This window comes from Pangasianodon hypophthalmus, chromosome 5, assembly GCF_027358585.1.
Source record: "Pangasianodon hypophthalmus isolate fPanHyp1 chromosome 5, fPanHyp1.pri, whole genome shotgun sequence".
In the NCBI taxonomy this organism is placed as follows: Eukaryota; Metazoa; Chordata; class Actinopteri; order Siluriformes; family Pangasiidae; genus Pangasianodon; species Pangasianodon hypophthalmus.
Window position 1 is genome coordinate 10181456 of NC_069714.1, and position 128274 is coordinate 10309729.

General features: G+C 38.4%; 3 protein-coding genes across 8 annotated transcripts; 2 read left to right on the forward strand and 1 right to left on the reverse strand.

The window, feature by feature from the left end:
* Window positions 1–3502: 3502 nt before the first annotated feature.
* On the forward strand, window positions 3503–85302 carry nalcn (sodium leak channel, non-selective). Of its 5 annotated transcripts, none has more exons than XM_026913126.3 (46): window positions 3504–3659; window positions 8852–8955; window positions 9116–9177; window positions 9742–9882; window positions 10021–10203; window positions 12283–12366; window positions 12494–12633; window positions 12736–12864; window positions 15795–15946; window positions 17433–17575; window positions 17845–17949; window positions 21567–21653; window positions 35540–35671; window positions 38345–38512; window positions 41478–41669; window positions 42956–43093; window positions 44146–44220; window positions 62328–62464; window positions 63139–63280; window positions 63586–63659; window positions 65597–65698; window positions 66111–66180; window positions 66285–66376; window positions 66841–66963; window positions 67068–67124; window positions 67437–67557; window positions 68051–68182; window positions 68750–68917; window positions 70907–71011; window positions 71110–71216; window positions 72332–72452; window positions 72539–72637; window positions 72752–72845; window positions 76523–76629; window positions 76716–76790; window positions 76897–77016; window positions 77135–77203; window positions 77313–77461; window positions 77709–77802; window positions 78076–78208; window positions 78629–78744; window positions 79303–79460; window positions 80675–80825; window positions 82085–82234; window positions 82334–82448; window positions 84078–85302. In XM_026913126.3, the coding sequence occupies exons 3-46, from the start codon at window positions 9136–9138 to the stop codon at window positions 84218–84220; spliced, it is 5235 nt and encodes a 1744-aa protein (XP_026768927.1). In that variant the 5' UTR covers window positions 3504–3659; window positions 8852–8955; window positions 9116–9135; the 3' UTR covers window positions 84221–85302. The 5 variants fall into 5 exon arrangements, with proteins under 5 accessions (XP_026768930.1, XP_026768927.1, XP_026768928.1 ...); XM_026913127.3 differs by having other exon boundaries at window positions 82337–82448; XM_034304884.2 differs by lacking the exon at window positions 9116–9177.
* On the reverse strand, window positions 85262–110114 carry si:ch211-168k14.2 (phospholipase D1). 2 transcript variants are annotated; one of them, XM_026946643.3, is made up of 27 exons: window positions 109572–110112; window positions 106589–106761; window positions 104748–104878; window positions 104167–104312; window positions 103554–103671; window positions 103400–103465; window positions 102675–102733; window positions 102351–102443; window positions 101617–101769; window positions 101360–101509; window positions 100956–101039; window positions 99988–100069; window positions 99788–99898; window positions 98594–98803; window positions 96503–96704; window positions 95356–95487; window positions 94959–95084; window positions 94277–94395; window positions 91652–91765; window positions 91383–91493; window positions 91216–91301; window positions 90977–91090; window positions 90717–90766; window positions 88386–88520; window positions 87797–87950; window positions 87441–87558; window positions 85262–85896 (listed from the first exon to the last, which is right to left on the reverse strand). In XM_026946643.3, the coding sequence occupies exons 2-27, from the start codon at window positions 106725–106727 to the stop codon at window positions 85672–85674; spliced, it is 3228 nt and encodes a 1075-aa protein (XP_026802444.3). In that variant the 5' UTR covers window positions 106728–106761; window positions 109572–110112; the 3' UTR covers window positions 85262–85671. The 2 variants fall into 2 exon arrangements, with proteins under 2 accessions (XP_026802444.3, XP_053090252.1); XM_053234277.1 differs by lacking the exons at window positions 85262–85896; window positions 87441–87558 and having other exon boundaries at window positions 87817–87950; window positions 90721–90766; window positions 109572–110114.
* A 550-nt stretch (window positions 110115–110664) lies between these two features.
* On the forward strand, window positions 110665–121290 carry tmtc4 (transmembrane O-mannosyltransferase targeting cadherins 4). The gene is made up of 18 exons (XM_026946667.3): window positions 110665–111058; window positions 112189–112401; window positions 112687–112802; window positions 113974–114190; window positions 114894–114978; window positions 115080–115180; window positions 115285–115377; window positions 115495–115656; window positions 115995–116197; window positions 116710–116884; window positions 117059–117190; window positions 117424–117503; window positions 117684–117791; window positions 117898–118039; window positions 118269–118383; window positions 120343–120455; window positions 120633–120702; window positions 120923–121290. The coding sequence occupies exons 2-18, from the start codon at window positions 112240–112242 to the stop codon at window positions 121069–121071; spliced, it is 2223 nt and encodes a 740-aa protein (XP_026802468.2). The 5' UTR covers window positions 110665–111058; window positions 112189–112239; the 3' UTR covers window positions 121072–121290.
* Window positions 121291–128274: the final 6984 nt, after the last annotated feature.

The following is a 128274-nucleotide window of genomic DNA, read 5'->3' on the forward strand; positions in this document are numbered from 1 at the left end:
TACCACAAAAGGGTTATTGAAATAAGGCAGAGTGTTTGGAACTTGTGCCACTCTTATAGTATTTTATATATATCATAACTCTAAGGTTTTTAGACTAGTAACTAAATGTTTTTATAAAAATACTAAAAGAACCTCATCTCAGTCTATGGTTTCAGTGGCATGGCCTAGCTAATTTAGATAAGTAAGGTTAAGGAAAGGACTGTTTTTAAATCCCACTCATGCAGTTAATATTTTTTATTTGCACCTGCCTGTGATATTTCTAACTAAATTGGTTGGTTTTAAAACACAAAATATAAAAAACTAGTAGCCTAATTTAAACCAACATGACATTGACCAGGCAGTTACTAAGGATGAACGAATGTGGACCAAATGTCCTGTTAATGAATGTGGTCTATGTCCTGCAAGCTTCTTATCTGTATGCATGCTTAATGACAATAAAAATCGTCCATGACCTTTTTGTTGGATGATCCTGATGCATATCTCTTGTCTCAAAAAGATGCCCTGTGAACCTTTCCTGGCAAATAAAAATAAGCATATTGCACCTGCTATTTGTATATATATTTGTATCCGCATTATCTGTTCATTCAGAGTAATGTATTCATATTATTCACATCCCTAGTTGAAAAGAAGTTCAGTATGGCCATACTGTGATGAGAACAGGACAGATATTTTATTGATTCAGTGTAAATGTTGAGCTTGGTTGACTAACCCAAAAAAAAAAAAAAAGTGTACCTAGATGTCATGCCAGAAGATGTCAGAATTAATTTATTTAATTTATTTTTGACCTAATTAAAGCCCCATGGACAGAATAGCCCAGTGGATGGACCTGAATGCTCCAAGTAAATTCTGCTCTTGTTCAGTTTGCCACTCTACTAATGATTTTATGCCAAATAAAAGCACTGTTTGCTCCAACATTCATTATGTTTAATAAATTACCAAGGGCTAATGGGCTGTCTTTCTCTGGCAGCTACATGTCATCCATTCATTCATTAATCTTCAGTAACTACTTTATCCTGGTCAAAGATGCAGTGGATCCAGAGCCTATCCCAGGAAAACTAGACATGATGAAGGAATACACCAGTGTTGAATATTGGGTACCAATACTGAATGGTACCCTACTCTACTGAATGGAACCAGAAACACATACATTTACACCTAATTTAGAGTTGCCAGTCCACCTACTGGCATGCTTTCAGGAGGTGGGTGGAAACTGGAGAACTGAATTCCAAGAAAGGCAGTAACCTGAGCTCAGGATTGAACCAATAACCCAAGAGCTGTGAGGCAGTTAAGTTGTCTTACCTTCTTTGATTTCATTGACATCTGATGGTTAGGGTTAGGATTCTAATGTTATGGTTCTCTCTCTCTCTCTCTCTCTCTCTCTCTCTATGATTTATTTACTCTCTTTATTTAGGCATGGTAATATATAGCCAACTGTACCTTCATCAGTCATCAGAGAATCACAGCATATGTAAACACAATGCATTTAAACATGTTTTACTGCTGGAAACTCTGACAGTCCCAGCAGAAGTTGTGTATAATTTTGAAACATGTCACTAGTTATGTTAATCCATGTTTGTTAGCATTTCTCTTGAAATAAGGCAAAGCCATTAGATATCAAGGTCATAACTAACCTTAAATATGTTTTTGAGTGGCTCCATGTTCCCAAACAGAAGATAAGGATTATGCTTTATTTATTAACAATCTGGATATTTTTAGAGTTGACTGAATTGAATGTGCATATAGCTAAATCTTGAAGCATATTGCTTGATGTCAAATTCCATGATTATTACTTCTTTATTTCTTAAACCAACCTTTTAGGAGCCAGGATCCCCTTTAACTGTAAAATCATTTTCATGGACCCCACAGATTTTTAATGAATAGAATCCAACTATTCAAATATTAAGCTCATTATACTGTATATGCGTACAGTAATATCCTGGTTATTTACTGGAGCCCTAGAGCTTTTATAACAGCCTTTTCAACTTTCCTCTGACAAAACACATCAGGTCTGAGTGACATTATTTATAGTTTGACTTGTGTTTCAAGTTATTGAGGTTTGGATTAAAACCTCAGTTTTGCACTCAAGTCTCCATTAGTGATCAGTTGATAACTTCAACAAAATAGACTAATAGATGGTAAAACTATAATGAATTTCCTGGTTCAACTATTATTATTATTATTATTATTATTGTTATTATTATTGCACTATTTGACCATGTATTATACAGTTATAGAAGGGAATTATTTATAACTGCACTATCCGGTGTCACCCAGATGAGGATGGGTTCCCTTTTGAGTCTGGTTCCTCTCAATGTTTCTTCCTCATGTCGTCTCAGGGAGTTTTTCCTTGCCACCGTCACCTCTGGCTTGCTCATTAGGGACAAATTTAGGGAAAAATTTATAAATTTAAAATTTATATCCTGAAATTATATCTTTCTGTAAAGCTGCTTTGTGACAATGTTCATTGTTAAAAGTGCTATACAAATAAAATTGAATTGAATTGAATTAAACCCATTCAATTCAAGTGACCAGACAAATTGACTAATAACTATAAGAACCTTATGAGAATAAATAAGAGACCCCCTGGCTATGCTTCAGGGACCCCCTGGGGTTCTCTAAACCCCATTTTGAGGGTCTTACATAATGCCTGCTTTACAATGTCATGGCTGTAGATATTATATTGTTTTTAAAAAATACCAGAACAATAATATTATCTTGATGTTTTAAGACATCGAGTCAAGTCAAGTGGCTTTATTGTCATTTCAACCATATACACCTACAGTACACAGTGAAACGAAACATGGTGCTACATAAAACAGCAAAGAACTACATAAGACTAAACATTTAGAACACTCTTATCCAGAGAGACTTACATTTATCTTATTTACAACTGAGCAGTTGAGGGTTAAGGGCCTTGGTCAAGGGCCCAGCAGTGGCAGTTTGGGGGTGCTGGGATTAGAACACACAACCTTCTGAGCAGTAGCCCAGCATCTTAACCACTGAGCTTCCACTACACATTACTACAGAAAGTGCCCATGCAAACACGTGCAATCAGCACAAGACGGTACAATAACTACTAAAACAGGACAATAGGCACAGAAAGAGACAGTGCAGCCCAGACCAGTACACAGTTCCAGCGTGAAAGTGTCAGATATAATAAAACAATAGTGCAATATAATAAAACAATACAATAAAATGCTGTAAATGTAAACATAACATGCTGTGACATAGTATTCAGCAGATAAGCTTATACCATATGTAGACATAGCAGTTATTGGGGTACAGTGAGTATAGTAATAATGACAAGAAATTAAAATCCAATGTTTATATAAATAGAGTAGCACCAAAAAGGACGTGCTTATACAATAAATCCTTTCTTAGCAGGAGTAAAATGTGACAGTGTATAGCTTTGTAGCTGTAATAGGTTCATCTAGAAATCCTGCCTGAGGTACTGAGGTACTGAGGTGGCTTGCATTAGGGCCTGTGCGCTGTGGGCTCGCGCTGTGGGGCTCGCGCTGGCTCTGAGGTTGCGCGCGTGCTTTGCTGCTGCAGTAGCTGGAGCTCGAGCTCACACACACACACACACATACACATACAGAACCGCGGCAGCTCGCGAGCATGGAAGCGGCGTCACGTTAAGCAGCACCAGCGCACCGTCCGTAAGTGTTTCCTTTCCGTTACCCGTCGCGCGCATTTCGCTTGTCTGCTTTACCGACATCAAGGGCGTGATGGCGGACTTTCATTCGGCTATTTACGGGTCTGCTACCAGGAAGTAGGCAGCGGCTACACAATGGCTAGGCCTCCATCCAGATAAGCAGCTTAACCACAGGATTAGACATGTATTTCTCACTGTCTTCATCGATTTCTGTATTGTATATATTACTTGTCGAATTCGAAATAGGCATGCGTGGTTTATATCGTCTTGGTTTCTATGAAATACGGTTTGAAAGATGATTCTCAGGGAGCCTCTCCTGCTCCTCTGTTGCTATAGTAACACTGCGGAAGCAGATGTTCAGTGCAGATGGAGGACTTTCGTCATCCATACATTTCACCACTGCTAGTCCATTTACTTACATTAAATCTGGTGCTGTGGAGGTCAGAAATGACTCAGAATATAGAGTCCATATCTGATCCATATCTGCTGAGTTTTTTCCCACCATTCTTTTCATACTGAGTTGTTATCCTGTACTATGGTTGTGCAGAAGTACAAAACAAAACACACAACATCTGGACACTGGACACTCTTTATGACAATATAATGAAAGAACCCCATGTTGTATCATAAGTAGCATAAGACTTTAAAATGGTCTGTTGTTAGGATGTTGTTTTTGTGCTGAGATTTATCCTGTGCCTCTGCATGAGGGATGAATCGATCACACTTGTTCCTCCGTCAGTATCAGAGATCTGAATATTGGTGGATAAGTGATGCCGATCCAGACTGACTCTCTGCAAGCTTCTGCTTCTTATGCAAAACATCTGTGTCATTCTATAAAACAAGTTATGTCTGATTTCCATGTGCAAGATGCCAGTAACACTTGTGATAACATATTGTCTATAAAATTTTCAAACCTCTCTAACGTACAATTTTCCAGTGACCTGTTCTACCTTACATTTTTCATTGGCTCATTTAAAGTTCAGTGAAGTGCTTATTTTAAGTTGTGGTGACATCCCTATAACTCTGGATGAAATAGGATTCACTCACTTTCAATAAGCACTTTTCTATTTCTATTGCATCCATATATAGAGTATAGGGTTGACACATTAATGTTATAAGTTGAAGAGGCTTGAAATTTTTTATACTGTTGGTGGATCAGAAAATATTATTCATTTATTCATTTAGGGTCTCGTGGACCTGGAGCCTACTTTGAGAACACTGGGTACATAGCAGGAACAAACCCTGATTGCGACACCAGTCCATCTCAGGGCATTCTCCATGCACACACACATTTACACCTGGGGCAATTTAGAATAGCCAGTTGACTACTGGCATGTTTTCTGGAGGTGGGAGGAAACCAGAGAACCCAGGGAAAACCCACATAGGTATAGGAAGAACTGTCTCCACTCAGACAGTACAGTAACCAGAGGTCAGGATCAAACCTGGGACCCTAGAGCTGTGAAGCCTCCCACTGCACCACAGTGCCACCCAATATCCCAAATCCAATACACGGATATACAGATTCAGTGTTTCAGGACAGTATCCCCCCAACATATCAGTACTCACTATCTGATCTGTACATTTCCATTTGTGATTTTTCTGTGGTAGATTACTTACAGTACCTACATTATCAGATACTAGGTACACTTACAGTATAACGAATAAACTGGAAATTGAGTGTACATAGCTTTCCTTTTTAGGTGGTGTACAACACTGTGGTACTGACATTGTTACCCTGATCTTAATCAGACACTGACAACTGTATTCATAGTTTAATTAGAGTATGGCTTCATTTGGGTTGAGTCCAGGCTTTATGATTGGTTAGCAGAGTCTTGGTGACCTGAAATTGGAGCTAGAATTCTCCCATTATGATCCTTGGACATTTATTTGCTTCTAAGACCATCCTCATCTTTAAATATACAGTGGTGTCCAAAGGTCTGAGACCATTAATGAAAATGCTTCTATTTTGCATTCCTTTTTAATTTAATGCAATAATTTTCATTACAAATGATATTATTGAGTGAAAAGTAAAATCTTTGAAATATTTACATGAAATTCCGCCCCTTTTTGCTTTAATGACAGTGCGCAATCGAGCTGACGGAGACGTCACAAGTTTGTGCAAAACCTTATGATCCATTTTAGATCAAATCCATCAGAATGTCGTTTGAACACATGCTTCAGTAGAAGAGATAAAGCGTGAGGAAAATCTGACCTTTTGTACAAAGCAATTAACATGCTCAATATCACAAATTTGCTTACATTTAAATAGGGGCCTAGAAATGGTGCAGAATCTTGAATATTAAATATTCAAGATATTGAACATTTACTTTCTTTGTTTGAAATATTTCATAATTCTAAAACCTTCTGCTTATTTCCAATTTTAAATGAAAAAAAAAAAAAAAAAAATCCCAGATTTTCAGTGTGATCTCTGATGTTTGGACCCCACTGTATTTAAGACCATCCTCATCTTTAAATATTGCCCTCAGCTTTAATAATTCCAGTGGGCACTGGATAGTTTAACCATGAATTGCTTTACATGCTTAAAACAATTTCGAGCTTGTTTGGGAGACTAGTGGATACCCACAGCCATCATTAAAATGCCCAGTGATTGCCTGTGTTGAAAAGGTCCTTTCTCAAAATGTGAAACTAATTGTGGTCCTCCACATCTCACTCCCACATTATAGCACTTCCACCCTATAATTTTGTTTTCAGTTGTCCTCAAACCTCTACCAGCATATGCTAAGTGTAGCAATTACAGCCTATTTGCAAATTGCTTTTGAATATATAGAGCTTTTTTGAGTAGGTTGGACTTAGTTGATAGAAAGGTACATTTCAACACACTTTTCTATACTTTGTTTTTTGTTTACTGCTTTTGATCAGACATTATAAATGAAAAAGCAGCAACTGAATTGACAAACGAAATCTCCACAGCGGGCCTTATTCAGAGTGAAGTCCAAAAGTTACATCAGTATTTATGTGGGGAAAGTTATGCGTATTCAGACTCCACTTACGCACATGCTGAAGTCAGAAGCTCCACGGTCAGATTAGGCAAATCACCTGCGTGTAGTTCATGCTTCCATTTTTGAGTAGAGGTGTCAGTGGGGTTTTTCAATTTAATTTAGCCTTTAAACATAAGCATTTGCCTTAAAGACTGAAAGAATTCAGGGATAGAAAATGCAGACTGAAGAAAGACATAAAAGAATGTTTTTTTTTCAAATGTAATGCGTTGTAACATAAAATAAAGAGACCATTTAAAAAGGAAATAAGGGTAATACAGACATCTAATAGGACTTTAGTGTATTGCCAATATACTATATTGCTGAATAAATAATCATAATTGTAATTATCACATTAATCACTGCAAATTTGGTTTAATTTAACTACATGGCTTCCAGCCTCATTATTCGGCAGCTCAAGCACATCTTATTATTTAGCTTTTTTTTTTATTTATTGTGAGCCAACAGTTAATTGTGCACACCACTTAACAAAGCATTATGATAAGCAAGATAAGTAATGTCTCCAAGCAAAACACATTTTTTGTTGACTTTAAAGGGACAGTACTAATAATTAATTGTGTTCTGTTTATGTATTTAATATTAGCATTGAATGCCATTCTATATTTTGTTGAGTGTACTTACCATACCCAAAATATCAGCATGACATTTTGTGGTTAGTTATGTTTGATGTCAGAATACAGATGAATGCAATTTCTGTATTAAATTCTCATTATGCACCCACAACTCAAATCTTAATTAAATGAGCACAAATGTTCATTTAACAGCAAAGCAGACATATTGTTGGTTGCATAAGTATTAAACCATGTCAGACTGGATGGAGACCATTGGTAAACAGCAATTATCAAGCCTTGCCACAGTTCTCAGTTGGATTGAGGTCTGGGCTTTGACTGTGCCACTCTAACACATTCAAATTCTTTGTTATTAACCACTCTAGTGTAGCTTTGGCAGTATGCTTAGAGTCGTTGTCCTGTTGGAAGGCAAACCTCTGTCTGAGTCTCAAGTCTCTTTTCTTTGTATTTGAGTCCATCTATCTTTCTCTCAGCTCTGACCAGGTTTCCCAGTCCCTGCTGATAAAAAAGCATCTCTTCAACATGATGCTACCACCACCATGCTCCACTATGAAGATGGTGTTCTCAGGGCTGTTTTGGATTTCAAAATGTAGCGCTTTGTGTTAATGCCAGTTTTGGTCTCATTAGAGCAGAGAGCTATTTTCCACAAGCTTGCTGAGTCTGCAACATGTCTTTTGGCATATTCACACCCTTTTTTCTCTCTGCCACTTTTCTGTAAAGTGCAGCTTTGTGAAGTGTCTCGGCTGTAGTTATTCTGTGACCAGCTTCTCCCATCTGAGCTTCAGATCTCTCCAACTCCTTTAGCCCTTGGTCTCTTGGTTGCGTGATAATGTCCTCTTTAACCAGTCACAGACACTTGGTGGACGGCTTCCTCTAGGTTGTAGCATATATGCTTTCCATTTTATAATACTGGATTTAATTTTGCTTCACAGGATATTCATTGTTTGGGATTTTTTTAATGAACAAACCCTGATTTATTGTAGACTAGTTTTGATTGGTCCTTGGTCTTCATGATGCTGTTTGTTTAAGTATGTTGTCTAGCAATCAACATACTTAAACCTGTTCCTGGGACCTTCCATTTATATTAGTTCATGTAACTCTTTAATTGAACACTGGTGGACTTTCTATGGTCTTCCGATGGCAACTGGTTGCACCAGAACTAATTTATGGGTTTCACAGCAACGGGGTGAATACGTATGCGATCACAACTTTTAATAATAAAACAACTGTAATTATTTACAAATAAGTACGCAAACTATATTGATTTTTTCTTTATCACTTCATTGCTATGGGCTATTTTAAGTATATTCACAAAATCTAAGTGGATATATGCATAGTAAAACCTATTTAAATGAGGATTTTATCATTTATAACGCAGCTTCAGTTGCCAGTCAGAAAGGTCTTTAGCACAGCGCTGTGTCTTACAAGGAGTTTTCACATTTTGACCGATCAGCTTAATCAAATGAAGAAAAATGCATTTTACAAAGTTTAAAGTGACATTGACGTATTACATTTTGGTGGCCTGAGTATGGCAATGTGGTACTTCAATGCTTTGATGCTTTAATAGTTTAGTTAATTTTTTTTTGTTTGTTTCTTGAATATTTTCCTAGAGCTAAACAGGAGGAGTCATCAACACATATTTATTGATAATCTTTCATACTGGTTTCCACCCGTTTGTATCCTGGGGATGAATGCACCAATGAGGAGCCTGACCGTGAGTCACATGATTCAACAATCCCATCTGTCCAGAACACGCCACTCAATGTCGTATATATGCTCTGTCTGTTGTGGTGGACATTATTTGTCGATATAATCATACTGTACATGTTACACCATATATGCCATGTTGACTAACTGTTGTGTGTTATTTACAGGGTATGCCTGATCGCATGTTATGTGCAGTGCTGGAACAATTTCAGCTTTACTTTTCCCGTTGGTATGTGCGCTTTGTTTCAGTTAGTGTGTGATATCCATGTATATTATCGTTCACTGTGAGAATGGCCCTTACTTCATACTATATGCAACCTCGATATTGGTTGGCTCTAGGTGTGTTTTTAATGGTGAAGATCAAGCGTGATCTTTGCAGCAGGTAAGGGAAGGTAAGGTTATATTTGTGTGATGTGAAACAGCGTGTTGTTCTCCTTGTGCTTAATTGTGTTCCACAGTGGCTATGCAACACGACAACCCATAATGTCTGGTATGTTTTTATGTTGTAATGCACAGCAGCAGTGGAGAGCTATCTCAAATTTGAGCTTTCTGTTTTCATTTTGTTTGCATGGCTGTGTAGGCATAACTGCATCTAAGTCTTCCTTTCAAAGTCTACACCATAGATCATAAATTGTACAAATATCAGTATCATAGAACTGCAGTCAGCTGCAGTGATGGTGACTAATAGTGTTGCATTTTAGCAACTACTACTTATATTTAGATTTATATCATAGCTTGGTGACCAAAAGCTTTTTGAGTCATTTGTTGTCCTGGTTGTGGCTCTGCCTTTCAGATTCACTCCCTCTATAGCACGGCAAGTCCCAGCATGCTGAAGAGGAAGCAGAGCTCGCGCGTTGAAGCGCAGCCTATGACTGACTTTGGGCCTGATGAAACACTGACCGACAGCGCCGATATCCTTTGGATCAACAAAGCAGTGAGTGGTTACTCAGACAGGGCAGTGCTGTACGCCTGATGCTTCCAGCGCCAGTGGAAGCACATAAATAGGCCATGCTTGCGTAATATCTGGTGGCTGGTGTCTTGTTGACATGTTAAAGTGTGTGATTTTCCCCAGTGGGTGCACTCTTTACTGCGGGCCTGCGCCATAATCAGTGTCATCTCCGTGTGCATGAACACACCCAAGACATTCGAGCACTATCCCCCGCTGCAGTACGTCACCTTCACCCTGGACAAGCTGCTCATGTTCCTCTACACTGCCGAGATGATCGCCAAGATGCACATCAGGGGCATCATCAAGGTAACACACTTGGATTAAAAGTTATTAAAAAGTAAGGGATACACTGAGTTCTATGGATTTAAATGAATGCAGCTGGCAGATGAAAGACCCGTAATTACTGATGAGGAAAATATAGACGGATTGGTTGGCAAATCACTTCTGGTACATGCAAGCAAGAAAAGTGATTAACATGCCCACCAGGTCAACAGGAAGTGGTTGTCCGGAAGGAAAATTTGTCTGATTTTGTACTTTAAATTTGTGAGTTCAGGGCAATTAGTCAAGCCACAATCAGATGTCTGCCAATCCATGACCTTCATTTTGGGCAAAGACTGTTCACTGAAATAGTATTTTCAGTAATTTGATGAGTCATTGTTGGAAAGGTACTCAGGCGTAATGATGCCAATTTTATGTCCTTTTCACTCAATGTTTTTGCATGTGTACATTTTCTTCTAAAACTGTCCGAGTCCTACTCTGGCCATGAAAAGATTTTATTATTTTTTTTTAAATTGGTACTTTCTTTGTGGGCTTTGTACACAATCTTGCATCTGTAAGTATTTGGGAAAATATCTAAAAAAAAAAACAAATCAAGTGTTCATCGAAAAACCTCTATAGCATCTACAATTTCAGCCAGCAGAGTAATTTTTTCCTGAGAACCTCTGAGTGCTGATTTAACACCCATCCCTCTCTTGAACCTTTCAATCCAGCAGGTTAGCAGCTTGATTGGGTGAAGGTCAGGTGACAGGACAGGCCATTCCTTTACCGACTGTGCTGTCTTGCACATCTAGGAGGTGTGTAGGGGTTGTTAGTAACCAAACATTACTTGGAAAATTGAGAAAAAAAGGAAAGTGTTCCCAGACTGTTGGTGGGTAGTCTGTATAGGTGATCTTGTGCAAGATTACCATTAGTCTCAGTTCAGCTCTAGCTTTGAGTTTTTATTTTATTTTATTTTATTTTAAATTGTTCTATATTTATGTAGTTGGAATTTTCATTCAGTTTGGCCCAGCACCATGATAGTTGCTTTGAATGTGTATGAGTTGGTATTATCTCAGTTGGACAAACACTTGACAATTTGTGCTGTGCCATATCTACTTTGACTTTTGACAAAGGCACAGAATAATTTTGACTTACCTTTATTTCTGTAAACTACTAACTAATGCTAATTTGATAACCTGTCTACTTGTTTCTTCTACTGTCCTTTTTCGTCTGGTATAAGATTAATTGTATCACATTGGTACATCAACACATGGCAAAATACTGTACTTATTTGTACTGAATGATTATAGTAGGTAGCATTGCCACCTCACAGCCCCAGGGCCCCAAGTTCGATCCTGATCTCAGGTTATTGTCTCTGTGGAGATTCTGTTGCTGATGTTCTGGGTTTTCCAGTCGTTTCAGTACGTGGATTTCTGACTCTAAATTGCCCCAAGCTGTGAATGTTTGCATGGTGCTGTACAACAGACTGGCGTCCCATCCAGCCTGTATTCATGTCTTCGGATCCACTGCGACCCTGACAAGTGTGTGTCAAATGAATGAATGATAATTATAGCACTGTATATTTTAGCTGTCCCTAGTTTTAAGGGAACCTTGAGAGGTTTAAGAAAACTTGACGTATTCTAATTATGTTAAATTATTAAAGTAAAATAATGATTGCATAAATAAGACATATGGAAGAGTTAACCTCAGCAAATGTCCAGTGTCATCTCTTCAGGAACCTTATTTGAGATCTCTTTATTGTTGTTGAGCTCGGTGTATAAATAGGGATATGTATAGATACAGTAATTTCTTTCACTCAGCTTTCTTTCCAACTGTGTGTTATTTTAAGTACCAAACATTTTTGAAATTTTGATTACAATTGCGTATGCACAAACCTAATAAGTGAATTATTATGGTAACTATATATATTATTGTAGTAATTATGAAGTACCTTGAGCTCGCTGACCTGTCATTTGGTATCTCAGCACACACACCTGCGCAGACTGAATAATGCTGGCTCTTTTGTTCCCAGCTGCCCTGGCCTTTCATTAGCCCTGCAGCCCAGCTGCTTCTCACCTGTGGACTCTCATTAAAACGTGTGTCTTATCAACCCGTCTCTGTTTCCAGGGAGATAACTCCTACGTTAAAGACCGCTGGTGCATGTTTGATGGTTTCATGGTGGTCTTTCTTTGGGTCTCTCTTGTGCTTCAGGTACAAAATGAGACATACTTTCTTAAACAATATTTCTCTGATAAATTGGTTTATTCTTGCTTTTAATTAAAAAGCACAGTGTGATGATTCACACTGTTTATCTGTTTTCCCCTGGCATTGTTTGTAGGTGTTTGAAATAGCTAAGATTGTGGACCAGATGTCACCGTGGAGAATGCTGCGTATACCCAGGGCTCTTATAATGATCCGAGCCTTTCGGATCTATTTCAGATTTGAGTTGCCACGCACTCGCATAACCAACATTCTCAAGTAAGTGACTCATCATCACAGGAACCATCATCAGTAAAATAACTTATTAGAATATTACTAAACCAGACTAATTATGTATGATCTCCTCTCTGTCCTTTAAAGGCGGTCTGGGGAGCAGATCTGGAGTGTGTCCATATTTTTGCTCTTCTTCCTGCTCCTCTACGGAATCCTGGGGGTTCAGATGTTCGGCCCGTTCAATTATCACTGCGTTACGAATGATACACAGAAAGAGTAAATAATCACGTACAATTCTTAAATAATTATCTGTTTTCAGCATTTGATTCATTTACCACATACTTTTTGACTGCATGTTATTATTTTAATTGTTTATTTCTCCATAGCTATTGCTATTTCATTTGGACCAAACCGATTTTATATATTTATATTTACATAATAGTCAGCATTATTACTACTCATAGAATACCAATAGCATTATCAGTCAGTTTTGGACTTCACCCAAGGTCAGATCGGTCAAAATCTTTGCTGCATTTTCACTGTCTGTCCTCATTAGGCCTTCTCTGCTTATTTAGGCCTGAGCTTAAAAGATGATCTCATCAAAACATCCAGTAACTGTCCATACGCCTACATATATAAAACTGTAAAATGTTTTTTCACTGTTGCAGCAGATTATCTAAATACAGTAAAGCTCTTGGGCACAGGCTTCCACAATATGTAGCAATTTGTTAAAACTCAGAAGAGTTACTGTTTGTCACAACATGAAAGCATTCACCCTATCATTGAGAGATTATGAGTTCGAATACCAATGATGCCACTTAGCTGTCCTCTTTGTGTGGGAGGGATGGCATACTCTCTTTCCCCTGTCAGTCACAATGACACTAGACAATCGTGGGTGTCTGAGAGCTCATATATGCGGAAGAGGGCAGATAGTGTTCTCCTCTGAGTGTGTTACGCTGCCCTGTGACACAGCAGGTTGGCTGGCTTCATGTGTTTTGGAGGAAGGATGTGTTAGCCTTCACCTACCCCAGTTGGTAGCCAAATTGGGGAGAAAACAGGGGTTAAAATCAGATTCGGCTACTATGGCTTTTGCAAAGAACTAATTTTCAACCCATATGTTTTGAATTGTACAGTGATCAGATATTCTATGTAGTGACCCATGAGCATTCAGGTCAATGGATAAAAACATCTATATATTTAACCATGTATACTGTATATTTATATGTGTACTGTATACTGTATATTTAACCATATATATATATATATTTGTGTGTGTGTGTATATATATATATATATACATACATACAGTATATATATGTGTGTGTGTATATATACTGCTGGCTATCAGAGCAGCATGCTTAATCACTCCTCTTGATAAAGTATTCATTCAAACCCAACAACCACTTTTTACCCCTTTTGTGCTGCTCCAATGGTTACAAAGAATCCAAAAAGATCCACTTATCTGATTTTATGATTTGTTTTTGCATAAGTGCTAGGAGCCCTTAGTGTCAATGTTTCTCCCTTAGTGTCCTGTTTTTCCAAAACATGCAGTGCTGGCACTGTAATACCCACACACATCTATCCTCATAAACTACATCTGTACGGAATATTTATCAACATCTGTAGCAGCAGATAAAAATGTCTTTGCAGCGTGCACAGTACACAGATTAAATGCTTATGATTACCCTTATGATAGTGTAAATGTGTTAAAAATACCATGTAGAGGAAGCTATTTGCTATATTTTCAGACAGGGCTATTTAATATTCTCAAGCAGAGTGGTGTGTCGCAGCCAGCTCTGAAACAAAGAGCTCCAGCCATCAGTATTAGGAGTGCTGGGAGGAGTGCTATGCAGACTAATCATAATAATTAGCACATCCTACATTGTCTGGGCTTTGTGCACACACTCATTTTGCCTCCAACTTTACAGCCTCAATCTGTCTAAATCTCTGTGGCCCTGAGAGATCTCCTAACCCTGACCGTGCCGTGATTTTAGTCCTCTTAGGGAAGTAGTTTGCATACATTTTCATTGATTATTTTTAAAGAGAGTCAGTGAGAGATTAAAGATACTGTCCCCCATGATTTTGAAACTGTGTTGGATGAGACAAGATTTCTCTTTTGCTCTTATAAAAGCACGCTTTAGAAGTGTTCAGAGTCGATTCTTGTGTCTAATCTAGCCAGACCATATGTCCTTGGCACAAAGTCACATGGATTTGATGGAGGTGGTGGATAAAATAGGAAGGGCAGCTTTGCCGACAGGGTTCTTTTTTTATGGAGATAAATCTCGGATTTGATGACACAATTTATTTTCTGTTGCTTCTTTTTATGTTGTGAGATTATACCACATGACCTTGCCAATCACACAATTTAAAATATTTTAGGTATAGCACTTTTGGAATTACTGATCTATTCCCAGCTGTGATGAGTGGCGGTGATAAATCATAAGGTTAATCCTTAACATGTACATATATTATTTATTTATTTATTGCAGGGGTAAGCTTGTGTTAACATTCAGTGGGGTGATTTATCAGCATATAATTAAAGCTATTTTGATTCAGCAGCGCATCTCTGATTGGCCTCTGTGATACTGCAATAAATTATCTCCCGCTCATTTGAGATCCCTTAATAAACAATTTGAAAGAATGTCTGGGTAACCAATTTGAAAACATTAATTTTCATTAGAGACATCAAGTGGATCGTGATGTAACACCTGTGGCCCAAATTGGGAATAGTGTGTGTGTGTGTGTGCGTGCGTGTGTGTGTGTGTGTGTGTGTGTGTGTGTGTGTGTGTATGTATGTGGGCATGTTTTTATGTCTTGTTGGGGACCAAATATACCTACAAGGATAGGGATACCTGACAGCTTAACCTTGACTTTTATTTGAAAAACAAAACAAAACAAAACAAACAAACAAAAACTAAAAGAGCCAAAAGGTTTCCTTTTGATTAATGAGTTTGATTACTGATTTAGGGTTAGGGTTATATTTAGGGTTATTTTTAGCATAATTAGCTGCATTAATAATTATGTCAATGACAGTAAGACAACCGTGTGTGTGTGTGTGTGTGTATGTGTGTGTCTCCTTAATCAATCATTCAACAGTTCTTAGACTAAATGAATATAGTTAATATAAACAACTAGGAATATAGTTTCATGTTGTATTGTATTTTTATATTCATTTATTTCAATTACTTTTATTTGATGTTTTGCAGTAATGTGACGTGGAACAACCTTGCCATTCCTGACACACACTGCTCTCCAAATGGAGAGGGATACCAGTGTCCCATGGGCTTTAAGTGCATGGACCTGGAGGACCTGGGCCTCAGTCGACAGGAGCTGGGCTACAGCGGCTTCAACGAACTTGGTAAGTGTGAGGTGTCTGACACACTGACCTTTTCAAATCAGAATTCAATTCAAGTCAGAAATGAAAGCATAACAGTATTTTTAATTACTAGCAGTACTCTGTGCTGTTTTATTTAAGAGGCTAATTTAAAAGACTACTTAAAAGGTAAATAATCATGAGAAATCATGTCCAGCAAATGTCCACACAAACATTTGGAGAATTAGTCTAAGTCTAATCTAATTTAATCTTGCTACACAAAAAATAGGAACGCAGCATGAAAGGATTTTTTCACTCCTGGTTTACAGAAACCCTGAATCACAAGTTGGGAGAAAAACCTAAAGTGCTGTGTCATAATTCTGACTTTGACTTTAACTCATAAAACAACATATTCAAACGGTCAGTTTAAGCGATTGGAGTCAAGACCTTGTCCATACCTAAATGCATTTCAATCATTAGATATATATGTATCAACTGAATTACACTAAAGCAACATCTGGCTTACTTACTACACGGGAAATTGCACATGGAGTAAGAATTATTATTACTATAATATTCAATAAATTTGTCTTAATGATAGATTGTGGGGTGTTAAATATCAAAATACAAGCATTAAAAGGCGTAACCCAGTGTAAACATATTGTCAGGCCCATAAGCATTTGGACAGTGCCTCAGCTGAAGGAAGATTTAGTGCATTCTGCACTTATGAGGAAAAGAATGTTTAAAGACCGATATGATTTATTCGAAAGCTGAAAGCTGGGTTTATAAATTGCTTCCATTTGCCACGGCATCTTCTTTTAATACGGCACGACACTTGGCATCCATGATCCCCTGGGTATAATGAATCTTTTTTCTTCATCACGCCATTTTCTTTTCATCTCACTTAATTTGCACAGAAATCTAATTTCTGTGCTGTTCCAATGCTAAATATTTTTATTGGTATAGAAGTGAGAAAAAATATCTTCCACTTCTGCCTTTCTGCTGTTTCTTTTCCCATTTAGTAGGCATTTCATGTTTCCAGCCCTCTATGCTCTTGACCTTTTATGGAGTTTTGTGGGCGTCATAATGCAAATGGACTGTGAAGGGAACATGGTTTGCACTTTACGAGTGATCAACATACGCAAGCAAGTATGAAGAAAATCAGCGTTTCCAAGACAGTGTTTTGTAAATCTGGAGGAAAATGTTAATTTTGTTTGGCTTACACAAACATTTACACAAGACTTTACTAATCATTGTATATGAAATTTCTCTTTTTTTTCAAAATTCTTTGGATATGTTAGTTATCGTTTAAGTTGCAGTTTGAACTCATTTTCATTTTGACTGTTAAACCAAGAGGAAGAGATTATTTGGGAAGAGGGACATGCTGATTTGGAATGAAAAACACCTGACTAGGTGCAGTAATGGCAAAACTTTGTTTATGTCTGCATTTTTGTCTTCACACCGGCTGGCTCAATTCAGGGGCACTGGGGTGATCTCACATCTGGGCTTCCTCTCTCTTTCCTCTCCTCAGGCACCAGCATATTCACAGTGTACGAGGCTGCCTCGCAGGAGGGCTGGGTCTTCATCATGTACCGTGCCATCGACAGCTTCCCACGCTGGCGCTCCTACTTCTACTTCATCACGCTTATCTTCTTCCTTGCTTGGCTGGTCAAGGTGGGACATCCTTCCCCTTCAACTTTTCAATCAATTGTCATATGTGGCCTCCATACCTCCAACTATTTATATCAGCACACATAAGAGGGTGTAGATGATGTGAAACTTAGTGTTAATGGTGGCACCTGGAACCGGTGTTGATTTATTTCCGTTCTTTTAGCTCCATTAAAGAGAAGATCCTTTGTTAATGATTTGGGATCATTGTTTTCTTAGGGTCAAGCTCAGATCTTGAAAAGGACAGATTGATTAACCTGTGCTTGTGTTTTCAGAATGTGTTCATAGCTGTGATCATTGAGACATTTGCTGAGATCAGGGTGCAGTTTCAACAGATGTGGGGCTCCAGAAGCAGCACTACATCCACAGCAACTACACAGGTACTGACTAAACTTGTTGATATTCCACTTTATCACTCCAAACATTTCCTGTGTTTACTTTTATATAGATAAAATGGATTTCCGCACTTGGGTTCAACCGTAATGCTTAGGTAGACTGTTGTTATTTGGAAGACCAGAGCGTATTGTGACTATCACATTGAATGCTCTTTCAGTAGTTTAAATATTCATATGTGCTATATTTTTTCATAAAATTAGCACTTGTTATTTGTCATTATATTATATTATTCCGTAGTGCGGAATTACAAGCCTCAGTGTTTTGTATTTTGTCAATGATTTTGTATCCTCGTCACATTTACATCCATCTGTGTTCTTTCACTTCAATACCCAGCGGGATTTATGCACATCCATCATATATTTAATGGATATTTCTACTGTGAGCCATCAATCCTATTCCACTTAGTGATAAAGACGTCTAATGAGGCATTTAGAATAGATATTAATATTTTGGACTTCGTTATGTTACAGGAGAAATAATTAGGCCCTGTTTTTTTTTTTAACAGTTGACAAATTTTATAGATAACTGAATAGTCATGAAGGTCATTAAGGATTATAGTGATCTGTGATCTGGGAAACTTTTCTTTTTATTCTGATGTCATTTGACTACTATGCATTCACATCCAAACCAGCACACCTACATGTCTCTGGAGATGGAGATGCTGGTGTAACACAAGAATTTCCCTCATGGGATCAATAAAGTCTATCTATCTATCTATCTATCTATCTATCTATCTATCCATCTATATATGTAGCACGGTGGTGCAGCGGGTAGCGTCCCTGATTCTGTGTGCATGTTCTCCCCATGTGCATGTGTGTTCTCTCCTTGTCCTCTGGTTTATTTAGAGATTAGCTACTCTAAATTCCTTTTAGGTATGAATGTGTCTGTGTGCATGAGACACCCTACGATGGATTGGTGTTCTGTGTTCCCGCCTCACACCAATGGAATGTTTCGGGATAGGCTCTATATTTGCAGTGATGGCAAAAGAGCGGCTAATGAAGATGAATGAATGTGCGTGTGTGTGTGTGTTTTCGTGTGCGTGTGCATGTGCTTGATGCCGCCAACCAGTCCAAGTGTGATGTGTCTAACACCTGTCCTGCACTAGTGTTCTTTCCGCCCACTATAAAGGCTTTATGAAATCTGACTGTATTTGGGTTGCCTATCCAATGCATGTCCTTTCATTCATTTGCTGGGAAATCTGTAGAAGTGCCCTGGTGTGAAAACATGTAAGTGCAGCCATGTGAATAGAAGCATAGTAGGTTTCTGATGGTGCCAGTCTTTGTGCCAGGGCCAAACTGGAGCAACACCTCAGGGGTTGGCATTAATGGAATTGGCAGGAATTGGCAGCACAACAGCCGCCAGAATTGGCACCGCTATATATTCTGGTTCTGGCACAGTTCTAATGGAAGTGGATGGATGCATTTACTTCTCTGCTCTGAATTTTGTATTTTTTTGTATAGACCAGTGTGTAATACATAAAGAAAGATGGAAGAAGAAAGATATGTTTAAGATGAATGTAAATATATCAGGTTATATTAGTGGAGTGAAAGCTGGATGTAGTCTTTGATATTCTTTGTGTCATCCTATTTATACTACAGGTGAAGGCAAATCAAAGAAAATAAAACTTAAAAGTAGTAATTTGTGAATACAGAGTCCCTACATTGTCCCCATTTCCTGAATCAGCTTGTGTTAGGTAAAAAAAACCAAAACAAAACAAAAAAAAACTAGAATCAACTAGAATCTTTTTCTGTACTATTATTAAATAATATTATTAAAATGCTGTCTGTTCTGTCAGTGATTTGATGTCCCTGATTATTTGTCCATTATATTATCTAGACCTTGCTGTGACCTTGAAAACAATTAGCTTTTCTCTATCAGCTTTAATTTTAATTACAGAGGCTCCTGAGTCTTCTGTCGCAAAAAGCAATTAACTCAAGGTGTACAGAAAGCGGTAATTCCCTGGGTGTTAATCAATAAGTCCCGGGTCAGTACCTTTAATCCCAAAGAAATAAAATGATTGACCTGAGGTGGATCTGAGGGACTGGTGAATAGTTTAATTGTCAAATTGTCCTTTGTTCAACTATTCTTATATATAAAATTCATTTAATTAGGTCTCTTAAGAAGATTAACGCATGAATGCATGGTAAGGTTCTGATTAGAAGACAATACATTCAACTTTTTTTTGTTTCTATTTTTAATATTTTAATTTATATGAAACTAAATTACCATGTATTTTTTATATTAATTTTTTAAATAAATATTTTATTTAAGATTACTAGTGATGTGATTGTAATTGTATTGGTTTCCTCTGGGTTATTTATATTACAACAAAAACAGAAATTATCTCAAGAAACACTTTGGTAGTACACTATGGTTACTAGAGCAGTTTATTTATTATTTTTACATTTTTACATCTATTCATAGTAGGACCAGTGAACATAATTCTTACTCTTTTATCTTCCATATTTGAGGTTTCCATGTTTTTCTGAAGAGTGTGGTGGCCTGGGAAGGAGATATGAACCTACAGTATAATGCTAGCAACGGTGGTCTAATCTAAAATCAAAATAACAGCCTAAAATAGTAGTGTTGGGAACAGATTTCAGGCTGGCATTGTGCATGATGACTGGCTTCATGGGAAGATAATGCCTTTAATGTTAGGCCTTATGTTATGCATGAGCATGTATGTGTAGTCTATTTTCTGCTTTCTGCCACTTCCTGCTTTTTTGCTACTTTCTGCTTTTTTAAGTACAGTGCTCTTTTAAATTGGTGCTCTTTACATTAACCACCATTAAGTCATGTAATAAAACACAGCAAGATTAAAATAATAATTGTGCGAGTCCTATGCACATCTCTAGTTGAGATCAGTTATGAACAGCTACATCATGGAGTGATGTAGCTGAGGTTGAGGAACTGTCAGAGCCAGAATTCACATGCTGACAGTGCTGCCATTTCTAGCTTTTTTTCCCACAGTGTTTTCCAGGGATTCCAGGGGCATAGTTCATTCATATTACATAGTTCATTCATATTACATAAAATTCAAAAAAAAAAAAAAAAATGAAGGAAGGAAGGAAAGAAAACCCCTTCTGGTTTAGACCATGGCTTCTTTGGGTTTAATTTTGAATATAGATATGGATTTTTGGATCAATAAACAGATACAGATAATTGCATTTGCTTTACACTCCTATTATGTAATACTGTCAACAGTATAATAGATATAAAACATTATAATTATAACAATGCATTTTTTAAATATCATGTATGTAGCGGTGGTACATACTGTATACTTTAATTCCATATTAAAATCTAGACAAGGCAAACTACCGATGTTTAAAGTGCTCATGGTATTGGAATCTTACTCAGTTATAACTGAACACGAAGGACCAGTGCACAGTTAAATTTGTGTCTCTGACATGCTATAAAATGTGCTTCACTGTGTTAATTGGGAAACTAAAGCAGGATTAATTGATCTCAACTTTTTATTTATCTCTATCATTTCAGTTCAGTTTTTCATCTAAACTGCCTGTCATAAATACCACTTGTCTGACACACCATAACTGTTTCTCTCCATCTGTCTAACTCTCTTTTTTTTTTTTCCTGGCAGATGTTTCATGAGGACGCGTCTGGAGGATGGCAGCTTGTGGCGGTGGATGTTAATAAACCACATGGCCGTGCTCCTGCCTGCCTCCAGGTACCAGACATGCAGTTTAATGGCACTGACACCCCTGAACGTCAGCACACCCTCAGCATAGCCATACTGACACATCTAATGCCACGCCACACTGTGGGAGTGTAAGATCTGTGCCGCAGGCCATTGCAATGCAATGAGTGCATTTAGATTTAGCTGGAAACATTTGATGGAGTATGAATAGGATGCAGAATGAAGGGCTTTGGTACTTTTTTTCAGTGATCTCATTATTATGGGCTTTATAATATGCACATAATGTTTCATTGAGTGCATCAGTTTTCAAGAGTTTTTTTTTTTCCCTCAGAAGTGAGCTTCGCCATACTTTTACATTTGATCAAACAGCACATTTAATAGTTTGTGACTCAGTCTGACATGTCAATGACATTTGGTTTGTCTTTAAGCCTTTTGCCCTTATAGTAGTGTGCTAATGAATAATGTCTGAATGGCATTTAAATGAGAATGTCTTTGTGAGAGTGGGTATATGTGTAGAGCACATGAAGCTGAACAGCTGGATATGGTTTTGGCTCTTCCATCACTGATGGCAGTTTAATATATAGGCCAGATCTGGCCAGGAGATTTTCCTTCATGGTTGAGTCACTCACAGAAAAATAGCCATGGGTGATCAGTGATGATGGACCATTACTACAGCCATCATGCTGATACAATTGATGAATAAAGACCTTCTTATATCATATCAGAATTATGGTTGCAAGTAGGGGAGAATGAATTAAGCTGTGGTGATGTCATATCACGTAAAACACATCCTCAGTGAAATCACTGGACGCATTCAAGTAGATAGGACAAAAAAATAGTAGCAGGCTCTTTGATGGTGAAGAATGACATTCAGTGACATTTCTGGATCCAGGCGACTTTGAAGAGATCCCATTAGGACAAGACAAGCTATTGTGTATCCTCACAGAGAGCAGTAGAGCAAAGGGAGTGAGAGAGAAAGATAGAGAGAGAAAGAGTGTGTGAAGGTGTAGTTCATCACACAGTTCAATCACAATGCCTTTCAGCACAATCCAGTGGTCTGTGAACTGTGACTGAATAGTCAGGTCAGACGCAGCAGACAAATGAACACCAAGTCCAATGTCTGGGCAAAAAGAAACAGAAGAGAAAGCAAGGAAACAATCGGTTTGCCTTGTTTCCTCTCATGTGAAATGATGTCACTGGCAAAAGTCAAAATCATTCCACATTATTCGACTCACATCAGACCTTTTATTCTGGCATCTTGTTAACACACACTAAGCTAATGAAATGGCCACTAATTTCTTGACACATGAAGTGCATTAGAAGAAAGATTCTTTTTTCTTACTACATTTCTCACTTCTTATAGACCAAGCTGTTTAATCACTAGGCTAATGTCTTATAATATTTTATATTTATATTCAAGTAGAGTTTATAGTCATTCACCTGAATTGTTTGGATCCTTTAATATGCATACCATATATTGTTGATTCCACAATGTGCACGGAACTGTTGTGTAACTTGTTGTGTAGACGTCTTATCCTTCAGTAAAAAAGTTGGAGTGGAATGATGTACAAACATTTGAGGCATTCTTTTTTTTTTTGGTATGAGTAGGTGACAAGTGATTTTTTACACATTGATTGCAGGTCTTTAGCATACTCTCACTTTCCTGATTTTTAGAAATTTTTTGCAGAAACACCACCTGGTCTGGTGTCAACTCATTTACATGGAACTCTTTTTGTTGCACTAACCAATGCATGATGCTAAGAACAAGAAGTAACCAAACTGCGTGTTTGCTTATTGCCAGCTCACACAAGTACCAAAAGTCCAGTGAATGTTTACAGTAACTCCATAATAGGCATTTGAGAGTCGACAATATACAGTCATCCAGCATACAGCGGAGCAGCTCATTTTGAATTGTTTTTAAATGTCTCTTTGTTCAGCTGTGTTCAATACATTAGGTGTGCTTTCCATTCCCAAAACTGGTGTAGTGGCACATTACCTGTCTACTAGTTTCACATGTGAAAAGTTCATGTGTGCTGCAATCCATCTCACAGAACCTGAAAATGTAATAGTGTACATTTGTACTTGGTTCTTCACTCTTACTTCACTGGTTGTCTCGCCTGTCACAGCTATCCCAAAACCATATAGAAAACCTGAAACTAGACCACAAAATTTAAGCATTGGAAAAGCAAGAGACATTTTTCTTATTTTTCTCAGCCTTTGTGTAGGAAACTAAATCACTGGTGCACACACATTTCTGATGTATGGACATTATCAACTCCATAATTCCTCTTCCCTCTCCCAGTCTTTACAATATATCTTACAATAGAATTGGTTTGTAGGTCATAGACACTCTGCCTGCACTTACTGCCTGCCTTTATTTGTGGATATTTATTGGATATCACTCTGATTATTTGCTAGGAAACCAGACCTTTGCAGCCACTGAGTATATTAATCTATCCCAATTTGATGCAAAGAATGCGACCCTGGCAATCTTGTCATTTACTGACCTGTCCGCTGTTCCTCCTCCACTGAAAACATTCATAGAGTGCGGGCATGGGGCAGCAGGATTCCTGTCTCGATGGGCCTCTGTTCACTCTTGTTGCAGTTTCCATTTTTGACCATTGAGTGCAGTAATGTCTCTATGGAAGCTAAATGGGGCAGTGAGCATGCTTCCCTATGACTGTGCAACATCTAGAAATCGTTCGAACTTTGGCTTATATCTAATAAAGCAGCGTTTTTTTTAATTAGTATTTCAACAGAATTTAAAATACATGGAGCTATGAATGAGGACTTTATGAAGATTAACATTTGTTGAGCAACTAGTATACTGCTCCTATGTACTAGCAATAGGCTAGACAGTGCAATAGTGCAATATACAGTCTTTATGCACTCACAAAAATTACATTTGAAATGGTACTCTTCGTTAATATGCTGCAAGTTGGAGAAAACTTGCTCTGTTCTGTTCCACTTGTGTGGATTGAGAGATTGAGCTTCAGCTGTGAGATATACTCATTCAGAGCTGAATTGCTCTATAGCACTTGGTCATGTTTCATTAAATGGTTAAGGTTAATGAGGTCTCCTTCCTCTCCTCTCCACAGGCCACACAGATGTTAATTTGCCCTTTGCATTGCCTTGCATTATAATTATTAAAAATTTTTTGAAGGTGTTTCTAGAAAGGTTGGTGCTAAAGACCATTCCAGTCATTTGAACTAGGGATTTGAACTTTTCTTACTGAGTTTGCTGAAAGTCCACTCCGATCAAAAGTAGTCATGTAGATATTGTGAAAATCATAAATGTTTAATGGGATTTCAATTTCTGACTTCTTGGAGAAAGTGTTTGAATTTTAGATGTGTTTGAACTAAAGTTAGCTGGTAGATCTTAGATGATACAGTATGCTTTTTTTTACCTTTTGGCAGTAAAACACAGTGGAGACTTTTGCCATATTAGCACTATTAGCCCTTGTTTTAACCAAATGTATTATCAAAGATATGAGTAGTTTTGCTAACATCTTTCTCCCAGGCCATAAATCTAAATGCCCATCACCTCAGTCCCAATCGAGAATGTTAACATAATAAGTATTTGGGAAATGGTTTTTGGTAGACGTTTTTTTTTAAGTGTGTTGTAACTAACTCTGTATTTCATAGAAAATACAAGTTAGAAAATACAAGTCATAGAAAAATTGTGCGTAACATTAAAATGCTTTTGTGTTGTGTATTTTTGAGTGGCGGCATCGTGTGAACTGACACTAGAGGTTTTGCAGAATTGTAGAGCAGGCACTTGTATCAGAGCTGCTCCTTGGTTATACATTTTTTGCATGCGCCAAAGACTTATTAAATCTTAGCACCTTTTGTTTGTGAATAGTTCATGAACAGAGCGGCAGTGTGTCTCTGCCCTTGTCAGTGAGAAAATGGAGAAGTGGCGATGTGTCGACTGACTCGTTTGTATCCAGCATGCTGCGAAAACCTGCTTGTTGTTACTGGATAATTAAATATTCATTTTAAACTTTTTGCTACCTGGCCAGCTGGGTGCAGACAAAACTGTGATGAGTTTGCTAAGCTTTTACCAAAAAAATGGCAACAAAATATAACATCTGTAATAATAGTACTTTATAAACTGAAGAGAAAGTATTGTAGTGTCACTGTGCCATCCTAAAGCAAGTGCTAATTTGCAAACTTGTGAGCCCTGCCTCAGTAAGGTTATGTTTAATGCTATGACTTTATTAGCATAAGTGATTGCTGTAGAAGAGATGTGTTGTCTGTTCCGACATTTTGTAATGGCAAGTGTGTTTTTTAGTGTTCACGGTCCAGCTGAAGACCAGTGAATTTTGTTATCCACTGCTAGGTTGACTGGCTAGTTCAGTTCTGTGGCTAATCACCAAGCCTATAAAAAGCAAGAGCATGATGCTTCCTGGTTGACCTTCTTCCTCTCCAGCATTAGCTATCATCAAGAAGAATGCTAGTACCAACTGAAGTGCGATAATCTTATATTTCTGTATAAAATACAAAGTACTATATATCAATTATTACATTTTTCAGTTGCAGTATTTTCAACTTTGGTACATTTATATACAGTCGGTCCTGCATCCCTAACCCCCGCTAATGTGGAAAAACCTTGAATAGCTCTAGGCCCCATATTTAACACACAAATAAGTAAAATAATACACACTATATTTTATAAAGTATCAACAATGTAGGCTAACACACAAACACATGAGAGAGAGTGAGAGAGAGACAATACAGTACATGTACAGTATGTGATGCAATACATGTATGGTATTTAGATAGCAGTGAAATTATTAACGTTTATAACCCATGATTACAGTCGATATTTTATTGCACTTTAAAGATGCAAAATGTTGAGAGAAACACGAGATACACCGCACACTGAGAGACAAAACAGGTGAGTGAGCCTGGCTAGTACCGAGACAAAGAGCGTGGTGTTTTTTTAGCGCACTGAAACTTTTTACAAAATGTAACTTTTTCTAATAAATTTGTATATATATTTATGCCAGTAAATGATAAATAGATTAATAATACATATGTTTTATGCATTTATGGCTTACTAAACTTTGCAAAACTCCAAACTGATGGCAAACTTGTGAATGATCAAATCCGCTAATGTTAAACTCGTGAATGTGGAGGCCCGACTGTACTGTTTGGTGTTATGTATCAAAATACATTTTGATGTATTTTCTCCAATCCTGTTAGCAGTACCATGTCCTTGTACTGAGACTATTAGGAGACAGCAGTTTTCTGCAAATTTTAGTTATTCATTTGTTAGGAACACTTTATTTATTATCCTTCAACTTCTCAATCCAGCCCCTGCTCCACTGCCCTATTGGTGCACACTAACAGCAAAAGTCATGTGGTCATAGTCCCACAAATCCCTTTGCAGCCACGTGAGCTCCTGTCCAGGCTCATCCCACATCCCTCACCTAGCTGAGACAGTCAGGAGGGCAAATGGGAATTCCAGAGAACACTCAGCATTAATTAATCAGCCGATCTGAGCCCGAGCATGAATCACCATGCTCTAATAATGGCACTGATAGGCAGAGGGATTTGAACCCTGCATGCCTCCCACAGACTATTTGTAGCCTGACTGCTTAATTAAACCATCTAGCTTAATTAAACAGTTATGACAGAAATACACAATGTGTCCTTTGATTTACTAAAAATACCTGTGGTTTGAATGTTTCAGTTTCAGTGATCTGCATGTGACAGGAAATGAGTTTAGATAGCTGATAAAAAAAAATAGCTAAAAAAGAATTTGAGTTGCTTGGTCATTTAGGCAAAAACTACATGCAAAATGGGATTAGAGTTCTGTCATGTTAATGAGCAGCATTAAATAAAAAAAGATAGATGGGCAAGTAGTCTAGTCTAATCTCCCAAAACAAACAGAAGTTCTTCTTTAAAAATTCTTTATGCTTTTTTTTCTCCACTGGCCACCTGCTTTATGTAGTTACATAAGCAGGCTTTTTCACCAGATTTTCTGATGACTTGGCTTTATGACTTCCTCATGACTTTCATTTGATGCTCTATTTGCCATAACAGAAAGTCTTAGATAGCAGAAGCAACAGCAGTTATCTTCAAATGTGTGTAATTAGTGTGGTGTTTCTAAGCATCGTTTGAATGTAAACAAGTACAGTGTGTTCCTCACAGTCCTCATCTTTCTGTTACAGCTTGAGTTTTGTGTAACTATATGGTACGATTGTATAGAGAATTTGAATATATATATATATATATATATATATATATATATATATATATATATATATATATATATGTGTATGTATATATACACACATATATATGATTGTGTTAAAGCATTTTGTTTTGGTCCCATTACGAGAAATTTGCACACTTTTTCTTTCACTTCTTATTCCAACTGGTTGTTGTGAATCTATGGAAGTCCAGAAAGGCCATGTGTTTCTATTTCTTTCTTTTTTTTTTTTGCTTGTGATCTCAAGATAACAAAAGTTGTTTTCTTGAGATCACTACTTATTTTTCTTGTGATCTTAAGATAACAGAAGTTGTTTTCTCAAGATCACTACTTACCTTTCGTGTGATCTCGTGACAATAACAAATGCAGTAATTACATCCTGTTCCAAGGATTTTGATCAACATTTGTCATATGAGCCGCAAACCATTCAGACGGCATCTCTCAAACATTATGCATTATCATTATCATTATTAACGGACTACCTGTTCAGGATCACTATAGTGTCCATGTGTCACATTCTCAAATGATGAACACTAATTTGGAAATTGTCTAGCAGTAACGAACATACAGCTAGATAAATAGATAGATAGATGTATTGATCCAGAAGGGTAAATTTGGGAAAAATAAAATCAAACTCTAAGTAATCATGCAAGCTCAAGATCGAACCCAAAGCCCTGGAACTGTAAAGCGGTCGCTCTACCACTATGTCAGTTTTTATCTCTTGTGCCAATCCCTGATTAAAGTAAGAACGGATGCTTAATCATGCATTTCGAACATCATGAGAAAAATAAGTCGTGATCTTGAGAAAACAACTTTTATTATCACAAGATCACAAGAAAAATAAGTCATGATCTCAAGAAAACAACTTTTTTTTATCTTTTTGTATCTCACAAGAAAAAAGAACAAAAAGAAATAACACATGGGCTTTCTGGTCTTCTGTATGAATCCCATTGTAGGGGGGATGAAAATGAATCCCATTTTAGACCTCATGAAGTATTCTGAAGTATTCATGAAGATCCTGATGAAGTATTGGCCTGACCTGATACTGATCCGATACTACTCTTCTTGTAAATGAGTTGGCTCTCTGCATGTATCTGTTGTTAAGCTATGCAAATTACTATGATGGGATTGGCAAATATGTCTCTCCAATGTTTCAGGCGAATATTGACCCTGATAACAATACTTACAGTTTGATTGGTACATCCCATTTAAAAAGAGAGACAGAGCCAGTGATCTGTTTTAGTGACAGAGTAGAGAGCTGAGTGGCCTAAGAATTGGCGTAAACTAATTGCCCATCTCTTACTGCCATTTTACCCACATCAAAGTGACAGCACTTTTATTCTACTTTCCATCTCTTTCACTCTGGATGCTTAACACATATTCTCTAGAGTAGACAAAGCTCTGCAAATGTTTAAATGTTCAGTGTAGTCAGAGTTGGACAAATGATAAATACATTAGCTAACCCAGTGAGCAACTGGAAGCTCCAGTGTGCTGCCCAGTCCTGTGTCTCGATTGCCCAGAAATCTAACTGACTAGACTAAAAAGTAGTAGCTAACATGATGTAATAACATATGGTGAGCTAGTTGGCTAGTTTAGTGCATTATAATACAGACTAAGGGACATGAATGGGATAATGACCCTAATCATCTCCTGATAAAGTAGCAAAATGTGTTTGTGACCCCTTTGGGCTGCAGCGTTCTCTTCTTGCATCACAAGTAAAATTATTATTCGATTCTGGCTAGCGTCTTTATTTTCTCAGGAGAGTTCCATGATGACTTTGTACTGCATTTTATTTTTCTCAGTTTTGTCAGTGTTTCCACATACCTGATTCTTAAAAGACCTGATTCTGTCATTTATGCAAGCTAATTAATCCACCTACTACAAATAGTTCCACTGACAGCCCATCGCACCTAGGCTCATGTGTGTAGTGCAGCGGGTGGTGGGATTCGGAAACGTGTGCTATTAAAGCATCAAGCATTGGTACAGCATTGCAAAGTCAATAGGATGTAGGGTTTATTTTCTTAGGTTGCTGAAGCTACTTGTCCACTGGGCAATTATGAATAAAGAACTAAAAGCACAGACATGAAATCAGCTTGTCACACACCCCTATATAGTTGTCATCTCTGAACCCTGAGGTCCACCAAATTGCTTTAAATGAACTCGGTCATGATTAAGCACTTTGCTGAGATATTAAACAGTATGTTATGTTTGCTTTGTTTGGAACTGGCAAACAGTAAACCTGTAGGTTGCATAAGGAGGTGAAGTTAAGACACAGAGAGCACCTGAAGTTCCTTAGACATGGAGGCTTGGATAATATGTCGCTGATAGAATACAAACTGGTCTGTATCAAACGCAGGAAGAAAACCATCAGCCTCACTATAGTAGTTATTAAATTCATTTTGACATCCTCTTCATGCATTCATGTGCCACCAGCAAAATCAGAGAAAGTAGGCCAGAGCACCTAGGTTGCATTTGCAGTTGGAATAAAAATGTGAGAGCGAAAATCTCGCAAACCACCATCGACAGCCGAAGCCTACAGCACACAGAAGCCACAACAGCAGGCTTTCAACCTCCAAACCATGTTATTATTGTGGCATCCATGTGAACTTGTACCCTTAGAAAATGGAGTCTGTCCTACGTCCTCAGCCAAACTCCCCCTTTGGGAGGCCGATTGTCTGGGAGCTGAAAATGTCAAACTGCTTTGTCATGTCCCATCTTAGTCAGCGAGTGGGCACCAGGAGCAATGACAAGCAGAAAGACAAGCCAGACCGGACAATGGATGGATTTTATTTTAATTTATAAAATTCGGAATTCTTGTACATCTAATTATTACAATCTAAATGGGTGAGTGGATTTAAAAACACAATTATGTATACATTGAAGAAGTAAACGTAACACTAATGGAACTAAATCAATGGATCATGTAATGAACCTGGAGTGGGCATTAATTATCAATACATGAGTCAAATCCTTTATGTTGTGCTACTGTAGAATAAAACAAAAGATCTCTGTGAGCCTTAAAATCAAGTTTCTAGTCTGAGAAGCAGTGAGGCCATGTGAAGATTAATTAGCAGTTACAAAAGCCATTACATCTTATTTAACATACACAAGAGTGAGAGAACAGCTGCTTCAACGCCATTAAGTCTCACAGGCCAGATGAATGTGACAGAAAACACAATAAAGGGAAAATTTGTTAAATCTGTCATGTGATTGTCCTTTTCCTCTCCTTACCTTATCGCAGGGTGTGTGTGTGTGTGTGTGTGTGTGTGTGTGTGTGTGTGTATGTGTGCAGGCTGGGTTGTGTGTGTAGCCCTGCGGCTCTGGACCTCCACATGTGGCCAAGTCTGCCTGTTTTACCCATGGGGGAAAGTATCTCTTCTATCTCTTAATGCTAATGAAATTTCAACCAGTTCTAGCAGCTGGCATGTCTGTTTTCTTTTACAACTTTCTGTACATACAGAATGCTTATTGCTTAATTACCTGCCTAATTACTGTGTAGCTACATTATGGTACCCTGTGTTTCTAATAGCACATGTAAGATGAACAGGATTATTGTTTCACAGGAAAAGGGCAGCCATGTGCACCTTATATGATCACAACAGGTATACAGTATACACTGAAGCAAATAAGTAATTGGACAGTGTATATCTGTACTTTTCATCAGATTTGGAAATAAACTATGATTATGAGGAGAATGTGTAGAACAGTGTAGAAAAGAATCCTTGCTTGGTGGGTCTGAATCAGAATGTAAATTGATACCTTTGGTTTGCAATTTGCTATTTGCTTCCTAACTGGTCTGGTTTATTTTCTGACTGCATATAATTAAACGAACCAAAAGGCCAAAAAACTTGGCTGAGGGGCGTGTAGGGCTAAAACTCCTTCATTAGTTGGTCATAACACAGTGCTGGTGCTCAATAAATTGCTAGATAATTACATAAATAACTAGTTTAAAACATTTTATGTATCGCAGCCACCATTTAAGTTCTCTTTTTGTTTGTTGGTCCAACTCTCCAGAACCCTCCAACTCTCCATGGCATGTCTGTAGCTCTACAACACTGTCTTTTGGCTCAGGGGTCAGTTTAGCAGCTGGCACTGAAAAAAAATACACAACATTTTTTGCTCACTTACTGTAGTTGGGTTGATTCAGGATCAGTTCATGTTCTCACTGACTTTGCTTGGAAGCAGACCGAGACCAGTTCACTCAGATAGTCTCTCAGTTCTTACCTGCCCAAACTGCACCAAAATGGAAAACGCAGCAGGGTTTGATTCAAACTAATGAAATGCGGCATCTGTAAAGGAACACTTCAATTTGATTTGGAGAAAAAACATATTTAAAAATTCTATTTTAATCTTGATCAGCTGCCTTCAGCTCAATAATGGACATAAATGCATGTGATTGGCTGCACCAGAGGATCTGCTACAGAAGCCACCATGGTTTTCTATGTTAAAAGATGGAGTCTTTGAGTAGCTACACATGCTACTCCTGAGTTACTAGTGAGCCTGACTCCTTCTGCTCTCCAGACCTGCCTGATCTACTTCTGTTTGGAGTTTTCATCACCTGAAAATCATTTGCTGCTGGTGAGGATGGCCCCACATGGACAGCCTAAAGATCACCATGAGATTACTGTGGATGATGCCACATAGAAACCATAAAGATGGCTGTGGATGTTCTTCCTTGGATAGCCTTAGGACTGCAATTGCTAAGAACAATTTGCACTCTATTCTCCATCACTGAACAGTTAATTAACAGTTAACAGTTAACTTCAGTTCAATACAATAGACTTTAAGTTAAAACTATAATGAATTCAGAAATGACTCTGGTGCTCATATTCATAAGTTGCTCATAAGCTGATATAAGTTCCTGTTTACACAGTTACACTTTTTGACTATATAGTATACCGTTACAGAAGGGCATTATTTATAATCACACTATCAGGTGTAACCCAGATGAGGATCTGCTCCCATTTGAGTCTGGTTCCTCTTAAATTTTCTTCCTCATGTCATCATGTCGTCTTATGGAGTTTGTCACTGACAATATCTATTGTTAAAAGTATTATATAATAAAATACGTACATAAAATACATAAAATTAAATTGAACAGAACTGAATTCTGCTACAGTATTTTTCAGGTGTCCAAAAAAGTTTGATTGGCTAAAATACAGTACTTTGCTGAGTTTGCATCCTGACAATGCTGTGTAGAATGTGAGCATTAATTTATAGATATTTACATCTGTATTTGGTGAACAATATAGAAATAATAGGAACTCACAGCCCTTTTATATGTAGTGACCCCATTTTGAGTAATCCAATTAATGACTGCCTAAAGGCTGTGACTCAGAGAGCTGGGCTACACTGATTTTACACCCACTGCAAGGTGAAGCTCTGTGTGTTGACTAAATCAGAACAATCAGGATTTCTGTTCACTTCCCGGCTGTGGTCCTGGAATGTTTTGTTCCACCCTTTATTTTTTATATTCCTGTATTCTACACTATATAAGATTTAGAAATAATTTATAAGTGTCTGTATAATGTGTCTGTTTTTATTCCTCCCTTAGTCAAGTCAAGTCGCTGTGTTTGTTCCCATTTCTCTCTTCTGCTCTTTGGTTTTTTTTTTTTTTTTTTTAGATCTTCCGTCTAGTTCTTGTCAATTTATCCACCCACTTACAGTCTGTGGGGCTGCATTTGGACCGCCATGCGCAAGTGTTGCAGTTTATCCATATTTTTCAAAGCACAGTATGCTCTCCTCTGCTTAATAAACACTTTCAAGCTTCACTCAAGTGCAAAAACAAGTTATGCTCTGTAGTTCACCTGATAACACTAAAAATCTCTGTTTTGTTCATGAATATTATTGGTTCTCTGTCTCTCTGTGAGGCCATTTACTCTGTCTGTTGTACTAATGAAAGGGTCTGGATTGTTTTTCACACTCTGTTGTGTAGTTTGTGGAAACGTACCATCCTGCTGTTTTCTAGAGAAATCACAGTGCGTGGTCACACTTTCACCTCAGCGTGGTTGTACGTCTCAGCGGAATGGCGGCGAAACTATTTTCGTTTTCCTCAGATTAATATGTCTAAATTAGTGTTGTTTTTTGTTGAAACTTATTCATAAATGCAGAATAGTGATCCTTGTTTGGTGCTCACGCATAAAACTACAATTCTTATATGTACACTGGCTGAGGTGAAAGTGTGGCAGTCAAAAGTTTTGGACCATCCTGTATTAACAAGTGAGAGCTAAATACTTCTATACCTAAATACTTCTAGAGTTAAATACTCTAGAAGTAGAAAATTTAAGTAGACTATATGTTTGTGACTTTAAAACATTTTATTTTATTAGGAAACAATTTTAGAACTGGAAAATGTTAAAAGGTTAAAAGTCTGGATCACTGGATCAAGGTCTGGATCACTGTAATTTGGCGCTTGTAGCACACAATATATGTCTGTAAGATAAATCTAGGCTTACAGTAGCTGATTCACCAAACAAGTGCACTTGCCTTTAATAAAACACTAATTTAGAGTACTTGGACAGTACTCTAACAGTGGACAGTGAAGAAGTCCTTAAATACTAAGATAGTTATTTGATGGAACATTCATTCATTCATTCATCTTCAGTAACTGCTGTATCTTGGTCAGGGTCATTGTGGATCTGGAGACTATTCCAGGAACATTCGGCACGAGGATGGGGCACCAGTCCATTGCAGGGCACCACACACACACACATACACACCATACATTCACAGGCTCATTCACACCTAGGGCCAATTCAGAGTCGCCAGTCCACCTAATGTTTTTGGGAGGAAACCAGAGAACCCATGGCTTCCTGGCTGTACATCAGTGATTATGAATGATGTTCTTGAAAGTAAAGCTCAGTAAAAATGCCAGAGGGAACAAATGTAAAGTATTTAATCCAGAAATTAACCTAGTGCATTTTTTTGCTCATAGGAGAAAGTTAAGGCTATCATAGAAGAAGGTCACAATTATTAATATTTCACAAGTTGACTCCAGCCCTGCTCTCAGACAGATGTCATGAGTGCTGGAGGTTAGGGTCTGGTACTGATCCAGGCTTCTTATCACTGTCACTGCCTGCAGAGTGAGGGAGCCTGGGAGAACTGAGAGGCCAGTGGCAGTGTGCACTCAAGCCTGCTCTGTCCTGCTTGTGATTAATAGACTCTATTATGAAACAGCAGAGGATGATGGATCTGCTTCAATATGGCTCTCTTTGGACATCAGTGAGGAATGGGTCAGACTGCCCTGTCATGACCAGAAATGTGCATTTCAAGTGTTTTGCAGTGTTATTTTTTGGAAAGGTTTTAGGTTGTTTATTTCATCCATAGCCCAGTAGTGGTGTTTATCTGGATCAGGTATTTAAATCTTTAGTACAGTATCCACCTTTCCAAACATGTTTCTGTGCTCGGGGCAAATTAATGTATTGCCATCATACATATCAATGAGTGATGAGATTAGTGTCACTTGAATGAACATTTGCAAAGAGGTTTTATAATACTTCTTTCAACATGAATGTTTTCATCTGCAGTGCCTGCATTTCAGGCCCTGCATTTTGTGTTGCCAAGACTACAACTAGGACAAAAACACATACTTAATCACGGTATCTTGGAGCAAAATGAATTGGTGTACAGAGTGGGACACAGAGCCCTTGTTCTGTTCCAAATGATCAAAACAGGACTTTCTTTCTGTGTCTCTGCAGCACCTGATGCGCTCGTCTATGTTCCACATGTTCATCCTGAGTATGGTGGCCGTGGATGTGATTGTGGCCTCCAGCAACTATTACAAGGGCAAGAACCATAAAAAGGACTACGATGAGTTCTACCTGGCTGAGGTAAGCCATCAAGCAGTCAACCTTCTTTACCAGGTATTCCATTTAAATAAATATCAAGAATAATATTAATAATGTATAGAAGCATGTAATGCCATAAATGTGTGCATCAGTGTCGCTTTACGTCTCCACATGCTTTATTTATGTATTAAATTTTACAGCTTGCTATTCTGACCTGTCTTCACTGCATTCTACTGCTTTAAACCCAGAGATTAAATCAACTGAGGAGTAACAGTGTGGGTGTAAACAGCCCGTAGGCACACTCCAGTCCTGGGAATGGCTCTGAGCATGCGCACAAGTGTGTGTGTGTGTGTGTGTGTGTATGTGTGTGTGTGTGTTTGTTTATGTGCACGTGTGCTGTCTGTCACGTTCTGACTGTGCCATCAGTATGCAGGTGGCACGGCGGGGAACAAAGACAGATAGAGGAGTGTGGCCGCCCGCCCACTCCCAGCTGAAAGGCAGAGATAAGGAGAGGAAAAGCATGAGGCATACTCATTGCCCAGTTCCCAATCCATCTCACTATTAATCCAGTTCACCTTTTCATCTGGATCTGAGGAGTCTGTCAAGGTGCTAGCTAATTTTGTCTGTTAGTCTGTTGTATTGTCTTTTATATGTGTGGCCGGCTGGGAAACCCATCGGATATCACTGTGGTTGAATCCTGGAAAACTGGCAGTAAAATACGTTGCCATCTCTACTTTATGAGAACATAAATGTATTTTGCTAAACCGACATGGAAGTGTTTTTATTTAGGCTCCTTTCCAACCTTGCCTATCTGAGAAATCATGCTGGGTAATGAGCTGGTTTAACAAACACAGCAGTCAATGGAGTCAGTCTGCCTAAAGATGTCTAAAACCTTGTGAGTTAGCTGTGTTTACTCACATAGTGAATGTCTCACTTTGGTCAGATGTTTTCATAGCTACATGCCATAAGAAAATGGATGTAAGCCTAAATCAATTCAGTTTGTAATCAAATACTGACTCTCAATTGTCCACAATGCTCCTGCACCATCACATCATCATCAAAACAGAGAAGAGCACTTAAACACTCTGTAAAAAAATTTTACATGCTTACATTACCTACTAAAAAGACATTAATGAAAGAAATTTGTCCGAAAGAGTAGAACGTACTGAATTAATCAGTATTATTTCCCCGTCAGTACTGGGCTGAACAGAGATCAGTGGCATGAAGAGACGATGATGAAGCTCGTGTTTAAATGCAGGGAGTGACTTTTGCCCTAGGTGATGGGACACAGACTGATGTGGGTAATGCTGATAATCAAAACTGAGAACTTCAAAATGAGAACATTCTTTAAAATTAGGCAGTAATGCTGTAATATAAGTAGATTAGGTTATAAATGTATAACCAGTATATGGGGCGTCTTTCAGTGGAATTAGAATGAAATCTTTAAATGCGATTTTCTCCATATACAATTTTGGGGATATCCAGACTTTATTAAAATGCTGTAACTTGTTATTTAGATGCATGCGAAAGGGAAACATATTTCAGTGCAGGAAAACCTCTAGTATATACTGTACTGTGCAGAAGTCTTAGGCACATGTAAAAAAAAATGCTGTAAAGCAAAAATGCCTTAAAAATAATACAATTTAACATTAATACAATTTAAAGACCAGTAAAAGGAATAAACTCAAACAAAGTCAATATTTGGTGTGATAACCCTATGCTTTTTTTAAAAATGTTACCAGCAGTCTCAGGTACATTTTGTGAGTTTTATAAGGAAAGCACATTTCTTCTGGAGACTTTGACTGTCACATTTGCTTCTGTTTTGCAGGTAAAACTTGACAGCCAGCAATCTTTTGTTGTCTGAAAAGTGATCTATTATGTAATATGTTACTTCTTTACTGACATACAGATAGTTTTCTGTGTCAGTTTATTTATTTACTTATTTATTTATGTTGGAAATCTGACTTTGTCTTTTACTCAGTAATGCAGAAGTTATAAAATAAACAGCTGAGACAAAAGTTCTATAAAAAATTGTGGTGCACAAGATGTTTGCACTGCACTGTATAACTCTCTCTCTATATAATAGAAAATGTCCAAATTTGACCATATGAAGGGTTTTCTCAGACCAGCATAAATACAGATATTAGAGCCAAGATTCTTTTTTCCACACAACAGTGCTAGTGGTATTTGGGTTTGCTACAACAATCCACAATAAACTGGACCATAAGTGCATGACATTAGAGACACCACAAGTGTTATAAACAACACTGAGTAGGAGAGTTCAAATTTAGCCGGAGAGTACGTGCAAACTGAAATAGTGCAGATGGACTGACTCCAGTAGCAGCAGTAGTAATGTAACATTAACAGTAATGACTGTACAGGAATACTATCAGAGTTAAGCAGTGCAAATTTAACAGAGAGATGAAATCAGTGCAAATATTAAAGCTTTTCAAATGAAAGAAGCAGCCACAGGCATGTTCCAGTTATGCGCCCCTATTTCCCTGAAGTACACTGTTTTTACTGTTTATTATATTTAATAAACAAGTGAATATAAGAGGATATGAACAGAGTTATAGTAGATAATGTTAACTTGAGTTTATTTGGATTTCAGCTCCTCGTTCGGAATAGAATATTAATTCAACTAACCTCTCTTTCTCTCTCTCTCTCTCTCTTTCTCTCTTTTTCTCTCTCTCTCTCTCTGTTCTACATGAGCAGGTTGCTTTCACAATGCTGTTTGATCTGGAGGCTCTTTTAAAAATCTGGTGTCTGGGCTTCACTGGCTACATCAGCTCTTCTCTACACAAGTTTGAGTCTCTGTTGGTGGTGGGCACTACACTGCACATCTACCCTGACCTCTACCACTCCCAGCTCACCTACTTCCAAGTAAGCATTGATTATTTTCTAATAACAGCATGTCCTGAAGTGTTTTACTCCTCTTATACAATAATAATTTGGCAATATTTTCTTAAAATTATGAATACATATCTGATTATAGTTAATATTGTGGAATGTCCACCAGAATAGACTTAAAGTTCTCACAAAGTGCTCACACTGGAGACTCCTTCCATGAATGCGAAATATCTCCTCACACAAAAGCTCACCATATGAACAGTTACACACATTTTTTTTAAATTAATTTGTGTGGCACATTCACCACACATATCCTTGTCTAAGTTGAAACTGTAGAAATGATAAATAATATAAATCTGTGATTTGTTTTGCAGCCAGAATATTGTCAGAGCTGCTGGTAAAGAAAATTAATCAACTCCTTCTGATTGATCAGAATGAAGAATTCAACAGTACTTTGACATAAAATTTAAAAAATGCATTATAAATGCTTGTTTTAGATTGAAACTTGTTCAGGGATTTAGAGTTTGCAGTTTTAAATGTCCAGAGTCAATCAGTGTTACATAGTACTGTTTGAATTTATTTTTTTGTCTCCTAAACAGACCACCTGCTATAAACTTACATCTTTCTAAATCATTGCTGCAGTGTGAGAATGGAATGCAGAAAATAATATCCATGAAAAGGTTTCATCTTTTGAAAAGAATTTAAACCTTGTGAAGTTTATTTGTGAAGCCTGAATAACTTATGACTACTGGTCATATTTAAAAATACACTCAAACAAGATATGTGTATAATACGTACATGTTTTGTATAACATCTCTTTTATCAAAATGATTTCTTGACCACTTAAGCTCTCTTAATGTTCAGCAGCTATTCAGTAATTAAAGCGAAAATAATAGGAAAGATTTGTAGGTGTTCTTTATTTAAGCTGGACTATTTATATTTCTTGGGTCATTTATCTTAAAGATGTCAATGATTTGTTGTAATTCTCATAGACTTCATTATGATCAAGAGCGAAGCGTGTACATCTGGACCTGCTGACGGGTCCTGGGTGATTAAGGGCTTAAGCTGTCAGGACTAAGTACCATTCTGAATTAAAAAGCTTTGTGTCAGGTTCTAGATTGATTGTGATAGCAGGCAAGCAAAAGGACAAACAAATCAACATATCCTTTATATCTTCTTCTTGAAGAAGGTGTTTGAAAGGCCCTGAAGCCTACACCTGCTAGGCGGTATAATGCTAATCAGGCACTAATCGGGGATAACGCATACTGCTGCGTCTGCAGACAAAGTGTTTGAGGATGGCTGTAGGCAGCTGGAGGGAAACAGAGAAACAGGCAAGGGCATTTGGGCTTTTTTTTTTTTTTTTTGAGGACAGGCCTCATTAAGGACACAACCTGCGTACTGATCACCCTCACAGGAGGGGTGTTGGGTCAGCTGCACTCTGCTGTGCTTTATGAGTAAAATATTTTTACTTTTTCTGTGTGTTCTGGATTATTATGCATAAGCAAGAATAACTCATTCAGTGATTCACCCTTTGAAACAGGAAGTGACTCACTTGGTTATTTGGTCTATTTCTGTACAGCATGTTTGTGTTATTTATGTTTTAAGTACTTTTCAATCCATTTTTTTTCAAAATATGCCGTATGCCAGAATCAAGGCATGTAGTTGTTAGGAACTGTTAAGAGATTGTGGTTCAAGGCTGTGAATAAAATATTAGTTTTATTTTGATGAACTATTCTAGTTAACATTCTAAAATAAATTAAAAATTGTTTTTAAGCCTCTAATAAGAAGAGCGGTGTTTGTATGGATCATTTCTTTTTTTCCCATAGCAAAGTGTCCATTCCATAATTTATTCAGTGTTTCACTGCTAAAGGTCAAACTAAGGCTTTGTCATCTAATTTGGCAAAAGGACAAAAAGAAGAGGACTCTCCTTCTATGAATAATTTCCAATCATAAGTATTGCTCCTCTTCTTAACTAATTAGCCCTTTGTGTTTTCTTCATATCATGCTGTACAACTTTTGCACGTAATTGTAAGATAAGCCTAAATGTCCCATTGGATAATAAATAAACAATTTCTGTCTTTTGGAAACATTTGAATGCAAGTACTTAAGCAGATGTACACAACAGTACATCGGCTATATTACAATTTTATTCCAACTGCTTCTCACATCAGTGTGTATGTGGATGTGCTATAAGTATTTATTTTTTTCCCGAGACCTGGAGGAGAGGAATTAGGCTGGAAGAATCTAAGAGGCAGCAGACTGCGACAGCTGGATCAATAGACATTCCCTTTTCTTGATCATGATGTATTGTTCACAGATTTGTTCACCTAAAGCAATTTGGAAATTGCTGAAATTGCAGAGAAATATAAAATGTTACTGTTTTGGAGGACAATGAAAACAATGCTCTTTTCGTATCAATACATAATCACTAATTTCTATTGTTCCCATAAGTTTTGGTTGTTCCCATTTTTCTTGAGTTATTGTTTCATTAATTTGTTTCATTAATTAATAAGGGAAATTCAGCTGTTTTTTTTTTACCTGGTTTAAAATTGACCTGTCATAAGCTTTCATAGGATTTTATACGTTTTCATAGAATGAGACAGAAAAATTGCTTATAGAAACTAATATACTAATGCAAGGACTTTAGTGCAGATATTTGTGAATGCCTTTCATAGTGTTTCATAAATAGGAGTAAACTAAGGGACTGGTTCCGGGAGACGATGAGGTACAGGAAATTGTAGGCAATTAATGTCACTGTGAGCTGCTAATCAAAATCAGACAATATAACTGATAAAGAATAAGTATTGTGTATCATTAGCCAACCTGTTGACATTTACAGCAATGCAACATTGATTACAGAAAACTAATAACCACAGGGAGGCAGGTCCAATTTGCATTTTATAGGTGTTGTTCCATTTATGTAGCATTGCTGCATTTTAAAGGAAAACATAAAAGAACTCAAGTAAAGTTTTGATTTGATTGTCTCTCATTCCTGCAGGTGTTGAGAGTAGTACGTTTGATCAAGATCTCTCCTGCGCTAGAGGATTTTGTTTACAAAATCTTTGGTCCAGGGAAGAAGCTGGGCAGTCTTGTGGTGTTCACAGCGAGTCTACTCATAGTCATGTCTGCCATCAGCCTACAGATGTTCTGCTTCGTGGAGGACTTGGACCGCTTCACCACCTTTCCACGGGTAAACTCTCACACGCTGGATTTAAAATAGACCATGTGAACATTTCATCCAAATAAGAAATATATAGAAATATCTAAAAGTGGCACAAATACGTGAAAGCTGGACTTGTTGTTCTTGGAAACATGGAACAAACACAGCCTGACACACTTTCTATCGGCTTCACATTATTTAATCTGTCAGCAGAAGTAACAGCCCTTGCCAAGTTGTTGGATACTAAGTGCTCATGAGATGGGCTCTCATTAGCCAAATCTTTTTTATTCTCTGTTATTAGTGAGGATCCACTGATGCATGTTTGTGCTGGGACTTGGAAGGGTTTGCATAAACAGATGCTGCTCATTTCCAAAGCTCCTTTCTGGGTGCCGTGATAACTATTCAAGATAATGATATTTGCACGAGATTGCTCTCCAATAGACCTGTTGTAAAATTATCTTTATTAGAGCCTTGTAGCTGCAGCCAATGTGACCAGGTTTTACAGGCTGCCTCAGGCCAGACAGACCTTTATTTGATTTCCACTGAAATTTGAGTTCCCTCTGTCTTTTGGTACATTCGCTGATCAGCAAGGATCTACTTTCTCCCTGATGTAGGCACTACACTAGCTTCATGACTTATTCATAATGTAAATATTATATGGGATAATAATGTGGTTATAACCAGAGTGTTGTCTATTCCAGTGTTTTATATTTCTATTCTAGTTAACTAAATCTGAGGGAAATTGATCAAGCCTTGCTGGCAACATTTTGAATTTTAGTTTAGCAATGGAGCTGTATTCTTCATTTTTTCCCTCTGATTTTCTCCCTAAATTAGTCATGGCTAATTCCCACCCCCCAGTTAGGTCTCCCCTATCACAAAACAACTACCAACCAGGGAGGGCAAAGGCTATAGCGTGCTTCCTCCGAGACACGTGAAGCCAGCTGACTGCATCTTTTCGAACTGCTGCTCGTCCAACGTTAGGAGGCAGTATAACACTCAGAGGAAAGTGCTATCCTCCCACCTTCACATGCATGAGCTCATAGACGCCCGTGATTGGCTAGTTTCACTGAGAGAGAGTATACCACCCCTCCCTCTCCAAGAGCATGGCCAATTTTGCTCTCTTGCACGGATGGCTGTGGCATCATCGGGATTCGAACTTGCGATCTCCAGATTATAGGGCAGCGAAGCTGTATTCTGAACCTCTGAGATGAGCTCTTCCTTGTCATGTTTCTGTAATTAAGGTGTGAATGTCACAGCTGAATTGAGGGAAGTATGAGTGAGTGCGGACTGATCACATCTATGTTCCTCTCCTGCAGGCCTTCATGTCCATGTTTCAGATCCTCACTCAGGAAGGTTGGGTGGATGTCATGGATCAAACCCTGGTAGCAGTGGGACATATGTGGGCTCCGGTGGTGGCCATTTACTTCATTCTCTACCACCTGTTTGCTACTCTGGTAAAAATTCTGCTCACATTTGATATGAAAATGAGTAAATATAATTCACAAAATATAGCATAATAGTATATTCCATAGTATACAGTTATATATAGTATATAATATTTTAAAAATGCAAATGATGTGTTACAAAATTTTGCTTACAAATATAAATATTCCACATTTGTAGTGGATTGTTAACAGGTTGGCTAATGGTCCTACATAATAAATCTTCTTTATCATTTATACAGTCTGTGTTTGATTAGCAGCTCATCGTGACCATAACTGCCCATCACTATGGCGCTGATGCTTGTTCGCATTTGACATTTGAAAAGCTGGAATGAGTGAAGAGCTGCCGTTTAAATCTGACATTTGAACACGATCTTAACAGTAATGAGAGCACAGCCAAAGCATGTAATCAAGCGACGGCTGAATTGCTTATTCATCCCCTGTCAAATAAGCAAAAAGGGAAAACAGAAAAGGAAAAGAAGTCAAGACTGCATTAAAGAAAAAACACTGACTTTTCATGAGCATAATGTCAATCAAAATCTCATTTATTTTCTGTATGTAAATTTATGATCATCTAAGTTGGAGTAACAGTAGGTTTCTGGTGTCGAAATAATGTAAAGTTAACTTATTATCATGTCAGCCTGGCTTATCAGGCTGGCTGTATTTGTTTCTATTTGGTGTAAGATGTGGCACCGACAAAAGCAACGACAGTAGTCTGTGGCACACTGACAGATCTCTGGGATGAGTCACACTACTGGACAGATACCAAAAAGCAGCCAGGCGCAATTATAGTACTCATGCATACCTTTGATGTCTTCACTGTTCAAGCAGAATTAATGTATAACATGATATTCTGTCACTTTAATCACGGAAACCTGAAGACATCTCTTGATGAAATGAAAAAAGCACCAACTCCACACACAGTGCCCTTGAATAAAATGCTTTTTCACATGCCATTGATGGATTTTATTTTGACAGTCTTATTGTGAATATTCAAAGTTCCTTCTAATAAACAAAAGGAATCCATTAGCATTATTCAGCAGCTCTTGTCTGATGTCTTCCAGATCCTGCTGAGTCTGTTTGTGGCAGTAATTCTGGACAATCTTGAGCTTGATGAGGACTTAAAAAAGCTAAAACAGGTAAGATGTTTATTTTTTAGAAATTATTTTCTTTATTTAACTGAAGTTTGTAGAAATTTCAGCAGAAATTTCTGCACAAATTTCTGTAGAAATTTCAGCAGATTAGCAGCACATGCAAGTCTTTGCTGGAAAATCATTTTAAATCCAATGGTGGAAATAGAATTGCAAAACAAGATTAAAAAAGTGTGATTTTTAAAGATTTCTGAATTGTAACCCAGTTGTAGACACTTGGCAATTTGTTTGCAGAAATGAGTCCAGTTTGTCAGTTTGCTGCCATGATGGTGGCGGAGTATCCCTACACGGGATTCGAAAAGAACATAAAGCATAGTGTCAGATCTCTGCTGACATCCATGGAAAGACTCCATTTCCCAGAATCCTCAGTGTAACAGTGAACTATCAGCCATGTCACATGATTCATCACATGATCCATATCCCTGTTAAGTCACTTGACTTCTAATGAAACTCACCTGTTCGCAATGACCTTCAGCCTTTAACTAACCCAGAGTCACACTTGTTGTCACACTTGGCAGTGAGCATTTTGATCTGTTATTCCGGTTTTGATTCTTCTTTGTTGTGGTTATCAGTTATGTTCTTGCCTGAATGCCTGACCCTGTGCTTGAATATGGTTTTGATTATGGCTTTCCCCTTGGATTTGTCTTGGTTCTGTTTAATAAAACCTTTGCATTTGCATCTAACCCTGTCCATGTCTGACCAAAAAACTTCTCTTATGATGGATGCAGTGGGTTTTGAAGAACTACATCAGGAGTTGTCTATTCACGGAAGTGTTGTTGAACAACAACCGCTAGATGAACTGTCAAGCCATATTCAGCAGCTAGATCCCCCATCAATCATAGCCAACCAGACGTAGCCCACAGGCACTGTATGTCTTATCACCACTGATAAGATTGCTCAGTTGATCATCCAGTCATATGATCATTTTGTCCTCCTCTTTTGCAAAATTATTTGAACACCCTTTAAAGGCAAGGGAACAAAAGTACGTCTTCTTACCCAAAAACAAGGGACCGGAACTACAGCCAAATATGTGCTTGAATAAAGAACACTTGCAGCAGGCAGCAGTTGGAATGAGCCAAGTCTCATTGTTGTTTTTTGGCAGAGGTTCTGGCAAGATGACCTCACAGAGTTGGCATGGTGTGATAGCCACTCGACACTGGACTCTCTTATAGATCTCATGACTCGCCTAGACAAACTTCTGAAAGAGTGAAGAGAAGTGTCCTTTCCTAATTAGCATTGCCAAGAAGAAAACCAGAATTCAGAGCCAATGCATGTCAGACACACTTGACTCACCCTGACAGAATGCCTATAGCACAGAGAGAAGGGTTTTTCTACTGTGGAGAGGCTGCCCTTACAATTGCACATTACCCAACGTGCCCCCAAGCATGAGACCCTCTTGAAAGAGCAAAGAGTGTGGTGGATCAAACAAGTACTAACATAGTGAGTCAGCCACTTCTTAACCCATTTGTTTTAAAAATTGTGATACATCATTCAGATACTTTACAAATACGTCTTTCCAGCACTCATCAATACAGGCACAAGACCTTGGTCTAAGACCTTGAATAAGAGCTACAACCATTCATGTCTCCTATGGATGTTCATGCACTGGATGGTCAACCTGTTGGAGAAGAACTCATCACCCATCTCATTTCACTGATGTGTTTAGAGAAAAGTGCTCTTCATCTGGAGAACATTTTACTATTAGTCAGCAGAATACCCCTGTCTAGGGCTTCTCTGAGAAAGATTGATGTATGGTCTCTACAGTGTCTCTATTCTTCCATCTTCCATTAATGTAGGCATTAAGTACTATTGAAAGGCCTGACATGGCAGACAACGCCATGAAAATGCCAGCATTTCCCACATGCTTCTCTGAATACTAAAATTTGTTTAGCAAGGCCAAGGCATGTGCACTCCCTTGGCCATATCATTTTTACATCTGTTGTTTGACACTACCCTGTCTGATTCTTTAATCTGTCTGTTGTCTTCCCATGGAGGAAAAAAAGACAGAGAAGAATACATCGCCAAGGCCCACAAACAAAGCTAGTCAGACCATCCACCTCACCAGCATCCGCTGGGTTTTTCTTTGTATGAAAAAGGGTGAGGTCTTCATCCTTGCACTGATTATTGTTGGTTAAGCCAAGTAACCTCCAAGTATCAGTGTCTCTTTTGCTTGGTCCCATCATCACTTGAACAACTTAAATCAGCCTGTATATTCACCAAACTTTATCACAGAAGTGCAACATCTGGTCTATGTTTGAGGGTCCTCAGCATCCAGCTACCAAAACCGATGTACCTTCTATCATCTGTGAAAAATTCCTAACTTGGGTCCACTCTTTATTTGCCACAGGACATCCTGGTGTGAAGAAAACCCACCAGCCCCTCAGTACCAAGTGGTGACTATGCACAGACATTGTAAAGTCATGCTCTACTAATGCTCAAGCCAGAATTTCCAGAACTCAGCCTAGTGGAAAACTGCTTCCTCTGTTCATCCCTTGATGTCGTAAATCTAGCCATAGATTTTATTACAGATTTATCACCCTTGCTTAATATGACTATGATTCTTTAGCATTTTTTTTGTGCTGTTAAATGTAATATGATGTAACATAAAATCAAGAGGCAATTTAACAAGTTTACACAACACCTCCTATTATTATGCATTTTATTTTTTAATCCCATGTACTGACAGTTAATTGTGTGCACAGCTTAACACTAAATTGAGATCTTGATATTGTAATGTGTGCACAAAACAAACATGCTTTTAATTCGCCATTTTGACTTGTTGAATTAATAAAGTAATGCCGGTAATTTTATTCATTTGATGTGCTCTTCCGTAAACAGAACATGCTGAGGGTTTATAAGCTGCTAGGCTTACAGCTCACTTTAATTTAATTCTTAACTTTATCCAATTAAAAATTAGATCATCCAGATAAGTGATTTCTCCAGTTAAGATGCTGTTTTCTTCAATCTCATTAAAAAACTTTCGGTTTTGAAAAAGCATGATACTTTAAATTAGTTAATAATATCATATTTATGTATTTTATAATGGCCTCAGATGGCATTTCATAGTTGTTTGAGTGTATTTACAGCCCAAAGCATAACGTTTAGCATGAGATATTGTGGTTACATCAAACTGTCAGAGTGGCGCTGGACTTAATGTTGCTCTTCGCTTAGGCTGATATTGCACAGGAAAAATTGGCTTTAAGTCCAGGTCCGATCAGAATTACACTTAACTGAGATATACCTCTGTTTTAGGCAAATTCCACTGTGTGTAGCTCTCGCACAGCTCTCTGAACATCGCATAAGTCTGTTAAGTTACGTCTACTATGTGCACATAACTCAGCTCTGAATAAGGCTTACAGTGTCTGATACAGGCTCCTAATTTACCTCACAAATCTGGTGTCGAGTGACTGTTTAGTGACCGTTTTTTGAAGAATAATTGAAATTGTCTGCTGAAGCTGTCTGAGTTTTTTGTTCAGGACAAAAAATGTCAGCATAGTAGCAAAATGATATCACTTATCAGGAATATTATCTATCCATTCAGGTTGTAAGAACCACTCAACCACTCAGACAGTAGTGCAGCAAACAACTCTAAAAGGGGATCAGAATCATCTAACAAGATTCCCGAAACAATGTCAAAGTAAGTTTATAAGTAAACAAATTCTCTTCTAAGTGGAACAGTTAGAGCATGGGAAAATCCTTGCAACAAGTAGATTTCACAAAATATCTTGGGGCAGATGCTCTTCTAAGGTTAGTATTATTTGGTATAGGTATACTGGCTTCTGAAATAAATGTTTACAGAATTGTAAGCCTGGGTGTTTTGGACATAGCAGGAGGGAATGAGTGCAAATCCCTGGATGTTTGAAGTACGCTTTTCCGAAAGGAAATAAAAGATGTAATCATCTGAATGATCTATAGAGATCTCATCAAATAAACACATTGTGGAGTCTTTATTTTTGGTATGTGCAGCACAGGTAACTATGACTCATCAGTTCATTAATGCTGGTAAACATCACCTGACTGGGATCCTTGGTTACAGGTGCTGAGATGTTGGCAGTGCTCAGTGTGTGAATGTTAATAAGACTGATGCAGATGAACTTACACTACCATGGCCAAAAACTGTGGGAAATGGCTTTCAAATTATGGCTCACTAGATTCCATTCATTGTCTGGCATGCTTTCAGTTTCTAGACATGTCCAGATCAGTTCTCCCTTAGCTACAGCTGAAGGATCTGCTGCTCAGCCTGTAAAATTGCCTATTTTTCAGGGGCTTCCAGCACAGATGGGGGCAAACCTAAAATAGACTGCTAGATTATGATTGCTCTCCAAGTATACAGAGAAAGGGGTGCTTTTATAAACAGTTGGTTTCAAAGCAATTCAAAGACTGACCTTGACTCTAGTAAGACTAGTTCATCGTGATGTGGAGCAAATAAGGATGAGATGGGTTTTGTCCTTTTGTATCTCAGTGTTGATTTGGTGGCTGTGTGGCAGCTCTTAGGGTTTCTCTGAAGGTTGTTTTTGTAGCTCTCACTGAACAGATTGCTGTCCTCTGTGATAATGTCATCAGTAATTGCTTTTGAAGGGTTTTTGACCCCCTGCTCTTCCAACCATGAAGCTCTTGCAGTCGGTAACAGAAGTATGGTCTGAGTCATGAAATTTTTGGAAGATACTATGTTTTACACAAATAATTGCATGTTTTAATTGTAGTTACAATAGTATAGTGCAACTCCTATGTAGCCCAGGCCCACAGGCAAAACAGGACAGTTGTCACATCATCAATCATCTTATGAATCTATAATGATTCATGTGGTTAAGTGAATTATTGGCACCCTTCATCAATATGACATGCTGTGTATGATATTTTATGGGGATGCTTTATAGTAATAGTAATATATTTTTGGCATTGAAGGTTTCTTAAGTAGTGTGTTTTTTTTTTTTTTTTGCAAAACACTTGTTTCAAAATGAATGCCACTCCCACAGTTATTCTTTGGAGACTATAACAGCGTCGAGCCACTTCCTGTAATGTCTTATAAGGTTGGAAACACATGTAAAGGACCACTTTTTCATGCAGAACATTTCACACTCCTTTATACTTTCAGGTTTGTCAGCTGCCATCTTTTGATTCAAATACAAATCCAAAGACTGAGATTTTCACTACAAAACACCGACTGTAGATTATGTTGATTTTTATGCCTCTGCTAGGTGATGGAGGCATTATGCTTTTGTGTTGTCCATGTGTCCGTTCGTGGATCTGTCCGAGATTCTTGTTCTTGTCTCAAGGAGGAGTGGTTGAATGTTTGTAGGATTTATATGGAATTATCAGTGTAACCAGTAGATGAACTGATTAATGTCTGAGGTCTGAAATAGTTTAATAGTTTTCCTTCCTGTTTGAATCATATTTTAAGATATTTGAGGCATACAAATTAGTAACAGGAAGGACTTGTTGGCAGCTGAGGCATCACAGTCAATGCCTTTGGCGTCAAGTTCTAGTTCTTGAAAGATCTATCTATGGCCAAACCTTAGTGTCCTAACTGAAGTAACCTGATTTTGAGCTAAAATGTCCTGGAACATAGGATTCCTAAGTGATGCCCTGGAAAGTAGGATTCATGATGCCATCAATCTTCACAAGAGCCTGTGGACCACCAGACCCAAAAAACACCCCAAACCATGAGTGATTTACCACCATATATTACAAAGATTCAGGATGCCTTTCTCTCTTCCATGTATACAACTAAAACTGTGAGGGAATCATCAAGACTATACAGTAGTTTATACAAATAGACTAAAGTAAAAGATTTGACCTTTCTTTGAATGACACTGACTGCCTGAAGTTAAAAGTTCACTTGCAGTAAAAAGCTCATGTTTTGTATACTTGATGTAGTACACAACTAGGGGCTGTGAGGCATGTGGGAATATTATTGCCCATGCTTTCTGCCTCTCTCCTCTTGTTTGAAGAATGTTATAAGCAAAAGCTGTCAAACATGACAGAACTCAGTGGAGACAATATCATTTAAATTTGATTGATAGTTGAACCATGGCAGTATTTGGAGAATTGATAAGCCAGGCTGTTACAGGATTGTTTCTCGTGAATGGTTCATGCAGATTCTTCAAATAGGATTGACATTTCTATTTCAGTAAAATGGTTCATGGCAGCAGAGGATAGCCAGCGTATGGAAGCACTGGGGTTGCCTGCTACAACCTTTCTTATAGCACTGTTCTTTCTGACTGAGGAAACAGATTTGTCCAAGATTGCATACAGAAAGCTGTGGTTTTGAAGATGCCAGACATTGTACATTGACTTGTCTTGTACCTGTATGATGCTAAAACTCTTAAATAACAAATTGTAAACAAATTGTAATGTTTAATATATCACAATTCAGTTCATATACCCTGTAAATCTTTCTCTCTATTTCTCTCTTTCTGACCTTTCCTTTTCATGACTCCCAAGAGCATCACTGTTGAGCCATGTGTGGCAATGTTCTTAGATCCCCTCACAGATGGAGTTGTTCAAATACCAGCCATGTCTCTGTGGAGCGAGAGAAACAAAAAGCTCCCAGCTATTGCTCACAGTTTAGATATGTTTGTGTTCAAAGTGAAGGGTTTATTTTGTGCCATATTGCTACAAAGATGACTAAGAGCCATTCCAAATACTCACTGATCATGTAATCTGGATTTTTTGGTGATTTTTATTTGTTTGGAAGCTTGCATGACACACATATTGGTAATACTGTTTTCCCGATCTCTCCGAGTAGCTGTTACCGCATTAGGATAGATTTGATGCTCCTGTCTTAGAAATATGTATTAAACGTTTGTCCTGAAAAGCGATTTCACTGCAAGCTAATGATTCATAAGTGAATTCCATATTGCTAAAAGGAATTATTGTTAGCCATAAAAAGGTAGTATCTAGACACAGTTGTGGATTGTTCCACTAAAATGTTACAGATTTGACAGGAAATCACTTATTACAGTTGTAACTTCTTAATTTTGTGTGGTTGAATAGTAAAACTGTGTCATGGGTGTGCAGCGGGTAGCATTGTAGTCTCACAGCTGCGATTCATATCCTGAGATGATACTGTCATTGTGGAGTTTTGCATGTTCTCCCAATGTCCTCATGGGTTTCTTCTGGGCTATCCGGTTTCCTCCCACCTCCCAAAGCAAGCCCTAGGCAGATTGACTACACAAAATGCGTGTGTGAATGCGTGTGTGTTTGGAGCCCTGCAGAGGACTGCAGGGTGTATTCCTGCCTCATGCTTAGTGTTCCTGGGATAGGTTTCAGATCCACAGTGACTCTGGCCTTGAAGATGAATGAATAAATAATGAATATTATCTAGTAGCAATATATTTCATGCAATATTAGTCTGTCTTCTCCAGGTATAATGAAGATTTGTGGTAATGTGGTGAACCTGGAAGCAATTTCCTTGGCCTGTTGTTCATATGAATGTCTTTAATATCATCCACATAAATGATACATTTTCTAAAGTGCAGTAGCAGTTTCTGTTATTAGTCCATGAAGGTTTGGAGCTCTAAACCAGCTTTGATCAGACTTCCCTAAATATGTGCAACAGCCTTTTAGCTGACTCATTTGAGAGTATAGGTTTACTTTCAATATTAATAATAATAGATAAACATAAACCCATTCAACATGCAGAAATGTTTACCTCAAGTAGGTCCATTTGTGTGATAACATTCATCATTATTTGTGAACTGTAATGCATGTCGGAATGGAAATGACTTGTATCTGTCAGTCTGGACAGCTGATTTGTCTTTATTTGAAACTCATTTCGAAGCCACGACCACAAATGCCAAAAGCGTCTGTGTCCTAGTCTTCAACTGATGGATTAGATATGGATCTGATGCTTTCTTCCACACTGCTATAGGCATATCTTATGCATATGCTTTTCGAAACCTGAAGTGAGCACGGCAGTTTCATCAGAATCGTAGCAATTCCATCAGCTCTCCAGAATCATACTTATAGTAGACACTTGCCTTTATAGCATGCAAGCATTGGAACCCAGTGAGAGAGAATAAGCAACATTAGAAGCAAGAAAGTAATAAGGAAATGATAGGCATAACAAAAGCTGTTATTGGGCAGCAGGATTAATCTCTGAAATGACCTACTTCTTCAATAAACGATCTTTTTTGGTAGTGCAGTCTCAGGTTGTTGATTCAATTTGTTAGCCAGCGTGGCCGGCACCTGCACGCATGCTGAAGGATCATTAGCAATTAAAGGCGACAGGATAAGCGGAGGTAGAGCTAATGAATACCCGGTGTGTTCCACACGCTACAGATCAGCCTCTGATAACAGGAAGTGTTTAATGAGCTTCCTCTTAGCCTCTGTCAGGACGCAAGTCTGCGTGCTCTGATGCTTCACACCGCTCTCATCATGCTGATTGGAATAATGCATTTATTGTGTGAAATTAGGTTTGGGGAAATTTTGATGAATTGCATAGGCTGCTATGCCCGTGAGATGACTTAAAAATAATTGAAGAAGACGCCCAGGAGAACCTTGCAGGAAGCAGATCCACTAGTTCTGTGCTGTGTATACACGTTCGACAGGGCTTTTCCGTTTCTGAAGTGAACCATATCCTGCAGAATAACTGAGACGTTGCCCAAACTGAATATTCTTTGGTGACAATATAGGCACAATGTAAGTATACACACCCTGGCTTGAATAAGCAGGTCTCCCTCATCACATCCTCTTCCGTTTTTGTTCCAGATCACATTCTCTTTTCATATCACTTCATGCAGTCTATTCATTTGGCCGGTCATGGGCCGTTTCCCCCTCTGATTGGGAAGATTGATGGTGATAGAAGCTCAACAAATCATTACCTCCCTCCAGCTAAATGGCAGTGAAAAGCAGCTTTCAATGGTAGGGGGGAAATGTTTATCTTTTTACTGACAGAAATCAAATGGGAGAGCTTCCCTCAGGGTGACTGCGTGCGAGTGTGTGTGTGTGTGTGTGTGTGTGTGGATCTCTGATATCAAACGCCTCTCCAGGCGGGCTGGGCCGTGTACTCTGGAACGGGTTGGGGGCGGCTGTTGGAAGGAGAGAATATCAAAAGGCTGTGGGAGAAAGGTGCTGCAGTACATTCATTACAGCTCAATTTGCAGAGGGTGTCTCACAAAGTGCCATCTCACCAGGTGAATAATGAAGAAGACAATGTAGGGCTCTCTCTCTTAACGCCTGGCTTTCCCAGCCGACTAAATAATGAGCTCTCTCTCTCTCTTTTCCTCTTTCTCTCTTCCTGTGTGTGTGGGACCCTACAGAATGAGCAGAGGATAGAGTGTTAAGATTAACATGGCCACTGCAGGTTGTGGCAGAATTTTTTCTTTCTATCATGTTTATAATGAATCATTTGGTCTGTCTGTCCTGATTTGTGTCTTTCTCCTATCCGGTGTCTTAGCTCTGTCATCATTCATTTCATTCACACACTTTTCCTCCATGTGTGCCATCAATGTTTAAGATTAGATCTCATACATTAACCCAGCAGGATTAAACTGAGGTAAATCTCAAACTTCAGAAAAGGTCATGATGATCTTTCATGTTTGTTGTTTGTTATGCGTTTGCACCTAACCACACTGCCATCTAGTGCAGAACACACACTGCCGTATCTGTTTGATTTATCTCTACACAAATACACACATGGGATAGACCTCAGAAGAGTTCCACTGTTTAGCCACCTACACACACACACACACACACACACACACACACACACGCACACAGGAGTCCCTGCTGGCTGTGACAGGCACGTCCCCCTTAGTTCCCCCTAGTAACAGAGCTGTCCATCAGCATGCTACTCAGAGCACACGTTTATTTGTCTGGCCTCACATGGCCCCAGCCATGCTTCAAATCCTCCTCCTTTTCTGACACACAGAGCTTGATCCAGATGTCTGCCGCCCCAGACAGTGTGTTTGTTCCTGTCTCACCTATTACCTTGCCCCAGTTTTCTCCTTGCAACTCTATCGCGTTTAGTATGTTCTCACAAAAAGTTTCATTTGACCAGACAAGCCCTACCTATCGTGACACCCCTCCTCAGCCCAGCTCTGAAATAACACCACATTTTGTTTCACAGAGGGGAATATAAGTAGCAAACATGAACGTCACACCACACAGGACACACAGTGGCTTCAATGTCACCTTCCATTTCTCCCACAGGACTCCGGGAAGAACAGCAGCCATGCTCCGTCACTCTCACCCCACTGAGCAACCTGGCAGCCGGCCCCACGGGTGCCACAGGTGCACCTCTAAGTGGTCTGGGAGTTTATAGCCTATGCAGTGCTGCCATGCTTCATTAGAGGGTAAATGAGAGGGAAAAAATGACCCCCTCTTTCCCTGTGCTCCTTATGGAACTCTGCCAAGTCTGGAGAGAGAGGGGCGGTGCATGCATTATGGGCTTATCAGGACAGATGTGTACAGATTTCATGTAAGAGCAAAGAGATTGGCATATGGAGACTATAGAACTAAACATCAAACTAGCTTGTTGAACATGAACAACAAAACTATCTCCAGTCAACTGATCATATATACACTCACCGGCCACTGGTCTGAGCTGACAGGTAGGCTACAGTAACTCTCTCTAAATAACCACTCTTTACAGCTGTGGTGAGCAGAAAAGCATCTCAGTAGGTGCAACATACTGAACCTTGAGGCAGATGAGCTACAACAGCAGAAAACCACATTTGGTTCCTCTCAGATAAGAACAGGAATCTGAGGCTGCAGTGGGCACAAGCTCACCAAAACTGGGCAGCTGGTGATTGGAAAAAGACCAGATGATATTCCTGATATGTCCAGTTTTGGTCAACCTGTGACCTGTATCTGCAGCCTGTGACCTGTATCTGCTGCTGCCACATGATTGGCAATTAAAGAAAAGAGGAATATTAAAGTGGCCAATAAGTGTAAGGGAATACCAAAATATTTTTGGGGTAAAAAATTAAATGGTGGCACATATTCAAATATAATTATACCGTGTCAAAGCTCAGTAGATAAATACAAAGTAGTAATATTTTTGTCCCACACAAAAACTGACTGTATTTAAAATTTAAAAGTACTGATCCAAACCCAGTCTCCACTAACCCTGTAATTTTTTTTTTCTAATCTTGCTCTGAAAAGCTCACCAACATTTTCTTGTACAATGTTTTTTCCTTTATTTTTTATTGGCATTTTGCCATTTTGGTGCTGCTTCTAATTGCTTTCTAGCAAGATTGCGATAAAATTTGCTGCAGGATAAACAGTTGCCAAGCTTATTTTCTTGTGTTTTCTATTCTCACTTTGTGTTGTGAAACACAACAAGGGTTTACCTAAGATTATTAAATAATCTTAAAATGATCCATTTTCTGCAATAACCTTTTGACCTAAACCAAAATATTCCTTTTTTCTTTTAAGCCAAATGACTAAACTTGCAGCTGCCGCTGGGTCTAAGTTGACTCATGCATTACTAATATGAGTAGACAGCTAAAGGCCTAACCATGAACCCTGCTTTAGTTTGTCCACTATTCCCGTAAGGAGCGTCAATGTGAAACACTAAAACGTATGCATCTAGTTTTTTATTCCAGTACCAAAGTAAAATCTCTGAGTATCAGCTAGTACGTGATACTGATCAGCTACTTGCTGTAATTTTTTTTTTCGAAAAAAGGACATCCCATTTGCAGTTATTCTCTTCAGCTAATAATGTGCTTGAGGTGGAGCATAGTAATCTTACAGTAAGTAAGCTTACATAAAAGAACGAAAACTGTCAGAAAACATCAGATACTTTTGTGAGAGACAAAATTCAGTCCCCAAAATACATTTGAGCCCAAGACACATCAATACAGACACCTGGAAACACTCGATTTACTGCTCCGAGCAACACACATGCTGCTAATGTACTCCTGATTTTGGGAGGTAGAGAAAATTATGCACAAAACTGGCCACAAAACTTTAGTAAATCAAAGGAAATGTGTAATCAGCTTGTTTTGCATCAACTCTCTGCTTTTTGCGTGATCCTCCCTCAAACAAATGATGAGGGAGATATATGAGACTGAGAAGTGCATTAAACTGTACTTTTAGGCTTGTACTCAGGTTTCATACTTGACACACGTTTTTTTGTTTTTTTAGCATAATGTGCCATATTTGAAACACGGAACAAAAAGCTTAGCACATCTGGTCCTCTTTGTGCTTGTTAAAAAAATGGCTTATTATTAAAAATTGTTGCTGCCTATATAATTAGCCATGGAGATCAGAGAGTTTATGAAAGATGTTATGTAAATTAATTATAATTATAACCCGAAGAACTTTACAGCTGCTACCAGGTGCTTTGTAATCCTTGTCTTTCAGGGCCACACCTGTAGCTGTTTGTGCCTGTGTGTACATGAGTGTGCTCCATGTTAACAGATGCCTGCTCTAGTTTGTTTAGGCTATACTGTGCTGTGTTGGCCCTGTTGTCTTTCTTTCTTTCTCTTTCGCTCTCTCTCTCTGTCTCTCTGTCTCTGCACGCCTCATGTCTATTACTTTTAGAACTGGCTGTTGAAGGACTTCAGTGCTGTATACTTTGTGTTGCAATGTTTAGAGCCCTCTGCAATGAAAACACTTATAACCTTTTCCCTTCCCTTCAACTGTCATATCTGTTAAAACTATGTATGCCTAATGAGCATATCCTGAGCGTCTCTGTCCCAAATAAGGGTGGAGCTTATTTCTGGACCGGAATAATGTAAACAGTAGTATGATGGTAATACTGTGAATTTGTTTTTTTCTAAGGTATCTTTGAAATTATGTGATGGTATAGATCCAGAAACATTTTACAGAATTATGAACTGTACAAACTATACTTGTTTTCTGATAAAAAAAAAAACAAATGATAAACATTCTTTGGAGAAAGAATTTTCATATCTCAGCTTCCTTTTCTGGGCTGTTTTTAATTACTGTAAACATAATCGAGACAAGCTAGCCAGTTCTACATTGGACACCCCTCAGATGAGTGATGAATAAGAGTCCAGTCACATTGATTTATTACTTTTCAACATTTTGACATGACCATCATAGACAGGCTAAACTGCTATAGGCAAGTTACTTTCAAACCTCTTCCCCGACTCTTCACCCACTGAATACGCTGAGCTTGTAAGGAGATGAATACTGAACACTGTCTTTCACATATGCAGGGTTGAGTTTGTTTGAATTGTTGAACTCTGTTGTGTTTTCCCCCTTGGTGTGGTTCTAGAGGCAGATGAGAACACAGTCATCACACTTGGGTATGGACCAAAACAACCCATCTGAGTGAGATGGTCTTAGTTCTGTTTTAATCGAACTCTAGTGTGGTTCAATTCAGTGAGAAAGTCATTCTATCCTGAATTGAACCAACTGCAGGACGTGAACCCAATATGCTGTGTATTTTGAGTGGTGAGCATTATTTTCATAGATGCGAGCTGCTATACTGACCTGCAAAGCGCATACTGAGCCAAAGGTCAGGGGTGTAGTACTGGAGAAATGCCATGTGTTCTGGATGTTTGGACTAATGAACAAAAAAAGAGAAAATAAATGTAGTTAGTAGTATTATTTTAATCTAATACTTTTTTTTTTTTTAATTTTTCCTATTTTTCCCCTAGTTTAGTCATGGCTAAATCCCACCCACCAGTTAGGTCACCTTTATTATTTGACAGGTACCGACCGAGGAGGGCTTACACGTGCTTCCTCTAACACATGAGACCAGCCAATCTCTTTTCAAACTGGTGCTCATACTGTGTCACAGGCCAGTGTAGCACACTCAGAGGAAAGAGCCATCCTTCCACATGCATGAGCTCACAGACGTCCATGATTGGCTACTGTAGTGTCACTGTGATAGGGAAGAGAGAGTATACTATCCCTCCTATCCAAGGAGCAAATTTGCTTTCTTGGCTCCATGCCACAGATTATTGGGATTCGAACTTGCGATCGCCGGACGATAGGGTGAACGCTTTTCTGTTGTGCCGCTCAGAAGCATTATGTAATCATTATTTATTTAGAACCAATTCTGTGTTCTCCATGCTTGAGTGATTTTTATGATTTCTACTCACACTTTGCAAAGGTTTGTTCACCTTTTTCCATCACCATATTCTAACCAGCAAGTGAAAGTTTCACGAGCACATTTCAGCCCAGCTTTTTGGTTTGTTTAATTATGTGCGGTGTGAAACCAAGCCAAATAACAAATCAACCAAAAGTATCGTTTCCCTCTGATTCAGACTTGGCAAATAGACATTGTGAAAGTGCCCTTAGAAAAAAGGGATGGTCAGCGCTTCTTTAAAGATTCGTTGGATAATTAAGGGTTCTTAGCTTCCAAAGAAGTGTTCTTTGAAACACTATTGTAGGGTTCTCCATAGAACCTTAGGACGCTTGTGTGGACTTGGTTTCATTTTGTCTCCTTATGAGTTCTTCCAAACTCCTGCTGTAGTAATACCTGACATCTCAGAAGCCTAAGGGCGAAGTACCCCTCCCAGCAACAAGACATAGACGGTGTGTTTTCATGTTAGATCTTTGTTTAGAGTTACTGAACTGGAACCTTAATGCTCTGTGGTATAGATATAGAGGATGAATTCATGGAGGATTAACATGACTCCACCACACAGTATCCATCATGGCCGTTTTTTTATGAATGTGCTTCAAACCACAAAGCGATTGATCATTAATAAAAGCCCAGTCTTCCTGAGGTGGATGACCTGAAGAATACCATAACGTGCAGTTCACTCGAGCCTGAAATTGGAAAGAATGTGTGAAAAGGAATGAATGGATCACACTAATATGTCTGAAAGCTGCCACATAAATTGCAGCCTTTTAGCTTTTACTGCACTGATTTTTGAGAAACGCCAGATCAAATTAATCATTTTGAGGAGCAGAAACAATGCGTTTGTTCTTGCAAATACTCCCTTTATTAACCTACCAAACCCTGTGTTAATGCAAAAATGAGCAAGCCATAGTAACCCATATGTTTTTTTCAATTAGTATGCAAACAACATGGCTATTTTTCACTCAGTCATGTAAATCCATCAATCACTGTGCTGCATGTCATTTTTATATGTGCGTAATGCAGCTCAGTCTCTATCAGCACAGCTCCATTGAACCAGCTTATCAACGGAGTCTCAGGCGATCAAATTAACCATTTTTTCTTCTCTAAACTATCCACTGTGATGAGATACTTCGTACGCTTCCCGTTGCTGTCACTAACTTTCCTGCTTTTCAGTTCACTCAGCAGTAGCATTTGTTTTCTGGGTTTTATTTCTTCCAGTCTTGGTAATAAAGGAATAAACAAGAGCTATGAATAAACAAGCAGGCAGAACTCAGCATAGCAGAGCCGTACGGGTTCTTCTATTCAGTTGTTTATACAAAGGATGTAAATAGTGGGGAGCATGTGTTCTCTCTGCAGTGGGCCGTGTCTCGAGCAGGGTTGGGTGAGAGCTAATCAGAAGCTGCTGCTGAGCAGAGCGTTCAGTTGCAGCGGTCCTGCCGAGCATTGAGCCATTGATTGGTACCTTGGGGACTGGCAGAAAGAATCTCATGTTCTTAAACAATCCAGTTATCTGGAAACAAATGTAGATTCTCTGCTGTTTTTGTATCATAGGGAAATTCAGCTTTGGTCCAGTGCAAGCCAGGCGCTGGAAAAGATGACTGTAGCAGTTTTGTAAAGTTGCTAACTAGCACGGATCTTAAGTAAGGTTACAGTAAAAGGTCAAGAATGAAGGCCACTCATCTCTTCTGAGTTTTGCTGTGTGTTGTAATAAGGGGGATGCGTTATCCTTGTTGCTTAGCCATGGGAATTGCATCCCTCCCAGATCAAACACCAGGATGCAGATATCCTGTTGTATCAGCTATTGTGTTTAACTGCAGATCTGAACATTTTACCAAATGCAAAACATCCAAAGGTTTTGAAATTCCTCGCAGGACCTTTGTAGCACTCTTTAGCATGTCTCTGTAGTGCTTCAGTGTGTTGATGTTAGTGTGGATGGGAGTGAAAGCAGGGAAATTGGTGATAACACTACAACAGAGATGGTTTCTTTATATTCTTTTGTCCTGGAGGATTTTCAGCTCCAAATAACCAAATCTCCCATGAGGTGCTTATGGGGCAGGTCAAAGCATGCCTCTCTCTCAACTCTAATGTCTAATGGCCTGGTGCCATCCATCTCTCTCAGCACTAATAACACAACATGGTGTACCATTTTGACTCTCTATGTTAGTCTGCGCTCAACATTTCTAAAACTAGTTATACACTGCTACTCAGATTAGTGTGTTGTAGTGTGAATAGTGTAACATGATTATACAACAGTTAGTTCCAGTCCACTAATTTGTTTGGTCAAGGGGCGTTCCAAGAGTGCCTATACTTCTTATAACTGCCCTGGGATGTATCACTGTGTGTATCGCTCCACTTGTTTATGTTCACCACATAAAATTCCACTTGCTATTTTGAAACTGTTACTACATTAGTGTTAGCAACATCATCAGCGTGAAATGAAAAGGAAGAAGGTACACCAATTTTACTGGAACACTTTTAATAGGAATGTACAAATCAATGTGGGCTAGCTAGCCGGCTAGCTGATGGGCTATAAAGTGAGTATGGCTTCTTCAGGATCTATTTCTGCTAGCGGAGCAAAATTAAGCAGAACATTTGGTCATATTGTGTCTGAAATTTCACTTAATTTAATTTAAATTAATTTCTTGTTTATAGACATATTGTATAAAAGCAATATCGCACTTGCAATCATGCTGTTATACTGAACAATAGCATGGCTGTGATTTCTTATGGCACTCACCCTGCAGGCTTGTACCTACGGCTGAATCACAGCCGTGCCGATATTCAGTATAACTGCACTCTTGCTTGTGCAATGTTGCTTAAGTATGTTACAGTTGTGCAAGAGCCGAGTAAATGCACTATTTCAGTTCTTGAGCACAAATATACTGTATATGCATCTATAGAGCATAGTTCCCAGTCGTAAGTCATGTGGGTCCTAGTTATTCCCTTCTTCCTGTTGCCCCACCCTTTTCATTCTGAAAGGATTTTTGGTGGTCTTGCAAAGATGGGAGAAATTGTGATGGCTGGCAGCTTGTTTCTAGTGCTGCTGATGAGCATCCATGCATCAGAAATGCATCAGATTTATCTACAGGCTTCCACACAGACCGTGCCAGCCAAGGAATATCAATTAGTCTTTTTCATAAACAATTAATTGATGTAATTGAACATTATAAATTGTGATGTTCCTTTTTCCCCATTGCTTGTCCAGTGTGAACAGCTTGCATGTACACATATTTTATGAATGCAAATGGATTTTTGTGCTATTAATTTGCTTTGATGTTGTTTTCCTGATGTGCGGCGTGGGGGCTGATTATTTCAGCATGACTTCTTTCAGGCTGGGTGCTGCTGCCATCTTTGGGCAGGATTTCAGAACAGCACTATGTGCTGCAACAAGCGTAGTTTTAGAGCACAATTTATATACATATATATATATATATATATATATATATATATATATATATATATATGTTGTAATGCAAAGACCTGTGTATAAATACCTCTAGGTTTGTGAATGCCTGGCAGTAGGAAGATGAGTGAGCTTCTCTTGTACACAGTGCTAAGCACCAGTGTGCCTTTGTGGCATTATAAAACTACGGAAGGATAAAAGGTCACAGCGTTTCGCAGTCCAGATTAATTCAGAGAAATGCATTGCACAGTAACCTACAGCACTCTCTTTCATACACTGTCAGCAGAGGGGAAGATGTAGTATGCTTACTGCTGTGCTGAAATGTCTACAGAGCTTTTATTTTAAAACCTTCATTCTTCAGGGGACTCCCACTTGCAGCTACAAACAGCGCTGACTACAGAACTACTAAAGATAGAAATCAACAAGAAAAAATATTATAATAATCTGCTAATATGCTGCTCCAGTGTTCTAGTTAAGATACACCAACAGTGTAGTCTTATCCTTTTGCCGATTTTGAAAATGTACAGTTGTATCTGTGTATTAATGCCTCAAACACCCTACAATCATTTTGGAAATGAAATGAAATGAGAAAGTTTTTGGTAACTATCAAAACAATTATCTTTGCAGGTTTAGTTTTTCCATCATTTAAAATGTTTCTTTTTTTACATATTGTCTCCACAGCTGAAGCAGAGTGAGGCCAATGCTGACACAAAAGAGAAACTCCCTTTGCGCTTGCGTATTTTTGAGAAGTTCCCCAACAGACCACAGATGGTGAAGATCTCCAAGCTGCCATCAGATTTCACTGTGCCCAGGATCAGGTAGCATAAGAACTGATCTTCTTCTTCCTGTATCATTCAATTTCATGTCCGTCCAGTTTTATTTGTATATAGAGATTTGAACAATCGTCACAAAGCAGCTTTATAGAAATATGTAGATTCAGATCCTTACTGACCAAGATAGAGGTGACTGAATATTTAATATTTAAGATACTGCATTGTTTCTAGGTCCCTATTTAAATGTAAGCAAATTTGTGATATTGACCATGTTGACTGCTTGATACAAAAGGTCAGATTTTCCTCATGTCTAATCTCTTCTATTGAAGCATGTGTTCAGACGACACACTGATGGATTTGATCTGAAATGGATCATAAGGTTTTGCACAAACTTGTGGAATCTGTGTCAGCTCGATTGCGCACTGTCATTAAAGCAAAAAAACAAATACTAAGAAACTCTGAAATTCATGTAAATATTTCAAAGATTTTACTTTTCACTCAATAGTATCATTTGTAATGAAAATTGTTGCATTAAATTAAAAAGGAATGCAAAATAGAAGCATTTTCATTAATGGTCTCAGACTTTTGGAGCCCACTGTATGTTAAAGCTTGCAGAGAAGTACAAAACTGAAATGTAAGATTATTTCATGGGACCCTTAAGCCATCCTGTGGAATATATCATGAAATGCTCATGCTTTATATGCTTGTTTGTGATATAGGGAGAGCTTTATGAAACAGTTTATAGACCGGCAGCAGCAGGACCCCAGCTGTCTGTTCCGCAGGCTTCCTTCTGCCTCCTCTTCCTCCTGTGACCACTCCAAGAGGTCGGCCATTGAGGACAATAAATACATTGATCAGAAGGTAACACAAACATTTAGATTTATATCTCTCAATTATCACTCTGAGTAATAGTGGGATACATCAATTAATAAGCATAGAGCTCTTCCAAAAGGCTGTGAATTTGTGAATCCACAATAACTAGAGTTATATATCAATGTTTAGCTGCTTTCATTAGAAGTGAAAGCTTAACCTTGTTTGTAGATGTTTTCCAGCACAATAGCATAAATTTTTGCCGATGCCTGCATATGAATTGCACTTCATATTGATCTTTGTGTAATATGTCTCCTTTGTGTGGCTTCCTGTCTAAATATATTTCTCTGCTTTAGCTGAGGAAATCAATATTCAGCATCCGTGCTCGCAATCTCTTGGAAAAAGAAACAACCGTCAATAAAATCCTACGGTATGTTGGGGAAAACCTTCTGTTTGAGATACTGGAGTTCTTTCCTAAACTAAAATATTGTGCACTTCTGTGGTACAAAGATGAACTGTTATAGAGGTATTTGCTTATCCTAAAGGTTAGTTTTATTGGAAAGGGTGATGTGGTACAAGATGCAATGTAATGTGATGCTAATGTGTAGTAAAGCAGAACATATAGCAGTTCTGCACTGGCACTTAACACTTTAATTCCATTACAGGAAAAAGTGTTTTTTGTTTTCAGTCTGTTAGGAGTTTGTCAGGCTTGTTGTCCATCCAGTCCAGTGTCAGGTCAGATAATGGAGCTTTCATCTCCAGCTTCTTTGTAGGGCACCTATCAGCATGAATAAGCTAATTAATAATTAAATGTTTGGCACTGCTGTGAGATTGGCAGCTATGTTGCTTCTAGCAGTGTCAGGCTGAATATATCGCACACTAGGTCACATGGGGCTCCTGCTCCTGGTGGTTCACCATCAGGTTTCAGAGCACGTCTGCAAAGAGTTCTTACCTGCACAAGCCTATCTGCTTGCATAACACACACACACACACACACACACACACACACACACACACACACAACACCCCTCCTTCTCCTCCTTCTTAACTGCCAGACAGCACATCAGTAGCCATCCCACGTTGTCTGCTTGTGCCGTCTGGGGCTTTGGGTCTGTCTGCCTGTGCCGACACAGAGACACATCACAATGACTGGTCATAAATGAGGCTGACACATTCTCCTGAAGCCCAGATTGTCATTAGCTGGTGTTCTGGTACATGACTTTGCAATTAATGGGCAACATAGTGGCGTCAATGAACGACAGGCTAACAGCCTGAATGATGATGATGAGGAAATGGCTGAATGTGTATGCACGCACAGACTGTTGGACCTTTATGGATGAAACGGCAGAGATGCGAATAGCAAAATAATGGCCTTCCATTTGGTCGGGCTACAACTGTGGCAAAGACCGATGACATCAGTGCAGTTGTTCAGCAGGGTTGATAGAAAGCCTCTTTTCTTGTTTAAGACATTGGGGTTCTCAGAGAAAAAAGAAACTGACCCCAATTTACCGTAATGCCAGGGTGCACGCTTAGATGTTCAGATTGCATGCTCTATATTTCACTAGGTTAAAAAGGGATTAATTAGTTTTCCTCTCTGCAGTGGGGCAGCAATTCAGACCTGCTCCCTACCTATGCTACTCGCTGTATGCTAATTAGTGCCATCTGCCATGATATGGTGCAGTGTGTGTACACAGTGCGTGACGATAGAGGGCAGTCCATTCTTCAGAGACTACTCAGTCAGTGTCTGCAATGTTAATACTCAATAATATACTACAGATGGAGCTTATATGATAATACTGAATATATCTATTCTCACTGTATGATTTAATAACAAGGAAAAGAGAGAACTGAAAACAAAACTTGACTATTTATATAAAGCTTTATGGGTGTATGTTTAGTCCCAGAAGCCTCTTTACTCTTCAACTATACCAGACATGTTTGGTATATGATACTGGCTTTGTTAGTTTTGCACTGGAGTTATAATACTACTGTAGCTAATACTTCTTTAAGAATGATGTTATAGTAAAACTAATATCAAATTAATTCATTTACCAAGCTGTCCAATCAACCTCACCCATATTATTTTTTAATGCTAAAACTTAAATAAATGTTTGCAGAATACTTCAAATACTAAACCACATGCAGAAACACATACAGCCTGTCTCATGTGTGGTTTACATTATTTCAATTATTTCAAACCAAGTTATAATTGACCAACAGGGCAACAATTAATATGACAGCTGTATCAGCTAAGTATTTGACCACTTTTGTACATTGCTTTAAGCTTGGTGTGTTTGAATTAGATTTGTCGTACTATGTTTGTGAAAAGTGTGTTTACTGAAGCTGTTCGCTGGGTTATGGTTGCAGAGCCTGCACCAGACAGCGCATGCTGAGTGGCTCCTTTGAGGGCCAACCGACCAAAGAGCGCTCCATCCTCAGTGTGCAGCATCATATTCGCCAGGAGCGCAGGTCTGATCAACACACACATGAAAAATGACACGGGCAGCTCATATAGTATTATTCATTAAACACAGTATTATATGCTGTGGGTGTGTATTCATCTAGAACCATGGTGCTCAAACTGCTGTCCCACAGGGGTTTTAAATTGAATTTTTTTTAATTTAGTGGTGGAATTGGTCTCCAATAAGTAGCCAATATTATTATTATTATTATTATTATTATTATTATTATTACTATACTGAATATTATTATAGTCATTTAGTCATACTGACTATTTTGTCTTCATTTTTCTTTGCTCTTGAAGTATTTTGTTCCACTATATGTTGCCGTGATATGAAAAAGTAAAAGAAATAAAACAGATTGTAATGGCTTGTGTTCATTTTAATGATATGATGATGATGGTGATGATGTGCTTGCTCAGGTCTCTCAGACACGGTTCCACCAGCCAGAGGATCAGCAGAGGCAAATCACTAGAGACGCTCACTCAAGACGTACGTACACACACATACACACTCTTTGTCACTCAGGCACACTGATATTTGACAGCCAGATGGAGATAAAAGTTATAAGTGGAATGTGTTTATTCCATGTGCAGCACTCAAGCACTGTACGCTACCGCAACGCTCAGAGAGAGGACAGCGAGATCAAGATGATCCAGGAGAAGAAGGAACAGGCTGAGATGAAACGGTAAAGCAGGGCCCTTGGATGCATTCATGCACACACACACACACACATATACACACTCAACCAGACAGACTGCTCTCCTCAGGCACTATTAGCATGAGTCATGCTTTACCTGCTGCTGTACTTTTTTTATATTATGAAAAATATGTGCAACACCCGGGTGTATTACCCAGGTGCTCTATACTCTACATAATATTTGCTTGAAGGAACAGAGGGATATTTAAAGTCATGCTCAGCAATATTCAGCTAGCTTGTCTCCTGGGACTCAGCTGCTTGCACTCGCTAAAGAGAGCACACAGCTTGACTTAGCTTAGCACTTATACATCAGTTTCTCTACCAATCCCACATGGCATCCTCAGCAGCAATATTGTCCCTTGATAATAAGAAACAGGATATGTAGCACATTCCCTAAGCACCTAACTTTTGAAATGATTTATTCTTTTTTATTTGGACTTCTTCCTTACCAGAAAAGTGCAAGAAGAGGAGCTGAGAGAGAATCATCCTTACTTCGACAAGCCGCTCTTCATAGTGGGGAGAGAACATCGCTTCAGGAACTTCTGCAGAACGATCGTGCGGGCCCGCTTCAACGCGTACGATTTACAATCAGTACAAAGCAACTATTTTGATTCACTTTGATGATTCACTCAAAATGCATGATTGTTAAAGTGTTTATGAATTTGTTTTTGATGAGCAGCTCGAAAACAGATCCTGTAACAGGAGCAGTGAAGAGCACAAAATATCATCAGTTATAGTAAGTTGGAAACTTTAAATTTAAAATAAAAAATAAATATATATATCCTTTTTAAAAGAAACCCACCTTCGTAATAGTCATGTGTTTGAGGGGTCTGAGACTGGGAGAAGTTCTTCTGACTTTTTTTGGACACTTAAATAGACTAGAGGCTGGTGTTGTTAGTTAGTTTTGCAGATATGTAGCTGGGGATCGCAAAAGGTTACATGAAGCCACTTATCACTTATCAGTGCAGTTTGCTAAGACCTACTGATGGCTGATGAAAGCCTTGAATGTATTTTGTGTAAACCTCTTGTGTGTGAATTCTCTCCTCAGTGATCTGCTAGGCTTGGTCACATATCTGGACTGGGTAATGATCGTGGTTACTATCTGCTCTTGCATCTCCATGATGTTTGAGTCTCCGTTCACCAGGGTCATGCATGTGCCAACTCTACAGGTAACCGAAAAAATATACACTTAAATTATAACTGCCTTGTTTTTGTCTTTGGTCATTATTTTAAATTGGATTGTGACTAGAAACATTTGACGGCCTTTCCCACCGATTTAACCAAACAATTTAAAACTGATTTGGCTCACAGTGAAATGAGTTTCAGCTCTTCATTGTCTCCAATTAGCACATCCTCTCAATGAGGAGACAGAGACAGAGCTGATGAAAGTCATTCTCACTGATTTGGCTGCCTTTGATATTTTAAAACAGCTTTTTTTAACGCAGCACTTTCGACAGTGCTAAAGCCACTGTATTTAGCGTAATATAGCTGATTTTAAGAGAGCTGTTCCATTTATACACACTACCACTTTTAGCGGAGTGATCTCTTCAGCATCAAGGCTGATTTCTTTCTGCATGGTATTCATACAGCTAAATTTTCATTCAGGGAATATTAACTGAGCTGAAATCCACTGCCTGTTGGACGTCTCTTTTCTCTCCACAGATAGCCGAGTACGTGTTTGTCATTTTCATGAGCATTGAGCTGACCCTGAAAATCATGGCAGACGGTCTCTTCTTCACCCCTACTGCAGTTATCCGAGACTTTGGTGGAGTCATGGACATTTTCATCTATTTAGTATGGATCCATTCCTCTTCCTCGTCATTGCTCAGTCTGTTGATAATTCATATGAAAGCTCGCGTTCTCTCTGATTAGAGGCTTCCCTGATGATTTGGAGCTCAAACATAAGGACAGTTCAGTAATGACTATAAATATAATATTAATTGAATGCACTAGTAATACAAATTATAATTATTATAAAGTATAAATTATTTCCTGCGTACATTGAGTTCAATGTTATTCATTAAAATAAGTGAACTTATTTTAATTTCATCATTGCATTTAAATTATAGAAGTCCAGACAGTCTGATGTCCCGTCAATTGGATTTGCTAGGGTGTAAAATTAAAATGGTGCATTGTGTAGAGTATCATCAGGTGGATATTTTTATTTAGAGATGTTCTGGTTTGATGGATGTTAAATGAATGTGTTCATTTCTTTTACTTGTTCAGTAAACTTGGGTCTTTTTGAAGGCATCAGTTAACCAATTACACTTTTTAATTACTCTATGACATACTGCTGGAGAACTTTAAATGTCATTTTCCTGTACTCATGTCTTAATTGCTGTCTCTTTCTCCTTTCTATAGGTCAGTCTGATCTTCCTGTGCTGGCTGCCCACCAATGTGCCTCCAGAATCAGGTGCTCAGCTTTTGATGATGCTGCGCTGCCTGCGTCCTCTGCGCATCTTCAAGCTGGTGCCTCAGATGAGGAAGGTGGTGCGTGAGGTCCTCAAAGGATTCAAAGAAATCTTCCTGGTGAGTGCAGCTACTAAGTCATGCCTATTTACAAATGGTTACTAAATTTAAAATAATGCAATCACTGGTGTCCGGACCAAGGCATACGCATCAGCGACAAAATTCACATCTGAAAATTACATGACGTATAATACAGTATATTTTTCCAGGTGTTGTAACAGCCTTTATTTATTAAAGCTGAGTAGAAATGAATGCAGATTTGAATGTCCAGGATGATGTTTGAGTGAATCTGAGGCCAATTCATGAAACTGTTGTGTGCCATCAAAACGGTAATTTTTGTAATGATGAATCAGCTTTAGCTGATTGGTTTAACAAGCTCCTGTCCCTTATTTACATGTCACATGCATATGACACAACCCTGTTTACCCTCATTCACATCAAACTTGAACCACACCCTAATTTATATGGAAAGGAAAGCGTTTAATAGGCCACAGTCACCCATTTATTTCAGTGAATCTGAGTTAGAGGTGTCTGAATCTGTGGTTGCTCAGAATAAAGATGTCTCTTTTGGTATCCTCAAAACTGGCAAAAATTGTCCACATAATAAAATCTTGAAATAAAATAAAATCAACGTAGTGGCAACAGAGGAAAGGATGGATCATGTAGTTTGTCTGTTGCAATCACTCATTCATTTTTCTGAAATTAATAGACAATTATGGAAGTTTATTTAGGGAAGAAATCAGCTTGAAAAGAAAAGGTTGAACCATTTTTATGTTCAGCTGTAGGTAATTATGTGAACCCTGTTTATAACAAAGTTTTTTATTTATTTTAGAACTCGATCAGTGAGATTTAACTAAATTCACTTTGAATTAAAGCTTTATTTATTAATGATCCCAGTGGGTGCAGCATGCTACAGGGTTTTGGAGAGACCTTAATCAAACAGAAAGAAATGAAATGCTGAAAAACAGATTAATAAAATGAATGAATAAAAATTGCATCTGGCATGTGGTTGATATGAATTAATATCCCCCAAAAATGTAAAATGATAGCCAAGCTTCTCTGAATAGCCCAGACACATGTGGTTTATATGCCAGAGGCTCAACATCTAGGTCCTTAGCTTAAAGCAGCTCTTGCACATGCAAACCTTTTGTATATAAATGCACCTATTACTCAACTAAATTAGTGAATGCCCACGTCTGTGCATTCCTCTTCACATATCCAACTACATGTTGATCCCTAACTACATCCCTATTATCTACTTTTTACTACAAGATTATTACAATTGTGATTACCAGTGTTATTTTTCTAATTTTATTTTTTATGCATACTACTCTAATTACTATTTCTTATAATTATTGATGATATTGAGTTTGATTATTTAACTGCAAAGTCAGATTATCATTTGAAGCGCTTGAATACAAATAAACTGTTTCCCACAATTCTCAGTCAGCTGACAAACTCTAAACTCTGAATAACTAGAGGACCTGCAAGTAACCTAACCGTGTTCAGGGCCACCTGATTACTACTCATGCACAACATTAGAAACATACCTGTATAAACTATGGACTATTGCACACATTTTCTTCCATCTTTATAGCCCTGTGATATTACTGAACTTTATATGTACATTATATATACATTATATAATATATAATATTTGATTATATATTATATAGTTGATTGTTGCCTTTTTGTTTTGATTGTCTGTGATACTTTTCAATAAATTCAACATGCTCTTGGATCCAAACATGTGATTTCATGACAGTGAGTTTGATCGAATGAGGAAACTGTTAGAGGGATTTGTGTATGCTTGTTTGACGATCAGATTTGATCACATGCAACACTGATGAACCATTGCCTGTGTTACTACACATTTTATGAAGTCACAGATTATTAAGGGACAGATTGATGTTGTTACTTGCTCTGAACCATTTGCCTGTACAGGCAGACTTCTTTGCTAAAGCCTGACCAAATATGGCTGCTTGGCATTCAGTGTACATCTATTCAGTGGGTACACCATCCAAAATAGTTTTGCTTCTATTCACACAGGTGTCCATTCTTCTCCTGACATTAATGCTGGTATTTGCGAGCTTTGGGGTGCAGCTTTTTGCTGGGAAGCTTGCCAAATGTAATGATCCTCATATAATTGAAGAGGTAGGACTGAATGCATTATTCCTTATAACTGTATTAACATCTTATTAATGCACTTCCTTGGACTGAAATGTTTCCTTTGGCTTTGTAAACCCTTGCAGAAAGACTGCCACGGCATGTTCAGAATCAATGTGAGCATCTCTAAAAACCTCAACCTAAAGCTCAGAGCAGGAGAGACGAAACCTGGATTTTGGGTACCCAGAGTGTGGTAATGACCTACAGAAGAATTTTATATTGCTAAATAGTTGGTGTATTAGTATTATTAAGATGCAATTCAAAACTGTGAAGCCATCATGTTTTTAGGGGGTAGGGGGAGAGTAAGAGATAACAGATTGCACATGGATGAATTGCCACTCAAGGAGTGTGTGTAGTGACAAATCTAGCCATGGTGCCCCAATGAGTGATGTGACAGCTAGAGCCCACATGATGGATGCTGAACATAAAAGCAACTCAGAGCACTTTAGAATCCATATTCTGATATTATAGATCTTACTGTATATTGCTGCAGTGTCATTAAAAAAGCTTGTGTTATCCTGCTTGACACATAACAGCAAAGGTTTGGCATCTAAACCTGGTTAAGATATTTTAGCCAGTAATGTGATAAATGTAATATTATGTATAAATTCTAGTGTGGTCAACTCAAAACTCAGCACATTTTCGACATACTTTTACCTCTAATGTTTGCACTTGTAACCTTCAAATGGAATTTTACCAGTTTTAATGTTCAGATTTAATGTTTGAAGTTACACAGAGTGTGACATACCCTATAACAAATCCTGCATACAGTGTAACTGGTGGAATTTACTCTTCAAACACTTGAGGATCTTCTCTCCTCTATATAACATGCTAGTGATTTGCTCATAATTTACTGCATCTTCTAAAGCAGAACTAGTATAATTATAATAAATTTGCTTTGAGTCAAATTACAGCCTTCATACTTCTCCACTTAACATCATAAGATATGAATACACAGTGATGTTGATAAGTAGGTAAATTGACTAGTGGGGGAGATGGTATTCACTATAGGTTTGTTTTTGAGAGTCCTGACCACTTGGGAGAAAAGGCTGTTGTAGTTATAGGCTGAACTGACTCTGAGATTGTTCTTCATTTCTAAATTGCTTTCATTTCCAGACATTTCTCCTACCTGTCTTTTCTGACTTTTCTTCCTGTTGTCACTTCACTGCACTAATGTTTTAAAACAGCCACCACAAAATGTGTCAGCCCATTATAGAATAAATAGTTATGAGATGTTATCCAGAACCATCCATTTCGACTCTGGCTTGTGTTCACCTTTAACCATTTCCTGGTTATGTGTGTTTCCAGGGCGAACCCTCGCAACTTCAACTTTGACAACGTTGGTAATGCCATGTTGGCTCTTTTTGAGGTCTTGTCTCTGAAGGGATGGGTGGAGGTCAGAGATGTGATTATACACAGAGTAGATCCGGTAGGTTACTATCTGAACAGTAGGACTGGGCCTTAAACTCACCTGAAGCAGACACTGAGTGGTGATGTACTTGTCTCTTATTGCAGACCCACGGCATCTACATCCACGTCTTCGTGTTCTTGGGCTGTATGATTGGCCTCACACTGTTTGTGGGGGTGGTAATAGCTAACTTTAATGAAAACAAGGTAAGCTACGATCATGAACTCCTGTGTGAAAATGGATGTCTTTGTGTAGATTCTGTACATGTTGGTGTGGATAGTTGGTGTAGGTGTATATTTCTGTTCTGTGCATTTGTTCAGGGTACAGCTCTGCTGACAGTGGACCAGAGGAGATGGGAAGACCTGAAGAGCAGGCTGAAGATTGCTCAGCCACTGCACCTTCCCCCACGTCCAGGTCTCTCCCTCTTGCTCTCTCTCTCTCTCTCTCTCTCTCTCTCTCTCTCTTTTTCTCTCTCCCTTTCTCTCTCTCTTCACTGTTAATGAGTCATCCCCAGGCTCTCACCGAGAATGCTAGAGTGCTTAATCAGCTCTCCTCAGATTCCAGGCACTGAATAAAGTTGAGCACTCATCGCACCTACCTGAGGGCGCACCCCCAAGACAATTACACAATGAGATGGAAAAATCCCATTTACCTTCAGTGTTGAAGATGCAGATGCTTGCAACATGCACACCCATGGGCCTAGTGTACTTTAGAGAGTCAAGTGAGCAAATCCTGCCGTGTCTCCACACACTGTGTGTGCTGATTGATAGGGGAGCTGTTTGCAGGCTCACTGTTATTAAGATGCACTCAGCGATGCCTCTGCACAGTGGTGCATGGTTAAGTATTGAGTTTTGTCTGAAATCAGCATGATCAAATAAGGGGGAGACAAGCTGAATATGTTGACATGGTAAACCAGCACAAATAGACAGCAGTGTCAACAAAGAGCAAAATAATGATATAACACGAAGCAAACCTGTGAAAGTTGCCACTAATGGTGCCCTTTATTTTCTTTATTATAATAGGTTCATTTTCCTTTCAACCCTATGACTCTATCTGTTAATAGAAGGAAATATAGGGCATTCATTCTTTTTAGAGACACGACAATATAGCAGACAACATTGCCACCATCTTTCTTTTTCTTTCTTTCTTTCTTTCTTTCTATATATTTAGTTCTAATACACAGTTGGGTTTTAAACTAGTTTAGAAGTCTGCTCTGGTAAGAGCTGAAGGCAGCAGTGGGAATAGAATGCATTTTTCTCAGGGCGAGTTAGCCTGCCACTGGAGACCAGCAAAAAAAAAAAAAAAATCAATACCTTAACACTAGTGACATGAACAACATCAATTCTCTGTTCAGGCTCGTGCACGCTGTGTGTCTGGCTTCCTTACCTAGTGACTTGTGATGAATTCTCTATACACCATATTTCCTAATGCACTGAGACCCTGGGTGTAACAAATGACAGTACATTTCAAAACAAATGCGGGCTCATGGAATGAGCTGGTTGTAATATTCTCTCGTGGTCAAGGTGTACAGTGTTACAGTCAGACATATAATAGTGTATTACCTGGCATTCATTTACCTGCATTTTTGACTTGTCAAATTCTCTCTCCATTTAGATACATCTCTGATATGATGTTTGTATTGTTAATCACGTAGGGCTGTATTCAGAGTTGGGCTTTCCATTCAAAGTGAGAATTTAATACTAATGCACATCAGTATTCAGCTGCTACGGTATGACAGTTTGATTTAATCATGCTGAAATTTATATTTGGGCTGTACTGTAAAAAAACTGTGGAATGCCATTTGAGGCCAATATTAAATGTGAAAATATCTATTATGTATGGAAAGTATGTATGGAATGTTACAGGTATTCAGAGATGAGTTATGCAGCTGCTTATGTTTGTACAATGGATATAAAAAGTCTATACACCCCTGTTATAATGGCAGGTTTTTGGTGTAACAAAAATGAAACCAAGATAAATAAAATGAAACATAAAATGTATAATAACCTTGTTGCTTAAGTGTGCACAGCCCTAAATTGATGCTTAGTTGAAGCAGCTTTAGATTTTATTATGGCATTCAGTCTTTTTGGGTAAGAGTGAGTCAGTCTGGCACATCTAGACTTAGCCATATTTTTGCCATTCTTCCTTGGAAAAGGTCTCCCCACAGACTGAATTTTCGATTGAATTTAGGTCTGGACTAGGACTGCACGATATTGAATAAAAATGTGGTATGGAATAACTTGTTAAATAATGCGTTATGCGATATGTGGTACGATAATGCTAATAATAAGTGTGTACAATCAAGTATTAAAGTATTCATTCGGTTATTGCAAGCCCTTGCGATATTCATATTGTGATATTTACATTTGTGAAATTTCAATAATTCGATATATTGTGCAGGCCTATTCTGGACTTTGGCTGGGTCATTCCAAAACCTTGATCTTGTTTTGGTGAAGCCATTCCTTTGTTGATTTGGCGGTGTGCTTCGGGTTGTTGTCGTGCTGAAAGGTGAAATTCCTCTTTATCTTAAGTGTTTTAGCAGAAGCCTTAAGGTTTTGCGCCAAATTGACTGGTGTTTGGAGCCATTCATGATTCCCTCCACCTTATTTAAAGCCCCAGTTCTAGCTGAAGAAAAGCAGTCCTAAAGCATGATGCTGCTGTCTCCATGCTGGACCGTGGCTATAGTGTTATTTTGGTGGTGTGCTTTATTTTGTACCAAACATACCTTTTGGAATCATGGAACTATTTATTTGAGCTTGGATGTTTTTTATGAGAAAGGGCTTCTGTCTAGTCACCCTACCCCATAGCCCAGACATGTGCAGAATATGAGAGATTGTTGTCACATGCAGAGAGTAATCAGTACTTGTCGGATATTCCTGCAGCTCCTTTAATGTTGCTGTAGGTCTCTTGGCAGCCTCCCTGGTAATTTTTTTGTCTTGTCCTTTTATGAATTTTAGAGGGACGTCCTGTTCTTGGTAAACTCACTGTGGGGATCCATTTTCTCCACTTGTTGATGATGGCTTTCACGGTGTTCCATGGTACATCTAATGTTTTGGAAATTTTTTTATATCTCTCTCCTGATCGATACCTTTCAACAGTGGGACCCTGTACAGGCTTTGTAAGCTCTTTGCGTACCATGGCTTCAGCAGTCAGAAGAAACCAAGAAGATGTGAAGGAAATCCAATAGAAACAGCATCTTTATGTGGGGTTAATCAGAATTATTTCATTGATGAGGGCTGTATGATAATTACTTTTGAACATGAGATTGAATGTGATTGGTTCCCTAACCCCAATTATAAAAGCGTGTACACAACTATGCAACCAGGTTATTGGAAGTTTTCTATTTTTCCTATTTTCCCTAAATGTTCATGATTGTTTTCCACTTAATTTTTATACACTGTAATTTCACATTGAGGGTGGAAAAAAGCTCTGACATAGTTTATCTTGGTTTCATTTTTTTACATCACAAAAACTTGCCATTTTAACAGGGGTGTGTAGACTTTTTATATGCACTGTATGTATTAATAGGCATTAAATACATAAATATAAAAAATAGTTTATATCTCACACGCATTATGATTTCTTGACCTTGATTTAGTATCTCATGGCTTCATTAAGTTGTGTGCATGAGTAACTGTCCGTGCACAATATTAAAAAAAAATAAATGCAAAATAATTGGATGTGCTGGATCAAGTGCTATTTTATAAGCATCTCAGTGCTTGCCATCTTCTCATTCAAAATCATGATATTAGTATTTAATTTTTATTTTTCCATTTGTCTCTTGCTTGTATGTTACATGTATTACGTTTGACAGTAAAGAAAAAAAAAACGTTATTTTCTTCAGAGTGTATTTCCTGTCCCTGATTTTTTTTCATAAAAGCATGTTTAAAGGCAGTGGTGTAAATGCTATAGTGAAACTCCATCTTACGATTAACCCATCTCTGAATACGTGTAACTTTCCCTGAGTAAAAATCAACTGTGAATATGGCCCTTAGTGACAAGAACATTCCCATCACTTGCTTTTATATGTATTCTATGTTTGAACATCAATATGTAAGTCCAGACATTTTAGTCTTCTTTTTCCTTTTTAGAAAATGGTGGCCTCCGTGCCAAGATGTATGACATCACGCAGCACCCTTTCTTCAAACGAGGCATAGCAGTGCTAGTCTTAGCCCAGTCTGTTCTACTGTCTGTCAAGGTGAGAGATTGTCTTCTGACGCATTAATCCATCAAACTCAAGTTCACTTTAGATATTCAGTGCCATTTTTCTGGTGTACATTTCAGTGGGATGTGGATGACCCAGTGACGGTTCCCCTGGCGACCATGTCTGTAGTTTTCACATTCATCTTTGTCCTAGAGGTAAATTTTACTTTTGGATTATACAACATAGTCTGTGTCGGTAATTGGTAAAGGTTTAGCTGCAGTGGCCAAACATTTTTCAGCCATGGTTGTGATGTGCTAACAGGTTACTATGAAGCTGATAGCCATGTCACCAGCTGGTTATTGGCAGAGCAGGAGGAACAGATATGACCTGCTGGTTACGTCGCTCGGCGTCATATGGATCATTCTGCACTTTTCTTTATTGGTAAAAAAAAAAAAAAAGGAGTTTATACAAGCGTTATACTGTTCTGACCTTGATTCCAAATATGCATCAAAGTAAAATCTTGCTGTAAAAAGATCATATTTGTTATCTGCTTCCTCAGAATGCCTATACCTACATGATGGGCACTTGTGTGATAGTGCTGAGGTTTTTCACCATATGTGGAAAACATGTGAGTAAAATTTGGTATAACTTATGTTCAAAGAGAGCTAATAATTTTGTGAAATAATCTTTTAACAGTACAAAACAAAATGTGTGTGTGTTTATGTGTGTGTGCGTAGGTGACTCTGAAGATGCTTCTGCTGACGGTGGTGGTGAGCATGTACAAGAGCTTCTTCATTATAGTGGGCATGTTCTTGCTGCTCCTTTGTTACGCCTTTGCCGGAGTGGTACTCTTTGGCACTGTCAAATACGGAGAGAACATTAACAGGTACTGTGGAGGCGATGATTAAGCAGTGTCAGCATGCTTTTTGTGAGATTTGTAACACTCTAACACTTGTAGAAATGTCAGTCCTTCCTGGTGCAGCTGGCATTGTCTAAAACGTTTTCTTAAATAGTATTGAGAGTTAGATTTTGTGTATCATAGTGAGAATGTGGGATATGAGTGTGTGATGCTTTTCTCTTATTCCCCTTCTTCCCTTTACTCCTTTATTTCTCTCACTCTTTCGCTCTATCAGGCACGCAAACTTCTCCACTGCAGGGAAGGCCATCACGGTGCTGTTCCGCATCGTCACAGGTGAAGACTGGAATAAGATTATGCATGACTGCATGGTAAGCCAACAGTTATCTCTGTGTGCTCACTCCAGGGTTAAGACCTTGAGATTCTCAGCATCCATAGAACACCGGAGAGCTGATAATATGTATAATTTAGCATGCACATAACTTTCAGAGAAAACCATCTGTCACTGTCACTGTTCATGGTTAATGATTATAATATGACAGTAAGTGGCAGACCAAATCCTTAAGAAATTCCTTTCAGGTTGGTCTTGCTTTGCTTTCTGGGTTCCCTGTGTTGACTGTGTTTTTGCTGGACTGGTTCTACAGGTACAGCCTCCGTTCTGCACACCAGACAAGCACCGCTACTGGGAGACAGACTGTGGCAACTACGCCGGCGCCCTTATCTACTTCTGCTCGTTCTACGTCATCATCGCCTACATCATGCTGAACCTGCTCGTTGGTACGCTCCATTTCCCCCAACTCAATTTCCTGTCTCATTTCCTTCTCCGTCTGGCATTAGCCAAACTAGCTAATGAAATACAATAACACGCCCCAGTCTCTCCCCGACAGCTAGGGTATATTATTAGCACCTTTTGTCCTTGAAGTGATTAAGTTTCTTTCTCTTAGTGATAGAATCATCTTTCCTATTTGAGAATATTACAGATTAGTACTAGGAGGATGTCCCAGCAGAATGTGAATGAGTTTCTGAGCAAATTTGGTTCCAGGCCAGCCCTTTGTGTCTGCCCTCCTGGGAGGATGAGTCATGTCTGTGTGCTTTTTTTTGCAATACTGACACTTTTCCCTAGTGCTGTGAATGCAGAAGGAGTTGAGAGAGCTCTTCAAACATTTACCAACCCACTTTTTTCCTGTCTTCCCCCAGCTATCATTGTGGAGAACTTTTCTTTGTTCTACTCCACGGAGGAGGATCAGTTGCTAAGCTACAACGACCTGCGGCACTTTCAGATCATTTGGAACATGGTGGATGACAAGCGGGAGGTAGGGTGGAGATGTTCCATTGATCCGAGGTGCGATGCGTTAATGTCAGAGCGTGCACCTTCTGAGACCAACCCTGCAAATGAGAGCTTTGGAGGCATTGACATTCTCACCTCTAGAGTAATGGTAGTTATTACAGTCTGTCACAGAGAGGTAGAGGAGGAGGTGGCATCTTCATTATCAGACTTATTGAGAGCAAAAGAGAAAGATGTGTCGATGAACTGTCACACAAAGGGCTGCTATAGGAGCAGACAGGTTTATGATTAGTAAATAACATGGCCAGTAATGAACGAGCCAGCTGTTCTGCAGTAATATTGACATAGCAGAATATACACAGATCCCATTAACAAAAAGGTATGAAACTCATAATGCTTATTGAACTAATTTTAGTGAGCATTATTGTGTTTCCTCAGACAGGGATTAGAAGGCTTTGGTTGTAGCCAGTGCACTATAATTACCTTGAGAATTGATCTAGGACCAGCGTGCTAGTTTGTTCAGCAATATTAGTGACCCATTGTGAAATGAGTTGATGTTAAAATGAGGTGCTACTCTGTTGGGCAGGGTGTGATCCCCACCTCCAGGGTGAAGTTTCTGCTGCGACTGCTCAGGGGCCGGCTGGAGGTGGACCTGGACAAAGACAAGCTGCTCTTTAAGCACATGTGCTATGAGATGGAGCGACTGCACAGTGGTGGAGATGTTACCTTTCATGATGTGCTGAGGTAGGAATGCACCATTCAGAAGTCAGTGGGTTTTATTTATATTTAATGGATACATGCTTTAATTGAATGTCAAAGCATAAAAGCTTGATTCATTTCAAGTCCATCTTAAACAACTCTGTTCTTTTTGTGGGTATGCTTTCTGTTTAACCCTCATGTCCTATCCATTGCTTCATGTCCCATTAACTACTGAATTTTGAATTTATGCCCAATATAATTTCTCTTCAGCTCAAATATTAGCAACATAAATAATATGGAAATAGTATAATGAAGTATAGACTAACAGTATAATAGTAGTGGAGGAAAGGTGACTTTGTCCTGCTTCCTTTCCTTGCTTCTTAGCTCCTCCCTCTGAGGACACAAGAAAAGAATAAGAAAGGAAAATAAGGAGAGAAGCACAAGAGGAATTGAGAACAAACATTTACCAAATGAGACATCCGTGTTCAATAAAGAGTCATAACTTCACTTATTGATGACACACGGCAACAGGAAGAAACCAAATAAACATCAATTAAATTATCTTTTGTGTACATCACACACATTAATGCTGATGTATTATTTTAGATAAAATAAACTGACTGACTTCTCATGTGCATATTTTTAAGCTAAGTCTCGAACCATTTTAATTGGCTTTTATCCAAGGCTTTCATCCATTCCCAAAATGAAAAAATGAATATTATTAATTATTATCATATTTATTTACATATTTATTATGTAAATTAATTTTACATAAATATTTACATATTTATTGAAATTTATTTTTGTGAGAAGTGGCACATTTATACCATAAACATATGCACTACAGTAAAAAAGCCTTCTTTATCATATCTCCTTGATTCCTCCAAGTACAAATTAAGAATTGGTATGTTGTTAAAGATGGACTTTGACTGGTTTCCAGGTGATGAGCTGAAGAGCATGGGATTGCACTCATGTCCGTGTCACCTTTCTTCCACATTATAATATGATCGGAACCTCTGTAATGATAATGCAGATGTGATTTTTGATAATGATTTGTTAAATTGTCAAGTGCATAAAGTTTCATGTTAGAATTTTTTTCCCATTTTAATCAGCAAAAAAACATAATGATTAAGATTAGTCCTTTAAGGAGACATTACAGAACTGAACAGCTTGATATTAAGAATTTGATATTGAGAATTCTGCTGTAAGGATTTACATTTGGAGATAAGCTTAGGCTGGCTTAACTGTGTGTCTGTCAGCATGCTGTCATACCGCTCAGTGGACATCAGGAAGAGTCTGCAGCTGGAAGAGTTGCTGGCAAGAGAGCAGCTGGAGTACACCATTGAGGAGGAGGTAGCCAAGCAGACAATCCGCATGTGGCTGAAGAAGTGCCTCAAACGCATCCGGGCCGTAAGTCAAACCGCAGTGTACTGTCGAACAAAGGTTTTATACGGATACATTTTTGGTGCCTCAAGTTCTAAACAATGAGCTTTCTCTAGAGGTTATAACTAATGATATAATAGACATACCCTTTTGGTCCCACCCCTCTGGCAATCATTTGAACCTGAAATCTCTTTTCACATATGTTATGCTGTTACCATAATGCCCGATAACATTAATACCTAGGGTGGTGTAGTAAGAGTTAGCAGTATAATACTCGTATTAGATTTATTTATGTTTTTCCCATCTTCTCATTCATATGTCATTGTATTAGTCTTTTTTTCACTTTTAATCTTGCTTTTATATCATATTGCATTTGACAGCAAAGAAAAAGACTAGCAAAACATAATTTGCTTATTCAGCCTGCATTTTCTGTTCCTGATTCTTTTCAATCTTAAAGGCAAGTGCTTATGTTAAGATGGTTTTGGAAAAAAAAAGTCTCAGACACTTTTACTCAAGAAAAATCTGGCAACCACAGCGGCCTGAACTACATGCAGGTGATGTGCATTATCTGAATGTGGAATGGTGGTATGGTTGCACAGTGGGTAGAGTTGTCGCCTTACAGCTCCAGCATCCCTGGTTTAGTACTGTCTGTGAGTTGCTGTGCCTGTTCTCCCAGTGTCTGCGTGGGTTTCCTCAGGGTTCTCCGCTTTCCTACCACCTACCAAAAATGCCACTAGGTGGACTGGCTAAGATAAATTGCTTCTAGGTGTGAACCAGTATGTGAGAGTGTGTGCATGGTGCCTTGTGATGGACTCACATCCCATTCAGGATGGATTCTCGCCTCATGCCCAGTGTTCAAGGGATAGGCTCTGGGTACAAGACAAAGCAATTACTGAAATTGAGTGATTGAGTGAGTGAATATGGAGCTCAGAAAATGAACTTAAGCTCCTGCAGAACTCTAAATAACTTTCTAATTATTAACTATCTATTAGCAACTAATTATTGACATAACTTTAGAACAAAAATCGCTCCGAATACAGCCCATAGGAATTATTAGAGTCAACATATTGAAATCCCAGAAACTGTATTGTTCTCTGTTGCCTTTAGCATTCCCCTTTTCCTGGGCTATAAATATTAGGCTGCATACATGTAAAATAACTTTGTTGTCCATGACCATGTGGAAAAATGGTTGTTGACATGCATAAATCAGGTTATGGACAGTCCAGTATAAGATGTTAATGCATGTTAATGCTGTGTATCATTCTGTTCTCATTCTCTTCCCTCAGAAGCAGCAGCAGTCGTGCAGCATCATTCTGAGTCTGCGTGAGAGTCAGAAGCAGGACCTACGTCGCCTGCTCAACCCACCCAGTATTGAAACTACTGTGCCCAGTGATGAAGCCAACACCAACAACCAGGACAACCCCACACAACCCGAGGTACCCTATTTGTACTCACACATACACACACACCACACATGCTGCTCTATGAAGCAATAAGTGTACAATTAAATGGCTTTACATGGTGCCATTCCCCAGCAGAACAGTGGCTTGCAGACTCTGCTGAGCCCCACTCTGTCAGACCGCAGCAGCTACAGGCAAGACTCTGCAGATCGGCCCCAGAGGAAGCTGGGCCAGTGGAGACTGCCCACAGGTTAGCACCACACCTCAAAGATCCATCATTTACTCCTCTCATTGGTGTGAACATGTGATATCATGCATGTAGATAGTAATATATATATATATATATATATATATATATATATACAGCATTGGTATTGTATGGATGATTATCAAAAACAAAGATTTTCAACAATTTTCATTGTACGGAGAAAAGAAACATGTTTACTAAAATCTTACTTTAAACCATAAATGATGAACCATAAAGGACACTTACTGAACTCTGTAAAACATTTAAAATACACTATATAATGCACTATATAATGCAAATCCAGCACTATAACCATTTCACTAACAATAAAGGTCTTAAGACATAACAGACATAAGAGCTCATTCTAGGTACTAATAAAGAGCCTGCACCTTTTGAAGCAGTTGTGGCAGATCATGAGAGTGGTATAAATGTAAATTTGATGATCACTTTAGCTAGAGGGCAATAAATCATTGATTTGGTTAGCATGTGGACTTCATAATTAAGAAGCTATAATTCATATGGGGCTCCATAATAATTTTACTACAAATGGACTAAACATTCTAAGCTCCTATCAGAAGTAGATACCATAATAAAGTAATGGCAAAAATGTGTCCACCTGCCATCTGACCGTACACGCCTTAAGTATCTACTTCTTAGCCCCATTCCTGTGCAGCTTCTTATTTATGAAGCCTATATGCCAGCCAAATTAATGATTTAATGCCCTCAAAATAAACTTGCATGATATGGTATTTATATATATATAAAATTTCATGTGAACATATATTTACTGCCCTTATGCTTCTTTTATATGTGAGGGAATAGTTTTTTTAAATTTTTTTTTTTTACTTTTCTCAGCACTGGGGAAACGTGTCAAAATGATTTGTTCCTGTTAATTAGGTTACACCTTCTGGAGTATTCTGTTAATGCTGAAAGGGAGAAAAAAGATGTAATTCTGTACAAGTACAGGCAAAAAATAGTAAAAAAAAACAAAACAAAAAAAGGCAAAATATTAAGCTTTTAATGGTCTTAACAATAAATCATTGGCCAGGAAATTAGCAAGAATTAAACAGACAGATAAAGGAACTGAGTATTGGAGCTTTTCCCTTTGGTTTCTTTAAATGTTTAAGCCTTGTGGCCCTTGATAGGTGTGGCAGATAACCAAATAATGATAATCTTAAAAAAAAAAAAAAAAAAAACTGCCAGAAGATATTTTTGGAAAATTTTGTACAACCAGACGTGATAATTTGAATTTTACATCAAACTTTTATCTTTGTGTACAAGAAGACTACAGAAGTGAATTTCCCTGTTTCTAGCTTTTCCCCAAACAGTTCACTGCAGCAGAAGTAAACGAGCAAATGGTGGCACAGGAGGTTTCAGGAGTGCACCTGTTTAATTTTTACTCATTTTCTGACCAATGTTTTTTTGTTAAGACCATTACAAACTTAATGTTTGCCATTTTGGGCTTGGCCCCTTTTTTTGCCCAGGAGTATATATCAAAAATGAATGTGTTTAAAATACACTGGTAAGTGTGTGCTCACATCAGGCAGTATGATTACACTGAAGGTTGTGTCTTTGTATTTCATATGCTTCTCTGTGAGTCCTGCTGATTGATGTGCTTGCTGTCTCCTTCAGGACGCACCAGTGTGAAGTCCATGGTGTGCAAGATGAACCCAGTAAACGACGAGGCCTCCTCGGGGTCAGAGGTTAAAAAGTGGTGGACTCGACAGTTGACCGTGGAGAGCGATGAGAGTGGCGATGACCTCATTGATATTTGAGAGACCATAGTTTCAAACATAAACACACTCAAAAACTGAAGTATATGCTGTCAGAAAGAATTCTTTCTGTTCATTCCCTAAGATTTAGCTCCTTGTTAGAGTAATATCCAATAAAGGCTCCTGCCTATTGAAAAAGGTGATAGCTACAGATGGGGAAGATATATGCATTTGAACATGCCTATAATATGCATTGTTGAAGTATGCAAATGTGCAGAGAAATCTATATTCCGTTCAGAATGTGTCCTTTTTCATTGGCTTCCCTGAAACTACTGGTTCGAAGGCCATTTGCAAAGCAAGCTTCCGTGTGTGGTTTAATAGCAGTCCATAAAAGACCCATTCACTTTTATGTATTATGATTTCATCACCATTACCGCTGAATGAAACGTGTATCGATTTATCCTCATCATGGTTTAGTATCTGATAGGGCCTTTTGTAAGCAAGCCGATCTTGCTTGGCTGCATCTGAGAACTTATAGTTATTGGAGGAAGATCTCTGTAAGCTTTAGTGTTAGTAATGTAGTCACACAAAGAGTAGATGGTGTGAGCCCTCAGGAAACAGAATCGTAATTTGAGACCCAAATGCAATGGTTATGGCAACAGTTTTAGTGCCAGTATGTGTTCTTGTATGTCTACCCTAAACTGACATGAAAGCCATACAGTGTTTCTCTGTCTTTGTTTTGTTTGTCTTTGTGCCAGTGTCTTTCTTCTTTAATTAATCTCCAGGTTTGCTCATGAGTTGTTGGATTTATAAATGTCCATTATGTGTATTGGGCATCGTGATACAGTAAGCGACAGTCTTCAAACTGCAGACAAGACAGTGTACCTCTGTGTGTTCAAGTTAACTGTGCAAAATAATGATAGTATTACAAAAAGTAATATTAAATTATTTAATATATAAAATAAGCATATCATAAATCTATTTTGTAAAAAGGCAGTTTATAGATATACTGTGATTTTAAATTATAAATAATAAAGCTTGTTAATAATATGGTGTTCTGTAGCAATGTTACTTTCATTTCCTATCTCATAATTGATCTGAGACAAAGGTTAAAAATTCTTTATTCATGGTCAGCATGTGGTTAATCATTTACAATAACATGGTGAAAAATAATGAATATGAAAAAATAATGTTATACTTGTTTAATATATCTTTGCTCAAGCCTTATTAAATACAAAAGAAAGGGAAGAAATGACTGAAACGCATGAAGGTCCTTTGACGTCTTTTCGAAATAATATTTAAAGCTGACATAAATGTTTCTTAAAGAGGTAGTCTAAAGTTCTGTTCCGTGTTAATTTTTGTCTCACCAAAGAATCAAAAGTACATAGAGTGCAAATATGCATAACTTCCACTGACAGTTAAGCTTGTGTTAGGTGAGCAAAGAGTTCCTCATGTTTTATGTAATTCCTTACTTCATTCCTACGAATGAATAAATGAATACATTTGCCACTTATCTAGGTCCACAGCTCCACGGGCATGATGCCCTCTTTAGAGTTCAAGGAAGGGAAAAGGTTTTCCTCAGACAAGAAATAGAAAGGGAACTGGACCAGGAAACCATGGACTTTCTTCAGTTCAGTGGAGGCCTGGATGGGGTCTTCAGTGGCCATGCAGGAGCGGGACATGTACTCCCTCAGGATCTTATAATTCAGCACTGCGTCCGTGGGTAAGCATCGGAATACCTGCTCACACAACATTCCCACAATCTGTAATATACTCACCACCATTTAGTATAGGGCCATATTCATAGTTGAGCATAGTGAGGACTTCATAGCGAAATTGTGCATATCAATATCCAGATATAACTAAAGACTTGTAGGCTATTCAGTTAAAACAGTTTGCTGAAAACAGAGGTGTGTCAGTTACGTGCGATTCTATCCTTGAGCCAAATTTTTTTTTGCATGATATCAACTCAAGTGAGGAGCAGAATTAAGTCCAACACCACTGTCTGACAATTTGTTGTGATCACAATATTGTAAACACACTTAATGTAAAGTAAACAGTATTGTAAACACACTTAAAATGTGCAATGGTATTCAAGGGCAATATTAAATATATAGATACATATTAATGAATCATCTGAATAGTCCATGTAAAGCCATGATTCTTTTAAAATTTGCTGCACAAGGAGGAGCATGGAGGAGACAGTAATTTTCACAATTAGACATGGCACCAATCCCATACCCCAAATTCATATCCAGCAAAAAATTGTGGATTGGATATTGGAGGGAAAAAAAGAATGAATTTGTTCCTATCCTGTAACAAATTAAAAAGATTTTTGGAGCTGGAATTGTCTGTATATAAAGAGACTTGACTATATTTTTTTGTAATTTTATTAGATTTATTATATTTGAAATGAAAGTGATTTTTTTTTGTTAAAGATTCAGTTTTGTAAGCTTTGTTTTTAGCTATGTATTTTTTTCCTCTGTATTTTTCAATTGCTTCAGTTAAAAGATTGTTTTAAAGCTTAGGTTTTTTTTTTTTTTAAGAAAAAAAATATCAGATGTGTATCAATATCAGCTGATACTCATGGTTTCAGATTAAATATTGGCATTGGAAAAGAAAAAGTTGTATTGTGCGATCTCTACTTACAATGTAATAAATAAATATTGACAATACAATAAAATTAAGAACTACATTTAGGCCGTAAAAGTGAGCCACGACTTCAACAGATGGCTTCTTGGTCAATTTGTCAATTTGTCACAAAATCATTAAATATCATTAAATATAAAACTCAAAATAGCATAATATAAGTATGTCGCATGTACATATTATGATTTCTTTCTCACCAAAACATCTTTTAAAAACAGTGGTCTAGACACAACTGAAAAACCACTATAACTTTAATAATCTGAGTTGAATTGACTGAACTGCACCTGGATAAGCTAATTCTAAACACTGCCTCTAAAAACTGTAAATGTGGGTCAATCAAATAATACATAATGATGATGTCACCTAAATGAATAAGTGATTATAACAATTACACGTGTATCATCATATATCCTTAAAGCACTGGAGCAAACACAGATGGCATTGTTAAGCAGCCTTTTGAGTACAAGTAACAGCTGGATCAAGGAGAGCCTTGAATGATGAACTAATTTTACCTTATTGATGAAAGTGGTCCTGTTCTAATAATGAACTAATTGGAGCATGTTGAGAGTGGAGCATGTACCTATTTGGAGCATGTTGAGAGTGGTTTCTCCACTCCATCTACAGGATTATTTACCTTGTCATAAACACTGGCGTTTTTGGCTGCAGTCACCATCCAGATCTCCTTGTAGAACCTGTCACTGATGGGATCACTGATGTCCACGCTGTAGTCTCCCAGCAGTCCAAGCACAACCCTATCACATACACACAAGCTCATTTATCCACTAGCTGCAAGCGCTATCAGTATAAAGCTCATTATCCCATCTCATCCCAATCAGCAGTCATGTCCGTGAAAACATTTCCTAGTGAATATTGCTTTATATTCAGTTTTGTGTAAACATCGAAATAATTGTTAACAACTGTGTTGTCAAACACAATGCTTTCTCATTAAAAAAGAAGTTTGAATGCAGTTATGGAGTGAGATTAGCTCACCTGAAGCACTCCACACGTAGGGACAGGGCAAACCTGCCAGCCTGGTAGCTCTCTCCATCCATGAGGGAGTCCTGGATCTCCGTATCCTCCACCACTACAGCCATCTCACTGTCCCTCTTCCCCAGCATGCTCCTGTCATTGATATTAGCAGAACCTGCACAAAAACACACATTCACAAGAATGAATTTTTGTATTTCAATAATGAAAATTGAGGGGAAAGATGTACCTTCTGGAAACCATCTGTGGATACAAGGCACACATGAATGACATCTCTTTGGCTCTGCTGCCATCTAGTGGCCTTCCTGTAAATTCTGCTCAGTGCTCAAGAGACAAGCTCTGCAGGTACTGTATATTGATTAACCTGACTATGCAGTGGATCTGCTCACAATAGTCACCTCAGCTGCAGCCCTTGAGGCGAAATAATTAAGCAAATATGCCTTAGATAGCAGATGTATACATGTATTATCATATGTACTTTACCGTCATATTCTATTATGTGCATATGTATGCATGTGCCTTTGTGTGTGTGTGTGTGTGTGTGTGTGTGTGTGTTGGGGTGCACGTGTATTTTGTCAGCAGCATGACTGACCGATGATGACAGTGCGGTCGTCCACGATCATGAGCTTGCTGTGCACATAGATGAGCTCAGTAACCAGACGGCCATCCAGATCAGCATGAGTGCGTAAACCACAGAAAGAGATGTAGTTGATCCAGCAGTCAGCCACTGCACACACACACACATGCACAAGCATACACATTATATACAGTATGTATTAAACATTTACCTTCAGTAAATCAGCCATGAGTTATCCACTCCATTATGAATTATTCAATTATATCTGTTGATATAGTTAACATAGAAGCTGTATTATATACAGCACATACTGTAAAGTCTAAGTGTTTTTAAAATAAATGTTTACAAGCATTTAAATTAAAGGCTTCTGAATATAAAAGAATACTATAAAGAGCAGTAGTGTTAAGCAGTACAAAAAAATGCATTGGATTCTCCCACACTGAAGAATTTCTGTCATTTCTACAGTAAAATACATTTACAATAAGAAAAAAAGACACTATGATACCTTGAATGTAGCTCACCTATATTCTGGGAAAATATTTATAGTAATGGCAGTTTAGACTGTATCAAGGGATCCTATTTTATTTCTACTGTAACACTGCTGTGACTTTTTAGATTTTTTTTTTAACCATGTAGGCACACTGCTGTGTAGTTTTACTAGGAAATTGACTGGTAGGTTTTTCTAAGAACTTGCTGCAGTTTTTCTCACTTGCTTCTGTCTCTGCTTTTTTTTAATCTAAAAAGTAGTCTTTCAAATCAAACTTTCTTTCAAATTTGCTCTAAATTTGCTCTTTTGTAATGATGCCTTAATGAAGAAGATATCAAATTTCATTTGCACAGCATGGTATATACAGCAGTATGTAAAGCACATACAGCCCTGGGTGTATTCCTGCCACACACTGAGTGTTTGCAGGATAGGCTCTGGATCCCTTATGACCACGACCAGGATAAAGCACTTACTGAAGAAGAATGAATGGATGAATTTATATATACACCGATGGATGACAAATTAAACGAAACACCAGCATAAAATAAGGTGTTGGGCCACCACAAGCTGCAAGAACCGTTTCAATGCACCTTGGCATTCAGGATGCACCAGAGTGAGATCTGATGTCTGTAATAACCATAAGGTTTATATAAAAATGGAAGAAAAATATAAATCTTTGGATTTAAGGACTTAATTCTCTAAACCCAAATTCTCTAAGGACTCTAAATTAGTGCTTTGTTAAGTCAAGTGAAGTGTGCTTCATTAGTGAATCAGTTACTGTACTATACACTCATTGGCCACTTTAATAATTATACCTGTACACATTTATGTAATGATCCTATCAGCTAATCATGTGGTAGAAGCACAATACATAAAATCATGTAGATACAGGTCAAAAGCTTAAGTTAATGTTCACATCAGACATCTGAACAATAATGTGATCTCTCTGACTTTAACTGTGGCGTGGTTGTTGGTGCCAGATGAGCTTGTTAGAGTAGTTCAGAAACTGCTGATCTCCTGCTGATGATTTCACACAAAACAGTTTAAAGAGTTTACATAAAATGGTGCAAAACCAGTAAGCAGTTGTTCTGTGGGCAGAAACGCTTTGTTGATTAGTGAGAGAGCTTAGAGGAGAATCTCTAGACTTGTTTGAGTTGACAAGAAGGCTACAGTAATTCAAATAGCCACTCTTTACACCCACGGTGAGCAGAAAAGCATCTCAGAACGCACAACACGTCAAACCTTGGGTTCCACTTCTTGCTAAGAACAGGAATCTGAGGCTATACTGGGCACAGTCTTAACGAAGCTAGGCAGTTCCTAATAAAGTGGCTGGTGAGTGTATATCTTAGGTTTTTTAGCAAACCATCAGAACAGCTTGAATGTGCCTTGGCATAGATTCTACACACCTCTGGAACTGCACAGGAGACATGAACATCATTCGTACAAAATATATTCTTCAGATGGTGTTTTGAGGATGGTGGTAGAGGCTGTTTTCTAACACATGGGTAATAAATCTCCTATAGGTGTTCAGTTGGTTTTAGATCTGGTGATTGCAAAGGCCAGAGCATATGATTTATATAAATAAGAAAAAAAAATAAAGTGTTGAATCAAATTCCTGAATGTTTATTCATTATCCACTCAGAGATTCTAATGGGGCTCTAAATTAGTTCTTTATTAAAGACAAGTGGTTAACAAGTTACTGTAATATATACATTGTAGTTATAATACAGCTTCAATATTAAGTAGATTAACAGATCAAATTAATTATTTGAGTTTTGTTTTCAGGTGGTCTATGACTACAGTAGCTGTCTTAACAACCTAAAGTGAGAGGTGTAAACAGCTGAAGGAGCTCTACTTACTCACACGTTTGAGTCTGTCAATAATGGAGTGCTCTCCTCTGCACATGGTCCTGAAGGTACACAGACAGCATCATGCCTGTCACCATTACATAGCTCCATGATCCCAAGTCCACCCCCCCTCCATCTTTGCCCTGTAATGGCTTCTGTGTAGCAGGAGACCTGTTGTTTCGGCATTACCCGTGTATAATTGTCCAGTCTGCCTCTAAGCATTTAATTGAAGCAATTTGGTGATTACAGATGAAGCATGTGTCAGTGATTACCTGTAATTAAAGTGCATGATTGCCTTAATGGCTTGTCCTCCTCCAGAGGAGATGTCACCTTCAAAGCCGGGCAGCAAAGGCATCACCACGTACACCCGGAACTTTTTCTTCTCTCTGCAGGACTGAGACATGATCAGAGGCACGAACAAGCGTCTTGGCCTGTCTGACAAGTGTCTCACACTGTGCTGGTGTGTGTGTGTGAGTGACACAGAGATAAAGAGAGGAACATATGTCCACACCTGTATGCTTGAAGGATTCTCTCAGTCAGTGCATCTCCGATGCTGTTGTGGATGGTCTTGTCAGAGCAGCTTATGAAGAACTGATTCTGTGACACAGATGAGTTTGAATTGTTCGCTGTTCTAAAGATATATTTACTTATGATTCCAGTTTTAAAGCTGAATTCTACCTCTATGTAGATGAAGTGTTTGCTGTTCTGTATGGCTGAGATGTAGGCCAGATGAATGGACTCCTCATGTACCTTCGTACCTATGGACCACTGGCACACTGATCTCAAAACCTGACATTTAAACCAAACCAACGGACACTTCGAATTTAATACAAAAGCATTTGCTATCACAGATTGCTATAAGCTGATTGCTATTGCACATTTGACAAAATTTTCAGCTTTTATCTTGGGCATAAGTAAAGTTCATTGTTCATGGTGCCACTCCTCACCTGTACATTGGCCTGCGTGTGTTTACCCCACAGCTCGGGTGGCTTGCTGGGTTCGCACAGAGACTTGGGCACGAGGCAGGGATAACAAGTCGCCCCCGACCGCTTCTTCACCAGCTAGCAAATAAAGGAGAGCTGATTAAAATCAGACAGTATGTCACTTGTCGAATCCCCAATCACACCTTTAAAGAGCGCTAATTACTCCAGCACGTCCATGTAGCCCATCGGGCTGACCATCGACCCTGGCCCACTAGCTGAGCACCTCATGAGGCTGAGAACTCACTTCAGGTTGAATGAAAGTTGTTGTGCCCCCTCTTTGTCCCTAACAGTGCGCTTGATTACAATAAATGCAAGGCCATGAGGCTAAAGACATTTTCAAACTGCATTTCTAATGACTATTGTCCTTACCAGACGACACTCAGACTGTTTTCATCTGCACCGCAGCTCATCTAGAGCTTAAATGCCATTTGTTCATATTATATGTTCTGTTATGGTCCTCTTCATACTGTTGTGTTTAATGCACAAAGGAGCTGTAATGATTTTGTATTTTAAGTCCTCAGGACTTCTTTGCATCAGTGAATACTGAAGACTGTTTAAATGATCATATCTTAATTGAAGTAGTGTCATGTTCGCATATTTGGATCATCTCTGTCAAAAGAAACTCTTCAAGTCAGATTTTAACTTTATGCTAAAAACCTGTTTGTTTTTTACAATTTAATTATCTGGTCAGGTTGGGTCTCTGTAATGTGTTTTTTCCTCTCCCTACATTTCACACTTAAACGCTTTCACCCCTCTTGGAGGAAGTGCTTGGCGTGCAAATTAGCAAGCTGTACTGCATGTCAACATTGACCGCAGGCTAAACAATAATCTGGACCTGGTGTTTTTAAACAGATGGTTACTAATACAATAAAAGTATTGAATTTATTTTAGCAGCAGGCATCTCAGGCAATTAACAACTGGCAAAATGTGTTGATTAAAACCTATTGAATCCTGAAGGGAGGACTGATCTTAACCGGACTTGCAGGATGTTGGCAGCCGTCCGAGCGGCAGCCCAAACTGCTCTGACCTTGACGGAGAATCACACTGTCCAAATCATCACAGCCCCAAAAATAGCCTTTGTGTGTGTGTGTGTGTGTGTGTGTGTGTGTGTATATGTATGAGCCTGGCTTGGCATTGTCTGTGTTTTATGAGAGGCACTTATGTGAGAAGAGCTAATGCACAGGATGTAGAGAGGAGTGTGATGGTTTGGGTACCATTATCTGTATTTATGTGATTGTCTAGTGTAGTGTGTTATGTCTATCAGAATTTATCAGTTACAGTTTTATCTCTGACAGGGATAGCACATATGATAGCACAATGATGATTCAAGTTTGTAGTTTTGGACTCTACAGTGTGCATAATAATAGAGGTGTTTATAACATCTAATGGAAAATCCTGCCCCAACACCTAATGAACAAAAGTAATAGAAGAAAATCAACAAAAAGCCCATGCACTGAAATGTGCTAATATATGTCATACTGTCGCCTACTCTCATTACTGATTGAATTGTTCTCACTTTGACATTCTTTCTTTGTGGCATGATGAATACAGAAAATAGCTGAGTGCCGATCTCTAATCAGCACCAGTCAACTGGCACCAAAGGAAATAAATGAGAGTGCACTGTCTTTGAGCGGAGAATTCTCATTTCCCCTAAACACCTCATCAGAAGCATTCAGCCGCCTTTTGTTTGGCCTCCTGCGCTGTGCACACACCTGGCTCCTTCCACTTTAATTATTCACCAGGAGAGTGTCTGATCTGTAGCCAAGCCTGAAATATGACTGGCATATTGCAAAGGAAATCATACAGGCCTCAAACCAATTCAATTACTGAACAATCAGAGTAAAAAGGCCTCTAATTGCTTTAAAAGGGAGCCGGGAGAGCAGGCTCTCCATTGAATGCTGACGGCATTCAGAACAAGACACAATGCACAACTGCAGGGGGTGCTAAGCTCAAGCTAATAAAGATCACTTCAAAAACGACTACAAGAGGTTGGGGGTGGCTGTGGTTCATGCATGTTTTTGATCTTTAATTCTGGTGTATTTTCAGTTTATAGTGCTAATATGAGCGGATTTGATTATGCATAACTGTAGTATACAAATCATAGAGCAATTAATAATTAAAAGAAAATGTATTGTTTAAACCAGGGGTTCTCAAACTTTTTGCAGCCATGGACTCCTTTAACTGTAAAATAAATCTGCTGACCCTTCAGTATAGATTTTTTTATGAGCATATTCTCACTACTCCAATAATATTCTTATTATAGAGTTTTAATTACAGAATTTTCCATATATCACTTTTTTTTATTAAAATAGATTCAAGTAGACGTTATTCATAGTTGTTTTTGAGTTAGAGAAGCTAAAAGCTATAAGAACTAATAATAAATATGATAACTTTGACAATGGTGGGTTGTGATTTCCACTATCAAAATAAAAGGAAAAAAAATTGCAGCCCTCCTGGATATGCTTCACAGACCTCCCATAACCAGTCTGAGCAAACAAATTATTCCTATTTTCATATTATCCTTATGTATTACAATAATAATTCATATAATCCTTTCCTCTTTACCTCTGTGTTTAGTATTCTCCCTACCTTCGTGAAGTTCCATCTCTGGATGAAATGCCTGGCGACGTCCCTAGCAGCCTTCCCATGAACCACAACTCCAACGTCATGCCAGGGCATCCTCGGTGTCTTATACCTGTCGATGAAATCTGGAAAGATAACAGCACACAGCATATCAGAAGCCTGTTTAAATGGAAGTTGATATAGAGTGTGTACTAAATGAATTTTTTCAACTGTGTGAGACACTGATCAATCTAACAAGGCCTTGATCTCTGTCGCTGACATTCAAAATAATGTTCCAGTGTATTTATTTACCAGGACTGCTCATATTTCTTCTAGGTCACAGCCAGAATAAGGAATTTAGAAAAGTAGGGATGGAAAAATAGCGTTCACTACAGTAAGAGGGATGGAGAGAGTAAACTGAAGATGTAGAATGTGGAATGGTATAGTCTGGATCAGCACCTCTTTCTCATTTTCAATATTAAACACAGTTCTTTCTGGTATAAAACACATACTGTACTACCTTCACTTCCTTAGTTTATTAGTTTGTTTCTTTCGTATGACTATATGCAGTTGGGTTATAATACAGTAAGTAATATGAATCATATTCTTTTGAACTGGAGTTCTGTGGAACAAAATTATAAGACTGAGGATCACCTTGGAACCAAAGAATAGAAAATTTATATTTGAGCTCTCTGAAGTTTTTCAGTACCATCAAATGGTTTGTTGAGTTTGACCCAGTCTTTGAGGATGAAATTGCAGTAGTCTTTGCCATGCCAGAAGCGAGTCTCTCCACAAAGCTCTGTGCTGCTTATGTGACTTCTGAGGGAGCTGGTGTCTGTAATAACAAAGTCAGAAAAGCTCCAGAATTGAAAAATTAAGCAAGACATCTTTCAGGTGGCTGTCTCTTTACATGCTGGAAAGACATTCAGTTTTGAAAAAATGTTTAACTCATTTAATAACTCATTTAAGTATAGACATTTAAATGGAAAATTATTCATCAACCTGTCTCAACCTGTAAACCTTTTTTTTGTTAATTTGACATAATGGATGGCTGTGTGTGTCTGTGTGTGTGTGTGTGTGTGTGTGTGTGTGTGTGTGTTGCTGACCATGAGGCAGGAGAAGCAAGTGATGCAGGCCTGGTGAGTAGGAGTCAGTGGAGCGCAGAGACAGGCTCTTACTGTACCACTCTGGGACAAGCAGCGATCTAGAGCTCACACTGTTCCTACTGTTGCAGTGTTCTGTAAGAGGAAAACACACACACACACACACACCCCGATAAAAGTGTTTAGACTTGTAAACCACTAGCACGACACACCATAAAAAAACCACTTCTGCACAGAGCATGGTTTTAGAGTGAGACATTCATGTTTTGCTAATACACTAAAGATCACAAAGATCACCTGTGAGAAAGAATTAGAGGTCTGGTGTATATATCTGTATCTAACAGGTCCTATTTGTTTTTACATAAGGAATAAAACACAATGGAATGTGCTGTTATAGGAAAATAATCAACGATGGGGTGGTGAGATGAAGCGGAGTCACTGTTACCAGCCCAAAGTTGATTATTTTCCAATAACAACATGTGTCAAAGTGTTGTCTTCCTCTTGTACCACATCAATTTGTCAACGCTAACATTTTCTATTGATTAAAGAATGACATGTCACAATGTATAGTTACACTGTGGAACATCCACAAAACAACTTATGACATATGGTATAACAGCTATAAATAATTGTTCTCTCACTAGCCTTTTTGTTGAAGTTCAAGACAAATACATGCAGCTTGTTGTGTTACTGAAATACAGCAAAGCTGTCCATCTTGAAGACTTTCTGATGTCGGAAAAGTTAAAATTACTGCTTTACTGCTGACTTTTACACTGGAGACTCATTTAAAAAATACTAAATATATGTCACCTCACAGAAAACTTCACCATATCAACAATTACAGAATTTCTTTTATATATTCATGTGGAGCTTCCTCCATTTAAGTCTCTGTGCAAGTTGTTACAATAGAAATACTGTCAGAGCTGCTGTTATAGAAAATTAATCAACACATTCTGACCAATCAGAATGGAGAATTCAATAATGCTGTGGTATTTATATCTGTGTCCTAGTTGTAATAGTGTTTATAGCTTATTCAGACCCTTTCAGTCCTATATCAATGTGGTACGTATTAGTGCAGCCTGCTCAGAAAGTTAAAAAGCCTGTAGTAACACATACACTTATGTGCTTTGTGTAAGTGTATTCTTCTTACTGAACTCTGTGCCTTCTGAGCTGCTCTTATCCTCTGCTGCTGCAATGTAGATTTTATTGACAGGCAGTGTGAGGTTGGAGTTGGTTTCTGAATGCTCCTCCACCGAACACGTTTCGCCTGCAGCTTCTCCACCCAGCACCTCTTCTTCCATCACCGAACTGAACTTCAGCTCCTTATCCTCTTCAGACATGTCTACAGACTCCTGAACATATAAGGAGTGCATGCAAGGTCCAGCAAATCATGTTAACTTCTACCATTTTTACAGTATGGCTTAATACTGTGTTAAAACATGTTTTAATGACCTTCTTATCAGTGACAGTTTCTCCTCAGTAATATCTGCCACCTGCTCTCCAGTAAAGGCACAGCATCCATAGGGAGATAAGCTGTAACTTATCACTGCTATATTTTTAACAATGAAAACTCAGTCTATGCACATGCTTGGCCTCACTTAGTACTGCCGTGTAACATTGACATTATGCCAATATTAAATGCAGCTGATGTATTTAGCCGCCTGAAGACGCTAGTAATGGTCCACCTGTCCTGAATCAATGGCTAGACTTTATGACATAAATTAGAGTATCGGTGAGTGTAATTTGTTAGTCAAGCCCTCTCTGACCCCATATACTGAATGCCTTTTGAGTGCAGGGGAAAAATGTCCTGTGAAGTGTGCGGGTTAATGGCTCATGGAGGATCATAGTGGCCTAGACTTGGCAAATGGCAAATGTCACAGCAGTCTCCTCCCGGTGGGTATAATTTTATTAAGTGCAAATATCACTAGGCTCCTTAGGAAACGTTTGGAAAAGGTTACACCAACAGCTGTAACAGTTTCATGTATATTAGCAAAGATTTTACAGTCGAGGAGACTTGGGTTGATAGATACAGTCACTCATGCATGAGCATAGAAGCCCCTAAGTACATGCAATAAACACTTCGATTTGAAGGGCTGAAATCATGTTTATTTAAAAGCCCAGGCCCATATTTAATGACACAATGGCGAGCAGGTAGACTGCAGCCTGCAAGAGGGGGCATATAAGAGAAATCATTCTCCCCCATTCAGTGGCCCCCAGTAATTTGTTGAGTCACTCATCCATGCAGACCCTTTATGTTTAATGCAACTCTCCGGGGGAAGGAAGTACCCGGTAAGGCCAGGCGATGTTCCTCAGCATGAGAGCACTGGGATTAGCAACCGCAGGCCCTTCAACTGTGCCCCAGATGCTCTGTAATTGCGATTTTACGTTTGCTAGTGGAAAAAAGGGAAGATCCAGACCTACAGACCCTAACCACAAAATCAATCTGTGTAACAACAAAGCTAGCAGTGGTTTAAAATGCAGTCCATGATGGTCTTCTCAGGTCAAGATCCTGCCCTGTTACAAAGTGGGAGAAAAACTCTAAATCCATTACCTGTTGGATCTTGTGGGAACTTCCATTTTTTATATTCATAACATGCATTATTACTCAAGTAAGTTTCCAGGATAATTTGTATTACCGTCGTGGTCTGTTCATGCAGATGTAAAGAACATGAAATGCCTGCTATACACACAGATACAGTGCATTGGTGCCCATCGGTAGAAGAAGCTTGAGTCGGCAGCTGTCAGGTGCATGTTTCATTCCCCCATTGAGCACTTTGACAGATCTCAGAAACACCCAGCTGGCGATAGCGTGGCACCTTCCCTGATGAGGGCAGCCTGATGTTGACAAACATTGCAGTGCCACTGTGGGCTATTGCTCTCCACGGGTCACATTTACAGCAAGTTTACTCCTGTCCAATTCACTTACGGCTCAGCGGAGAAGCCTGTCTGAACAGCCAGTGATACCTTCTATTTCTGAGCCTCGCTGAAGTCTATTTACTTTATATCCCTGAAGAGTGTGAGTAAAATATTTTCATAGAGAGCTGTACTACAGAAGATCACCTGCTGCTCTGTGATATGGTATATAGGTTTGGTTTGAAATCCTCCTTATTAGTATTAATCCATTTCTCTGTATATATAAGAAGGACCTTGTTGTAAGTGCATTGTAAGTGTATGGTCGTGTCAACAATGACAACGAGCATGATGATGATGATGATGATCAAACCTTGGCTGTATTACTTACCCGTGTGAGGTCAGGGGAAACTGCTGGGCTGGCCTGAGGACTCCTTCTCACACTACCCACATCGGTCAGTCTGTGTTGGGAGTCATCCCATCTCCCATAGGCAAGATCAATGCCTCCCAGAAAGGCCAGTGACTGGTCAATCACCACTGATTTCTCATGGTGAGCCCAGAGTAGTGATGTGGAGGGTACATGGTCGGGGTGCCGGATGACCTGTCACTCAACACAGATATGAAAGGATTTTTTTCCCCCATATGAATGATGGTATCATTCAGCAATAGGTGAATTATTTTGAGAAACAAATTCAACTTCATTTTCAGCTTCTTCACGCTGATCCCTGATCTTAACGAAAAAGTTCACTTTTCTTAAACAAACTATATAAACTGATTTGTGTACATTTGAAATATAGCTGGAAAGAAAACCAAACTCCTGTCTTCAATACAGATGGCTCAGTGCCAAAAATAGCAGGGCTTACAAGATGGTGGCACCCAATGTGAGAAACAAGTACAGCTGCGTCTCCAGCAGTTTTTGCAGAGCCTCCAGAGGATACTGCCCCTAGCAGGTGCTTGTACACCAGCAGGGCCCAAGAATACCTCCACCCAGCTGTGGTGCTACCCATCTCCTTGGGGTGTGGGTCCCCAGCCACTTCCCAGCACCGTTCTTCTGCACAATTTCAAGCACCACTCCAATAAGATAATATGACGGTGTGTCAATCTCTTCCCAGCCTGAGGTAAGCCTGCTGCAGTGATGCGTGCCACACAGCCGTGATGCCATGAAGGCTCTTTAGAATTGAAGGTGACCAAGGCAGACTTGCCGCCTGCAGCTCTTGCCAGGACATTCGACAAGGAACAACCTGATCATCACCAGATGAGATCTGTAAGGTTCAAAACCATGTGATCTCTCCTCTCCTCTTTTTTTTTTTTTTTTTTGCTATGAAGTTAGGCAAAACTCAAACATGATCTAAGTATGCTGCCCCTCCCTATGACCAGAGGCCAGATGCAAGCTGGGTGCTCCAACACTATGCATGATATGTTTTGATAGAGGCTTTGTCCTTAGTGGGATATGAGTGCTGTAGGAGTCGGATAACAGTGATGGGAGGAGGGTAAAGCTGATGCAGGGGGACAGCTCCCCTCTGTATCACTGTCAGTGGAGGAGAGGGGCAGCTTTTAGGAACATTTGACATACTGTATGACTCACCATGATGTTGGAGTGAAGGCCCATCAGAGTCTTCTTGGTGTACTCACTGTTGAGGCCCAGGATCACTTCGACCTCTTTGTAGAGCAAGACGCAGATCTTTACCCCTTGCTCCTGGCATGACAATCGGAGACAGCGCTATTCACCACCACATTCATCTTTTATTCCATTTGAGAGCTTTGTAAGCTGCTGAAATTACTCACTGCTTTTCGCTTTAAGACATGGTCTAATCTCCATGTGTTCCCATCTACCACAGGTCTTTTGAGGAAGATCTCTGGACTCAGCCTAAGTACATCAGCAAAAATCTCAATACAGTACCACTGGAGTAACTTTGACATTTGCTGCTCACTCACATTTGCTCTGGAATACTAAAACTCTAGTTTTGCTAATGCAGTTACATCAGAGGTGGAAAAAATTTGAGTAATAGAACTTTGTTATATTTCACCTTGTTCAATTTTCACTCTTTAATTGAGTAAAAACCAAACTATATTACTTTTACTAATTGCATTTTCATTCTGACCTTCAAAGTACTCATATTCAAATATTCAGTGCCATGAAATGCTATGCCAGTCGGCCAACCAACAAGCCCAATTCTAGATTTGTCTGAGTTAACATAATATTAAATAAATAAATAAATAAATAAATAAATATTTATTCATGTTTGGATTGTTCATTTTTGATCCGTTAAAAATATTTACTTTTACTCTTGAATACTTTACTATACTGAAAAAGATAAATACTTTTTGACTTTCATTCAAATAAATTACTCTTTAAACTGAGTAAGAATTTGACATAGTACCCATACCTTTATGTAAGTACACTTTGCTTTGCTTTACTGTGCTTTTTCCATCCTGGGATTACATTAATAATATATTCAAATCCTCATAAATTTCACAATTGTAAAGCAGAGATAGTTTTATAAGCTTTTATAAGATTTATAATCTTTGAATTTTTTCCAGAAAGGGAGGTATTCACACATTGTCAAAAATGTTCATATCACATATCCCCAGGTGGAATGTGATTTAATTTCTGGAAACAAGTACACATGCTACTGTGTGCAAGCGTGAGTCCTGCATATTCCTCTACTACATCAAGGGGTGTGAAATAAGTGCTCACAGCATCGTCAAACCTACGAACAAGAGGAATGATTGATGCTGAGTCTAATCTGTACCACCAGGCTGTGATGAAGATTTCCTCCTTTGCACCTTCTAGGGCATCAGCAATGGCATCAAAGTACCCAGCTGCATTGACAAACCTTCAAAAGAACCATGGGACGATTAGTTTAAAATCAGTACCAGGGTGTCTCGCAGATATTTCTGATAAAGGAATTGTTCAAAGAAAACCAATCAAGATGAGGGAGACGTGTTAAAAGTAACACAAGGAACAGAATGTATTGATAACTGAACTGATTGGAGAAGTGGTCTGTAAAACATGATATCTGAAAATATGTGAAAGTTTTATGAAAAGAAAGTAAATCCTTTTTTTATGTGATTATAGAGCATTATAGTGTATAAAGCTCAAAAACAGTGTGTCATGTAATAAAACTTTACTGCTCGACATTGGATTGTTCCTCACCATTGTGCTTTTGTGTTTTCTCTGACAGGGGCAAATGAGCCATGGCGATTTTCTCTCAAGAAATCCTGACCAAACCTTTGGACAAATTCATCAATGGAGTGCCCCCACCAGCGAGCCTGCCTATAGGTGGAACATTTAATGGTAAGAGCCCTGTAATAAAGAATGAAAAGCATGAGGTGAAAATGTGAGGTGATTAAATGGTACGAATTAAGATTAACTCTGCCACGAAGTAAAGGTAAATAGTCCAGTAAACGTGCCTACAGAGATTTTCAATTGTCACACCATGCCTGACTCCAGTCTCTTCAGTCCCTATGTTGATGTGGAAACCCTTATCGTACAGAATCACTGTCCCTACTTGGCCATCTTTTGGCTTCATGTAGAGAACAAAGGAATCTTTCACCACCAGCCATCTGAAACATGAAGCAGGCACCCGATGAGAGCTGAGACATGAGTGAGAGCTGCTTTAGCCGCCATAAGAAAACAGCTGTAATAAGCAGAAATAAGTGAACAGCCGCAACAAAAGACATGCCACGACCCGAGTGCCCAGCTAGCACCGCAACCCGAGAAGCAAAATTCAATTGGAGCTAAACCCTCACTATTTGCTTTTACGAGCTGTGTGAATTATGCAGGCGTAACACTAGCTGCCTGTAAAACAGAAATAAAAACAGTGTTTCTCCTCAAATGAAGATAGTTCAACATGAGCGTGTGTTATTCTGTCCTACTTATTTCAGAGCCAGTACTGTTTTATGCTACAGAGTAATAAAAACGGCAGGTCACACGCTGATGACTGTAAGCCTGTCAGCCTGAGCTGTTTGAACAGAAAATGAGGTATCAGTTCTTCTCTGTTAAAGGGAGTGGTTTGGAACAACAACAAACATGGGCAGTATCACATGATTTAAGAGACGAACGTATTGCTTTTTGGTGGGTCCATGATATTTATTTTTAAAGAAAGGATAGAAACAGTAAAATGTGATTAAAGACAAGACGTCACCTTTTAGACCAGCGATAGCACACACTGTTGGACCCACACCAGTAACAGACTGGAAACGTGTTTCCTCCGGATTTCTTCAGGATCATACCTTCACTTTTGACAAAGGAAGTGAGCATAAATCACTCTGTATGTAAACAAAGAAAGACTAGTAATTTGTTGTACATTAAAAAAATGCTGGATGTAACAAAGAAAGACTAGTAATTTGTTGTACATTAAAAAAATGCTGGATGTAACAAAGAAAGACTAGTAATTTGTTGTACATAACAAGTAAAAACAGAACTGTGTGATCTTTCTTATATGATAGTTACTGTATCCTGCTCTTACATTCCCTTTGGTCCAAGCTCCTTGATAAATGATATTTGACTCACTTCTAAGAATTCAAGCTGAAATCAAATTCAAACACACAGGTCATTGGCTTTAAGACATTTTTAAACAATTTATTGTAAACATGCACTTCAAAAATGTCTTAGCAAGTAAAATATCTTGAATTTAGGCAAATTCAACTATTTCACAAGTGAACAAGTATAAGATTATTAAGCCCTATTTCTAGACATTTGTACTCATTTCGAGCTTGAAATTGTCTTATTCTATTGGCAGATAATTTAGTTTGTTTCAAGCATTTATTTCCAGAAAGAAGCAAAATTATTTGCTAGTAGAATAAGAAAAGATTTAAGCCTGAAATTAGTAAATATGTCTAGAAATAGGGTTTCTTATATTTGTGATGTAGTAAGCTCATAATGAGAAATATTACATAACTTTTCCTTTATTCAAGATACTTTCACTTGCTAAGCTTTTATTCTTTCATAATAAAAATAAATTTTTTATTGTCAGCATTGCTCAGTAGATTGGAATGAGCTTCCGTTCTTCAAAAATGAGACCAGCTTGTGCTTACATTTTTAAATGCTGGAACTGATGAAGATTAAAACACTGGAATCATTCATTAAACAGCATGGAAAATGCTACTGGTTTGCTTGGCTAATCACTTCCAAAGTACATCATTATTTTTATAAATACAAACATCAAATATTCTGATATTTTATGTCACTTACTGTTGCAGGATGATTCCTGTATAACGATTTTTTCAAAATGTTCTTGAGATAGTCTTCAAGCTGCATCTAATAAAACAAAAAGTTCACTACAGTAGCCAAAAATATTTTTTTAAATATTTGTTTTTAGAATAAGGTGTAAGATGACGGTTCTAACTTTTCTGCTGATCAGCTGTTCCTCCTTGACCAGAGCATCGGGTCTGCGTGGCAGGGTGGGCATGTGTCCTGTCCGAGAACTCTTGAGACCTTCGAATGAACTTCTTTTGACTGAATGACTGGGAGAGAGATATAGCCTATAGTTTAACGTTAACACCATCACCAGGTTGTTGGTTTTGTCTCTGATCCATTTATGCTCTGACAATCATCAGCATTGTCTATGCAGTGAAGCTGAGAACACTCAGAGACAGCTGTGGGGGACACATCTGGGACAGACTGAGTATATCCAGCTAAAAATGAAAATAGATAATACAAAAAGCAGTGTGGTAGAGCAGGTCTCAGCACAGGGCTGTGTGTTTCTATAGTTGGGTATGAATGTTGCACTTTGTGTGGCCTGAATATCCCCATGTGGAAACTATTTGCTTGACCACCATGAAGAGAAGTATTTTTTTTCTAGGAAATTTTTTATTTGAAAATATAAAAGATATAAAAGATTCTCTTCTCAGTACTAAGGTTAGATTTAGAGCTAAGAATAATATTATTAACTTCAATGATGAAAGGCAGTTAAAGGAAGTTAGTGTGTTTGTGCTTGCATTTATGTGTGTATAGCTTACATTCGACTTGGCAGTGGGATCTTTAATAAGGCCTTGAACTTAAGCAGCTCCTGATGAAGCATTAGAAAATGCTTAAAACGTCTCTTGATTTTCCATGTATAGGTCCCATAGCTTAGTTCGATAGTGTACAGATTAGGATTCAACACCTTTCAGAGAAGAAGTTCAAAAGCATGATGTCATTTAAAACCAGTTCAAAATATCCCTACTGCACATAAAATAAAAAAGCCTATTTCTCTGAAGGTATTGAAAATAATAATAAAAATAACAAGATCTGAGTTAACAAATAGTCTTTTAGAATATACAGGTTCAAGGTTCAAGGTTCTTTATTTGTCACATACATTACATACACGATGTATTAATGTAGTGAAATGTTTTTCCTTAGTGCCTCGTCCCACAGTGCAATATGTTCTAATGTTCATATTGGCTTAAAACTTTTTCAGCCATTCAGTCTTTGGTATGAAACTAGATCATGGAAGTGATTCTTAAAGCAGATGTTTAGAAAAGCTACAATGTGATCTTATTTCCAAATGTCCTTGGGTGTGTCTGTAGTGTTAGGATAATAAATAAGGAATTGTATCTACCCTTGTACATGCAAAGCGCTCCACCTCTGTCACTTGCACCAGGATTGGAACATCGTCGAGGAATACCTTGCAATCCAAAGACTTAAATGGAAGAAACGAGTATATTGCTTGGAACATGTGCTTTCTTGATTCTGAAAAGAGCCAGGCATTGTTATATTAGATCACTTTATATCAAGTGATATAGATTAATAGCCAACAACCTACATAATGCAACTGCTTATAAACTCAGACACTGGCAGACAACCCCCCCCCCCCCAAACACACACACACACACACACACACACACAGTGAAAATCCACTTGTCTGATGTCGGACCTGTAATTTTGAGCTTGCTGATAGCAGCATAGCGAACTAGCAATCATGTAGTAGTAGGAAGATTAGACTGACTATGTAAACTTTGAAGTGCACAGTAATGGGTTGAGGGGGAGAGAGGCTACAATTGAGGTCCAGCAGAGTGGCAATTCATGAGTCCAGCTGGAGGACTACACTACTGGCCCCTGGGGATTTCCCAGGAGGCACTATGCTCTGTTGTACAAGATAACACAAAATGTCACAGCACGGTTACAGATACTGAAACGCAGCAGCGATGTACAGACAGGTGACAAAATAAAGGAAAAAACAGTGGCTCATTTGGAAGAATGTTTGTAGTGTTTTATCCCAGTACAGTTACAGAGACTTGTAGAATCTATGCAAAGGCACATTATAGTTGTTATGGCAGTTTGTTGTGACACCAACAACTATGACACTTTCTGTTGAATTTATCCTTTAATTTGTCACGTGTCTGTAGGAATGAGTGATAATGATTTACAAGTAAATGTTAATAAATAGAATGTCGGAAAATGCTTTGTTATAATTGTAATAATCTACTACTAAGTACACAACGTACAAACAGTGTTGTGTTGTTATTCACACAATACATTCTAGCTGGAAAACATATTATGCCAGAGCTTGTGTTATAGTACTTTATGCCACCATGCTCTTAATTGTCCATTCTGAATGGTATAATTTTCTATAACAGCAGCTCTGACAGAAGTTCCATCTGAAAGGCAAATCTCAAGTTTATATTAATGCACTTGTTGTATGTTAGAATTTCGACTTGTATCCATATCAACAGATTTAAAAAACTATGAGTGAATGTTTATTTAGTCTCCAGCATCATGACTTTGTAACAGTCAGAGGTAAAGCTGTTTCTTTATGTTTTCCTATGCAAGAAAGTCTTCAGCTCGGGTTGGTGAGGGAAGAAAACCTAACTAGAAACAGATCAAATATATGTTGTCATTCTCTAATAAATAAAAATGCTAGCACTGGCAAATTGCTGTGGTATAAGAGGATGCACGGCTATCGGAATATAATCCACTTCAGGCATCACACCACCATGTCATTAATTATCTTCCTATAGCAGCATATTCCATCCGGTTTTATTTCTAACTTATGACATTAGTGTCTACAATCTTCTTATGGACACAAGCCATATAGTATACTCATACTTTAAATGTTATGCATGTTACAATAACTACTTAGGAGCATTTATACAGGCCTATACCAGGCATTATAAGACATCATGTATGCTATATAACATGTTATAAATGCAGTTATAATACATTATGAATACTAGATTAATAGGCAGTACTACTGAAATATCATACTAATAAAGTGTTTTATTTTGTCACAGAATTTAAGCATGAGATAGATTATAAATGATGCAATTTAATTTATGCCTCTTTTCAATATGGCAAAAATCACTTAGTGTTCGATTAATTATTAAAATATGATTAGAATAAATCCTGCATGACTATTGGTGTACAGTGGAATCAGAGACCACTATGAGAACGGACACTGACCCCGCAGTTTGGCATCACACTGGTCCACATCCAGCTCCTCTGTATTATCCTGCAGGTCATAGTGATCCAGGCTGGCCGAGAAGCCACTCGTGTCTGACTCCAGCCGCTCCAGACAGAAAGGTTTCTGACACACAGCCATTCCCCGACACACTCACACTCCCGATAATGTCAGTCTATCAGCAATCAGAGGAGTACATGGTTTACCAAATGTAATATAATCATGTGATAAATATAGTCACAATGGTATTTTTGAGGGGGGGAAAAAGGTTATGCAACCAAATCTAGACTTTTTTAAAAAAAAAAAAATACATTGTATGTGCATCATAAAAATGTAGAAGGCTGTAGAGAGAATAGGAATCAATAAAATCCAGTTTATGCAATAACACTTTAATAAAACCTCACTGCAGTTTTATTAAATAAGAAGTAAATATATGTAAAAAAAATTTTTTTTTACATCATCCTTACCTACTGTAATATATAATCAGTGGTTTTATTTATATTACACATAATGTTGATGTATATTTTTTATCCCAGTGAAGAAGTGTGAATTCTAGGCATTTAAACATAAATCTCAACATTCCTATCTGTTTAATTCCTTAGCCTTGATTTGGTGTCTTTTCGACAATCTTGCTTCTTCTCAATTAGCTCCATTTCACAGTAATTTCTTTAGTAAATACCCAGTGCACAAAAAAAAAACACTTGGCTTGCAGCCACTGATCATTGCCCCCTCATGCAAAATGCATGAAGTATGGATTTCATATCTGCCGGCTGTAGTGTTCAGCTCTCTGTTACGCTCGGGGAGAGGGCTGTTAATGAGGGGCCAACTCTCTTCACACCAGTGGCCGTGCTAGTGGTCCAAATGCAAAGTGACATACCAGTCATCAGAAGATGAGGGGATGTAACGTTTTCTGATCCTATACAGGGTGATAGACATTGATTTTGCATGATTTGATGGCACATGTAATCAAGGAAAGGCTGAGCTCAAACGGCATGATAAATATGGCATGAGGAGATGTCACGTGACCCATGAATCATTTTGTACAATGAACTTGAAAAGCTGAAATACACTGTTCAAGATGTGTACAGATGATCTGTGTGTATCTGGTGTCTCTGTGTGTGTCAGTGAGAGAAGTAGGGGCTGCTTTCCGATTTTAGGATTTTGTGCTGCATTTCACCTGTCATTGCTCCACTAAAATAGAGAATCTCCCTAATGGCTGTGTTGAGGTGCTCAGTGCTGCAGGGAGGGAAAGAGACCTAAACACACTTGCCCTCATCACCAAAATAGGTTTCAAGCTTTGTCAGCTAGAGACACCCAGGCAGTATGGGAAAGTATTCATCCAAGATGGCTCAGCAAAACCCAAAACAAGCCAATGAAACCAGTAATATTCTCCATCTTTTAGCAATGGCAACAGCACAGCGGACATTCCGATTAAAGTGCCTCTCCATGCTGCAATTGGCTGGCCAAATTAGCAGAATCACATACACTTATTAACACATTCACGAGGTGCAACTAAATTGCATGCAACACATAATGTTTGCTGAACAGAGACCCTTCTTTGGCATAAAATTAGGTGCCCCTGTAGAGCACATTAAGTAGATAAAAATTGCACAAACAATTAAGATGTGCTGAGTTGAAGATCCCCAAGCAACATGAAAATGAGTTCATTAGGTACAGAGGAGGCAGATTTTGCCCCAACATATTATTTCGTTTTGCGATCGCAGTTCATTTATTTACACTTTGTGACACTTTGGCACTGGGACAAAAATGATTATCATGTTATCTGACGTATTCATATTTGTTCTTTGAAATAAAAAAGTGGAGAATCTCAATTGTTGTACTGTTAACGTGCCCAGGTAGAAACCTTTTCTATCAAGAACATAATAATGTTTGGTTCATTTGGACAAATATTTCTTCTTTTCAGTGGTTTGTTTAGTTATTCATATTATTATTATTTGATATGCACTTTGATATCACTGTCAAAACTCAATTACACTTAATAAATGCATTTTTTCAAAGCTCAGGCATATATAGAGACCTACAGTCTCTGTGGAATTACATTTTGCACTCTTAATATTACAGAACAGACACTGACATACAGTCATTAATTTACCCGAGTGTGGGTTTTGGTTAGTTAACCTTTTGATATTTTTATTTTCCCTCAGCAGTGTTATATAATAGCATTGCCACCTTCCACGCTTTGCAGTATGTGAACTCCTTAACAAGACCTGAACTTTCTGAGAAGGTCACCAGTAATATATGTAGTAACACCTCTGTAATAGGGACAGATTGTACTGGGGGGAAAAAAAACATTTTTTATAATAATTCCTACACTCTCTAGGATAAGAGCCATATTGTTCCTGGTTCAGTTGACCATTTGAGGAATCCATTTGAGGACTTCTTATTCAATCATTGCTTTGGCATGGAAATGAGGAACCAAAACTCTTCTTGTTGGCAGAAACATATAACAATAGTCAATAATATTGAATATTCTTTACATATTTTTGTTTCTATAATAATATTACATACATGACCCCCACTCACACAGACACATTTCGAGTAGAATCTTAAAAATTATCCTGTAATGAAATAAATTGTTCAGGAAATGACAGAGAGCAGGGTTTATATTAATAAGCTGCACAAATGTTTCCCTCATTTTAACTTGGGGTAATGCAATATTAATATATTGATTTAGCGTAAATATTATGTACATCATTATAATCATGTATGTGACACAGAATTCAGATCAAGATATTATATTAGGGAATAATTACGCAGTGCACGACTCTGTGATACAACTGAACAGGAACAGTTCATTAAACATGAAGAGATTATATATTATTCTGCACAGCATTTGCTCAGTGTAATTCAGCAGCCACTATGTCATAACACATTTATTCATTATTGTTAAATCATAACATGAACTAAGACATGAGCCTGGAACAGCAGGAAGGCAGGATGAAGAGAAAGACAGGGAGCTCCTACCTCTCCAGAATCATGCGAATTCAGTGCTGGAAGATAGACAGACCTTCTTTCTCTCTAGCCTTCTTAAAGCCATTCCACTGGCACTTAAAGTAAGACTGATCCTATATCAGCTGCGAGCAAGTATCGCCCCTGAATGAAATCAGAAATATAGAGGACTTAGTTCTATTTACAGCTCCTACAATGTTTCATTGAAGCTGGGAGTAAAACAAGGGTACCATTTCACAGGCTGCTGAAAGCCTCTATTGATGGAGTAAAGTGTTGTGATGAAATGTTTGTACCAGGAATCAGACAGCTGCTGCTAATCTCTGTGATGTCAGGCAGATTAGACTCCATACTCAGGAGCTGAATACAGTCCCGGGGACTGGCTGGGGATGGGTTCGACTGGTATTTGTGTTGCAGACAGGCAAGCTGCGCTGATGCAGCATTACTGATGTGTCAGCATTTTAGATGATAGGGGGAGAGTTGGCATAGTGATCAGCATGCTCATGACAGACACATCAGTGTAGCGCTGCCATAATGTATACATGTATCATAGCATGTGTGGTCTATTCAGGAGTGAGGAGAGTGGTGTGATCACTTACATCACACAATACAGCACAATCTTCTAGATGGACAAGGAATAAACTGTTTACAATAATAAATAGATACAGAGACAAAGTTAACTTCACATTGCTCAAAAAGCAACCATATTGCAGACAATTAGACAAATATAATTACTACATACTTAATGAGTATATATTATATACACACCCACACACACACACACACACACACACACACACACAATACTTAATTTTGTTTTGTTTCAGTTTCACTAAAACACAACAGCACACTGCTATTATTTGCATCTAAAAACAGTAAAAAATAAATCGTTTCGGGAAAAAAACAACATTCTTTTTGTGCAATTAATAAGGTTGCACTTTAGTCACGTGAGGATCTATTGTCAAGGGCTCGTGGGTTGTGCGCATGCGCAAGAATGGACCAGGCGGAATCTCAAATGGTTCGGCGCTTCCTACGTAAGTGCACTAAAAGGGTGAGAGATTCATGACGTATACACCCTATCGAGTGCACTGAATGGGAGGTAGGATTGAATTCAGCCTCAGACATGGACGCATTTGCTAGCGTTTAGCCACGCGTCTGCTCTGCATACGAACGGTTGTGTAGCTGAATTTTTACGCGTAAAAGCGGTCAGTCACCGCGGGCTGGCAGTGTGTTGTGTTGTGTTTTGTGTTATGTGTTTTTATACCTTTGTCTGATAAAATGTGATGCGCTCGTTTAGAGAAGCTTAGTTCATGCCATTGCAGGCACGTTTACAGTAACATTAAGCTTAATGTCCTTTCTGTGAAGCGTTATGGGAGTGAGTTGTGCTGTGATATTTGTTTACAGCTAACACACTGTTAGCCGCTGTTGCAAACACGTGACCTGGGTGTGTAGCGCGAGCTCTTGCCTGTGCGCTGTTCCACACAGCTGTGCTGTGACATGGAGAGGTAGGCGTGTCTCTCACAAACCACATACTGCAACATACACTGCTAAATACTCCATCTTCCACAATACCTGCACATTACCTTCATCTAGAGTACAATACATTACCTTCATCTAGAGTACTGTACAGACTGCACTCCTGTACACCTAACACTTTACATATCCTACTATACATATACAATATTACTGCTATCTTCATATAGCACCACTCAGTGCTATGTACCACAATTCTTACATCATCCTTGTACAGTTAAAGATACAATTCTACAATTTATTTACTTTATATACTGTATTTTATTTACACTACATTATTCTTTTCTATTTACTTTTCCCAGCTTTGTTCCACCATGAATGACTTGCATATCAGTATTTCTAATCAGTATGTGATCTTCATTTGTGCAAAATAGGCCTATTTATTGTAGGATGAAATTAGAGATGGCCCATTATCAATATCAGGCGGATACTAGCCAAATAAAATTTTAAAAAAGTTGATCGGATATCAGAGAAGACATATCAGATGTTAGATCCTGTAACAAATAGCAAAGATTGGAATTGGATCTGGGGAAGAAAGTTTGTGTCTGGATGTAGGCTGGAAAAGTTGACATACAAAAGAGACTTGATAATATTTATATTTTATAATATTTACTATATTGTCTAAGTGATATTTGTGTGAAAGAGTTTAACCATTTTAAAGCTTAGTAGTTTTAAAGAAAACCATAGCGGATGGGTATTGGTATCAGATGATACTCAAGATTTCAATATTGGTATTGGAAAAGAAAAAGTGATATTGTGCCATCTTTTTTTTTCCTTTTTTTTTTTTTAAACTTATGTTAGAGATCATTGCAGTTTTTTCTCCTATTAAAGGCCGGTATAACTGTGCTACCAATATCCCGCTGTGATGTCAGCATGACACACAACCGCAGACTTCTCACAGGAATAACAAAAATACAGCACAGATTAAGAAATAAGCACCAGAATCAGTATACGAAATATTTCAATATAAGCATATTTGATGTGTTTTAGGATTCATTGCTGCATAAGCTTTGTAAACTTTGATGTGACAGTATATTTAAATCTAAATATCTATACAACAACTCCATGTAAAGTTTGTGAGAGTTGGTTCCTGTGTGTTCAGTGTGTGCAGTAAGTAGATGGCGAGACAGTGGGAGCAGCAGTGGCAGGCACAATGGCGCTGTGTGAACCGCATTGGGATCAACACATCCCCTGGCCAAAGATCCAAGCTCTACAGTCCCGCCTGCTAGTGGCCTCAGTGGCCCTGATTTGCTTCATAAACAGCTACGATGGAGACTTTGTCTTTGATGATTCAGAAGCTATAATCAATAACAAGGTATTGTCTGAGCATTATACTTGAATGCACAATTGTGCTTGTCAGTTGTTCTTGAACTTGACTTGTCTTGGCTAAACAGACAAGTTCAAGCACAATTAAGAGGTGTCATATCCAGCAAACAAAAATCTATTTATTATTTGTTGAACTGGGAAACAGAAAGTAGGCTTGTTGATTTCAGAGAATTTATTTCAGACAAGCAGATCTGTATGTCTCTCTTTGCATTTTCTGCATGGATTGTGCACGGTGTTTGTGACAAACCAGTGTATCATTTGAACTGATTTCCAGGATCTAAACCCAGCCACTCCTCTGAGTAACATCTGGAAAAATGACTTCTGGGGTAGCAACTTGAGCAGCAACTCCAGCCACAAATCCTACCGGCCGCTGACTGTTCTCACCTTTAGGTAAACTCACCTGCCCATCTCCTCTGCAGGGGAATCTGAAGGCTTGTAACTCCTTCCTCAACATGGCATTGACATTGAGTGACCTGATCATTAACATAACATTACAGGCTAGCCTGCTTATATGAAATAGTTTTAAATGACCTTGCATAATTTAAAGATGAATGGTTGGAAGTGCAATTTTATTCTCAGTAGGAAATCAGAAGAGGTGGCCTCAAGTACTTCCTTCATGGAAGAAGCAATAATTGGTATTAAATTGGGATGCTGCATATATTGTCTTTTCTCATGTAAATTTCTGCTAATTTCTGTATTGGCTTTGCCATTTGAACTCAGCTCAATGAATTTCTATACAGGGGTTATTTAGTCTGGGTCTTGTCCCATGCTGTTAATGAGGCTGACACTATTTTGCATATGTTATAGATAATGGCTCATTTGACTGTTCCCTTATGCAGCTTGTGTAAGGTTCATATGGACAAAGCCAACAAAGGATTTGCATAGATATGGACATGGTGTATATGAACTCTTCTCTACTTATACTAATATGATAGTGATGAAGCAGCGAGCATTATAACATGGTGTTGTTTCAGTCCCTTTGCTTATCTTACAAGTTAAACAGTAATCCTGAAGAATCATAGACAAATAACAAAAGAACACAGGTATGTGTGTTATGTCTCATAATAATCATTTAGCAATGCACAGAAATTTCCATGATTCTTCTGAATTGATCAGGGTTATCATGTTATAAAATTATACATATGATACTATTGTACTCTCAAAAAATGCAGATGCTAATTTGGAATAAGTAAAGCTACACAGAGTTTTAGATCCTTTTAAATTAAGTGAGTTAATTGTTATAGTGTCCCACTGAGTTAACCACTGAACAGAAAAAAAGATGATGGAAACACATACTGAGCATACATTTTATTTATTTTATTTGTTTATTACTTAGTTGCTGTCTCTGTTTAATTTTGCTTGTGTGATTTTTGACTTGGACACAAAGACAAACTTAACATGTTGCTCAAAAAGCAGCCATATTGCAGACTTGCAGAAAGGCTTGCACCTTGAAGTGTGTCACATGATAATGGAAGGGCTAAAGTTTGATCAGAATGAAGCTCTGTGTTTATCACACTGTAGTGGACTTGATGCTGTATTGACATGACTGTGTTGTCTGCAGGCTTAACTACCTCTTGGCTGGTGGGCTGCATCCGGTGGGCTTCCATGTGCTCAATATCGGCCTCCACTGTGTTATCTCTGCATTAATGATTGATGTCTTTGCAATATTAATTGCTGGTTTGGCCTGTGATGGGAAAGCTAAAAGACTTGCACATCTTCCGAAGGCATCTGTCTTGGCTGCGCTGTTTTTTGCTGCACACCCGGTTCACACAGAAAGTGTAAGTAGAGAAGAAGACGTGACTCAGCATGCCAGCTCTTCCAGTAAACAAACACACTACAATTGCACTGCTGCCTGGACACTATAATGTATAAAACATACATTAAAAAGCCCCGCTCAGTTGGTGTGCATTTCTAAGGTGTGTTTTGGAGCCCATCAGCTCTGTTAATGGCTGCACACAGTAGCTGCTTTAACCTGCCAAAGATGTATCAGATAGTGAACTGGACATTGAGGCATGGGCTACTCCACTGACTGGCTTCTTTAATCAGGTACAGAGAGGCTAGTGTAGGACCCGGTGGGGGAGCTTCAGAAAGACCACTGACTTTGGCCTACTGGATTTATCAAAGGATATGCAGCCATTGCCCCAGGACTCCAGCCAGGGCCAACCGCAAATCTCTAATGAGGTGGCCTCCTGCCTTCGTCATTAACTTGGCACCTCCAGAAATGCAAGCAATTTCACAGGCCAGAGGGCAGCGGAAGTTTTAACCACTGTACAAACAAAAGCCAATTTGGCTGGTTGTAAAATGTTTGGCTACTGCTGAAATTACTGCCCTTTTGCAAAGCATTTATCCCTAGTTAAATGGCTGTTTGCTTTATATAATGAACCACAGAATGTTCTCAAACAAAGACTGTTTCTTAAACAGCTAGTATTATCTTTTTAAAGTCTCTTTAATTTGTGATGCTGCCCTCTGTGTTTGCTATAGGTGGCTGGCATTGTGGGTCGGGCAGACCTCTTGTGTGCCCTGTTTTTCCAACTCTCATTCCTTTCGTACTGCAAAGCATTTCAGGGTGAGTGAAATAATGGAGACACTGCTGATTTATTTGCTTTTCCACTCTGTTCTGTAATGTAAAGTATTATGGTAACTGTATTTTTCTCTGTCTCTGTTTAGCTGGTGACAAGCCCGAAAAATTCTCAGTGTCATGGATAATGGTCAGCCTTCTGCTCTGTGGTGTGGCTATGCTATGTAAAGAGCAAGGAATTACAGTTTTGGTATGTATATGAACATCCATGCAATTATACGTACATGTTTATTTTATACAATATATAAAGAAGTATAAAAGCAGAGTATCTGGCATCTTTTTTTTTTTTCTTAGGGAGTGAATGCTTCGTTTGATGTCCTCGTGATCTGCAACGTGAATATCTATGACCTGACTCGCAGACTTCTAGTGGCAAAGAAAGCTGCAGTTGTCAGTATCCTTCTCACACAGAACACACAGACTTTTAGATGGTGATAGCATAAAAGCTGTCTGGATTTATTGTTTTTTTTTTATTTTTTTATTTTTTTATTCCCAACTTCTGTTCAGGTTATTGAGAAGGTCAGAAGTGGACTGCTGGTCAGACTGGTCCTGCTGCTTTTGGGGGGCTCCTTGCTTTTATTTGCAAGATGGAGAATTATGGGTACAGGGCCCCCAGCCTTCACTGAAGTCGACAACCCAGCTTCCTTTGCTGATAATGTTTTTTTTAGGGTAAGATGTTTTTTGTTAATCTTGATATATATAAATAAAATTGAATTGAATTGAATATATGTTTTGGTTTTATCATTTTAAAAAATTTATTTAGAACCAGGTCGTAAATAATGTCTTGGTACAGCTCTTTGTAGTGTGCATGTACTGGATTTCATTCCAGTAGATTATTTGTATCATTATTGTCACAGTTACCGCCCTCTTCTCTGCCTGAACCTTGTACTGAATTGTCATTTGTTTTATCTCTCTAGCACAGTGTCTTGACAGATCTTTTTTTTTTATGTTCCTCTCGTTTGCTGTACCTTTGATGTTGAACACCTCCTGTTCTCTTTGATTGGCAGATTGTGAACTATAATTACTACTACTCCTTGAATGCATGGCTGCTGCTGTGTCCCTGGTGGCTGTGTTTTGATTGGTCAATGGGCTGTGTACCTCTTATTAAATCAGCCGGTGACTGGAGAATCGTCTGTCTGCTGCTGCTGTGGGCCTGCTTGATTGGCTTGATAAGGCAAGCTCTGTGCTCCCCAGACAGCAGCGAGAGAAGGTGAGAATCGCACAATCTCTAAACAGCATTTTCCACTCACACAGTGGGTAGAAATGCAGCTTGAGCTTCTACTACACATGCTTTGGTTAAATGGATTGTCGGGGGGTATGGGTATTTGAGCTTAGATAGCTCTAACATATTGTGTCCATTTCACTCAACAGTTTGTGAAATATTTATTAAGTGCCTACTCTGTGTTAAATAAGCCTAAACTACTCTCTAGTGCAAAGAGCATGCTTTACGGTATTATTTGTATGGTAGTTCAAAGTAGCTAGAGAGAGACAACATGAAGAATACATAAAATTGCTTTCCTGAATTATTGATCAAAATGTTTCCCCTCAGGTGAGCTGTAAAACACCAAGATAACTCGTTGCCTTGGCTTAGCCCTACTAAACACAATGGAAATGTGCTTCTTTAAAATTGATGCACCATAAAATGGCTCATTCAGACAGCTGAACAGTAGTATTTGGGCAGCCTGATCATAAGATGACATCTGTATCTGTGTTTGTTGTCAGGACTCTGACATTTGGTTTGGTGCTGCTGGTCATCCCCTTCCTGCCAGCCAGTAATCTGTTCTTCCGTGTTGGCTTTGTGATAGCTGAGCGGGTACTGTATCTCTCCACTGCTGGTTACTGCCTCATCCTGGCCTACGCAGTGGGTTACTGCTGTTGCCGCTGGAGGAGACCCAAGGTAGGCATCCTGGCTTGTGACATTTCTCTCGCCTCCTTCCTAATCTCCACCCTCAGGCCATACTTCATTGTAACTAATGTTGCTTTTAGTTCAGGCTCTTGGCACCATACAGTCCTGTTTAATGTGCTTTTTTTTAATGTGCTTGTCTGATCCATCCCTAACACCCACCTGCAGAAGCTGCTGCGGGCGGCCATGTTGGCCCTGCTGGGTGTCAATGTGGCACGCTGCGCCTTGCGCAGTCAGCAGTGGAGGTCTGAGCAGAGCCTCTTCACCAGTGCCTTGTCTGTCTGCCCGCTCAACGCTAAGGTAAGGCCATGTTCAAGGCTTTTCTCTCTGGTTCATGTCTTTCTTTCATACATCATTCTCTAATATACAAAGGAAGAGTGCTGGGTTTTGCCATCGAATGTGGTGCATGTATTTTTACTTGGGATTATTTAAAAAAAAAAAAAAAAAAAAAAAAAGTTAAATTGTCTGAAACACAACAGTGTCTGAGTAGTAAAGCTGATGACCTTTTCTGGCTCTCCTCCTTCCTTCTGCAGGTTCATTATAATGTTGGCAAAAACCTCGCTGACCGAGGCAACCAGAGTGCTGCAATCAAGTACTACAGGGAAGCTGTGAGGTACGTGCTGAGAAATGTATTTTATTAGTGTAGCCAGCAAACGTGGCCTTTGTAACATTCAGCACTTTAAATGGAAAAAGTGCTGATGTTGCTAATAAAAAGTGATAAACACAAATGTTCAGCTAACATACTATCTATATACCTCTCTATGTAATACAGTATTTACATTATTTCCTATAGGTTGCACCCAAAATATGTCCATGCCATGAACAATCTGGGAAACATACTGAAAGAGAGGAACGAACTACAGGAGGCAGAAGACATGCTGTCTACAGCTGTTCTCATCCAGTATGTGAACAGAAGACTAATGTAATCCAAAATGCAGTAATTTATCTGAAAATGGTGATAATGTTTGATTATACATTTACCTTTACATCATCTTTACTTCCTGGAGGCCTGATTTTGCTGCTGCTTGGATGAATTTGGGTATTGTGCAGAACAGTCTAAAGAAGTTTGAAGAGGCAGAGAAAAGCTACTGGAATGCTATTAAATTCAGGAAGAAGTATCCAGATTGCTACTACAATTTGGGGCGACTGGTGAGTGTTGTGATTTTGCAGTGTTTTTTTTTTTTTTTAAATTATTATTAAAGGGAGACAAAAACCAGTAACTGAATTTAGTCCTCTTGTTATAATAGTATTCAGGAGTATATCACCTTTGTAAACAACCACTTGGTTAGATCTAGGATTGTGATGATAAAGTTTTAATAAACTGAATTGGTTAAATCTGAACTGTTTTTAATAAAAAAAAAAATAAAAAAAAATACAGTATGCAGATCAGAATCGCCACGTGGATGCTCTGAATGCCTGGAGGAATGCCACCATGTTGAAGCCTGATCACAGCCTGGCATGGAATAACATGGTTATACTATTGGATAACACTGGTAAGGATCAAACAGAAAGATTGCTAAGTTGTCACTATGTTTGTTTAAAGTAGTTTTATAACCATTTATAACATTTAATAACCAACTGAGGGACCAAAGTGCCTCTTCAGTCTATTGCCTAATAGTGACACAAATATTAATGAGATACCAAGTGATAAATACCTAGTGATAAATTATAAAGAGGCATGGAAATATATATTGAACGCACATGTAAAATCTTTAGGTGAACTCTAATCATATATCATTACTCACCAGCACACAGTTGTTTTTTTTTTTTTTTTTTTTTTTTTTAAAAGGTAATGAGAGGGGTTAAATCTGAATGGATGTCACCTAATTATACTTCTCCATAATGTATTCATTCTAACCCCCATGCTCTGTACAAATGCACTGTTCTCTGCCAGCACTGAGAATCACAAAAATACCAAGAATATATAATTACGCCTTGTTTTTACACATGCATAACAATGACGAACATCCAGGCCTGTATCTTACATGTGGTGTGTGGATTCATGTGAAATGGAATATTAGATTAATTATGCTTTTGCCATGAAATGTGATCTTCATTATAAGAACACTACTTCATTTGGAACAATTATTATTTTTAGATAATTGTATACATGGTTATTGCTCCACAGATATTGTTGTTTCACTGTTTAATGTAAAGCAGTCAAGCGGTGTCAAGTTGTTGTGGATGGAGAGTATCATATGTGTAACCTGAGTGAATGTTCTTATTAGAAATACCTTTGACCCCACAGTGGGAAAGAAAATGATCCCAAATCAAATCATTCACTTTTTTCTCCCTCCTCCTTAGTGTGTGAGGTGTGAAGCTCCATTCTACAGATGCTGAGCGTCAGGTGCACTCAGACACATGGGGCCCTCTCATATAATTAGTCCACCCTTTAAACCAATTAGTTTTTCTTCTTTATTTTTGCTCCTTATCTGATAACAAGCCAGGTGGTTAACTCAAGTAGCTATTCTCTAGTGCTCTTATGTAGCCCAGTAATATCATTAACATTCTCCACTTGTATTCTTGTAGTTTTTTGTTAGTTTGTATGTATGTGTAATGTGTATGCACAGTACATAATATATTGACAGATAATTGTATGAAGAAATTTGGTATCGGAATCATAGTCATAAAAGTAAATGATACCCAGACGTAATAAGCACTGTACATGGTTATACTGGAATGGCAGAAATCATCAGGGCTTGAAATTTATGTATGAAATGTTTGTGGACTGTTTTAAAGCCAGTCTAACTCGGGTGTGTGGAGAATGGCCTGCTTTTCAAACAGAACCCTTTTAAGCACACACTTCTGCCAGCCAGGTTGATACCCACCAGAGTGCTTTGGCTCTCTTGTTCACATTTCCCTGCCAAAAAAAGAAAAAAAAACAAAACAAAACAAATCCTGGCACTGAGAACCTTTTCCTCTGCATTTTTCAGCCTCATCTTATCTCAAGGTCCCACAACATAAACTACCAAAACACTGGAAGTGGATTGACACGCCCGAGTGCAAACCATGAGTCATGTTCAGGCTCCTGTGGCGGAGGAGAATCTCTGCTGCTCATGAATTAGTTAAGGGGCAGCCAGTATGATGGGAACTGTGACTCTTTTGACTCGGTGGTCAAAGCGAGTTTTGACATCCAGATCAATAAGTCAGTAGCCCTTGTGTTGAAACCTAATTAGAAAACTAAACCAGTTGGAGGGGAAAAACTCGTCTGGACATTACTGACAAATGTAGGGCTCCTGTTTAGGTAGCACTAGTAGAGTATTTTTTCACTGTCAGCACATTTTTAAAGTAATACCCCAAATCATCAAATCGTGAATCTTTATTGAACTTTTATTAAACAGTCACTGAAACAAGGCCGTATTAATATTTAAGATAGTTGTGGTATGGCCTGATAAGTGTGTTTGATGTCTCTTAATTAATTCTGCCTAGTTATTTTCTCTGTTTGATTGTAGGCAATTTGGCTCAAGCAGAGATGATAGGAAAAGAAGCTTTGAAGATACTACCTAAAGACCACACAATCATGTTTTCGTTAGCCAATGTGCTGGGGAAGCAGCAGAAATACAAGGTATGTTTTCCTAACTGCTTTATTTTTCTCTTATACTGAGTGTGCAGTTAGAGCAAGGACAGCCATCAAACCGTTTCATAATAAAGAAAAATAAATGTCATCTTACTTGTTCAAAGACTTTCACTTATAACTAGCTGTGGCAAACATACCATTACTGCAAGTTCATTTTCTCTTTAGGAGTCGGAAGGTTTCTTTCTAAATGCACTGAAGATCAATCCCAATGCTGCCAGTTGCCATGGCAATCTTGGTAGGTTTTTCATTTCTGTAGAAATGTATCAGGGTTCATCTCTGCACGATATTGTCTTTAGAAGTCTTTTTTCCCCCTTTGTTTGTTCTGTTTGCTACTGGCATAAATCGATGAACAAAGCTGGATACCACTGATCAGTTGTCCAGACTTAAAGGAGGCTAATGATGGATTATTGTAATGTTTCTAGTATTAAGGGACCGTGTGTTTTGTGCTGTTGCAGCTGTTCTGTACCACCGCTGGGGGAAGCTGGACTTGGCTAAGAGGCATTATGAGCTTGCTTTAAAACTGGATCCCAGTGCTCCAGGGACCAAGGAAAACTACAACATGCTGAAACGCAAGTTAGAGCAGCAGCAAAGGACAGTTGTTTAAATTGGGCTTTGATATTAAATGCCGTGAATGCCACATTTGTATGAAGTCCATGCCAAGAATTAGATTAAAGAGACTGTCCTCATTTATATTGTGTACTTTTGTATGGCAACAGTTTGTGTTACAAATGTAAATGAAAACGGGTGGTGTCGACTCAGCGATATGTGTTTGGAGGTCAGAGCTGTGGCTTTGTAGCAGAATAAAGTTCTTCTCTTACATGTGGCCCTTGGTGTTAAGGAATGTGGAACATATCCACCATCTTTTAGTCTTGTCTTTCATCTTAGACACTATGTTATGTCAGCTGGCCCTCTATTTATTAGTCTATTTGACTTTGTAATTGTTAAGCATGTTACCATTGGCCCTTGATCAAGAATGTGCTCGTCATACTGACAAATTGCATTTTAAAACCTCAGTATCTAAGAGAGAGTCACATACCTATGACATTACCATTGGTTTTTTGTTAGAGTGCACATTCCAGAGTGTGAAAGTAATGTGTTGGTGAGTATGGATCATAAGCCTTCATTGCCTCCAATCCTTCTGTAGTTAAAGTAAGAAAGGTGTTTTGCAAGTGTGCATCGTTGATGTGCAAGAGCCCAAGGGTCACCCCAAGCAGGAAGCCAGCGGCAATGGCAGAAAAGAAAACAGCACAGCATGGAGCAGAAGCTTCAAAGGAGGCTGGACGCCATCCCCAAGGGGCATCTCGCACATGCTGGCTCATCTTGAAAGTTTGTGCTGAGTGAAGGCTGACCCCAGGACACAACTTCAGTCAACAAGTCTGCTCCTCGGTTGAAAGTTCAGCACACTTCTATTTTTTCACCTGCTTCCTCCCACCGCCAGGGAGCATTTGAAGAGCATTGCTGGTCCTGCAAATACACTGTTGGATGAGAGCTTGGTTTGTTTTAACAGCGTGAAGCACAGGTGTTTAAGGTACAACCGGAAATGGTGTAGATGATAATACTGAAAGAAGTAATGAAATGCATCACCGATAAAGACTAGTGAGTATAAATCTAATTAAACAGTTATTTACGGTCCACTAATTTGATTGGTTGAGCGGCGTTCCAAGAGTGCTTATATTTACTATAATCGCACCGGGATGTCTCACTGTTTGTATCACTCCGCTCGTCTGTGTTTGCCATGTAAAATTCCACTTCCTAGTTCGAAACTGTTACCACAGTATTGTTAGCGACATCATCAGTGAACATGGCAAACAATCTATTTTTCATGAATATAACATTTAACTTAAAATGTGAAAGCTTGTCAGATGAAGATGAAAAGGAATAAGGGAAACCAATTTCAGTGGAAGCATCTTTAACGGGAAGGTACAAATCAATGTGAGCTAGCTAGCCAGGTAGCCAATGGGCTATAAAGTGAGCGTAGCTTCTTCAGACTCTTAAGATGTTGGGCTACTGCTTGGATGGTTGTGAGTTCAAATCCCAGCACTGCCTCTGCTGGGCCCTTGAGCAAGGCCCTTATGCCTATAAATGAGATAAATGTAAGTCACTCTGGATAAAGGGTGTCTGCCAAATGCCGTAAATGTAAATGTATTCCTGCTGATGGAGCAAAAATAAACAAAAAATATTGGCCATATTGTGTCTGAAATGTCACTCAGTAATAATTTCCTGTTTATAGAACTGTTGTATAAAGATGATATCACACTCACAGTCTTGCTGTTGTACTGAATATTGGCACGGCTGTGATTAGCTATGGCGAATCACAGGGACATACAGAGCCAGTTTATTATCTTGTTGAAAACTCTATAGCCAAGTCTGAACCTCCCGGCAGAGGGAACCAGGTTTTGGGCTAATAAATCCCGGTATTTTGTAGAATTCATGATGCCATCAAGCTTCACAAGAGTCCCTGGACCACAAGCCACAAAACAGCTACACAGCATCAATGATCCATCACCATATTTTAGTGTGTATCAGGTACTTTTCCTTCTATGCAGTCCCCTTTTATGCTAATGGTGTACATGACCAATAAGTTCAGCTTTCATCTGACCACAACACTTGATGCCAGTTGTAGTTCTAATGACACTTGGTGAAGTGCAGCTGCTGTATTTTGTGAGATCATGAAATCATGTTTTATTTTTCTTGCAATGCTTCCAAACAGCTTGTTGTTATGAAAGTACTTATGAAACATCATAACTTTTTTTTTTTTTTTTAAATCCACTACCTCATTTGTGCAGGTCAACAACAATCTGCATCTTTTGTGTTTAAAGTTCTTGTGTTTTTCCATGACAAAGTAATGGAATGACAAAGCATTTTTACATGTGTGCAACCTCATATTCATACCCTGGGGAAACAAGACATCAACGGAGTTCCTAGTGACTGAGAGCAAATGGAGAAAAAAAAAACTTTTTCTTTTTCAAATTAAAAAAAATTATGTAGTTTTTATGCATATTTTTGAGATTTTTGATAGATACAAAAGGTGTTAGAGAATAATTTTTGTTAGAGCAAAGATAAATAGTTTCTCCTATTGTTTGAGAGGAGATTTTGAATGTGATGTTTATTTTATACAATATTTTTTGCTCCTTTTTTTTTTTTTTTTTTTTTTTTTTTTTTAAATCAAGGTCCCTGTAATTCTAGAGGGCACTGTAGTATGTCTTTACTGTCTTGCAAGGCATTAATGTTGCTACTGTTAGTGGCTAGTTTCAAACCTAATTGCTGCTTTTAATCATAATATGCCTTTTAAAATCAGCTGACTGCGTTTAAAATTAATTTATTTTGGTAAGGTTTGGTAAAAATCTAGTAAATGTTTCTCATCAGCAAAGCCTCCTCACCCCACAGGGTTCACTTTATGTGCCAAGCCGATGTGCTTAAATTAATATTTCAATATATATTTAATATTTCATTTATATTTAATTTTCTGTAAATACAAATGACTGTTCTTGTAAGAGTAATTGCATTATTAATGCTTGCTTGCATTAAAATTGGATTAATTTCTTGCTCTTCTGTGTGTAATAACATACTACTAAAAATGAATATTAATAGACAATTATTATTATTATTATTATTACAATTATTATTATTATTTATTTGAATTATAAATACAAATAAAATGCTAAAAATACAAGGATGTCCATGTTATCTCATTATGTGTGATGAAGTAGAAGAAACAGAGTAAATAATGTTCTTTACATAAACACTTCTCTGGCACATTTCTTCTCTAAGTGACTGTTTACCAACTTTTGTTTGTTTGTTTGTTTGTTTTTAACAACCACTCTCTCTGTAATTAATATCCCACCAGCTTGCGTTTCCACTTTACTAAATTTGGAAATTGTCTTTAGAGTTGTATTATACTGAGCCTGTAAGCTGTGTGATTTTTTTCCCCCTTAAATTAAACATGTAGGGTCTTTTCATAGTCACTGGTCTGAGACTGTAGCCCTTTAATCATGCTCTAGATAGCAGTAGACTCATGCTGCCTATACTGATATTTATAAGCTCTGTGGCTCTATGTTGAGTGCTCAGTCCTGAATTCCATTTTACAGCTGAGAGCCCCTCTGACAGAGCTGCTAATCAACCTGACAGGATGTTGTCAATGTTGCTGCTCTAAAATGCTCTCTCTGGCTCGCCCTCCAGTTCTCTAAACAATGCTGATAGATTGTGATGTTGGCTCTCCGGCTAACTGATGCTACATTTTGCAAATGTCCTCCAATAGTTGCCTGGATTGGAATATTAATTGCTGTAAGAGTGACAGTAAAAAGTTGGCAGTCAGTCACTTAGAGAAAATAAGCAGGGTTCAGCTAAAAGACATGTCTGTAGTTTTCTGAAGATTTTTAACCTCATGTTCTATTTCTTTTATTTAGTCCTCGGTGCTGATATTGAGTATACAGATAGTAAAAAGATTTCCAACAAGCAGCAGAATAAGCATGTCTAAAGTGAGGTGGAAAGATGCTCTTGTAGAAAAGAAGTGATGGATCATTAAATACTTGATTCATTAATTAATGTATAAGTAGGAACATGCTGATGAATATAAACATCAATTTTCTGAAAAACAATAGCTTGATATCACTTTGCCTCGCCTATGGATAGCCAGAAATCAGATCATTAATCTGACAAATATTATTAACTCATCTGGTAATTTGGTATTATTATTATTATCATTATTATTATTATTATTATAAATAATAATAATAATAATAATAATAATAATAATAATAATAATAATAATAATAATGTATTGATAATTGCTCATTCTTCTTCTTCTTCTTCTTCTTCTTCTTATTATTATTAGTAGTAGTAGTATTGATGTTGTTCACACATTATTATTATTATTATTTATTTATTTATTTATTTTTTTACAGAAGTTTGACTCGTGTCTGAACAGTGCTGAAGCAGACGCAGTCTATTTTGTGACAGTTTAATTTGTGCTTACATTTTGGATGGTAATGTGGCTTACTGTGGTCTTTTAAATTGGCCTCGCGTTCACACACACCTTATTTCCGCCTCAGTCTGCCGGTGTGTGACTAATTGTTAGCGCTGATCACCGGGAGGCAGTGAGGCCAGCTGTTCACCCTGCTCTGTACTGTTAGTCTGATCTCCCAGTCCAGTCCTGCTGCCTAAAGCCCTCCAACACATTTAAAGCATGATTACACACCTCATCGTCTGCGTGTCTTACCATTTGCTTTTCGTTTAAATTCAAAATCTCTCCTTATGACTCGTGTTCGACAGTCAGCTAGCCTGTAGGCATATAGACTAATCTCTCTCTCTCTCTCTCTCTCTCTCACTCTCTCTCTCTCTCTTTCCAAAATCAGGACCACATAGCCTACTTTTCTCACGTGATCATAATTTCCTCATATGTGTTACTTGTGGAAAGGCTATATGATCACCACATTAAGCCCTCAGATTGCACAAGTAACCTAAACACCACACATCACATGAACAATATGTGCTCACAATATGTGAAGATCAAATTTAAATCATGTGCCCTATGTGAAAAATTAACATGGGAAAATAAATGAATCGGGTATAATCACGGGTGAAAATAAACACATTACAATTACATATGAAAATATGTGTGTGCAAACCACAAGTATAAATTTCACATGTGAATCATGTGACAGTTCATGTGTGTAATTAATAACTTTTCTGTAAGGCAACTTAATGATGTACAAATAGAAATGATATTTTATAGTCTACAGAGAATAATGTCTAATTTATTATTATTATTAGTATTATTATTATTATTATTAGTAGTAGTAGTAGTAGTAGTATTGCTGTATTGTTATTATTATTATTATTATTATTATTAGTAGTAGTAGTAGTAGTAGTAGTATTGCTGTATTATTATTATTATTATTATTATTATTATTATTATTATTATTTTTCTTTGTAGTAAAACAGGGCTGATAATAATCTAGTCATATTGATCATGAAGGCGCTGAGCTGGTTTACAGAAATAAGACCAGGCTCGCAGGACTGTATTGAAAGCAGGCTACGGAGCGCTGAGACGGAAATTTATTAAGTGGCACCAGCTAATGTGCGCATTATTCAGTTTCGGGTAAGCATGAAAATAAAATATGATTTGAAGCAGTCTGAAATTGCAGCTGTGAAGGCTGACTGCACAGAGACTGGCTTGTTCATTTGCTCCAGAGGAACAGGGGGTGCGATTCCAGCCTCAGTGCGAGAAAACTGTCACCCACATGATTTCCAGCTCTTTAACTTACAAACAGGGAGAAACGGTGAACAGCTCTACAGAGAGCAGTGGTGTCAGGCTGACAAAGGAAAACTGAACAGACAAAACAAAACAGCTTACTTCACATGTGGGCACATAATTATTTTAGTTTACAATTAGTTTTATTAGCCTAAATTGTGTTTATTCTCTGTAGGCTATATTATTAATTATTATTTATTATTATTATTATTATTATTATTATTATTATTATTTTTTGCCTATGCTATATTAGTTAAATTATGTGAATGTAAAAAAATAAAAGCTAAAACAACACAGCTGAGTTTATGTATTTCTTGTTAAAACGCGGTGCTGCAGTTTTACCTTTGAGCTGCGTTTTGTTTTATTTTATTCTCTCAGTAAAGCTAAATATCGCGGTATACCGGGTATAGTGGAGACATCTTTCAGCCTGGTGATGTTACATTAGTGCCATGCGCGCCTGTGTACAGTACCAGCTGTGCTCCTCTCAGAGGGAGGGAATCTCCTTCTCCTCCTCCTCCTCTTCCTCCTCTTCTTCTTTCACCTCCTCCTCCTCGTCCTCCACTTCTTCTTTGACCTCCCTCCTCTTCTTCCTCCTCCTCCTCTTCTTCCTCCTCCTCCTCCTCCTTCTCCTTCTTCTTCCTCCTTCTCCTCCTCCTCATCATCATCTTTCTCTTCCTCCTCCTCTTCCTCCTCCTCCTGCTCTGCTTACACCGGACGGAAGAGTCCACCAGAGCTGCTTTCTCTCTATTTGATATTTTAAAAAATACAATAGCTTCTGCTTTTTTTTAGGACTGGGAGAAGATGGGAGGACATCCTGAAGGGCAGCTTATTTAGTGAGGAAGTAGAAGAGGAAGATAGGTACGAGACACCATTAGTGCTCAATATGTTTGCAGTAGAGGAGACTGCACTGAGCTTTATCCTTTTCATCTGTGTCTGATTTTTTAAAGTACATTTTCCCCTCATATTTGTGTCTGTAGCTAGCAGGCCTATAGGGAGGAAACAGTGCCAGTGCCATATGGCTCTCCTCTGTGTTAAACATCCACAGCGCGCACAGGTGCATCAGTCCTGGCGGCGGAGGATGAGCGGGTTTATATCTGCTCCATCACCTCATCTCATTCCCTCAACACCCGCAGAAACACCGACAACACCAAAGTAGCTGTAATCGCCCACAGTGTCAGCAGGTTGAAGGAACAATAATAAGAAAGCTCGTTTAGGGTTGCTCAGGCGCGCACTGGACAAATGAATGCGCAAAGTTTATTTCAAGCAGAACATGGTGCTCCTTCCTGTTTATTCCCAGTGTCACGTGACGAGAAGGAACCCCTAAATCAGTCAATAATTTGGGATAAATTGGGCTATTCTTGCTGATCCCGAATGCAGGTTCTGTGTCTTTGTTCTTCCTCAGGCTCGGCGTGTTTTTCTGCCAAATTTAACAGAAGGCTCCGAGGCTAACGGGGCTTCACCCCACTATCACCTTCTGCCGCCGAGCAACCAGCCACGACAGACAAACAGTGTGAACCCTGCTGCCTGCTCCTCCGAGTGAAAATCCTTTAATTA

Bases quoted from the DNA above. Each gene is read 5' to 3' on its own strand.
- si:ch211-168k14.2 (XM_026946643.3), bottom strand. From the start codon at position 106,727: ATGGCTGTGTGTCAGAAACCTTTCTGTCTGGAGCGGCTGGAGTCAGAC. The intron at 100,070-100,955 runs GTACAGATTAGA...TGATGTACTTAG, and splicing joins ATCTTCATCACAGCCTGGTG to GCTGAGTCCAGAGATCTTCC. The intron at 95,085-95,355 runs GTCAGCAACACA...TTGTTATTACAG, and splicing joins CTTGCTTCTCCTGCCTCATG to ACACCAGCTCCCTCAGAAGT.
- tmtc4 (XM_026946667.3), top strand. From the start codon at position 112,240: ATGGCGCTGTGTGAACCGCATTGGGATCAACACATCCCCTGGCCAAAG. The intron at 114,191-114,893 runs GTAAGTAGAGAA...TGTTTGCTATAG, and splicing joins ACCCGGTTCACACAGAAAGT to GTGGCTGGCATTGTGGGTCG. The intron at 116,885-117,058 runs GTAGGCATCCTG...ACCCACCTGCAG, and splicing joins GCCGCTGGAGGAGACCCAAG to AAGCTGCTGCGGGCGGCCAT.
- nalcn (XM_026913126.3), top strand. From the start codon at position 9,136: ATGTGCAGTGCTGGAACAATTTCAGCTTTACTTTTCCCGTTG. The intron at 41,670-42,955 runs GTAAACTCTCAC...CCTCTCCTGCAG, and splicing joins GCTTCACCACCTTTCCACGG to GCCTTCATGTCCATGTTTCA. The intron at 68,918-70,906 runs GTGAGTGCAGCT...CTATTCACACAG, and splicing joins GATTCAAAGAAATCTTCCTG to GTGTCCATTCTTCTCCTGAC.